At 32.3% G+C, this 144,179-nt stretch overlaps 5 protein-coding genes and 2 long non-coding RNA genes across 30 annotated transcripts in view; 2 read left to right on the top strand and 5 right to left on the bottom strand.

Moving 5' to 3' along the window:
• LOC139501416 (zinc finger protein castor homolog 1-like) overlaps positions 1-27,129 on the bottom strand; it is a 44,526-nt gene extending 17,397 nt beyond the window's left edge. For 2 of the 6 annotated variants that reach the window (XM_071290485.1, XM_071290488.1), the window contains exons 1-3: positions 26,883-26,997; positions 13,258-14,512; positions 400-544 (exon numbers count right to left, since the gene is read on the bottom strand). In XM_071290485.1, coding sequence (XP_071146586.1) covers positions 400-544; positions 13,258-14,452 — 1,340 coding nt within the window. In that variant the 5' untranslated portion in view covers positions 14,453-14,512; positions 26,883-26,997. Of the gene's footprint in view, positions 1-399; positions 545-13,257; positions 14,513-16,695; positions 16,804-26,882 lie in introns of those variants that run through there. The other 4 variants (XM_071290483.1, XM_071290484.1, XM_071290489.1 and 1 more) reach the window with 3 other exon arrangements.
• Positions 27,063-45,321, top strand: LOC139501417 (leucine-rich repeat-containing protein 23-like). Of its 4 annotated transcripts, none has more exons than XM_071290491.1 (9): positions 27,161-27,380; positions 29,257-29,369; positions 30,204-30,457; positions 31,377-31,507; positions 32,535-32,671; positions 34,092-34,171; positions 40,444-40,598; positions 41,619-41,655; positions 45,043-45,321. In XM_071290491.1, exons 1-8 carry the CDS (start codon positions 27,240-27,242, stop codon positions 41,649-41,651), a joined length of 1,044 nt encoding a protein of 347 aa, XP_071146592.1. In that variant the 5' UTR covers positions 27,161-27,239; the 3' UTR covers positions 41,652-41,655; positions 45,043-45,321. The 4 variants fall into 4 exon arrangements, with proteins under 4 accessions (XP_071146594.1, XP_071146593.1, XP_071146592.1 ...); XM_071290490.1 differs by lacking the exon at positions 41,619-41,655 and adding an exon at positions 41,885-41,921 and having other exon boundaries at positions 45,043-45,280; XM_071290493.1 differs by lacking the exon at positions 41,619-41,655 and having other exon boundaries at positions 27,063-27,380.
• Positions 45,322-49,376: 4,055 nt separating this feature from the next.
• On the bottom strand, positions 49,377-54,943 carry LOC139502208 (translocon-associated protein subunit gamma-like). The gene is made up of 5 exons (XM_071291634.1): positions 54,727-54,943; positions 53,696-53,822; positions 53,145-53,237; positions 50,634-50,765; positions 49,377-49,720 (listed from the first exon to the last, which is right to left on the bottom strand). Exons 1-5 carry the CDS (start codon positions 54,863-54,865, stop codon positions 49,654-49,656), a joined length of 558 nt encoding a protein of 185 aa, XP_071147735.1. The 5' UTR covers positions 54,866-54,943; the 3' UTR covers positions 49,377-49,653.
• Positions 54,944-73,039: 18,096 nt separating this feature from the next.
• LOC139501413 (chromodomain-helicase-DNA-binding protein Mi-2 homolog) lies at positions 73,040-128,199 on the top strand. Of its 16 annotated transcripts, none has more exons than XM_071290468.1 (41): positions 73,083-73,295; positions 74,439-74,528; positions 76,739-76,854; positions 77,079-77,171; positions 77,660-78,008; positions 78,793-78,950; positions 79,080-79,289; positions 79,896-80,039; positions 81,655-81,831; positions 84,259-84,384; positions 84,665-84,745; positions 88,648-88,862; positions 90,023-90,151; positions 90,823-90,931; positions 91,383-91,574; positions 92,023-92,159; positions 92,810-93,011; positions 93,678-93,799; positions 94,372-94,545; positions 95,339-95,477; positions 101,938-102,069; positions 103,703-103,820; positions 104,600-104,724; positions 105,135-105,375; positions 106,121-106,278; positions 106,888-107,167; positions 107,545-107,624; positions 109,427-109,518; positions 110,220-110,877; positions 111,371-111,461; positions 111,993-112,049; positions 113,033-113,146; positions 114,006-114,210; positions 114,681-114,813; positions 115,155-115,255; positions 115,560-115,654; positions 116,024-116,356; positions 119,149-119,226; positions 123,440-123,523; positions 124,178-124,285; positions 126,488-128,199. In XM_071290468.1, the coding sequence occupies exons 1-41, from the start codon at positions 73,235-73,237 to the stop codon at positions 126,553-126,555; spliced, it is 6,375 nt and encodes a 2,124-aa protein (XP_071146569.1). In that variant the 5' UTR covers positions 73,083-73,234; the 3' UTR covers positions 126,556-128,199. The 16 variants fall into 16 exon arrangements, with proteins under 16 accessions (XP_071146575.1, XP_071146574.1, XP_071146583.1 ...); XM_071290465.1 differs by having other exon boundaries at positions 111,990-112,049; XM_071290470.1 differs by having other exon boundaries at positions 111,990-112,049; positions 124,178-124,303.
• Positions 96,370-96,691, bottom strand: LOC139501415 (uncharacterized). Its single transcript, XR_011658558.1, has 2 exons — positions 96,601-96,691; positions 96,370-96,418 (listed from the first exon to the last, which is right to left on the bottom strand). It is a non-coding gene; the product is annotated as an uncharacterized lncRNA (long non-coding RNA).
• On the bottom strand, positions 101,271-101,592 carry LOC139501414 (uncharacterized). Its single transcript, XR_011658557.1, has 2 exons — positions 101,502-101,592; positions 101,271-101,319 (listed from the first exon to the last, which is right to left on the bottom strand). It is a non-coding gene; the product is annotated as an uncharacterized lncRNA (long non-coding RNA).
• Positions 128,200-132,363: 4,164 nt separating the features above from the next.
• Positions 132,364-143,952, bottom strand: LOC139502109 (acetyl-coenzyme A transporter 1-like). Its single transcript, XM_071291475.1, has 9 exons — positions 143,826-143,952; positions 140,056-140,707; positions 139,416-139,570; positions 137,741-137,925; positions 136,880-137,064; positions 136,185-136,305; positions 135,613-135,721; positions 133,978-134,081; positions 132,364-133,429 (listed from the first exon to the last, which is right to left on the bottom strand). The coding sequence occupies exons 2-9, from the start codon at positions 140,634-140,636 to the stop codon at positions 133,271-133,273; spliced, it is 1,599 nt and encodes a 532-aa protein (XP_071147576.1). The 5' UTR covers positions 140,637-140,707; positions 143,826-143,952; the 3' UTR covers positions 132,364-133,270.
• Between the last annotated feature and the right edge of the window lie 227 nt (positions 143,953-144,179).

The raw sequence follows: 144,179 nt of genomic DNA, 5'->3' as shown, positions 1-144,179 counted from the left end.
TGATAGACTTTATTTAATATATTCCTGACTTTTTTTTAGACTTGGTCAATTTATAATTAGGCTGTGATTACAATTACTCATTTACCAACTTATTTATTTGAATGTCTAAAATTCAAATATTTTAAAATCTGTATATAATTTAAATCCTGGGTTTTTTTTTAACCCTGGTTTACAATTAATTTAACAGTAACAATTGTTTTCAAACTAATTCTTGTGATATTTCTTTAAAAAAGATTGAGTTATCTCCCATTAATCACAGTGTCACATAAAAAATTTATTCTAAATCTTGTTTTTTTTCCCCGTTTTACAATTAATTTTACAATAACAGTTGTTTCCACTCTATAACTAATGTTTTTTTCAAATATAAAATGTTTGAGTTATCTCCCATTGTTTACATACCTTTTAAGATATTTAGAATATTCAGCCAAACCATGTTTGACAGAGCTGGCTGAGAGTGGTGACTTAGATATTGTGGTTAGTGGCTTCACTGATGTAAATTCCTGTGGTAGACTAGTTGTACTGTTCAAGTTTAATGGCTTGATCCCTGGAAATAAAAATATAAAGAGGTTAAAATTTAGAATAGCAAAAACGATTGACATGTTCTATCATAATTGTCTCTACAATATAAACAAGAAGATGTGGTATGAGCGCCAATGAGACAACTTTCCATCCAAGTCTATAACTTTTAATGTTGTCTTTTATTTTCAAACCAAAGTATATTAATAATATACTTAAATAAATGTACTTCGGCAAAGCAAAGCTATGAAAAGCTATATTGCTGTAAATAAAAATGTCCACTCCAGAGTTAGGCTGAACATTAAGAAATATGGTCTTTCATTTTAATCAATTCCCATGCATCTACAATATGTAAACTTAAATGATTTCTTGCTTAATCAAGGAAGTCAATAAGCTTCTATAAAGTATATCAGCTTCTAGGTAAACATTTCATATAAATAAAAAATAAACAGTTTTATTAATACACACTAACAAATGTATACACTTTTTTGCAAGTAGAAATATTCCTCCCAGTATTTTAAACATTTACACATAGTAATGTAGCCACAAAATATACCCTTACATTAGGTAAAACCCTATGTGTTAAAATGTTAAATAAAATATCATATATACATGGAAAGATGAATCTGGACATCAGATGCATTGCTGTTTCAAAATTGTAAGCCATCAGAGAAAACTACGACAGGTGCTTTCGAAATACACATGAGCTCTAAATACGCATTAAAAACAATAGAAATTCTTCTTGTCAATTAATTTTCAATTAAGCAGGTTATATAATTTAATAAATTGTGCATAAATTGCAGGAATAAACAATTACGTGTCTTGTTTATTTTGGGTGTAAAATTTTAAATGTCAACATTTGCATGTGAAATAATATAAAATTTATTCATATAACAATGGTTGCGTTGTCAAGACCTGTAATTTTTCAATATATGATGATTTTAACTTCAAAACTGTCGCATTTCCTACATAAATTTCAAATTCAGAATTAATTAATTGAAATTAATATTAAAATGTATCAACAGTGAAATATTCTGTCATCCAAAGTCATGCATGCACATTTGACTGAAATTTATTTTTAAAAAGAAGAAAAAATTGGATGTAGGGAATTATGCAAAATCTATATTTAGATATTTTTTTTATATATTTGCAGAGTCAGACATGCTTAATACAACAAAGTTTATATGATACCATTTGAAGTTAGGTCGCAATGTCTAAATGTAATTATAACATGGTATTATTTATAAAGAAAATTTCATATAAAAATTGTTATAAATGCAGATTCTTTAATAAAATCTTTTCTTGTTTGAATTGTATTACATTTGTCATTTCTGGGTCTTGAATGGTTTTTGGTTTTGCTCATTGTTGAAGGACATTTCCTCACCTGTAGCTGCTAATGTCTACATCATTTGGTCTCTGTCAGCAAGTTGTCTCATACCAAATCTTCTTATTTTTATTTGGAGCATTTAAATGTTTATGCTACATTAGCCTTATTTACTTATGCTTTTTTCATATATACAGTTTAATAACAATGAGAGGATAGAAATAATCTTAATTACAGCATTGAAATATAAGGTTTTGAAAGCTAAGACGTCATATTTGCTCGGTCAACAGGTTCAACACGGAAAACAAAAACCATTATCTCCAAAATTGAAAATTTTAATTTTGAACTATTAATTAACGATCATGAGTCAGAAAACAATGGAAATAAATTAACAGCTCATTTATTGTTTTAAAATTAATTTGTGATCTGCGGCCGTGACAGAATTATTGCAAACAAATGACAACATCAGAACGAGTCCGCATGACTTCATACTTAAAACTACGAGAAGTTAATAAATTGTCCTTAATGTAAATTTCACCAATTAAGTATTCTACAGGGCACCAGTGCATGATATGTTTTAATTTAAAATGTCTTCAAATTTACGAAAATGACAGAATTTCATCACAAATTTGCATTTTCAAGTGAAATTTAAAGGAAGTAAAGATAGTCTTTTGACACAAATTATCTTTCATAAAATTCAACGCGTTAAGTCCAATAGTTGACAAGTCCTATTGTTTTTGGAAAAAAAAGTTGTTTAAAATTCTGAAACAGTTTCCCCTGCATATTGTTGTAATTAATATGACAAACAAACTAAAATAATAAAATTTTTAACATAATTTGGTTGCAAAACAAAATTCTTGGAATCTTTTACGTAAACATTTGAGAATTAAAAATATATCATGCTGTAAATGTCGTCCTAAGCATGCATAAAATATATCAAGCTTTTGATGTTTTGTATACGGATGAAATGTTTGCTGCTGAACATTAAAATATAACAATCAAGCAAATGAGTTGATATTGAGACTGTCTACAACACTCGTACATTTTAAACTAACAAGATATTAATTTATTGGATATTTTTGTTGTCATGAAATATTTGCCACTGGATGTTAAGTAATCAACAATTCAATCTTTAATAAAAAGATGATTTATGCAGAAACAAGATATAGAAATTATGCATGCATTTATTAATCCAAATCAGAAAAAAATGACTGAAGTTCATATGATATTATAATGCAACTAAGATTAATATCTCAATGAAAAACAGTTGCTACATCATAAAAATTATGTCTCTGGTAGATAGTTGTTTCATTGGAAATCCTACAACACTTCTTATTCTTATATTTAAAGTACATCATGATGGTCACTAATTGTATCCCTCTCATCTCATAATATGGTCACCTCAATGTGGATAATTCCTTTTTGATGTTGCAAAATTTAAATATCAACTCTCCTATACGGTGAACTTGACCGCTGTCATTGAACCTGCTTATAGCAGTCAATTAAGCTCTTCACATGGACAAACATTGGGCAAAGATTTATAATTGATTTTTGATTTTTGGTGTGTTAACGCCACTTTTAAGCACCGCATTTAGGCTATTTTATGGCGGCCAATTTTTTTTAGTGGAGGAAGCCTGAGTGCCTGGAAACCACAACCTTCGATAGAAAAACTGACAATCCTAGTCAATTAAGATTGGAGTCAAGTGCACCTACGGATTAATGAAATAAGTTGCAAGATTCATGCTTTTTAAGGTGTCTACATGTGCTATGGTCTTACTACGTTGTAACCTTGACCTTTTAACTGTTATGACCTTTCCCCTGTCTGATTTGTGCCTGTATAAGATAACCACTAACAACTGGTTCCGTTTGGGGACATGTTCAAGCAATATGTGGTAGGGTCAACTTGAATGAACAGTCAATTTTCATTTACAAAACTCACAAATGCAGAATGCACAGAGAATACTCCTTCAATCAAAAAAACTCTTTTGTCATAAAATGATTTAATGGAGGATAACTCTTTCAATTAAACAGAATAAGGAAAGGAAAGATAACTCTATCCATCTCCAATTATTCATTGGTTGAGACAAGAACAATTAAAATCTTTGTCAACTACAACTTAACAGTTTTTTTATTAGCCTCTTGAAATGACTTAGTGTCCATTTTATCTAATATTCATTTGCCATTCTGTGATTGTGTATTGTCTAATTTTTCTTTTGTAGTGAAATAAAATGGCACTAAAGCTTGCAAGAATTAATTCCAATTATTCACAGTTTTCCCCTTAGGAGAGATCAGCACTTTTAAAGACATGAAATTTTATCAATTTTTATCAATAATAAATCGTGTAAAATGTCAAGTTCCACCTGTTTATCAAATTCACTTTTCACATTTTAAATTTTATAGAATCCAGGCAAAATACAGCAATGTCGATAATTTATCTTAAATTTCACCTTCGAAACCATGATAATTCTTGAGAAGGGACGCAGCTGACAAAATCTTACCAAATTACCTAAATTTCATATTATATACATTTGGTCTACATGTTTACCATGTCAACTTTGCAATTTTATCAAAACGTCACTTGGCAAAATCCCCATAATCTACTTTTGAAAATAAAGTCATAAATTTGCTGGAGTTATAATTTATCTACTTTATTCTTTTAAAAGATTTATAAATGAAACTGCTTCAAAATAGAAATTCTACTTTTTAACCATTTTTTTTACATATGTATATGTTTATTCATGTTTGATTTTAAATAAACATCTCTTTTGTAAATTTACAATTCAACATGTTTTTGAATATAAATCTTTTTAACATCATAATTCAAATTAAAATATATTTATTCGAAATTCTATCATGATAAAATGAATATTTAGCCTCAATCCTTGATTTTGAATAGAAAATCTATTTCATTTCGAAGCAAAAAAAACAAATTAGAAATGCACGACTTTGTCACAAAATCAATCAAAAAACTTAGGCACCATTTTCCCCACGTCATTATGTCCCAATACAAATTTTTGATGTAAAACGAATAAAAACACTTTTGTCGTTCCTAGCAATGAATACACAGAAATTCAATGTTCTAAAATATTATATTTACGATATCCTCTCAACCTTTGAAACGTAACAAGTATTTATCTTTTAGGGACTATAAAAATATAGATAAAAACATTCAATATGTATGTAAAACAAGTCTAGATCTGTGATACCACAAAGTTCGGTTACCATAACGTTCAGGTAAAAAAACAGGACAATTAAAGAATGATTATAAATCTCCCACTGTTACTATAGTACATCATATATATAATAACATATATGACAAAATTTCTAACAACTTAAGATTTTTAAAATGAGAGGGGATGAAGGCTTTACAAAATCCCTGAGGTTCTTAAAGGCTAATTAAAAAAAAGATGATAATATCAGATATGAATTGTTTAATTGAGTGTTTCTAAACAGTAGTTAGGGGAACTTCCTTATTTTAAGCACTTATGGTCACATAAAATTAAAAGGGGAGGAGGGGGGCACAAAATTTGGGGTGCTGCAAGATTTTGAGCATGAAAATTTAATAACATCAACATCTGTTGAACTTTGATCATGGGCTAGTAGTTTCATTGGCAATCATACCACATCTCCTTATTTCATATAGAGGGTGCAAATAAACAGGAGGGTGCTAATAATAAAAATACCAGAACTGATTGTTTTCCGATAGACTTAAATTAATCCAATGTTTCGTTACAGGGGTTCAAATTTAAAAGTTACACTAGTAAGATCTAGTAAGGACTAGGACCAAGTAAATTTCAAGTTAAAGGTCCACCTTAATTGGTCAAAGATCTTGTAAAGAGTAATCAGTATCAAAAATGGGTCATTGACTTTTATTATTCATTATGAAAATTCTCCTCACAGAAAAAAACAGCTCCTGGACCTTGGACCCATACTAGTTTGAAAAAAAATGTTAACAATTAAAGGACAAATGATTTGACTCTATTATTATAAATAACCACAAAGTATTAATGATATTTATTACTTGATCATGTTGATACTAGTAACCACAATATTAACACTCTCTCTGTTAACTTTGACGAGGACTACAATACTTTATTTTTACTTGAGTATTCTAAGGTGAAAGCAGAGTGGATATTAACATTTCTAGTGTCAGAAATTGTGAATATTAACATTTCTAGTGTCAGAAATTGTGAATATTAACATTTCTAGTGACAGAAATTGTGAATATTAACATTTCTAGTGACAGAAATTGTGAATATTAACATTTCTAGTGTCAGAAATTGTGAATATTAACATTTCTAGTGTCAGAAATTGTGAATATTAACATTTCTAGTGACAGAAATTGTGAATATCAACATTTCTAGTGTCAGAAATTGTGAATATTAACATTTCTAGTGACAGAAATTGTGAATATTAACATTTCTAGTGTCAGAAATTGTGAATATCAACATTTCTAGTGTCAGAAATTGTGAATATCAACATTTCTAGTGTCAGAAATTGTGAATATTAACATTTCTAGTGACAGAAATTGTGAATATTAACATTTCTAGTGACAGAAATTGTGAATATTAACATTTCTAGTGACAGAAATTGTGAAAAGATGATCTATATCAGCCGATAATTAATTCCTTCAAAATTTGTTGAGACAAAAATTTGAGAAGGGATATGGAGAATGTGTCAAAGAGGCTTTTCATCTTGTCGTAATGAAAGTCATTTGGAAACTGTAAGTTTTCCACCAAGGGCCTCTAGATGTCTTTTCTTTTGTAACAGAGTTCTAAAATTGTTTCACAGCAGCTTAATTTATTTGGAACCCTTGTAGATGGTTAAAAATGTCTTTGAACATTTATTTTTTATTATCTATTATTTGCAGGACCAAATGAACATTTTTCATTTCTACACTAAAATTTAATGATAAATTTCATTTCTAACTAATTTCAATAAATACCTTATAAATTAAAGAACATGTGTTCATCAATTTTTTTTTAATTTTCATATTTTATGTAAATGTCATGAATGTGGTGTTAAGATAATTATCAAAATTTCCCCCAAAATGATATAACTGTCACAGATTAAATATGTGATGATTACTCATTGTTAAAAATAGGATTAAGAATTAAAATGAAAAAATGTTATATATAGTGGAAAATTTACTGAGGGATTTATTTTTTTGCTTATTTAGCATATTTAAAAAATCTTCTGTGGTTAATTAATGCCTATCTTCTGATCAGGGACATAAAAAGTTCAAGATCTTTCATAGGTTTGTACCAACTGTAATTGGAGTGGTACCCAAGAAGTAAGTTTGAACCAGAAGTGATATGGACCAAGATGAAGTGCACCAATTACTCTTTTTTCAGAAACTGAAAATATCATTCCACAGATTTTGGCAAAGGATTCATTTTTTGTCCAAAATGAGTTTTTTTTTTAAACTGCAAAATTTCCAACATAATCAATGACCAGTCTTTTGAATAACAATATTTTGCCCTTAATACTTCAAAAGTGGCATATCAAGCACTATCAATTCCCAGAAAATTATGCTAAATTAACCCTTACATTGGTGCCAGTTTTATTCTGTATTTGAGAATCAAGACATGTATATGTATGCAAGCTCAAATTTATTTATTTTTAAATTGAGCTAACATAAGGGATCAAATAATGCAAAAATTTGGTGTATAACCAAAATAGCATACTTTATCAACATCAACATCACCAGTCTAATCAAACTTTTACAAAATCTAATAAATTGCAGAAAATTTTCTTTTTTTCTTTTTTTGCTATAACATCAGATTACAATTTCAACAATTTTGTTTCTAATATTCAAACATGCTCTGCATGTCAATAAAACACAGAAAAATGTATAAAATGTATATTATTTTAATGTTTTGGTAACCATTAATGAATTTTTCATAACAGGTAATAATTTATTATTTATTTGACATAATTCAATGGAATTCCAAGGTTTACAAAAATCTTTTGTTTTTTATCTGTTTTTCTACCTGGCAATAATTGAATAATAACTTCATGATCATAATTAACTTAATCTATAAAACTTATAAAAATTTCATTCACAAAGAACAAAAATGCTCAATATTAGCTGATAAATAAATCATACGTTAATATAGATTTTCAGCGAAAACTTCTAACCTTCGTAAAACAAACACTTCTTTGGAAACTTATGTACCGTGACCGCCAAACATATCTTTGTTACCGTAGCAACACTTAATAATGTGAGAAACCATTATACTATTAATTGAGATAGTACTGATATATATACCTGGACTGTCAGGTAATTACAAAAGTACACAAATCCATTTATTGGTAAAATTTACTTTTAAACACTCCCAAGCCCATAACTCTCTGCATTATCTTTAATAAAAGGAATCGGCAATTATATGAATAAACAACTATTGATCACTTTTGTAAAATGGAACAAAAACGAAATTACCAAGAAAACAATACGTATCTATGACATATTCTGGTTAAACTGAATAATTTATTAATAAAAGCAGGTATTTTTCGATTATTGCCATTTTCTATCTTTTATGGATTCCCCCACCTTGAGTTGTCATGGTAACTAATCAATCAAATATTCTGCTGTGAAATAAAAGTTTTGTGTCCCGTTTACAGATGAGAAAATCCATGTTTTTTTATCACCGATTGCTTGGATACCTTGGCATAAACTTTGACGAACCATGCTGAGAACTATGCATAACTTAAAGTCTTCCTTGTCTTTTGTCCAGGAGGGAAAAAACTCTATATTTAAAGAACTGCATATTTATCTTAAAAATGATTCTACACTTAATTAAAAAAAAAGGTTTATTATAGTATGACGAAATTTCGCTTTACTGCATTCAATATCGTTAAATGCAAACTTATAAACCTTTTGATTTTTGTATTTTTTGCTATTATGCAATTGGAATCAATTTTAAATTTGAACATGTTACTAAGTTCTAGAATAAGTGAAAACAGGACTAAAAAACTGTGCAGGGTACCAACCATTTGTTTGCTTGGGGTCAGATTCTTGGATTGCTCTTAACTTGCTTATATACATATTTCATCAAAATGTTCTTCAAACTATGTTTAAATTTTCAAATACCACCATAAAACACATTTGATTTAAAATAGCATGATTTAATTGCCAACAGTTCGATTTTAAAATCTATTTTGATTATAAGCACCACAGAGAATGAGATACAGGACCATGGCAGAGGCGGATTTAGGCCCTGGGCCCCCCCTTTTTGGGAAAAAATTTGGTTGCTTATATAGGGAATCACTGAAGCATGACTGGAGCGGGCCCCCTCTTAGGTCAGTCAGTAGGCCCCCACTTGTGAAAATTTCTGGATCCGTCACTGCATGGTGCTTATAAAAAGGCCTTGGTCATTTTTTGGGCCCTTATGGCTTGCTGTTTATTCAATTAGGTTCTGTGTTGAAGACTATATATACTTTGACCTATAATGGTTTACTTTTATAAATTGTGACTTGGATGGAGAGTTGTCTCATTGGCACTCATACCACAGCTTCTTAAATCTACTTGAAAGAACACTACCATATATTGCTGAAGTCTATGTTACTGTGAGGTCAAGACTTTTCTTCTCAGAGTTCAATTTATTGAAAAGAAATGATTTAAATATCAGGCCTTGTGGTCATAAATTTTTTTAGCTAGTATTTCGCAATGAAGTCAGGACTTTAAAACAATGTAACAGCAAGGACTGTAGAAGTCCAAGTAATTAACAATGAGGTTGTGAATGGCCATCTTCACCAGACTCCTTTACTTTTAAATTATTGGTGTATAACATTGATGCACTTTTACAAGAAGATATATATTAAAGTATAATGTCTTTTGACATCTCGTGAAGGAAAAATACTTAAAATTGACTTTTGAACTGATAAAATCTGATCTATCTTTCAACTCTGATTAAAACAGACACAATTGACAATTCTATTTTATAGATATATTACATCATTAAACAAAAGTTCAAAATTTATGCATTTTCACAATTTTATCTATATTTATTCAAGCTCATTCATTTAACGAAATACTAAGCTATCCAATTTCTGTGGTATCAAGAAAAATTTGAATACATTATCCACGTTCTGAATTTTCCACAATAAATCCTCAAATTTAACCTTGATAAATACAAAAATTGCTTTTGTGGTGAAAAATATGAAAATTGTTCATAGTTTATAACAGAAAGAGTATTTTGGTGACATTTAGAGTTTAAATGTGGGAAAATAAATTTCAAGTACTCTAGCTTATAAAAAAACCTTGTACAAATGTAAATTTGTCATTTCCTCTTTGGTATATGAAATATTAACTTTAATTTAACAAAACCTCATTATTTTAAGTTTGTAACAAATAGCACCTGCAAAAATCCATGACAGTAGTGACACTTGAGAACTTTAAGGATGTTAAGATTGGCTGCTTATTGCCAGTTTCATATGTATACATTGTAATTATTTTGAGTGAAAAAGTCTCTGACACTTAAGATTCAGAAGAGAATCTGTTTGACTATGTTAAGAATTTGGCAATATTGCCAGTTTCCTAATTGTTAAGTGGTATAATTATTATGAATGTGAAAAAAATAATCCCTTAAACTTCAAAACAAAACCTGAATGTATCATTTTAAATGTTACCATAAATTATTCGGTTTGAAATAGTCCTGGAGACTTCAGAAGAAAAACTGCGAAGAATGGCAAAAATGGCATTGTTTATATGTTACCATCAGGGGTCGAATTTAAGCTTTTTAGTGTACTGGCCAGCCGGACCAGTAGACTTTAGATCTACTGGTTCCGGCTTAAAATTTACTGGTCCTGCAAAAATGACAGATGCTTAGTTTTATTTTCCTCAGCTGCTTTCCTCTTCTTTATTCCAAAAATAGCACCCCCAATACCCTAAAAATAATTTCTCAGGTTTATTTTTTTGTAAACAAACCGAGATAGAAATGCAATCATTGATTTTAACGAAAAATTTCTACTGGTCTGACGGACCACCAGCTGACAAAATCTACTGGTCCGACACAAATTCTACTGGTCACTGACCACCGGACCAGCACCAATTTCGACCCCTGGTTACCATACATTATTCAGATTTTGAAATTAAGTCCACAGCAATTTAGAAGTTTTGCAATTATGTCGACACGATCTGTCTGAGCCATGTAGAATCTAGACAGTTCCATAAATTTCTAAGAAATTGATGTTTGATTGCCAATGGAACAACTCATCTCCAGAAACCACATGACAAGAAGTCAGAAACTCCAGGTCATTGACTGCCTTCAACAAAAGCAAAACCCATACCGCACATGACATAGGTTTTATCATGGCAACTGTGAATTTGTCTCCAGAACAACTATATCCAACAGCACAATTAAAAAAAAAATGCTCAAAATGTATTAAAAGGTTCAAATTTAATGTTATATTTTAATGAATGGAGGCATTCTAGAATCTGCATATAAAGTTACCAAGGTGCAAGTTCGGCACAATCTTTACTTAGTTTTTATTACTCTTAAACAGTTTCTTTGCTTTAAGAATTTACGAAATCTGATAATTTTCTATAACATAAATACTACAATAAATGTATGACTGCATATTTCTATACTAGTTACAAATTTCAATACCATTAAAAACTTTCAAAATATGATCTTTTTGTGTTTAAATCAAAGTTTTACCATTTGAAATAAAACTTTTATTGAATTTCAATTCATTCCAATTTCAAACATTTACTTTAAGTTGGTTTCATGCCAAAACCCATTTTCTCTTTTAAGAATTCAACTATTTTGCAAACATAAGTCTTTAAAAAGTACTGCCTTTTAATATTACAAAAGTTCTCATATTTTTGCAGAAGTTTATTTGACCAGAACTAAGTTAAACTTAAAAAGCTTAAAAGAATTTATTGAAATTAGTACAATGGGTGTTTAAAGTAACTAAGGCAACTTATACTAATGTTAAACACATTTCATTGTCGGGTCGGAAAATATGAAAATATTCTGACCTCACAAAACTATTATTTAATAAAATCTAAATCCTTATTATTAAATAGTTGAAAAACTTTATAATTTTTTTTTCTTTAGTTTTTAAATCTTATCGTAGATTTTAATTTCTTTACAAAATTAGCCCAAGGACTTTCAAACGTCTTTGGTTACACGACTTTTAAACTAAAAATCAATTTTCAACAAAATTTCAATTTTGATAAGTAATAGTATATATTATATGAAAAATTCAATATTTGGCATGAGTGACAGATTTATATATAAAGGGTAAAACGTTTTTTTTTTATCAAAATCTACCAGTCTGAAAAGAATTTAAAATACAAATTAATCATATGTGTACACATTTTCAAATAGAGTTTACACATTGTGGACAAGTTGCTATAGCGATGGAGATCTATATTACTTAATTAGGTATTTTGTATATATTGTGACCTTTTTACATAGATTAAAACTTGACTTTGGTAACTATAGAAGTAAACGGTGTGTGACTCCGAAAGATATCACAGTTTATTAATCCGAATACGTTTATGTGAAAAATAGTTAAATACTATATAAATCTTTTTAATGAATATTTAATTTGCCAATAAGTTCAAACAATAATCCAAACTAAATAAATTCTATACATAAATTTTTATCAGATAAAGGGCTTTTAAAAGGTTTGGATTATTTCAAAATTGCACTTTTTTGTAAAGACGAATAAAAGACGTAAATTAATTGATCGATCTGGTTTCCAGTTGAGTGGCTGCATAAAATAGATTTATTTGTTTTAAAGAACATTTATTTAATTACAAATAAAGAGATTTTAACCTAATGCAGTGGGATTGAATTACGTACGACAAAGTTAAACTAAATTTTAACTAAAAATATTTACCATTTAATCACCTTAGTAAACTTCGTTAAAACTGAATTAATTAGTATATCATTCAGGAGAGGTTTAGACTTGATGAAGACATTTCTTTTAACAAATAATTAAAAATGCAAGAAAAGAGAGTTTTTATGATTTTTTTAATGTTTCATAAAAATTTTGTTCCTGTTCAATGATTTTAATTAATCAAATTACTGGGGTTCAAATTAGTGTATGTCTGAGTTCCATTCTGTAATTCTTTGACTGCAAAAGTCAAGGACTGCATTTTCTTTACATTTGTGCTGTATATTAGGACCAATGATGACTTTTTTAAGTTAAAAAAAGGCCTTTCACTGGAAAATTCAAATGGTCCTGACTCCTGAACTCCATTCTTTAAAGCAAATTACAACTCCTTTTAGATCTATCTTGTTAAATTAGCTCTGCAGAAATGCAGATTATAATTAAACCTCTGTATGGGTGACTTTAATTAGGAATAAAAAAAAATTCTAAATTACATTCAAAGCTGCATTTCCTGAAAATAAACTAAATATTGCGTAAATTTAACACAGATAAAATATCAAAATACATACCATCTCCTTGCTTCAGTTTTTGAGCAGCATTTACAAAGTTTGCATAGATGCCTTTCTTGTCGGCCATGCTGAGGTTGTTCAGCCCATTCTTCTGTTGTGAGACAGCCGTCAGGACTTTAGCAATGTCTTTTCCCTGAGCCATGGTCGTCTGCAGAATCTGGTTAGAGTTGAAGTTAGCAAGGGGCACCTGTTTTGTCAGACCATCAGAGTTACCACTAAAACCATACATTTGCAAGAGTTCATTCATTGTACTTTCAGCATAGTCTTTTAATACAGTAATATCTACATTTGGACTTTTTACAGCAGCATTTTTCTGATTATTTTCAGCAGTTTTGGTGGACAAGTCTTCAGCAGTATTGGCAACATCAGCAGTTTTGGACAAATCTTCCGCCATCAATGACAAATCTTCGGCAGTTTCGTTTTCACTATCAGCTGCATTGTTAGAGTTAAAACTATCACTACTACCAAAAGATTTGGTCATCGACAAATCTAATGGTGCATTCATAAGACTAGATTTTAAGTTTGAAGGTTTACGGGAATGTTTTCTACTATTGAAAAATGGCGGTGATGGCGCCGGTGGAATCTGTTTTGAGTGCCGTAAAGCAGAAGCAGCAGCCATAGCCGCTGCTATATCAATTGACTTGTCAGTGACAGGGGGTACATATGTGTCGGCTGCTACACCGCTGTCATTAGAAATGTTATTTTTATCACATGATAAATCAGACTCGTTCTCTAAGCTATCCACATCGTCAGATTCATTTTCAGGGGGGAATGTAGTGTTTTGATTATTAATCGTGTATTGTGCAAGTTCATCTTTCTCATCAAAATCGTCAATCTGATCTATTCTGTCCCTAACCTGATTTATATTTCTAGGAACAGCAAGTTTCCTTTTCCTACGACTAGATGATGAAACATTATTTTGAGAATTTTCGTTAAATTCCACCGGAGATTCACAGGTACTTCTACAATTCGTATCGTCATTTTCATCCGCCTCATTTCCATTCGATAATGACCGGAGAACATCAAAATTGTTGTTGTTCTCCTTGTGTCCATTAGTTGTCAGGTCCTGGGGGACTAAAGGTTTATATGGTGTCGATGTTGATGGTAGGGGGCTATTGTCATCGTTATCATTGTTGATTCGTTTCAATTTGGCACAAATGGCATCAAGGGATCGTGGCTTTGTTTTAAGAGCCATATTGTTCCAGCAACCCTGGACCCAGCTATCTTCAGAAGAAAATCTGTGGCCCCCTATTTTCTGAAAAGACATAAAAAAATATCTCAATTATAATGACATTAGTAATTATTGAAAAACTCTTATTTTAAGTCCTTAAAACTTTTTGACATTACAGATCTTTTCATTCAGTACTGAACAAGGTGAATTTGCAAATTTCCTACATTTATGTATTTATAATTTGAATTTAAACATATATAAATTAATGTATTTAAATGCAACTTATTTATGAAACTTTAAAATGCACATCTGCACATGTGTCAAGTTTGGAATAATCCAGTGTATGTCAACTGTAGAAGTCATTAAATTGAAAAAACAATTACAAATGTTGAGATGCAAAGTCCATGTTATAGTATGGAAAACCTACAATATAAATCTCTAAAAAAATAAAATAGGAAAAATTTGGAGGTGCACTTCTTTAAGACTTAAATACTTATGAACCTGAAGTAAAATAGGATTTCAAAGACAGTCTATTTCTTTAGATTTATTCTCCTTTTACACACATCATTCTTTGGATTATATTTAATTATTTATCTAGAAAAATGAAATGCTGACAAATATGCAAATTACCCATATTTCCATAAGAAAAATTAAAATAAAGAGATCTGACTTCACAAGCAGACCTGTCAATTAAGTCTCTCCTTAAGACTCAGTCTTAGATGCAATTGTCCCAATATAAAATTTGTTGGTCAAATGGTCAGATAAATATCTGACTCAAGGCTATATAGTCACTGACTACATTAGAAGTCAATGAAAAGCGATCTTTGGATGAAGAATACTCGTATATCTTTATTCTCATCACCAAATACATAGGTACAGAGAAGACATGCATGTATAATACAATATATTTACTGCAACCTTATATAATCTGAGCAGGTACAAGTGTTAAAAAAAAAGATTTTCTAATACCAAAAAATTCTTCAGTAACTTTCATTTCTACTTCTTATTAACATCATCCCCCAATAATGAATGAAAGATGATTGGCCATGATCTATCTAAAAATTTCATGAACTATCATTTATCACAAAAATAAATTACATAACTGATAAGTACTTTCAGTTTCATAATTTATAAATATGAAAATTTCTGCTAACCAACTAAATAATATAAGTCATAAAAGTGGTTAAAGTTTTAAAAATGTCAAACAAAAAACCAATAAATTCTCTAACCCAGTTTTGTTGTAATCTTACCTATGTAAGGAGATATATATATGACAATAAAAAAACACAAAAAAAATCTTCTTTTTAAAAGGTGCAAACTAATTGTTGATTGATTCCATGGTAATAGTTAAATACTCTTTTCAAAAACTTAAATTATATGCTTCACAATAGACTGAGCAGGTCCCTATTCAATAACAAAAGAGAGGATAATGTAAAAATGAAAACTTCTTAAAAAAGACGTATTTCAAGAGAAAAATCTTTAGTATAACTATGGAAATAACTGTCCTTTAATTCTTATTGATATGTAACACAAAAGCAAGGACTTTTAATGAAGAAAAACAAGTATTTACTAAATTGTTTTGTTTCAAATCCTCTTATTTCATTGACTTGAAAGAACTCATGTAAATTAATCTTTCAGGCATAGCAATCAGTGAGAATTTTATCAATTTATTGATTTATTGATTTTTCTGTGATTCTATAATAGAGAGAACAATACAAGACTTGTAAAAAGACATAAAATAATTATTGAATCGTTATGTATATTTAAGGAAATTGCAAATATCTGGGAAATGAGAAATATCTTTTTGTTTACATTATATACATCTATATGAATTGACCCATCTTTGTGACATAAAACTTTGACAAGCCCAATGGACTCAAATTGAGTGTCCAGTAACAAGTTTATAAAAGAGAATTTAAAAGCCTCATAGATATCATTCTTGACAAATTTTGTGAAAAACTTGTCAGGAGCCAGTAAGCTAAAACATCAAGTTTACAACAAAAATATTCTTTAAAAAGAAGGCTATAAACATGACAAGAATATTGAAATAGTTTACTTATCATAAAAATGTATACTTTTAATTTGTCTTCCTGGTTTAACAATACCTTTGAATTAAATGCACCATGCATTAAAAATTAAAATTTTTTCATCATTTCCAAAAATTATGAATAAAAATGGTTTACCTGTTGGTATGAAATTTCCTAACTGTGATCAAATTTTTCTTCCAGGTATTTAATAAATATATACATATATATATAAATACATACCATATATAATTTCATTTGAAAAAATCTTGTAAAACACAATCGCTACGTTTAAATCTTTTCACAAAAATTTAATCTTCCATAATACCTCTAAAAACGTTGATATCGTACTAATGAATAATTATGAGACGGTAGGTTTCATGATTTGCATATTTTTGTGACATTTATTTCTGTGATATTGTTTAGTAATTATTAAAACAAAATGAATTGGATATGCTGACAAATACATAACACGCCACTTCATCAAAGGTGTCATATTTATACCACTGTCAACATGCATCAACTAATTAGTGAAATTAATTTAACAAATTTCTTGTAATTTACAAGTTTTGCATAATTTTTTTTATCTTTACATTTTATGTAAGTTTTAATTTTCTGACATTACTTTAACCCTAGGTTAATCAGTGCAGTCATCTGAAAAGCTCATAAGATGTTAAATTTAATTTATGTTTTCCTGGTAAAACGGTAATTGCAGAAAAAGGCAGCAAGATGATAAATGAGGCATCCACCTTCATTACCTTTGCTTAATTTGGTAAGCAAAGTATACTTTTTCATTCTCAATTTTATTACACAGATTAAAGTTCAGTATCAAATTTTGACATAGTCAATCCTCTTTTGTAATTAACCTGTTAAATGCTCTGTTAGGTCAAAGAAACTTAATATTCTGTCTGTCTGTTCCTTTTGTCCCCAATACTTGACATATAATTTGGTTTCCTTATTTTATATCTAAAAATAAGAATATGTGTTATGATTGCCAATGAGACAACTCTACACCAGAGACCAAAATGTCAAATATGCCTTCTCTATAAAGTTTTCAAAGTCACTATGCCCACGATCTGCTAAGAAACCCATCATGTTCAAAATAAACCTGTCCCTTTTAAATTTTACAAAATCTGTCAAATAAAATTAAAATCATACCTGCCAAACCAATCTCAAAGCTTGCTTGGAACTTGAAACACATACATAAAATTGAGAATGGAAATGGGGAATGTGCCAAAGAGACAACAACCCGACCATAGAGCAGACAACAGCAGAAGGTCACCAACAGGTATATTTTTTTTTTTATTTAACCTTTTTACTAAATGCTGAGGCAAACAATTTGTTTCAAGTATTTGACAAGATGTTTTTCAGCATGTCTAAAAAAGTTAACTTAGATTCAGAACTCACTACTCATGCTTAGAGTAATGATTATGTTGGATGTGAAATTTATTACTGAAAAGTCTGTCTCACAAATAGTTCCCCCAAAACACATGAAGACACAACTGAACTCTATAATTGATTTTAACTAAATATTGTCTTATGTGTGTTGTATCATAAGAAATCTACATTATCCATGCATGAACACAAACTTGACTGAGCCTCTCTACTCAACATATTTTCGCATTCTTTTCAACTTTTAGGCCAATTAAAATTAATTGGTAGATTTTCATCCCCGCCCGCCCCTCTGAAATCGTCCCGCCCCGATTTTTGTTATTTTGAAAAATTTTCGATTTCCGGATTTGTTCATCTCCGTTTCCGGTAACCGTCAAAAATTGTGTTTCCTTCCAAACTTCCGGTTTCAAATTTGGAAATAAAAATTAAAAAATAAAATCCTCCCACCCGCCCCATTTTTTTCAAAAATTTGGATGAAAATCTACTAATTAATTTTAGTTGGCCTTACCACGATATTTTAATATTTTATTTGATAGTATGCAATTTATCTTTGTTACAGCCTTGAAGAAGAACCAGAGTTCTATATGGTTTATTTTAGTCAAGACAATTCTGGACTTTTAGAAGTTCTCCTGATTTCAAAGAAAAATTTTATTTTTTCAAATGGATTTAAGAGTTTTGCCTATTAGTTAAACTTGCTAAAGTAACACTGCTTCTTACTTGGTAATTATTTATAAAGTTTATAGTCAGCAAATATTCAGTAAAACTAAGTATTTTAAAAGTCTTGTGGACTTACAACCAAACAAGGTGAGATTTGTCCATACGAGGTCCATACATAATAAATTTGAATTTTGAATTTTCACTTACAAGTATCTAAATAAGGAGATATGTTCACAACTTTGCATTAAAACGCTTTTTTTTATAATAAAGTCCTATACCTTTTAACCTAAAGTTGACCTACAATTTTATAGAACGAAGAATTGACATTTTTACCAGATAAATATACTTACCTAAGCGAACTTGAAATTTTGTTACAATTTAATTCAGATTACATGTATACTATATCAATTTAGATAAAATTGACAAAAATAAAATTGTACAGTCAAGTGTACGTATTTGGAAAGTTATATGACCCTACATGACAAACCACCGAAAAATGTCAAAATTTTGTCAATGTCAATATTTTTTTTTTGCAGTTTTATAATTTGGTAACATGAGTAATAAATGTCTGATTTATAACAGCACTCTAGTAGCTCAGTGTGGGAACCAAGCATTTTTACTAAATTTTCAAATGGTACTGTTTTTAAACAAGGGGCTAACATATGTTTAATGTTATTTTAACCACAAGTATTTAACATGAATTTTTGTGTTTCAGCTGCTGAATATTTGAAATTTGTTAAAACTAGTACTGGTCTTCATGTAAACAGTTAAAATTTATTTTTCAAAATATGACAGTTTAAAAGATACATACATGACATAGGGAAAATGCTAGAAAATGTATTTAAAGTGCTCAGGAATAAAATACTAGAGCAACCATTTAACATGTGTATATATATCAAAAGATTTTTTTCTTTGTAATTGCAATTACTCATCTTGATTAAGTCCTTAACAATATCAATGAATCAGATGTACACACCACGGATAAAAGTCAAGATTTCTTGTCTGCACATGCACAAACCAAGGATAAAGTTCAAGATGTCTTGTAAGGTGTCAGCTGACCAGTTTGACCTTGAACTTTTACCTCAGAAATGTTGCATGCATTGACAAAGTAAAGCAACAATGATTTTATTGCTGTTCTTCATCTCAAAGTCACTATGAAGCATTCATCATTGAGCAAGAGCTTTTGTTTGCAAGAAACTTGTAAGAATTTGCTGAAAAGCAGTGAATTCACTCTGGGCACAGACTAGTAAAAATTGGTTTGGTCCATTAATAGATATGCATTACTGGACCAATGAATGACTAGTAAAATTTTGATTTTATCCAAATCATATATGTAAATGTGCTTTAAAAAAGAGTCTGGTCCAGTAAAAAAGAATGGCCCCAATGTCTAGGTGATTTCTCAAAGCCTTGGAGCCTTGGAGCCACTGGAAAAGCTATGCTCAAAACTATTCTTTTTAGACAACAGCAATTTTATATTTTTTTCATCTAATGAGTGCCAGATCTGAGGAAAACAAAGAACAGTAAATAAGTTAAAGCAACTTTCTGTTTCAAAAATTTATACTGTCAAAATTTCTCAAAAAAATCAACCATGGATCTTAAGGTGGTACCTAACACTACAGGGAAATAACTCTGGAAAAATCAGCTAAACGTTTTGATTATGTTGTGTTGTTATGCATAAAGGAATATTAAGCTTCTCAATGATCAAAATAAGTGTTTGTCAAACTGCTATATAACCAGTGTAATTTTTCTGATCAAACGGTTGGTTCAAATTTTTTGAAATTTTTATATTTTTGTCAAATGGTCAAAGTAAATACTTTGTCAAAACTTAAGAAAATTAAACGAGCCAAATTAATTTTAGTTAAAGTGTTGGGTACCACCTTAACTGGACTTTTCATACTTATAATTCTTAACATTTTATGGGCATACATGGATTAAAGACATACAAAATTACTGGTTTCTCTTTTTTCCTTTGAATTTTTTCAGATTTAATCATATTTTTACAGGAAATGTTGTGTTCAGCATTTTAAACAGTTCAGTTTATACCATGTATACATTTCTGTACATGAAAGTACATCTGACGTTTTACAATGTTTTATGTTCACTTTCATTAATTTTAATGTTATTTTCATTTTCACTTAATTTCATTTACATAAAAGATAAGTTTTTCCTAATTTTTCAAAGGTACTTGTACATGTAGATTGAAACAATGAAATATTTGGATTTATAAACAAAACTTTTGAGGTCCATAAGTTTTCATCAAGGACTTGTTAAGTTTGTGAAAATTACAATGCTTTAAAAAAAAAAGAAAGAAAAAAAAAGCTCTTGTTGCATGTTGGTCGTTATATGAATAAAATTAGATGTGGGATACATTGATGTGACAGCAACCCAAAGAAAACAAAAAAAAGACATTTACAGGTCAACATTCATTTTTCCACCAAATTAAAAAAAAAAGTAAAATCTTTTAGAATAAGGTAAATAAAGGCCAGTATATACAGCATATGTATTTAAGTAACATTTCAAACATTTCATAGCTATGAACAAGTGCCTACACAGCACACTCAAGTGCTCATACAGTACACTGTATGAACTGTTAATACTATACTTATTGTATGTGAATTAAGCAGGGTTGACCAAAACGATCACATCCAATTCCTTAAAAATTTAACCTAAACTTAACCATAAAAATTTGTATGACTACACTATGAAAATTTCTAAATCTTTCAATACTATACTTATTGTAACTGAATTAAACCTGGAGAACCAAAAAGATCACATCCAAATTATTAAAATTTCACTTGATCATAAAAAGTTTGTATGTAACACCCTATGCGTCTATCTGTTCCAGGAATAATGACAAGACACTCCGATTTTGTTACTTTTCCGTCAGTTTCCAATTCTATGCATGATTTTAACGGGATTCTTCCAATTTTTACATTTCCTTGTAAAGAATTGATTTCCATCCCGTATCTTATTACGTTTAATGAGAAAAATACCTGTTTGGACAATTATTCAATTAAAAGTGCTTAAACCAATTAAAAATCAATAAACATTACCTGGTGATGCAGGTGTGAATGAAGAGTCTCCAAAGTCTACTTCTCAAAAGATTCCACATACCTGTGGGTTGTGTTAAAAATTTTGGGGTATTGTCATGACAACCAAGATAAATTCCTATTGGAGGGTATGCATCAATAGTTGCTATAACAATCAAATTGTGCCAACAATGATTTTCTAACAGAAATCAATTAGCTTAGCTAAATTCTTGTTTTTATCGTAAACCTGCATATTTATTGTATAGGGAAGTTTTGAACTTTTTTCACAGTTGACGGAGCACCATTGTAAAATTTTGTCATATTCGACTATATCTCATTTTCCGTGAATTGAAACATTAAATAACCGATTGTGACTTAATTGATATCATCTAAAATGTCTGAATGTTCAAATAATTTTAAACTTTAATGAAACGTAATACGGCTCATGAGCACCAACTAAGGTTTATCGATAGGGTGAAATAGCTTTTTCACAAATGTTTGTCTATTTGTCCTAAAACTCAATAACTAATATACACATTCAAAAGATCAATTGTTAACGGTACAGAATTATCTCAAAATGACTAACGATAATTCTGTCTTGTGAAATTATGAAGAAATATGAGAAAAATATCACAATCAATTAAGGACAATAAGTTCTAATTTTTAAATGCTTATTATTGTTAATCCTTTTGTTTAATATTGCACATTCCTTGCTATTACTATAAAGTTTTTTTTAATAGATATCTTCAAATTGTAAAATGTAATAGCTACTATAAACTGTGAGTTTCGTAAGTTGAGAAAAGTACTGAGATGGGATTAATACATAAACTAAGATTTTCATCCATCCTCAGACATAAATGATAAATCAATGACAATGTAATACGAATTAAAGAAACAATGCCGAATGATATTTAACGATAAATAACTGATTCACAGTTTTAGATGCGGATGATTATGTGTGACGGACATCCATATATATGTTTTCTAAGGTTTAAATTTAAATACTTATTGAGACTGTGAAATCATTTCATCATGGTTAATTTATAGTTAAAATTTCACAAATTCAACCAAGATGCACTTTTTTAAAAGAAATTTTAATAGAAATACTTCAGTACATTTTTTATGCACATTTGTTCAGATTATGCAACAAATGATTAATTGTCTTATGTCTCTTAATCATTTAGGTTACAAGCACAGAAAGTTACAAAGTTCATGAAAGGCAATCCTAACGATTTTCAATTTTCTTTTTTTTTTAAGTATAATTATATAAATACCACATTAAATACTGAAATTTATGGAATTTGAAAGGAAAGTTTAAGGGCAGGAAATCTTGTTTTAGTGTTTTAAACTTGTACAACTTCCTTAGGAAATCCAATTAACTAACTTCAAATAAAGCTACTCATATTCATAGTCAAATTTTTGTGAAAAACTTTTTGAATAAGGGGAAATAACTCTGCAAAACACTTTCTTTCCAAATTGATAATAGAAACTCAGCACAGTATGAAGAAAAAATTTATGTTGTACCTATTATTTATTTAAGATGCATACTGTGTGCACAAATGTTTCCTTTAATATATATGCTGCACATTTTCAATAATTATAAACAATTACATGTACTTAAAGCAAATATTTTATCTTATTTATGAAACCCCCAAAAAATTGCTTTACTGGAAATTATGCTTTGCAAATAATATTTGGCAAAAAGCATAAGGGACAGCTTTAATAACAAAGCAAGGGAACAGAGCTATTATCCATAACTTAGCACAAGTAAAGGGATGGAAAGGGGCTTTTAAAGTTATAATCAAAGAGACATGAGTTTCATCTTTAAGCAGAGCTACAGAGCTTTTATCTCAAAGCATTTAGACAAAAGAATTTTACCACAAGGCACAAGGAAAGAGATTTTACCACAAATTTAGAAGGGACCAGGCTTTTTCAAGGTGGTTTTGAAAACTTTAAGCTATTATTCTTATAACACATGTAATAATGTTCCAAATATAAAAGAAACAAGCCAAACATCCATGCTGATGAATTTATATTCTGACAAATTTGAGTAAGCATGTTGATTGCTCTTTAATTAGGAGCAAAAAGAACAGCCAAACTGAGTTGAATCTTCTGCTAAAAATTGCTTAAGTATGCTGGAATAGTTAAAAGGTTTATTCAATTCAAGTCAGAGATGATAATTTGCACATTTTTGCAATCTCAACAACATTATTTCAAAGGCAATGACTGTATATATTATAGATAAATACATACAAGAACTTTTATTTGCACATGCTAAAATTTTCTATTATCCTTCCCTTAAAAGTTTTGAAAAGTTATTACGCCTAAATATATTGTTCAAGTTACTACTAGCAACTGAAGATCATTTGACAAACAACTTACACTTTTAAATCATGTTAGTTAAACATTAATAATATTCATATAAAGTTTAAAATCCATTGAATTTTTGTTATTCTTATGAAAAAGTCCCATATTTTCATCCTTGACAATTTTCTATTACTAAAAATGATTATAAATCTACTCTTTTATTATTTTTAAATTCCATTTTGAAAATTCTTTCGTTACAGTAAACTTCTTAAAAATTTAAAAAGTGGTTATTATATTCCAAAGAAATTAAGTTTTATTTTACAGTTGGGATTTAGCCAATTTTCCGATATGGCTTTAATCTTTAAAATTTCATGTCCCAAAACAAAAGCTATCTTGTTACCATAGTTATTTAAACAGTCAACACTAATAATATTTACCTGTATTTCACATAAAAAGAAATAACAAAGTTACTACATATATATATATATTCAGGGTATATTTATATTGTATTCTGTACCTGGGACAATTTTCATGACTAAACATGCTAAACCTGTTCAGTTAAAGTGGTGATTACACATATCCATGGCAACAAAAATTTCTATACAGGACTTTTCTTGTAAATCAATAAAATTTTGAATTAATCTTTAATTGAGTGTAATATTTAACATGATTGACAATTTACCTTTTTATGAAGGTATCTGAATATTTAATCATGTCATGTTTTCAGATAATTCAAGTTTATCACAGCTTGGTGATTAAATATTAATTCTTTTAATTACATCTATTGTATTATCTATTACAAATTATGAGATTTGTCATTTAAAACAATATTATGAATAACAGTTTTCCAAACAGAATTTACAGTTTTAATTCTTGCAGGATTTTACTGTTGAATTATATCAATTATTTTGGTTTCAATTCATCAGCTGATTTTCAAAGCAAAATCATGCAAAACCAAGGTTAATACATAATTTATAAGAGTCTCTGCATCTCTGCAAAAAGTTGATATCTGAGATCAAGATTATATAGCCTCATCTTATGGTCTATATACTTTTAAGTATATATCTATACAGAATTCTTACAGTAGAGGAGGGAGGGGTATTTTTTTCTTTAAATGTGTTGAGTTGATGGGGTGGATAGAGAAATATCTATGGTTGATCAAGGAGCTATCATAAAGGGGTTAGGGGAGAGGGGACCCTCTTGGATCCCATGAAAGAGCCTCTGATTGAAATTATATGTTGTAAGCTTGTATAAATGTGATTAATTCTTAAGGCAAAAGATGATTATATATTTTTATCTACCACTTTTAAGAACACATTATAGCTTGAAAACTGAGATAATAAGTCCATATTTGTATATTTTTGTGTGTAGCTCATAATAAAATTATAAATACTGATGCAAACAAAGCAATTCATATTCATTGCCATGGGTATAAATTTTCATACTTTTTTGGAGAATCAACTTTATAATTGAGGAACAACTTATAATAGCTAATATTACACAAAACATTGGGAGTTTTATATAAATCCTATCTGTAAAGATACATATATGTATGTTTCTCAAAAGATTATTTTTTACAATTATAGATAGATTTTACCACAATTTTATTACTAATTTTAAGAAAAAATAAAATATGTTAGGAGTTAAGAGTTGTCTTTTTGGCAATCAAACCCCATCTTCTTATTTTAATATATAAATGCAGCTTTTAATTTATCAATCTTTCTACATAATGTTTGTGCATAAAATTTATTTCACTAAGTTTATACAACATAGAAGGCTTTCCCTCCCCCTTTATTACTCAAAATCTATCAGGAGTTCTTGAAAAGGGTCATATGTTTTTACTGCCAAATTTTGCAAATGACCTCCACATTTTGGTACGTATGTTGCATTATAAATAATATGCAGCTATCAATTTCTTTGATTAGAAATTAAAAACTTCACATGTTGGACTTTTCATCTTCTTTCAGAGTTGCTACTCAAGTGTATGTAAATGTGAAGACTAAAGACTAAAGGGAGGGATAATTTTTGGGGTAATGACTTTAAATGTCCAACTTCAATCTGAATCTCAGCCTAGATAACTAGTGCTTTTTCTTTTATTCCAGAAAAAAGAGGGGTCATCTGATACTGGCCGCTGGCTAATGATGTGAGGTTAGTCTGACCTGATTGAGATGATACAAACTTTCCCATATTATTTTTACTTTGTCTACCTGGGACAGCCTTTTGAAATTATTGTTTATCTTCTTGACCTGGGGGGGGGGGGGGTTGTCTATGGGAGGGAGAAGAGGGAGAGATGCATTTTTACTGCACAGAGAAAATTTCTAAATATAATAGCAAATTAGTTCAAAAATTCTAAAACATAGTTTGATTTTAGACAAATATTGAACCAAACATTCTGCCTACAACCTTAATTGGGAGGTACTGAAAATGGTAACTTATTTCCAATTTAAACAAATAAGTAAATATTAAGTCTAATGTTAAGAAGATTAGTTGAATTACACACTGAAGTTGTCAAGAAATTATATAATATCTCTGTTATCATGTCATTCAAAAGTGATCAAGAAATCATCTGGAACTTTTATACTAGTCCCAGAAATCATGCAAAACCATATGAAGGGGCAAACAGAGGTGTTTATGTATAATGATAAATAATTAACAAGTTTTCATGAGTAATTAAACATGTAATAAGGTAATATCAATTGTATATAAATTGGTTTAAATCTATCACCTTTACTTTTGCACGAGAAAAGTGATCACGAAAATTCGTCTGCAATTTAATTTCTCAAAAATGTCAAGTTTTTCTTTTTGCTGTTTATCACAAAATGACAAGGTGTGCTTAATTTGATATGATTTAAAAATTTGGCACTTAATCAAAAATAATAAACCGGCTTGGTCAAACCTTGACATTAAATTTTTTGATAAAACCGTTTTGGGTTGAAAAGTACAAAAAAATGTTTCAACTTTAAATTTCAAGAAACACTTGAAAAACAAAAATATAGACTGTGACATTTTAAAATATCTATATAAATTAAAAACTTAGCTACATACCACATAAAGCAAGGTTATTTTAAGCCAGAAACAACTTTTTGGGGAACAAAATTTGCTAGTTACCTCTGTCCCAAATCATGTGTAAAAGTTGAAAAAGTAATCTCGCTATTTGTCACAGTTCGCGAGATTTTTCGTGAAGTCCAGTTTTCTGAAATTCTCAAAATCAGCCTAATTTACTCCGTGTAACTTTGACTTGAAGTGAACAATGACTTGATTTGTAATCTCTCTTCCTAAATTTAAATCGACTGAACGGGATTTTTCAAGTTTAAACATTTTTACTGTACCGTCACCTTGACAACAATCGGCCATTTTTTGTAATCAAAACATTTACAACGTGTTTTTGGTTTGTGCGGCAAAATGTCAGATAACGAAGCTGAGGAAACTTTTGGAGAGGAGGAGGATAATGCAGAGGAAGCAGGAGGAGAAGAGGGAGATGAGGAAGTTCTTGGTGAAGAGGAAGAAAAACTTGGGGAAGAAGAAGAAGTAGAAGAAGAGGAGGTGTTTATGTGGATAATGAAAAAAGGGGGAGGGGATAAAATACTATATCATAATCATATATATCGTAGTATAGGTGCATGTTAAAGACCGATGTTTTAGATTTATTTGATAACAATAAACATATTTGTTGTACATTGTAGGAAACAATGTGCATGGCCTGACAACATCATCTTTATTTTCAATTTCAATGACAATGTTTACATTTTGTAATTTTTGATTTTTTTCATATTTTATTTTTATTTTTATGAAATGATATCCCTGGTTATAATGGGGTATACAAATGATGTTTACTGCAGTTTTTAGTGCATGTATCTTGTCTCATGTGTTTTGGTACTACAACAGTTCTGCCAACATTTCATGAAGCAAATGCGTGAGATTTGGCCAAAATGGAAAAGATCAAAGAGAAAAAATAATAGATTAAAGGAAAATGCTGCCAAAAAAAGCATGAACATGCGTGAGTCTCACGCTAAATGTGTGAGACTTGGCAGCCCTGCTACAAATGCACTGTGATGTCACAATTTCCTTTGGAAAAACATGCATAGTACATGTAGTATGAAAACATATGATCTAACCATATATTTTCTTTATGACGATAAAAAATTTACATATTTTGAGGAAATAGATAATAATCAGACATCTCTGATTAATCACAATAAGGATATTTTGACGAATCATGATATTTTTTAACCAATTTGATGGTAGAGGTAGCCGAAAATGACAGTTTGGTGTTTGATAGTAAAGGACATTTCTATGATTTCTATGTTCTATCATGATTTCTGAAATCAAATACTATCTATCCACCAGATGCTAAAAAATTATAACGAAAATATTTTAGTTACTTCAATGGCGTACACAATATCAGTAATGAAGTCTGAAATACTGTAAAATTATATTCTTTTTAAAGTAAACTACTTCGAGAAAGAGCATTAACCCTTTCAACGCTATACACGGCATATGCCGCGATGACATACGCCGTCCGCCACTGCTATTCGCGGCATATGCCGCGATGACAACGGATTTTTCATTAGGACTCTTAAACCATTCGATTTTCATTCGGGTCCTCTCTAATTTTTCCTTGTATGAATTGAGGATATGCAAGGTCTCATTTGCGCTTGAAATCCCGGCAATTTTTATTGTAAAATCATGCAGTAGAAGGAAAATTGAAGGAAAATAAAAACAAATATTTTGACAAATGCAAATGGCGGAAATCGGAAACGAAGCTGTAAATATGGAAATATTTCAGCATTTCTATGGCGAAACTGACGACGAGGATTAGTTAAAAGGTTTCTTGTTATCTCAATGTGTTTATTACATTCAATTCGTGTGGGAAATATGATTTGATCGATCATTACGAGACGTAGAAAAAAGGGGGGAAAACGGAGGTTGACTGAAATTTTGAGAACGGAGCCACTGATTTGTGCCACGATTACATAATACGTTGTGTATGGTGCAATACGCTACGGAATCGTGCAATTGGTGTCTTCTTTATTATATGGCAGATAAAACAACAAAATAGATGAAGACTAAAAGTAGTTTTTATTCCAAATTCAACACAAATGTAATAAATTACACCTTTTACCTGTTAATTACCTGAAAATGCAGGTAACCTGATAAAAATTTTACTGAAATAACTGCCTTACATTACAGTTCATACTCTCCTGAACATTTTTCATGCAATAACTTTCTCTGTATCTCTTATAATAAAAAAGATACAGCAGTCTGAAAAAGAATATACTGTTCTAATAAATGAACACAAAAAAAATGCAGCAGCAGCAGCCATTTTTCTATTTTTTTGTGTAGCGTTGAAAGGGTTAATACACTTCATATTTTTTAATCATTTGAATGATTTGATATTAATTGTATCGTTTAATTACAGAAAGTACCAGATTTAGCATTAACAGAGGAACATATAGCAGAATGTTTATCATTGCTTTGTAAAACTGGAGATGGACTGGCTCATGCTTATGTTCGACTAGATGTTCATGATAGGTAAATAAATTAATTTATATAACTTTTCATACCCCTGTCACACTAGAATTGTTGGCTATGTTGTAAATTTATGCCTTGTCTGTCCTTTCACTTTTCTCAAAAAAAAACCTATGCAACAGAACATCATACTTTTTCGGAAGCATGTCAGGGATGAGTTGTAACATTTGAACATTTTTCAGATACATTTATGTTGGTCATTTACTACATTGCTTTAATGCAGACTTTTGCAAAACAATGAAATAGAAAATCAACAAAAATTGGTTAGTCTTGAAGGATTTTTTAAATTTAGTTCATTTATATGTACTCAACTAGTACACAATTTTATTTAGGAGTCAGCTGAGGATCATATCTACCGCAGGATTTTCTCTCTTAGTTAAAGACCCATTTGTGGCCTTGGCTTGTCTGCTCTTTGGTTGGTTTGTTGTCTCTTTGACATATTCCTCATTTTTATTCTCAATTTTACCTACAAAAATATAGAATCAACAGTATTCCTAGATGTTACTGTATGAAGTTTTAATATAATTATCATAAGTACCAGGATTATAATTTAGTACGCCAGACGCGCGTTTCGTCTACATAAGACTCATCAGTGACGCTCATATCAAAATAGTTATAAAGCCAAACAATACAAAGTTGAAGAGCATAGGGGATCCAAAATTCCAAAAAGTTGTGCCAAATAAGGTAATCTATCCCTGGGACAAGAAAATCTTTAGTTTTTCGAAAAATTCAAAGTTTTGTATCAGGAAATTTATAAAAATTATCACATAATGTCATTCCTATGTATACATGTAGGTTAAAAATCCAATTCTAATTAGAAATTTATTTATTTTTCAGACAACTGACAGACATAAATATTCTGAAATCGTTCATTCACCTTCGATATTTGGATCTTAGCAAGAACAATCTCAAAGACATCTCATGTCTTAGTGCCCTTACACATTTATTGACATTGAAAGCAGATTACAATTTGTTAACCACAGTAAAACTTGAGGAAATGCCCTTTTTACAAGTGGCCAGTTTTAACGACAATAAAATGAAAACATTGGAAGGATGCAGCCATCCCATGTTGGAACATCTGAGTGTAAATAGTAAGTTTTAAACATCAATCATACAATTTTAAAAAGAATTTAAGAGTAGAGTGATTTATCTCCCTTGATAATTATCAAAGAATAATTCACTAGAAGTTTTAGAAATTATGTGTGTATTCAATTGTCTTAACAGATATTGTATAAACAAAAATAAAGCTTATGCTAACATTTGCTTTTTTTCTTCAAAAAATTCTTTCTTAAAATCCAATTTTGCCATCATTTTAAGTTGTTCAATGGGAGATAACTCTAAATATATTAAAAGATAATGATAGTAGTGCTAGCTTTAGTTTGTATGTATATTGTTTAGATTTATTTTGCTCATAGTTTTTATTTTGATTATGATTTCATATTTTATTTGTTCAGAGTCTAGAACTTGACTCTGTACTTAAAATTGTGTTCAATTTTACAGAAACAGCCTTAGGGTAGCCTATCAGTAATTTTGTATAAAGGCTAATGTTGGAATTCCCTGAAAAAAAATAGTCAAAATAAAATAATATGTGTGTTTCCTATTACATCTTTGAAAAAATAGGGTAGGTACATGTAGGTAGAGGATTTTTTTTTTACATTGAGTCTATGGAAGAGAAATTCTGACCTTTAAAAGGTTTGAAATATAACAAAAAAAACTTTAAGGTATGCTATTTTTAAGCTTAAAGTATAAGGTAGGGAAAAAGGAAACACTCATATTTTTTTATATTTGGCCAAGCATATAAACAAACACTGAAAATGTTTTGGATATGAAGAAAACAGAGAAAACCTGATCAATATTTTCTGATTTAACATATTATAATTTTTAAGAGGGGTTGGCAGGGGGTCAAGACATATTGTATTTGACAAAAGAATATGCTGTAGGTTTGTTCATGCATTTAGTGTTATGTTACTTATAATACTAAGATATATTGTTACTAATTTATCATTTCAGATAATTTAATATCAAAAGTAGATACTTTAGAACCAGCAAAGTTAGCCAGACTTCATACGCTAGAATTACGAGGCAATAAGTTAACAACAACAGATGGTTTCTGCCTGCCTAACTTAAAAAATCTCTTTTTGGTAAGTTAATTTGAATATTTCCATAAATTCATTGATAATAGCAAATGAGTGAAAATTCTGAAATTTAGTACACCTATGTTGTGAATAAATAGATCTGAAAAATACATGTTAAGGTGTCAAATTTTTTTCTTGTTATTGAAAAATTACACGTTTATGGATACTCTATAAGTATAACACTGCCCTTTTCAAAGTAGTATGGATGAAGCGTATCCATTGTATAATTTTACACATGATAACTGACATTCCTTTCTCACTATTACAATTATATTTACTTACTAACAAGGTAATAGGAAAATTAATTTACTTTTTGATATTTTTTCATGGGTCATCCTTATTAACTTTCTTTTACTGTAAATTTAGAACTTTTTGTGTGCATTTATTATTGCGAATTTTTTTTCATTTTTGACTAATATACTATTGATGTTTGCACTATTGAGAATTGAAGATATATATCATTGAAATTGTCATAGAAAAACAATAAATACATTGCAGAACTCATACAAATATAGCATGGTTAATGGGAGATAACTCAAAATAATTTAGATTCAACAGAATTTTTTTTTGGCATCAATTAAAATAAATACCTGCTAACAGAGGGCAACTCTTGTACAAAAAATGACCATAAAAAATCAGTTTCTTCGATAAATCTTTAACATAAAAATATAAAAGAATGGTTAAAGATAAGTAACTCAAAAAATTTCATTCAACTTTATGACTACATATTGAAAAAACAAATATTTGAAAATAGAGTACAAATGGTTTCCAAAAATGGCATACAACTAAGTTTCAAGATATCCAAGAGAAATCAATGTAAATAATACAGTAAATCTAGAATTGTTATTTCAACAGTTTCAAGAAAGGACACCAACTTTCAAGCCATCATTAAATAACTAAATAGTAACCACTTTTTCAAAGCTTATTCCCTAAATTCCATGTACACTTTTAAAAAGGGAATGGTCCAAAGCTGATAACTTAAATCATAATTGATAATAAATTCAAAATAATATGTTATAAATTATTATTTCAGGCTCAAAACGTAATCACAGTGATAGAAGGCTTGGACAGAATGTCCAGTCTGACCACATTACATATGAGAGGGAATCAGGTCAAAACACTTGATGGCTTCACTGATGGTTTACAAATGTTACAGTATATAAATCTTAGGTAGGTAACTCAATATAGTCCTGTCAAAAATAGAAACAGTTTAAGTTGATAAAATATTGCATCACAATCCTTAGAAAAGTTCAAAGTTTGTGTAATCTATTATAAATTTTGTCAAACGTATCTTTAAAAACTACTTTCTAAACACTAGGTAAATAGATTATTTTTATAATTCAATATTTTGTCAGATAACTTCTGTTTTAGTGACGGAACAAATTCTTAAGCTTGATATAACAAAATTATGGACTGGGTCCCAGTGTTGAGATAGGAGGTTTAAATAATAATTTAAATTAAAAAAAAACATTTGGATTGTTCTTCATTTCAATTTCACACTTAGGCAGTTTGGCTATTACAAATGAGCGCTTAAGGTGGTACCTAACACTACAGGGAGATAACTCTGTAAAATCAGCTAAACGTTTTAATTACGTTATGTTGTAAAGGGAATATTCAGCTTCTCAATGATCAAAATTGGTGTTTTTATGCCCCACCTACAATAGTAGAGGGGCATTATGTTTTCTGGTCTGTGCCTCCGTTCGTCCGTGCGTCCATTCGCTTCAGGTTAAAGTTTTTGGTCAAGGTAGTTTTTGAAGAAGTTGAAGTCCAATCAACTTGAAACTTAGTACACATGTCCCCATGATATGATCTTTCTAATTTTAATGCCAAATAATAGTTTTGACCCCAATTTCATGGTCCACTGAACATAGAAAATGATAGTGCGAAGTTCAGGTTAAAGTTTTTGGTCAAGGTAGTTTGTGATGAAGTTAAGGTCCAATCAACTTGAAACTTAGTACACATGTTCCCCATGATATGATCTTTCTAACTATAATTCCAAATTATAATTTTGACCCCAATTTCACGGTCCACTGAACATAGAAAATGATAGTGTGAGTGGGGCATCTGTGTACTATGGACACATTCTTGTTCAAACTGCTATATAACCAGTGTAATTTTTCTGATAAAATGGTTGGTTTAAAATTTTTGAGTTTTTTTTATTTTTGTTAAAGGGTCAAAGTAAATACTTTGTCAAAATTTAATGAAAATTAAACTAGCCAAATTAATTTTAGTGAAAGTGTTGGGTACCACATTAACTGCAAATTCAAGACTTTCTCTTACACTGGTTTCTTGGTGATATGTCAATCATGCTACATATGTTTATGTAAGAACATAGCTACTTGGTCATCAACAAGTTATATGAGATAATAAATTACTGGAAGAAATCTAAAAAAATATACTGTCATACATTATATTATATAGTTTATTGAATGAATATTTGCAAATAAATACTTATTCCTATAAATCATATTAACATAAGAAGATGTTATATGATTGCCATTGAGAAAACTCTCCGCCTGAGAAGTGGAAGTTAGCAACTTAAGGTCCCCTTAAATTTGTAACCAGTAATAACCATTTGTTTATATTTCAGAGAGAACAGTGTAATGGAGGTTAAAACAGAGGTACCTAAACTACAATGCCTTCCTCTCCTCAGAGCTATGGTGTTGTCTGGTAAGTCCAATGTATACTTACAGGGTTTCCCATGGGTCATTTTCTTTTCCGCCACCTCTTGAGCCAAAACAATATATTTTTCACCAACAAACAATTAACATGTAACATATTTTTCTTTATTGTTTTCCATCTTTCTGTCAAAACAAAAACCAGATTGCCTCGTTGTTGTCTATGATTATTCTATACAAATCTGTTTTTTTTTTATCTATCTATATTTGTAATGAATAAACGAATAAACACTAAACATAGATCTACGTTTCAAAAAGATGTTCTATAAACTTGAAACATACTGATAATGAAATAATATTTATTTTACTTCTGGGAACACAAGATTCATTTTTAATAAGTTTCGGATGTATATATATATTTTCCTATCAAAATACCTGAAAATAGTACACAAGATGGATGAAATTGAATCGTTATATTTCTTTCGTGGAAACCCTGACATACCTTCCATTTTGTTCATCTTATCTTCTATTTTGCCTTGAATTCACTGTCTATAGACAATTCTCTTAAGAGCTTTGGAGTTTGAAGTTATTTTGTAAATAACAAGTGTGTTTGTCCCTCTATCTTCCAGGCTTAGGTATTTAGATAAACAGAAAAATGTTTGATCACGTGTGTATTTTTTTACGGCTTCATTTATGATATTGACTTCCATTTGTTGTTTTTTTTAATAAATTGAACATTATTATTGATTCATGACAACCTGTTAAATAGGTTAGAATGTTTTCTTTCAACTTTTTACTTAAACACATATGACACATATGCTAATATTTCTAGCAGTTGTCATGGTTGTAGGAAATGGTATAAAAAGCACTCCAATAAAAAAACACATCTATATAAAGCTAGCTATAATGTGTACCAAATACCTGGACAAATGATATTTGTTATAAAGTAAACATTGAAGGTATGGGGCTTCCATTTTTAAAATTCTGTTATAACTCATAAGAAGCACCCATAGGTGGATTCTGGGGGGCCTGGACCCCCTTTCGTGGAAAAAATTTGGTTAATTTTATAGGGAATCATTGAAGCATGACTGGAGCCGGCCCTCCCTGAAAAGTCAATATTATACAGTAATGGACTCACCAAGTTGTGTCTGTATCTGTCGGGCGCCCTGCTCGAACTCCATGTGCAATAACTTATAATAAGAATAACTATTCCCGCCACTTGCGGGTCTCACTAAAAACCAAAGTTCGGAACTTCCTAATAAACGGAACTTAACAAACTCCCCTTCTTTCTTTTGAAGGAACTAACTGTTCAATAATGTTGTCAACAAAAAGTAGATGTTCAATTCCTTTGAACTCATTAATATAATCCACATGGTCTATGTACACTATTTACAAATCTGGCTTTAGAAAGTTACTCATCCAAACACCTGTTCCCTAAGACACCATCTTGAAGTGTCTTGAGCAGGTTATGGCATGAAGCTCCTTTTTTAGTCAAGCAATCAGCCAGTTGATGTTTTGTTTCAATCCATTTGACCGATACTATTTGGTGCATTTGAATTAATTCTCGAATGCTGCTAATTTCAAGTCTAAGCCTTTTTTCGGATACTTGTTTTGTGGATTTTATGGCATCCCACAATGAATGACAGTCCGTTAGGCAAGTTATTGGCAATTGAGTTGGATCAGCTTTACCATACATAAGCTCTGTATACAGTGAAGCTATAAAAATACCACTGTCAATAGCATCAGCCATAGCCAGGGTTTCTGCTGCTAGAGTGCTTCTTGCCACTCTTCTTATTCTTTTTGATTGCCAAGTTATAGGCGAGAAAATTCCATTTTCACCAACAAGCACAATGAAATGTCCTCCTTGTGTGCCTCCATCAGATAAATTACCAAGGGAAGAATCACTAAATACTACAAGTCTAATTGCATTATCATTTCCAAGTTTTCTGAATTTCAAAGTGACAGTTTCAGATTTAAGGTTCTTGATTATTTTGTTTGCTTCATTTAACGTTTGTACGTTTGCCTTTTTAAGAGATGAAGCAAGGTTTGATGCATCAAATATCACATCTGGTCGACTTTGTCTTGCAATCCAAAGTATTTGTCCAATTTTAGATTGTAAAAGTTCTCTTTCTTCTTTGGTAAGAAGTTCTTCTTTGACTCCCATACGACTTTTTTCAATAGGAATAAACTTGAGACTATTTTGATAAGTGTTTTGTCTTAAATGCAAGTCATTTTCATGTTTTGATAGTTCTATTCCAACATATGGGAATGACCCATTTTCCTCTAATTCTTCTTTTCCAACACAAAATGTTGATCTTATGCTATTTATAACTTTCTCTTCAAATTCTTTTGATCCTCCCCATAAAAAGTCATTAACATGACAAGTAAGTACACCTTCTACGCTGCCTTTATTGTTTTTCCAGAAAAATACAGCTGGGTCAACCTTGGATACACTGACTTTACATTGTTCAAGAACTTCTTTTACTCTATTATACCAACTAAGAGAGGCATCTGACAGACCATAGACACATTTGCGAAGTTTCCAGATAATATCTTTGCACTGAGCTTCCATTGGTGGTTTGACATAAATCTTTCTTTCTATTTCAGCTCCTTGTAAAAAAGCAGTTTTAATATCCATTGTTCGTGTTTTCCAACTTCTTTGTGCTAGAATAGCTAGAACTAATCTTAGGGAATCTGTTCCACAAGTGGGTGAATCTTTTGGTATATCATCTCTGTTAAATTCTTCAAATCCTCTCGCAACTAATCTTGCCTTATGTATTGTACCTTCTGAGGTGTCCTTCAAACTACATATCCATCTCGTAGAAATACACTTTTGACCGGTATCTGTGCATTCTTCATAAACACTGTTGTTTTTCCATGAATTTAGTTCTTTTAGTTTAGCTTCCCTGAATGATACATCTTCAAAAATCATAACACTATCGTCATCAGAACTAGGAAGTTCTACTTCTGTAGCAACATTTTCTAATTCCTTTAACTTACTCATGTCAACTGAAATTTCTGCTCCTTTAAGTGTAATAGGTTCCAAGTATTGCAGGTTAAACCAGTTTTTATTACTTCCTGTTGCCTTTCCAGCGCGTCCAGTAACCTTTGCAACACACTGTTCACCACTTTCAGCATTTTTATATTTCACTGTTTGTCCTGTTTTCATATCTGCAAGTTTGGGTCGTTCTGTTCCTGCTATTGCATGTTCTACTTGTTCTTCGTTATTTACATTTTCGTCTTGTCCTTCGTTATTTACATTTTCGTCTTGTCCTTCGTTATTTACATTTTCATCTTGTCCTTCATTATTACCATTTTCAATCGCTTCAACATTACTATCACTATCATTTTCATTATCAGTGTCACTGTCACAATAATTTACAAATTTGTTTTCATGAACTGGCATTGACTTAGATATAATCCTCTTAGCTTCTTTTTCTTGTTCAAAATTACTAGTATTTTTGTTTTCTTCTGTTTCAGGTATTGTTGATACCTTCGTTAATCTGCACTGATGCACTCTTACAAGCATACCACCATGTCTTACAAAAACAACAGCTCCATCCTGTCCAATCACAACGCCAGGCCCTTTCCACTCTTTGTTATCTGGTCTTTTATAGTAAACTTTATCACCTGTCTGGTAGGAAATACCACTTGGACGAGTTTGTTTTCTCAATGCTTTGCGAATTCTTTCAGAACATTCACTTCTGGTGAAAGCTGTTCTAGCTGAGTGCAAGGTCTCAATATGTTTTCCAACCACTTCACTCATAGTGGTACCCTCTAGGGCAGGCAGCTTATCTGTTAAAACACTACATGTAGGTAGGTTTGGATTGCGTCCATAAACTAACTGGTATGGACTATACCCATGTTCATTATCTAAAGCATTCTTTGCCATGAGAGCCCAACTTAAAGCAATGTCCCAATCACAATTATTATCTGCTTTCAATTTTAGTAATGTGTCCGTAAGAGTTTGATTATGCCTTTCTAGAAGCCCATTACTCCAAGGACTATAAGCTGCAGTAGTTTTCACTTCAATGTTAAAGTTCTCTGCCATATCTCGTACTTCGTCATTATTGAATTCACCGCCATTATCACTGTAAAGACGCCTTGGTGAACCATGTATTGAAATCCAAGATTCCAAAAATTTCTTTACAAATTCTGATCCTTTTTTTGTTTTCATAATACACCCTGCACTAAAGCGTGTGAATTCGTCAATTATATGAAGATACCATACACTGTGTTCTAGTTCATGCAGATCAACTGCTACTGTTTCGTTAAACTCTGTTGCCAATGGCAGTCCAACCACTGGTTTAGAACTTGGTCTTTTGTTGGTCATACAAATGTCACAATTTTCACAAACTGATCGCAAAAGCTCTAAAGTATCAGCATTATTCATTCCAGCCTTATTTATAAGTTTAGATAAACGGTTAAATGTTGCATGTCCAAATTGTTTGTGTATTTTAACCAATGTCTTACGTTTCTCCGCTGTACTCATGTCATCTGTGATATTAAGTACGTTCTCCTCTACGTTAACAGGTGAATTTTTTATTTCAGGTTTTGTTTTCACAATATTTACACAATAATGTCCACTAGATGTGAACTCCAATTCCACTGGTTTGTTAAACATGATTGCCCTATCATTCTTTAAGTCCAGTACAGTACCAGCCTTCTTCAATGATGCCTTACTGAGTAACAAAGGGATATCAGCTTTTACAATTTCAGTTTCAATTTTGCAATTGGTACTTCCTATCTGAGCAGGTATAGTGGCACGCATAAAAGAGTTGACTACTTTTCCATCACCAAACTTAAATGCTCTACTACTTGTCACTGTAGTAATGTCCCCAGTTCTCTCTAAAAGCTGTTTAAACCAATTTTCCCCACACACAGTACGAGTACATGCAGTGTCTATGATTGCTGAACATGCTGATTCAAGTACAAATATTTCACTGACGGGTGGCTGCTCTTTTGTGAAAAGCGTTATGTTACAATTCTCTACAATTTCACTTTCAGACTCGACAAAATTAACAGAATTTACTTTGTCAGGACAGTCCTTAGCCCAATGAAAAACACTCTGGCAGATAGCACATTTTGTTCTTTTTCCAAACCTGTTTAAAGGATTAGTGCCCTTTTCTTTTGATTTACTCCCTTTATTTTGTTGTGTATAATATACTGGTTCTTGTTTAATTGTTATACTTGGAACAATACCAGTATTTTCTGAAGGTCCAGACATTCGTTCACCAAATATACGTTGCAATGCTGACTTCATAGAGGTATATTTTACATCACTAGATGCTGTTAAGGCTAGTTGTTTGTCTCTGGAAGACAGGCCAGCATTATCTAATAGTTTGAAAGCAAGGACAGCTTCTGGGAGTGTCATGTCATATTTTTTAGATTTGCTATATCTTTTGTCGAATTCTATAATGTAGTCTGACATTGACAAATTTTCAGTTTTTACAAACGTATCAAAATTTTTGTAAGCTTCGTATGCTTTGTCCTTATCATCTCGTAAGAACGCCTTGTCCAATTGTGTTATCAGTTTGGCCATGCCGTCTTCCTTAGCCAGATCGGCAGCCGGGACATCCATAGCCACTTCCCGTGCATTTCCCGTAAGTGTAAGTGAAACAGCAAGTGCTTGTTTGTCAACTTTCAAATCAGTAACTAATTGCCAGACGGAAATTTCATTCTTCCATGTTTCGTAAGTCATTGACCTCGGGTCAAACGTAGGTGGATTCTTAAAACTTGTTGCCATTATGATCGCTATGCTCTGCTACCATGAAAAGTCAATATTATACAGTAATGGACTCACCAAGTTGTGTCTGTATCTGTCGGGCGCCCTGCTCGAACTCCATGTGCAATAAGAATAACTATTCCCGCCACTTGCGGGTCTCACTAAAAACCAAAGTTCGGAACTTCCTAATAAACGGAACTTAACACTCCCGTAGGTCAGTCAGCGGGCCCCCCTAAGGAAAAGTTCTGTATCCGCCACTGGCACCATCTTTAAAAACTTGAGACATACATTCATAAAATTGTAGTAAAAACTACTTATATCCATATCAATTATTTGTAATCCCCCCTTTCCCCAGCTGGTGGCACACGAGAAGCAAGGTCTGTTTTACCCTTCTGGTTTTGTTGTGGTTTGTGTTGCTCCATCTTTAGTGTTCTATGTACTGTTTGTCTGATTAGCTGTTGGTCTTTTTCTTTTTAACCCATGGGCCTTTGCAATTTCAGTTTGTTTTCGATTTAAGAGTTTGAATACATGTCCCTTTGGTGTCTGGAGGGATATGTCTCTCTTCAACAGTTAATACATGTTTCTAATTATATTTACAGAGAACCCTTGTACAGAAGAGGATGACTATAGAATTGAGGTATTGATTGCCCTACGTAAACTGGAGAGGTTAGACAAAGAGGAGTATCAGGAGGAGGAACGAACTGAGGCAGAGGCCATTGCTGAACAGAGGAAAGAAGAGGAAGCTAATGCTGAGGTAAAGGATCATCTCAAAAAACTTTCTGATTAGAAGTTAAGTAAGGGGTCATCTCAAAAATGTTTCTAAATAGTACTTAGGTAAGGGACCATCCAAAAAAGTTTCTGAGTACAATGAAGGGGACTCATCTAAATGACTTCCTCAAAATGTTTAGACCTGTGTTTTGCATTCTGAATCCAGGGTAGCTTTAGATTGTTTCACTCCCCAAGTTGTTTCAGGGGTGGTTCAATAAATAACTATGCTTTGTTATGAAATAGTTCCATTTTTAACAGAACTTCTTTCACCAATTTTAAGCTTTGCTACCAAAAGCATTTGCTTGAAATATTTCATGAAGTGTCTTGCCAAATGTTTTATTTACATTTATTGAGAACTAGACACGATCACGTTATTGGAGATTATGTACAGAATTCTAATACATTTTGTTCAGGAATCTAAACTTACAAAGGGTATAATTATTTGCATGAATGCATGTAGTCATCATATAAAATATAAGTAGTTGTATATATTAAGAAGAATAGCTGCATCCCATATAAATAGTTCACTCAGTTAAATTGATAAAAGCTTTATTAATAAAACAAATATTTTTCAGCAATGCCTAGATAATAATTGCAATGATTCCCTTACATATATAAATTTATAATCATACATGGACAGAGCTCTTTCTTTAAAAGTTGGTATGCATATAGGTCATGACTATTCATGGGAAGCAGACATGCATTAGGAGTAACTATAGGTGTTGGAATAGAACAAGATCAAAAAAAGGATCATGTTTATCATAAGAATCATTTTGGGAGGTATTGAAAGAGTTGAAATCATGATTTTTCTATGGTTGGGGGAGAAGGCATTAGGGGAGGTAATTATTAAAGGTTTTTCAACTGAATATATATACAGAATAAAGAGGACATGTATCAGAAAGACAATAAAAAGAGGGGAAACCGTATTCAATCTAAGGGTTCGGGAGGGATGTTGTAGGAAGGGAGGTAACAATTACTAGGTCTTATAAATGATATCTGTGTACAGAATAAAGAGGATACACAACAGGAAGGAGATTAAAAGAGTAGGAACAATATTTTTCTTAGGGTTGGGGAGGGGGTAGAGGCAGAAGGAGAGTGTACTTTTATAAGTTCTTATAAATGATATGTTTTCTATACAGAATAAAGAGGATACACAACAGGAAGAGGATTAAAAGAGTAGGAACAATATTTTTCTTTGGCTTGGGGAGGGGGTAGAGGCAGAAGGGGAGTGTACTTTTATAAGTTCTTATAAATGATATGTTTTCTATACAGAATAAAGAGGATACACAACAGGAAGAGGATTAAAAGAGTAGGAACAATATTTGTCACATGTATCAGCTTTATATGTCTTGGCTTTAGGCTTATATTTCATAATATTCTTGTGGCATACTTATATCTTTTTAGAAATATATTAACCGAGGCTTCACTTGAATATAAGTATACCACAAGATAAAATGCTTTAGCTATCACTTAATTTATGCAAGAAGGAGCACAGCTGATTTTGATAATTATAATATTTTATTGATATCAGCTTTTGTGGATTGTTGACTGATGAATGCTCTATTGGGTTCTCCTATTCCTAAAATGAGACAAACCATAAATTGAATCATCAAAAAGTTCAGTTTTTGTTGAGTTCAAACTTTCATGGTACAAGCAATCCAGAAAAATTCAAACAAAAAGAAAATGTTCTTATTGAAATTCTTATAAAACATCCAGCCATTTTTTTAATGGCTGTTCAAAGTTTTGTAATAGATTTGATTAAAAGATGAAACTTAAATTAATTAAGACACATGATCAAAATTTGGCACTACAGTTCTGCTCCTTTTGTTATTTTTTTCAAAATGTTAACAATAGTTTTCTGATCTGATATACTAAAACAACAACAAACAATTTTTGTAAAAATTTGCAGTTCAAATCAGAAAACTAATGCTATATATATTTGTGTTATATATTGAATTTATACAGTGTGTTCATTGGCAGAGGAGGGCATCACATTGCTTCAAGGCTATTTTGATGTTGGAGCCACTTTGTTTCAGGATATGTTTGCCTCAAGTTTCTGTATTATTAGGATCCAGTAATTTTGTTCACTGAAGAAAATGTTTCCTCACTGCTTTTATACAATATTGATCCACCAAGAAATATTTATTATGTAGTAATGTGAAATATGAGTGAAACTCTCAACATGGAAAAATATTACAGGAACTTATGGCAATTCCAGTTAGTGCATTCAAATTGTAAAGCATTATTAAATAATAAAGAGCTAAAATACGGATTTTTTGCAATTGTTTTGACTTTTTCCCAATAATAAATAGTTATTAAATGCTTATATGATATGCAAGATGGAAGTTGTTTTTTTAATTTTGTTCTTAAAATTTATTTATTTTGTATATACACAGTGATTTTTCAAATTTGAATTTTATCTGTTGTTTACTGTTTACATATTATTTTTCTACAAGCACTTTTAACGTTTATCTGCTCGTGGAAATATTTCATTCTACGCCCCCCCCCCCCTCTTTCAAATATCCTGGAAAGGACCCTGAATAAGGCTGAAAGTTGAGTTCCCCCCCCCCCCCTCTTTCAAATATCCTGGAAAGGACCCTGAATAAGGCTGAAAGTTGAGTTCAAAGCACTAACAATCGATAAATCATGTAAATTGTCATTACAAAGATAAAATATTTACTATTATTACATTGGTTGCAATGAATTACATTGATTTCCAAGTTAAATAAAATCTGATAATTTCACATGTGAAATAAACGTGTTTACTCTGACGTTATACAACAATAGGCATTGTCAAGATGTTGATAAGGGAGGATCAAAACAAATTGTAAATGCGTAGAAAAAAGAGATATAGTTCCTTACATGTTTTACATTCATTTCTTTAAAAAAAAAATCCATTTGCCAATGTATTAAAAAAGAATAAAAGAATTCAAATATTGAAAAATATTCAACTCGTGACCGAACATTTTACACTGATAATTAACTCATGCGCTACTCCCATTTGTGAATTAATGTGCTGTTTGGTCACTCGTTGAATATTTTTCTCTATTTGAATTCTTCGATTAGTTATTTTATAATTATATATGTCAAAAAACTAAACAAGTATTGTAAAATGTATTGTTAATCCTGCAGAATCACACTGAGCAATTCTATGTGGTATGTAAACACAGGGATATGGTATTCAATATATATGGTATTAGGGATAGAAATTTCCCAAGGATCAACACAATTTTGGTTTTTTGTAATAGAAATAGTAGTGAGGACAGGCAGTTTTTTTTTTAAAGACCATCAGGGAAAAAAAGATTTTGAGAACCCTGAAATAGAACAGGAAAGAATATTCAGTATAATAGGATAATTCTATTTTATACAGTACCAGTAGTAATTTTTGTCTTGACCTATGATAAATGTTGTAAAGTTAGTACATGTGTAGAGAGGCATGATTTCACAAATCCAATATGTTTTTTTAACAAATTTTGCATAAATTAAGTTTTTTGAATAAGAGACCTATGAAATGTGCTCAAAAACTTATTTGAATTTTTTAAAGTTCTGATTGGTCCCATGTTTTTAAAATTAGCATATTTTTTATGCTAACAAACCAAGACACATCACAATGGTTGACAATATTTCCTTATATTTTTAACCAATAATTTAAATGTTGGGTGAATTTGTAATAATGGTGTTCTGGTAGACTAGAGTATCAAATAACATTTGAACCTTGAATGGAATATGTGGTTACAATTAACACTTTAACAATTTCTATATTTCTGTCTTTCAATTAAATCAGTAGCATTTTTAATGTAGATTTTTGCCTAAATAACATGATTAAAATTTTATTGTCTTGACACACACATGTAATTTGATTTATACCTTATGCTTATGGTATTCAAAAAGAAAGATTTTCTTAACATTTTGGTCTTAATTTTTTTTATTCTACATATACATGCACAGTGACTTTTTTCAATTTGAATTTTATCTGTTGTTTACTGTTTATATTATGTATTATTATTTTTCAAACAGTTTTCATGTCTATTTACATGTAATTCATTCCATGTATTTTGAAATTTTCACTTGTCAGGCATTGCGAATATGCCAAAACTTTTGTTTCCACTATAAATATTTTTAATTCTTAAATCTTATATAATTTTTATGACTGTTTTTCATATTTTTTTTTGCATTAATATATGTCAGATATATTTCTGAAAAATATCTGACCATACGAAGTAAAAAAAATCTTAGTCAAAGCAATCCTTGGTCATAGATATCTGATCAGGGCATATATTATTTACCAATCTGACAGTTTACATAAGTATCTAACCGACTTAGTTCCGAAAAAAAATTCTGACCAAAGGAACTGTTTTTACATATATTTTTTTTTTACCTGCCTGTAAAAGTTGGAGCTAGAATAATAGAACTTTTTAATCTTATTTCAGAATGAAGAAGTCTCGGACGAGGAGGATTGAAGACAGGGGAGACAATCCAGAAGTAACCAAAGCTTTCACTGTGATATGGACTAATTCTGACATCATTTCACCATACTGTATGAACTTTAAACTGACATTGAAATGTTAATATACTAATATGAAAAAAGATATTGAATAAATTATGAGAATATTGTACAACATAACTTAAATATTATGTCTTAAAGTTATTTTATTGAAAATGTCATTTTAGTATAAATATTAGTATTTATATAAAAATATTTATATTTACTTGTTTATTTTTTTCATTAATATATAACACTAAGGTTGGGAGTTCGAATCTCACAAATGGCAGGTGTATTGGACTACTATCTTATTGAATCTATAGCCTTTTGTTCCCATCAAAAGTTGTTGTTTTCTCTGGACATTCATTGCTTCATCCACCAATAAAAACTGACTTCCGTGATATAGCATATAGTTCTGCAAGAGGTGATAAACAAGAGCAATCAGATAATTCTTTTATCAGTAAAATATGGACAAATAAAAAAAAATCTTCTAAATTTTTCTCTGAAGTCTCTTGATCTTAACAAATAGCCTGTCAACAGAATGTAGGATAGCATCAAATACGAGGCAAAATGTTAAAGCTCCATAACTTTTTTCAAGTATTCATCATTACAAAATGATGATTCTCCCTGAAAATGAATGAAACATTTTCCATCTGAAATATGCATGAAAAATTTGCCTTCCTAAATATTCATGACACCTTTGTCATCCTAAATATGCATGACACATTTGTCATCCTAAATATGCATGACACATTTGCCGTCCTAAATATGCATGACACATTTGTCATTATCAAACAACCAATCAATGCAGAAAATAGAGAATAACCTTTGACAACCAGAATTACTCCCTTCCAAACCTTTGTGATGACAAGTAGAAATGAACAATCAATTCATTCAGTTTTCAAGAGCTTGCGTCTGCTACTCAAGTCTTTTTAAAACATCACTAGTGTCTGAGCTGAAAGTTGGTCAACTAAGGTCAAGTCAAGAATGTCTCATTATATTTCTAAGTTCATTAAAAGATACCAAAACCATGATTATAAATATACACTTTGAAGTTCCCTAGAAGTGCATATACATTCTAGGTACTAATATTGTCATCTTCATTTTGTGTTATAGTTGGTAGATATAAGAAGATGTGTTATGAGTGCCAATGAGACAACTCTTCATCCTAGTCACAATTTGTATAAGTAAACCATTATAGGTCTTCAACAGAGCATTTGCTCACACCGAACAGTAAGCTATAAAGAGACCCAAACAATGACGTGTAAAACCATTCAAACAGGAAAACATGATCTAATCAATATTAAAAAAAAGAAGAAACACTTATGAACCACATAACAAACAACCACCTGGGTTAGGACAGGTGCAAACAAATAAGTACCAACCTTCATCCTTACCTGAAACACTAGTGTAAAATCACAGGTCAACATTTCAAGACACACTATAAAACATCAATTGAAATGCCTCAACTCAATCAAAAGACATTAACACAAACATATTGTTTGTTTTGCTCAAACATTGTCAATATAATGAAGATCTATGTGACTGTCATACAAGTAAGAGGTTTACTATCATATAATTTGAGAGGTTTACCTAGCTATAAAACCAGGTTTAATTCACCATTTTCTAAATAAGGCAATGTCTCTACCAAGTCAGAAATATGATGTTGTTATCCATTCTTTTGATGTGTTTGAGCTTTTGATTTTGTCACTTGATATTGGACTTTCTGTTGTAAGTTTCCTTGGATTTCTGTATGTTTGCTATTTTACTTTTTTAAGTGTCATCCAATGTATGTAAACTGAAGGATTCAATCAGAAAATTTCCTTTTCTGGTATCATATCAACTGCTATTGTTTGATTGTATTGGAAAAGAATTCATATTATAAAGATAACAATTACCACACTTATAGTCATTCATATTCACAGAATGATCATTCAACTGCCCTTTATATGTTGAACTTAAAGATGTAATAATCATTTTGTAAAATTTTGCATTCTTGCCTTTCATTTTTGCTTATGTGCTTTGTCTATATGCCTTTTTGTGCTTCTTTGTTACATATTTGTTAGTTTTATGGTATTTAGGATTATAACATAATGTTGAATGCTGAACCCCTATTTTTGACAGAATTACCTATTATGTGACTGTCTGTTTGTTTTGTTCACACATTGTTGTCAATATAATGGCATTTGATGCGACTGTCATATAAGTGAGATGTTAAGCTAGCTATAAAACCAGGTTCAATAAACTATTTTCTACATAAGAAACTGCCTGTACCAAGTCAGGAATATGACAATAAGCCTTTGATTTTGCCATTTGATTATGGACTTTCTGTTTTGAATTTTCCTTGTTTAGTATTTTTGTGATTTTTGTCATTTGGTTGCCGTCTCATTGCATTGCATATTTAAAGTCTTTCATTTATTGGCCAATTACCCATTTTATATGAAATAAAGAGATATGGTACTATTGCCAATGAAAAAAACTATCCTCATTAGTTCAAAGTATAGTTGACTACAGTAAATCTATACTGTGCAGTCAGCTTTAAATTCCAGACTACAAATGTGCAAAATTTTAAATGAACAAACCAACATTGATGAAGGACGCCTCCAAGTGGGGAATTTCTTGTTGCATTGAAGACCTATTGTTGACCTTCTGCTGTTGTCTGCTCTATGGTCGGGTTGTCGTCTCTTTGGCACATTCCCCATTTCCATTCTCAATTTTATTGAGACAAAACAAAAATATTAGGCCAACAACACCCACTGAATAACATGCACCCTACTTGGGACGTTTGCACATTGTTTATGTATTCATTACTTTTACTAGGCATATCAAGAGCATTCTTGAGACACCTGGGTCTTCCATCTAACATTTAACCAACACTCAGGAGGAGCAAAAACTCTTTTGATGGTTCAAAGATGGAAGGAGGGAATATAAAAATTCTGCCCTTATCAAATAAAACCTCCTTTACTGGCTTGAGGCTTTGCTCTTTCAACTTAATTGTGTGTGCATTGTTGAGATGCAGCAAATACCAATTTAAGCCTCATGTTTGTCAGTGTTCCAGCTAGGATTTCAATTACCAATCCTGAAAAAGGGCATTTAACTTGTGATATGATAATATAAATATTAATCAAATATTGTGTTTATTCGTTGAAATTCACTGGTTATACAAGAACTACACAGTTAGCCCATATAGAACTCTATCTTTCTACTTTTTAGGTTGAAAAATTTGTCAAGCAGCTTGTCACACAAGTTTTTAAATCATTGCTTGGCACAGTTAAGCTTTATATGCAGCATGTTTTGAAAGATGTCCTGTTTCATTCTGTTTCTATGGTCTGATACACTTTACCAGTTTCACCATTCTACCTCTGCTGTGCTTAATGGCAATACAGCACAAAACAGCTATGTTCAGTAAATGCACGATGTTAGGATATAGCAACAGTGAAAATTTGTATTAAAAATAAAGAAAACAGAAAAGATGACCAAGTCACCCTACCAACACTGCTCCTAAGAACCTCTTTAACTTTTCCCATAACTCAAAATACTTAAACATATATAATTCTTAAGCAAGAAGTATGTAGACATATTTTAGAATATAATAAGTGGGTTACTCAAAAATCAGATTGAGTTATCTTTCTTTATTCTGGTGTGCTCCTTCTTTGGAGGATTATAAACAGTACGTAGAAGATGTAAATATGAACAACAATATGGTGACCGTTTTTGTTATTTTCATATGAAAAATTAGGGCAGTCAGTGACAAATACGTCTAAATTTGCTATTTATTTCACAGAGAACATGTAAAACGATGCCTTCCACAAGTTGTTTGTGGTTTTCAACTTTCTGTCATTACGTTTTCTCCATGAAACTATGGTAAACATTGCAAATTGTGCCCAAGTATGTACATTTCTTCAAAGATAATTGCAGACTGACTGATTCTATTTAAATGAATTAATGTTGATGATCATTAATAACACCATCCAATAAAGATATTACCTATAACAACAGATTATGACACCAGCTGTAACTGTTGATTAGCTTGGGGTCGTAAACAGTCAAACTTTTCGCCAGGTCAAATTAGGTAATTAGCGGATCATCCAAATTATCGATCTTCAAAAAAGGCAGTGCCCCCTGTAAAAAGGGCACAGGGTGGCACTCAGAAAAGGGCTTGCTGCTCCCTCTGAAAACAGCCTAGCATGTTTCAACTTTAACATCCAATAATCATACGAGTATATATATGTTATCAGAGAAACCAATGAATTTTGCATGACATGAATGTAAACAACAACATTGTTTGGTAGATATTTAATAAAAAACAAATTGATTAAACTAAACCAAAATACAATAATTTCTTTCTCTTTCTTCTTAAAAATGCCTTTTTGTCAATTTTTAAATAATCAAAAAAATCTACACAATATTTTTCTATGCAAAATAAAATATGCTTTAAGTAAAATTGTTCCCTTAAGATGGATGTCTGGATCTTTCTGCTGACGAGCTTTGTTGTCATGGTAACCACTGAGTCGTCAGGTGTGTTAATGTTAATGTCATCCATCATTGGGGCCACCATTCATTTAGTGCTGGTGGAAAACAAAGCTAAAAGTCCTGCTGCTAGACCAACTGAAGCTAAATAGTTACTGTTGCAAGTTAAGGAAATATACATTTCATGTTTGTAAATTACTAGACTATTCCAACCTTGCATTTTAAGATTCTAAGAATTTAGATGAGTCCAAGTTTTTCATTTATCAAATTTTTATTTCGTTTTCTTGCTTTGTTTTGTCATGGCTTCAAAAATTGCCAATTAGTGGTGACAATAAAATTGATTGCATGTCATACTAAAATAGTCTCGACTTAAAATATTTTTTTCACTTTCTGTCAAAAGAATTTTATGTCTTTAAAATTAGTATCTTTATTTTTCAAGTGCCTATCCTTGGTAACATGTATGTTTTCAACACCCGACTAAAATCAATTTGGCTGTTTAAATTTTAATAAAATTTTGACCCTTTGTCAAAAATACGAAAGTTTCAAAATTCTTGAACCACACACTTTTTCGAAGAATATCATTGGTTATCATGGTTATATAGCAGTTTGACATTAATTTTGATCATTGCATTGAGAAGCTTGATATTCCCTAAAAACATTATAAAATGGTTAAAACGTTCAGCTGATTTTTACAGAGTTATCTCCAATATTATGTACTACTTTGATGGCATCAGGCAATGATCATGATGATAGAATCTGTTAGAATTACAACTCTTAAATAAAAAATATATTTAATGTGTTAAAATATACGTGAATAGAAATAAGATGTGGTATGAGTGCCAATGAGAGAACTCTCATCCATTGCAGCACACTGTATCTGTATTATTTAATTAGAAAATTAGGATTTTTTTTTTTTAATTTTATTTTCATTTAATTTCAGAGCCATCCCCTTCACTCTTCTTTATGCTAACTTTGGGTTAAAATTTTCACAAAGATAACCCCTACCCGTGGTAAAATATGCCATAAACCATGGGCAGTCACAAGTAGATATAATCATATAAAGGATACAATGTAGGTCCAACACTCCTGAGGAGGTAGAAGGAGCAGACAATCAATAGTGCCAGATAGAGGGCGTTGTTGTAAAAGATGGAGAATGTTGTGGCTTCATAGTCAGCAACCTCATTCTTTTTCCATAGAATCCTGAAAGTATAAAACATGCAATAAGAATTAGCAGTTCAAATAAACATGTTTAAGCATACATTAACAGTCTTCACGACGATCTTTTAAATCTACAGGCCCGGAGCTCAAGTTTTGAAAATTTTTAGTTAGATTCTGTTGGCCTGTAGATATGATTTTTACAGGACCGAGAGCAATTTAACTAGCCTGGGCTGCCACTCAGCGTGAAGACTGCATTAATCCTATATGCAAACATGTTTAACCCAGCAACATTCTGTATGTGCCTGTCCCAAGTCAGGTTCCTGAAATTGTTAGGGTCATTTGTTGTTGAATATCATATTATATTTTTTTTAGTGTTTGCACATTAATCAGGCTGTAAGTGTTCTTGTTTGAATTGTTTTACATTTGTTAGGCCAACTAAAATTAATTAGTAGATTTTCATCCAAATTTCTGAAAAAATGGGGCGGGTGGGAGGATTTTATTTTTTAAATTTTATTTCATATGAAACCATTTTGTGACGAGTTCTTCATGTATGCAAGTGTAATAATAAGCTTATATCATGTATACACAGGTATGAGGAATCTTACATTATTTTTCTAATCCTAAAATAAATGTCTCTAATTGCGGCTTTAGAAACTAAACAACAAAGACGTGTAGAAATGCTCTCTTCGGTTGGACTTTCTACACCAAATGTATTTGGGTTCCTAAACGATTGTTTTTAATACCCATAAAATGAAGCAAATGCATTGGTATGCAACACAATTATTATGAGTACAGAGTAAAATGAAAACTCAAACAGTGTTTAAAATAATAGGCCTGTACTTATGCATTTATGCAAGATGAAAATATAATTACCATGTAAAACACATGTGAACTTAATAAAAAAAAAAAGAAGTTGTTGTTTAAGGGAGTTCGCTTCTCAGTTTCAAAGTAATTAACTTTTCAAAAGACTAGTTTATATTGATAGGGTATTAATAAAGGAATCGATAGAGCAAAAAAAATATATATGTTGCCGAGCTGGTTTTCGATATATTAGCCATTGAAATTTTGGCGGGAAAATATTCTCTCTTGACTTTTCATAACTTTATCGTTGACAAGTTAAAGTCCTCAAAAACTATTAAAAAGTAATTAAAATTTTAAAAGACTTTAACAGACAGCTTAAAACTATACATGTAGAAGAATTATAAAAAGAAAAATGGGGGTCACCGGGCAAAATTTGTTTATGCATTCCCATGGATAAAACCAGAGGATTCCGAAAATCTGACCAAAATTCCAAAACATGACAAGCCAGCTTCCTTAATGACCCTTTTGGGGATATTGGGACATTTTGTGTTAATCAACAAGAAAAGACAGTCATGGGTAAAATTTAAGGGCTTCTGTAAATAAAAAGCGTATGTTAGTCGACTTTTTAAACTCAATAAACAAGTTCGTATTTGTGTTTCAATATCTTTAATCCAGTCATGTTTTCTGTATCAATGAGTTCCACGATTATTGCGCTTTGGATATCTTTCACATTTAAACTTCCTGACACAAAGTTATTGCCTAAAAAAATCCAGTTTTCTAATCACAGAAATTTGTGACACACCGCGATTTGTGGTCTAGGACACAGCGTTTTTCTCGGAACGAATATTTCACGTCATTATCGTTATCAGTTTTTACTCTCGAAAGATGATGTTGTCATCATAGAGCAGCAGAATATGTCGACAATCATTTTGATTAGATTTACTTGAGGTACAAAACCGAAAATTGAAACAGGAAGTCATAAATGAAACGAAATTTTAACGGTTATCGGTAACGGAAACGAACAAAATCCGTAAATCGTAAATTTTATAAAATAAAAAAAATCGGGGCGGGACGATTTCAGAGGGGCGGGCGGGGATGAAAATCTATCAATTAATTTTAATTGGCCTTATGTCTGGACCTTGTAAATAGCTTGCTATGAGGTATGTGTTTTGCACATTTTTGAAGCCTTAAAGTTAGTGACGAAACTTTTAGGTCATTAGGTCTCTAGTCGAAATTTGTCTCATTGGCAATCCTACCCTATCATATTTTTTTATATATGGTACTTAGTAAAATGGGGTAATAGTAACCATCTAGAAAAGCAAATAACATATTTACTGTACACAATATATTTTTTTATGATTTAGAAGACTCTTCCTAAGTTAAATGATTTAAATTTAGATAAAAATCTAGATAAGAGAAGCATCAGCAATTCTATACTTGTACATGAAATGATTACAAACCTCTCATACTTGTAAATGAAATTATTACAAACCTCTCAGACTTGTACATGAAATGATTACAAACCTCTCAGACTTGTACATGAAATGATTACAAAACCTCTCATACTTGTACATGAATGATAACAAACCTCTCATACTTGTACATGAAATGATTACAAACCTCTCATCTTTTTCTTTTTTGGTCATTTTCTTGTCATCAGCAAACTTTTTTGTCATCTCTCTGGAAACAGCATCTTCCCTCTTTAGTGCAATCCTGAAAAGTTACAATGATTCATATTATAAGTGAAGGATTAATAAGATTTTGTATGCTATATTATTGAGCATGTACCCAATTCAATGTTTGTTCCTATCAATGTTTTTATCAAAAAAGTTAACAAATAAAAATTTCATTTAAAAAATGTTATAAACTTCGTTGTCTTTTTTCTATCAAACATATCATTTTATAAAATCAGGTGGGTTACAAAACCTACATTATAATGGTCTATTTTGATTTCTATTTTCTGACGTGCAAGGCAAGTAAAAATTAATGATCCTTTTTTCCTGAAATTTTATGAAACTTTTTTACATAATATATAAATACAACTTTTTCTTTAGACTGCAGATTTTGAATTTAAGTCTAGGAAACCAATTTTACTCAATTACCTGTATATTTTTCCATGGAAAGGGGAAAAGATAAATCAATGACTAATATATGGGTCTTATAGTACTTACTTGTGTTTAAGAACGAACTTGACATTTTTGTAAGCAAGAGCTACCAAGTATGTACTAATGATGGTTCCAATGGCAAACAAAATCCCAGACTGGTATAAATCCATCTGGTGAATTCTCCAAAACAACCCTGAATGTAAAGAATAAAATCTCAATAACTAAAACAAAATCCCAGAATTGAATAATTTGAATACAAAATATAAACAAACAAACAAACTATAAAAAATTAATTTACAAACAATAAATAAGCAAAACAAAATACCACAATGGTATAAATTTTATTTGTGTTTTCTCCAAAACATACCTTGAATACAACATATTACATGCAAGAGCTTTTAAACATGGCACAATAAATGCAATGAAATTGTTCTACATGTACATAACTTGCCTTTGTTTTTATTTCTTTTAGTTATATTAATTAACACTGAAACAACTAATAAGTATAAAACTAAAAATACCGAATTAAAAATGAAAAGAAAAAAAACATATGGTAAACAAAAGACAGCCACAGAGACTGAGTAGCAAAAAGAGGATCATTTCAAATTAAATAACTATTACAATCAAATTAAGGAGGGGCCTGATAGGTTATTTTCGTTCTTTGTGGTCCGTTTTTCTACAGATTTTTTTTGTTTAATATTTTCGTGATCCGTGATCATGGAAATTTATTTTCTGTGAATGGTGATTGACAAAAAAATGAACTTGTGAATCGTGATTCAATATGTTTGCCAATACTTTTTTTATTTCCTTCTGACTTATGGGGTATTTTTTTTCATAATGACATAAACAAGATGTACTCTATCAGCTTCAGAAAAGTTTTCCCAGGATATTAAATTATCATTGAAAAAAGGGGAGGGTCAAAATGTATTTTGACATTATACACCTCAGTCAGTCGATCTAGATTAGCGAATTTGCGTGTTAAACTTTTAATAGACGGGATTTTTCTATAGGTAGACATAACATCTGTTTAGTTATGTATGATCTTTGATCTATTTTTTTTTTAAATATGTCAGATGAGAAATATTTGTTGGACTTACATATTGGGATGGCTGACACGATCAAAGCATTCCCATAAAACAGAGCTGAAGATTTGGTTGATACATTTCTGCTGAAATCTTGAAGGAGAAGTTCTTCTTCCTTAGTCAACTGTTTATTCTTTGCTGTCTTGCTTGACATTTTCGCTTATGTTTGTGATGTGGCACTTTCGCTGACCGGTTCGACTGTGAATTTGTACACGCGTCAGATAAAAGAACGTCACAAAGGTAGACAACTTGTGTCATAAGCCGGTGCCCGAGGCCAGCACAACTTGTTTTAATTTTTAACCAGGAAAATACTATCAAATTTAACAAGGATAAAACCATTGATATGTCTACCTTTAAAAAAAATTAACTAACAATTTTTTTTAGCTGAATGAACGTTTATTATAGCTGCATTTTTATGGGAGGGTCTAAAACGCGGAAGTGGAAAACGCGGAAGTGAAAAATTGGTGTATTATAATTAATATCTCTGGAACCGCTTAAGCTAAATCAATAAATAAAAGTGATTCTGAAAGCTATTACAATGGGCTATAAGATTAAATAAAAAAAAAAAATATTTGAATATGCTTTTTTACCGAAAAGTTGACCGGAAGTGTTTCTTAGTGTGACTCTGACAACACATTTTTGAACAGTAAAACTTATATTCACGAAAAAGCATATAACCCGGTCAAAGTATGTAAATTGATTCTTAAAGACATTTAAATGACAAATAATATGATAGAAAGAAAAAAATAAATATATTACTATAAAAGGGCAAAAAGTTGACCGGAAGTCACCCTGGTATATAAATGATGAAGTCAAATTTTCAACTTTGAATTAAAATTCCAAAAAAAATAAAAATCCCGGTTAAAGTCTGTAAATTGATTCTTAAAGACATTTAAATGACAAATAATATGATATAAAGAAAAAAATAAATATATTACTATAAAAGGGCAAAAAGTTGACCGGAAGTCACCCTGGTATACCAATATTGAAGTGAAATTTTCAACTTTGAACTAAAATTCACAAAAATATAAAAAGCCCGGTCAAAATCCAGAACATGATTCTTAAAGACAATTTAATAATAAATGATTTGATATAAATAACAATAAAAATATATCAAACTAAAATTGCAGAAACTTGACCTTTGTCCTAGCTTGTGTTTTAATCTTGACCCCCTTTTATGAAAAAAAAAGGAAATAATGACTAAAACTAGATATAAAATACTTGTCATTTTTATTTCATTATATCAAATTTTAAAAGTATTATAGCATACTAATCATTTCTGATATTTCATATTTTTCATTTAGATATTAACAACCCTCCTCCTTTTTCACCCGGGCTTGGGACCGGCGTTGGCGGAGTTATTGTTTTTTTTTTTTTTTTTCTTATTTTGTTTTATTATTTATTGATACACTACACTCTTTGACATTAATTTATCTATTTATTATCTATTTTATGAAGGAAAAATAATGTTTAAATTAATTTCAAGAATAGGTATTGTGATTAATTTACATTTTTTTAAATTAACATTTTTAAAAATTTATTTCAAATTTATCAAAACTGTATATCGTGGCCTGTAAATTTCTTTAAAATTTCAGTTAAACTATTTATGTACTTCGCAGAACCAGCTGTTTCCTTTCATATTTTTTGCACAAGACCGATGTGCCCAGACATCACACATTTTACGCCCTGTTTTCCCTTCACAACCTACCATATCCTCTATTGTATTGGGTTTTCCACAGCCACAGTTTATTGAGATTATGTGGGTTTTAGTTTTCAGATTTTTTGGAGTTTTACCGAAATAATTTTTTGGAAAATGAGTGAATTTACCATTTTCAAGACAATGAATTAAATGTTCTCTCATATATTTTTGCTCGTATGTGATATGAGTACCTCCTTTAAACCCAGTTTGACAAAATTCAAGAGCATTTGCAATTGCAAAAAGTCCACAATCTATGCTGTTTTGTTGTTTTTGGACATCAGGTATTCTTATTATTAATTTTTTCTTGTCTTTACCATAGATTTGCGTTAACTGATATTCTAATGAAGTTGTTAAATTTAGTGATAAGCTGTCTAGAAGATAGATGTTTCCATCTCTAGTTTGAAGAGACAAAACCCAATGAGCGTTACCATTATGGTGTATTTGTACACTTGGTGACTCTTGTGATTGAAAACCTGTTTCACTTACCCATTTACCATCTACCTTAACAGGCGCTAAAGTTGTTTCCTGGAACCCATTTATTTCTGGAAACTCAAATTTCAGAAGATTTTGTTTTGAAACAGATACTGATGGACTAGACTGAACACTAGAAATAGGGACTGACGACACGAGACTGAGCTGGCATACGAGAGCGTACCGAATCACGAGATGGAGATACGACACGCGAGCGAACCGAATCACGAGATGGAGATACGACACGCGAGCGAACCGAATCACGAGATGGAGATACGACACGAGAGTGAACTGGCATACGAGAGCGAACCGAATCACGAAATGGAGACACGACACGAGAATGAACTGACATACGAGAGCGTACCGAAACACGAGCTGGCGACAGTACCCAGATACTTACTTCACGTGATGGTAGACATGGAAAGTCGATAACGTTGTCAACTATCAATGGTTTGTTGTGAGTTGGTGGTTGTGTGTGCCGAGTAGGAATCTTTACTGCATCTGAGTATGGTGTTGGTTTTGGTGGTTGATTCTGTTTTGTAGTAGTACTAGTTGACTCTTGCTTGTAGTGGACTGAGTATGGTCTCACACTTGGTAATCTGATGAACGGTGTTGAAGTAGGTGGTCTACGGAGCCGACGGATCTCTGCCTCAAGGTTTCTAACCACAGTGGTAGCACCATCCCTGGTAAGATGAAGACCGTCTTTACTCAACAGTAGGCGCTGAAGCTTGCCATCAACAACAAAGGAACGATGTGCAACATAGGTCACTCTGGGAACAGATTGAACTATGATGCGCAACTTGTTGTTGATGTAAGACGCCTTCCTGTTGACCAAAGAGAGAAAACTCATGGACTTCATCTTACCAGGGAACATGTCCTGGCCACGGGGTAGTAACCCAGAAAGCAGGATCTGGCATGTTGGGTTGAGTCTTAGTATACTCTCAACCAGACTCTGGTAATGAGTCAGAACATCAGCTGGGGTGTCATTCCACAGGTTGTTGGCTCCGATGTGAAGTACAACAATCCTGTAGTCGGGAACCCTGTGCCCTATGACACCCCACATCTGTTCAATACGATACCCTGAAAAGGAAACAACATCTACATTAGACAACTTTAAATACTGATCAAAATATTTAACTTGAGAATGACCTGCAATCAAAACACGTTTAGCCATGACGTTGACGAATTAAGCACTAAGAAATATATGAAAAAGTTTGAAAAAAAGCACTAAAATTAAAATGAAAAGAGCACTGAGAAAATTTATACACTATTATATACACAAAGTACAATAAATATTAAATTAAATGTGAAAATATCGAAATTTGAGATAGCACTAGTCTCTATAACTTTCAATAATAATTAACTGTACTTCTTCTTCTTTGGGGGTTTTAAGGACGGCTTTCCTACTGGAAATTGCGCCCTACATGTTCCTAATGTTGTTTTTTGACAAAACAAAAAAAAGAATGTACTTAATGTTTGTTTGGTTTTTTTTTTTCTTTTGTTGTGAGTTTTAAAAGGACCTAAAGTGTGTCGCTCATTTTTTTTTTTTTTTTAAACAGATGTTACTAACTTGCTTTTGAAATATTCGACTTAAGTTTCGATCAGTTGCCCCAGCCAGTGGTCCCGTGAGAATCGTGTATACGCACTATCTCACGGAGGTACTAACCATGGTAGTGTAGGTTAGTTGCAAACTGGAACCAGACATTGACCTGTTCTCTGTCTGATGATCAGTCAGGCAGAGGACACGCCACTGTCCAGACCCCGAAATGCAAAAAACTGTTTCATGATATACCCCCCCAAAATGCCAAATTGTATATATACATGTATATATATATATATATATAAAAAGAAAAATATGTTAACTTATTTCTATAATAAAATACTGGACTTTATATGCTTCTATATTAATATACTAGGATGCTCAAGGATTCCAGTTTGAATTGTACTTGCTTGTTTTTCCAGTAAGTACATGCGATGTACTTGTGCTGACGCCATTGTTAAACAAGCTACATACACGACAATCTGGTTAAATATTTTACATAATTTCATACCCTGTATATCACGACTACCATGTCAGGGGGTGACCACTGGTTGGCACCGCTAATCTACTTGTCTATATGTTGTGTCGATGACTTATCATGAATTATAATGAAAAAAGGTGTAATAAATTGAGCAGCTTAAATATGAAAATGAATGAAATGAAAATTAACTATGTAGTGCTACGTAAGTAGTGAATTCTTAATCGAGGTCTAGTTGGAAGTTTGAAGATATATAGGGAAGGTAGCTATTCTGGTGTTTTGATGTAGATGAATATAGCATGATAAAAAGTCTTTAACTATTAAAAGTATTCATTAACAAATTTAACAATTTTTATCCTGGGGCAGAAAATAAATTCTCCCTAATATAGGTAGACCCCTATTTTTTTTTATTTGAATTATATGTAAAAGGTAAAACAAAATACAGCATTTGATTTTAGTTCAGATAAAACCTAATAAAATCTAAAAAAAATAAAAAAAATTGTTACGTATTGTTGACATAATGTAGTCTTTTGGTACTCAACACATATTCATAAATGGGTGCAAAATTATAACCTTTTAGTAGATTTTTAAGTGAAAAATCAGTAACGTTTGATTTTTTTAGTTTTTCAAATAAAATTTTTCTTTCTAAATTAAATAACTTACAATTTAACATATAATGCTCTACACTTTCGATCTGGTTACAGTTTATACATAGATTAGAGGTTACTACTCCAATTTTATTCAGGTGCTTATTTAGCCCAATATATCCTGTTCTTAATTTGAAGAGTAGTACTTCTTTCTCTCTTGTTAATTTTGGAATAATAATTTGAAAATTTACTTTATCAATAATTTTAAATAATGACCTATCTTTGTTTGTCTCCCAATCTTGTTGCCATGAATTTTTCAGAAAATTTTTACAGACAGTTTTAATATCTTCTTTAAAGAGAGGTATAATATCTATACAGTTGTCTAAATTAAGTGCGTTTTTTGCTTGTAAATCTGCACTTTCGTTGCCCATTACTCCAACATGACTTGGTATCCATTCAAATATAATTTCTGATCCCCCCTTTTTAAGTGAATTCAAAATTAAATGAATATCGTATAAAATTTGATTCTTTACTTTAAAAATAGGAGCTCTGATGGCTTGAAGAGCTGACAGAGAATCTACAAAAATTACAGTTTTAATAGGTCTAAAATCTTCTAGCCATAAAAGACTTACAAATATTGCCATTAATTCTGACATAAAAATAGAAATGTAGTTTGGTAATTTAAAACCTTTTTTAATTTTAAGTTCTGGAACAACATATGCACAACTTGTATTACCATGTGGGTCTTTAGATCCATCTGTAAATATTTGCAAATGTTTTGAATATTCTGAGTCAATTAATATTTCGGCTTCACTTTTAATCAAATGTGGTAGATCCTTTTTACTTATTTTATCATGAAGTTGCGTTTTAACCAGTGATTTTTCAATATGCCATGGTGGACATGGACATTCTGAATAATTATAAATACATTCTGTAGAAAAATTATTTTGAGCAAGGAAATCTCTTGCAGTTATTGAAAAAGGTTTTCGTTTAACGTTTTTTGAGTAATAATCAAAAATAAAAGTGTCATTAACAGCGGCTTTTGCCGGGTGTAAGTTATCAAAACTAGTCATATTTAAAAAAGCTTTTGCTATTAGACTTTGTCTTCTTATTTCTAAAGGTGGATCTCCCATTTCGACTTGCAGAGCTTTCAAGGAAGCTGATCTCATTGAACCGGTACATATACGTAATGCCTGATTTTGAATTTTGTCTAGACATTTTTTATTGCTAAAAGAAGCTGAATTATAAATTTCACATCCATAATCAAGTTTTGATCTAATCAAAGAAATATAAATAGTTCTAAGAGTATTACTGGTTGCGCCCCATCTTGTTCCTGTAAGTACTCTCATACAGTTAATAACTTTTAGACATTTTGTTTGTAAATTTTGGATATGGTTATGCCAAGTTAAATTTCTGTCAAAAATTAATCCTAAAAATTTAATTTCTTTAACTATTTCTAATGTGTGATTACCAAGTTGTAAAGATATATTTATATTGTTTCTTCTTGTAAATATCATAGCAACAGTTTTACTTGGCGAGATTTTAAAGCCCCATGTAGAGCACCATTTACAAATATTATCCAAGTCTAGTTGGATTTTTTTCTGTAAGAACTTAATACATGAACCTGATTTCCATATAGCACCGTCATCTGCAAATTGTGAAATCTCACAGTTTTGTAAACATGTTGATAAATCATTAACCATAATATTAAATAAAGTGGGACTTATACAACTCCCTTGTGGGGTACCATTTTCAACAAAATAAGTTTCTGAAAAAGTATTATTTATTTTAACTTGTAGAGTTCTTGATGTTAAATAATTATTGACATAAGCTAGTAAATTTCCTTTAATACCAAAATTAACCATTTTCTTTAATAATCCGTGTTTCCATAGCATATCAAAAGCCTTCTGAAAATCTATGAAAACGCCAACAGTAATATATTTCTTAGCAAAAGTTTTATGTATTTCGTTATCGAGTCTAATGCATTGCTGCAACGTATTTTTATTTTTTCGAAATCCACTTTGGTTTGGATTATATAAATTATTTTTTTCTAAAAACCATCTTAATCGGTTATTTACCATCTTTTCCATAATTTTATTAAAATTTGAGGTCAAAGCTATAGGCCTATAAGACAAAGGATCACTTGAATCTTTTCCTTGTTTTAAACATGGGATGACCACAGAATGCTTCCAGTCTTTAGGAATCTCCTGTAAAAACCATATTTTATTTAAAAATAGCAAGAAAATGTTTAAAGTTTTGTCGCTCAAATGTCTGAACATAATATAACTTGTTTTATCTTTACCAGGTGAACTATCGTTTGTATCTGAAATTGCATCTTTAAATTCCTGTAAAGTGAATTTTTCGTTAAAACAATCTTGATTTTCTTTATAATATTTAAGAAACGTGTTAATTTCCTGCTCTTCAACAGTAGATTTATGTTTTTTAAATTCATTATCATAGTTGTTAGAACTACTAACTTCTACAAATTTTTTAGCAAAATAGTTTGCTTTATCAATAGTATTAGTTAAAAAGTGACCACATGCTCTAAGAGCTGGTATCTCTTTTTTGCTGCTTATTTTGCCAAGCATTTTTTTAATATTATACCATAAATCTGAAATGTTGGAATTGTCATTCAATGTGTTACAATAATTTTTCCAATATATATCTTGTGTATCCTGTAAAACTTTTTGACTAATTTTGTTTTTTTCCTTATAAATAATAAAGTCATGCCCCTTTCCTGTATGTCTAGCTTTGTTTCTAGCCTTATTTCTTTCCTTTATCGCTTTGGTGCATTGGTCAGACCACCATGGCACACAAGGTTTCGTTTTATTTCTAAATTTTTTAATGGGAATAAACTGAGTTGCAATATCAATAAGCTCAGTAGTTAATCTAGTATTAGAATTTTCAATATTATCAGAAATATAATTATCTGAAATTCTCTCATTACAAGCTTTGGAAAAATTCTTCCAATCAGCTTTCTTAAAATTCCATTTAAAACTATTGTTTTCTTCACTATTGATAACTTTGATATCTATTTTAAGTGATATAGAAAAGTGATCACTATTAAAAGTACTATTTTGGTCAACTGACCACTGAATTCTGTGAGCTAAATTCAAACTACAAAATGATAAATCAATACATGAAGTTTTAAGGTTAGTAGGATTCAGGCGCGTGCCTAATCCTTCATTTAATAAACAAATATTATTATATAAAATGGAATTTGCCAATTCTCTACCTTTTGTGTCTATTCTTTCACTACCCCATAAATTGTGGTGAGCATTAAAATCTCCACATAAAATAAATTCAGTATCAAATTGATTTATTAAAGTATCATAATCTGTCTGAACTGTATCAGATTGAGGATCGTATATATTGACAATCAATAAACGTTTCTTATTATAAATAATGTTAATAGCTGAAATCTCTAATTTACTGATTAACGATACCTTAGTAAAGTTAATACCATTTTTACAATAAATAGCCGTCCCCCCTCTTTTTGTACCTCTCGTGGAGAAGGCAGCTAACATATATCCTTGTATATCTATAAAATCGGACTCATTTGAACAAAAAGTTTCTTGTAAACAAATAATGTCAGGCCTATGTTTAACAGACCCTAAGTGCCATAAAAATTCTGGTGCATGGGCTTTAAGACCCTGGCAATTCCAGTGCAGTACTGTAAAATGTGCTGCCATGACTAATATTAGGTTTAAATACAAATATAATATATACATTATTAAAAGAGATATTCTGTACAATTTACCCTGTAAAACAAATATTTGCTTATATAAGTTCAGTAAATCGTTTTGTAAGATTTTGTGGTTGTATTTCAAACCCAAAAACCTTTTTAACTAAATCTGTAATATAAATAAATTGGGCATTTTCTTCCTTAATAGCAGGTAGTTTCTTAAGTAATAAGGCTATAAATACTAAAAGATCTTCTATCTCTGTGTGTTCTTTGGGAAGGGGAGATTTTGTTTTAGGACGGTGAACTATATCTTGTTTTTTAATTTCATGCTTTACTTCTGTCCGTGCTTCCTTATAACTGCACTTCTCTTTAGCGACCTTTGTTATGATTTTGATATTTTCAATCCTCTTGGGACAGTCTTTATTTGAGGCGGGGTGTAATTAACTGTAAATTTTATGGTTCATATATATACACAAGTTGACACGTGCTCAATTGTCACAACATAATTATCATGCTAATAAACACACGCCGATATTCCTTTTATGTGACACGTGCTCACTTGGGACAACATAATTAGTCCACAAGCCGACATTCCTTATCTACTATGATGCGAGCGAAAAAAACTAATTATTAACCAATTAATATAATTCATACTTTAATAATGCAATCAAACATAAATAAATTAGAATAATTAATAATCATTACCTTATATTATATAGTGTATAAGGTTGATTAAAAAATCTTTATATACAATTTAATATTTAGGAATAGATTCAAAAGCATTAAACAGACTGTCAGTTAAGACTTTACTATCTTATTTTAATATTTTCCTCATTAATTTTATTACATATTATTTAGATAATTGATATCTATTTTTTTTTTTAATAAATTCTAGCTTTAGTTCAGTCCCATTTCAGTATTTTTACGCAAATTTTAGTTTGAAGTTTTTTACTTATTCTTTTACACACAAGATAGGGTTCTGGGCAACATTTTTTTCTTCTATTTGAGGTATGTATTTGTATATTTCTATATCATATTAATTGTCAATGAATTGTCTTTCTGAATAATTTTCAGGATTTTGACCAGCCTTTTTATATTTATGTGAATTTTAGTATCAAAGTGTAAATTTCCCTTCATCATTTGTATATAAGGGTCACTTCCGGTCAACATTTTTACCATTTATAGTAATGTCAATATATTTTTCTTTATATAATATTAATTGTTATTGAATTGTCTTTAAGAATCATGTTCTGGATTTTGACCGGGCTTTTTATATTTTTGTGAATTTTAGTTCAAAGATGAAAATTTCACTTCAATATTGGTATACCAGGGTGACTTCCGGTCAACTTTTTGCCCTTTTATAGTAATATATTTATTTTTTTCTTTATATCATATTATTTGTCATTTAAATGTCTTTAAGAATCAATTTACAGACTTTGACCGGGATTTTTATTTTTTTGGGAATTTTAGTTCAAAGTTGAAAATTTGACTTCATCATTTATATACAAGGGTGACTTCCGGTCAATTTTTTGCCCTTTTATAGTAATATATTTATTTTTTTCTTTCTATCATATTATTTGTCATTTAAATGTCTTTAAGAATCAATTTACAGACTTTGACCGGGTTATATGCTTTTTCGTGAATATAAGTTTCAATGTTCAAAAATGTGTTGCCAGAGTCACACTAAGAAACACTTCCGGTCAACTTTTCGGTAAAAAAGCATATTCAAATATTTTTTTTTTTAATTTAATCTTATAGCCTATTATAATAGCTTTCAGAATCACTTTTATTTATTGATTTAGCTTAAGCGGTTCCAGAGATATTAGTTATAATACACCAATTTTTCACTTCCGCGTTTTCCACTTCCGCGTTTTAGACCTTCCCCATTTTTATCTCTCATTAAAATGTCAACTTTGTAAAAACGCCGGGTCAACTCTTATAACATTTTATTCTGATATCACCTAAATTGAACAAAGGTATACAGAAAAACATATTGATAACATTACATTACTACAATATGTGTCTATGTCTATGGTATGTGTTATAGCAGCTCGAGGGGGGCCTGTGGACCGTCCCCCCTTTTTGTTTGTCGAAAAAATGTCAGATTATATAAGGGATCACTGCTGCAGGACTGGAGCCCCCTTTTATACAATTTATGGATCCGCCATTGTCATACATCAGCTTATAATAGTCCAGCACAGTCGGTATGCTTGGATCATTTAATACAAAGTCTTTCATACAACGTGACAAATAGAGAGGAAACTTCAAAGGGGAAAAGGGGTTCAATGCACAAAGCGCGTGTGGTATATATCGTATATGTGCAGGGAAACATTTAAAACCTTTCAGTTCGAAAATTACAACTTTTATAGATTTGATCATCTGAAAGAAACAAAATTGAAATTGAAATATAGGGAAATTGGATCTAACAAAAAAATTAATGTATTATATGTCTCTGGCTCTATACAACTGTTTACTTTTCAGTGTTCATTTGTGACCAAATTGACAATGCCTCAACCTTCAGTATGAAATTGAGAAAGGAAACTGTGAATGTGCCAAAGAGACAACAACATGATCAAAAAGGAGAAAACAAAATACAGCCCAAGCGACAAGGTCACAAATGGGTCACCATCCGAGGGTGGACTTCTTTTTAACGTCTTTACATTAAATCCATTAGATGTTGGATGTGTACTGATTGATATAATTTAGTCCCAAGTTTGAAGCCTGTAATTCAGTTGTTTTTCGTTTCTTGCTGTGTTACACATTTGGTTTTCGTTCATTTTCCTGTTATAGCTGTCTATACGGTATGTGCTTTGCTCATTGTTGAAGGCCATACGGTGACCTATAGATTTGATGAGCCATGTCGGGACATTTCAAATCCGACTATAAGGGGTAATGGTAATGAGTATCGTATAAATATATAGTCATAAGGGGAACTATATATATGCAGCTGCTTTTATGATCCACAACATCGATAATAATTTTAGTTGTGTTATATCATACCGAAATGTCTTTATATGCTTATAATAAATTTTGTTTGTCCTAAACTTAATTACATGTTGCAAGGCCCATTCCAACTCGATTTAAACCAATTTGGAGCTTGACAGGACACTTGTAATTAAGGAACAGACCCTTTTAAAGCCATCTACCGGCTATCTTAACTCTCGTTTTTTTTCTACATGTATTTTCTTTGTAGGCGCTAGTCTCCCGTTTGGTTTTTATCATGCTTGTTGATTGAAACCCAAAACTTTACTACATAAACTGACATAGCGAACGAACTAGGAAATATAAACCATTGTCGTGCCCCTTTTATGTTTTTCAGACTTTCTTTGTTTTTATTTTACTTTTCTTAACGGGTGCTTTTACTTTTTTACTGTGTTCTTGGTCTTGTCCATTTTAGTTCACAATAACACTATAATATGAGCGATAACCCTCTAAACTGAGAGGGCAGACACGGGTGACCACTCCCGTAGCACCTGTGATATAAAAGGGTAAGTACTGAATGGTGACTCATTTTACGACAAATTCAACATTTTGTATACTTATTTCTTTTCTATATTTCGAAGTTTAGTATGACGTTCATTATCACTGAACTAGTACACATTGTTGTCTAGGGGCCAGCTGTAGCACACCTCCGGATGCGGGATTCAAAAGTTCTCGCTGTATTGAAGACCCATCGGTGGCCTTGACTGTTTTCCGCTTTTTGGTCGGTTTGTTGTCTCTTTGACACATTCCCCATTTCCCTTCTCACTATTAGTATTGAACTCTATATGTTTTTTTTTTTTTTTTTTTTTTATCTCCGCTACTGAAAGTTGGGGGCATATTATTGACCCCTGTTCGTCCTTCCGTCTGTTCGCCCTTCCGTCTGTCCGTTCCGTTATGGATGCATATATATAGTTATTCCAGATAACTCCTCCTACAGTTTGAAGGCTGGGAAGTTTTCAGTTTACTGTTTGCAAATATATTGAAAGTGTACATGTGGTCAGAGTTTAGATTTTTATTAATATTTGCTCTTTTGGGAAATAGTTGAACGTTGTCATTTATTTTTTTTTAAAATGTTCTTGCAATAGGGGTCATAGTGTTTCCACATAACTCCTCATACAGTTTGCATGCTATGAAGTGTTCACTTTTCTGGCTGTTTATACATACATTGAAAGTGTGCAGCAGCATGTTGTTAGAGTTTAAATTGTTGTCGAGCCTGCGACTTTTGGTCGCAAAAGCGAGACATAGCGATTCTACCGTCCGTCGTCGGCGGCGGCGGCGGCGTCCATGCACAAATATTCACTCTGTGGTTAGAGATTTAGAAATTTTAATAACTTTCTTAAACTGTCCTGGATTTTTACCAAACCTTGACAGAAGCTTGTTTATGATAATAAGATAGTATTCAGAAGTGAATTTAAACGAAAGGCTCTAAAGAGCCTGTGTCGCTCACCTTGGTCTATGGGAATATCAAACAATGCACACTTTCCAACATTGTAGACGAGAATAAACCATGATTGACAAACATCTCTGTTTTGTTGATCTTGTATTACTGTTCTTTTAGTCTGTTTAGTTTCTTTGACTTATAAATAGAACTTGCCTTGCTGATCATTTTTGTGATTTAGAGTGTTGTTTATTTATGATAATGAGGCATAACAGAGAAAAAGTTTCTTTCTAAACATCATTGTTTTCATGATAAACCGTAAAGATCGAAAAAAAACATGTAACAATATGGACAATTGGTAGAGCTCATTATTCTAAGCATATTTTTTCCTTTCAGTTATCTCTATTTATAACGGTTCAAAAAATAATAGACAAAACTTGCGTTCAACCCCTATGTGCTACTTTTAGCAATGGCCATATTCGGTTAAATTTGTTCAGTAGTTTCAGCGGAGAAGATTTTGGTAAAAGATTGCAAAATTTTACCGTAAAAGGTGTGAAAAGTTTACTTTAAAGGTCAATAAATCTTTATGGGGTCAATTGACCATTTTGGTCATGTTGACTTATTTGAATATCTTACTTTGCTGAACAAATTTGTTGTGTACAGTTTATCTCTATCTATTATAATATTCAAAAAATTACCAAAAACTGCAAAATTTCCTTAAAATTACCAATTATGGGACAGCAACCCAACAACGAGTTGACTAATGCATCTGAAAAATTCAGGGCAGATTTTTGTTCAGATGAACATGTTTACCCCTTGTCAAATATTGTTCTAAATGCTTTAATTTCAGCATTATAAGCCAAAACTGACTGCATTTTATCATGTTCTACTTTTAGCCATTGTGGCCATCTTGGTTGATGGGCGCGGTCATCGGATACATTTTAAAAACTAGATACATACCATAAGGATGATTTAGGCCAAGTTTGGTTTAATTTGGCCCAGTAGTTTCAGAGGAGAAGATTTTTCTAAAAATTTATAACGGACAGAGAAGACGGACGACGGACGCCAAGTGAAGCTCATTTGGTCCTTGTGGGCCAGGTGAGCTAAAATAAATCATGTTTAATCGTACTTTACTTATAAATGGACTGAGTTTTTCTGCCAGTTAACATAACATACAGTCTGTGATTCAAGTTTTAAAAAACATTTAGATTCCTAAAGTATAGGCGAGACACTGGGTTCCGCGGAAGCCTTACACATTGTTGTTTATGATTGCTCTTTTGTGAGATAGTTGAACTTATCTTAAGATTTTATTTTGCAATTACGGGGCCGCCAACAATTGGTGTCTCCTAGATACTATAAAATAGCAATGCAAAAAAATAAACACAAAAGAAGTTCTACATTGATACAGTTGTGCGGGTCATCACTTTGTTTTTTTTTTTTCTTTTCTTTTTTTAATATCATGATTTCAAATTAAAATCACATGAAATAATTTAATTATTTTTTCCTACGTATATGTATGTCTTCAAATTCAAACATAGATTAGCCTTGTTTGTAGCTTCTGTAAACCAAAATTACTTAACAATTGCGCGTTCTCGATCCTAGACTGTCAACATCCTACAAGAAAAAGCCAAGGATTTATAGATAATCGAGAAGGGTAATCTAAGATTCCATGTGGCCAAATCATTTCCATGAACACAGCCACTTCAAAAAATCTGGTGGTTTAACTATGGGTCTCGCCAGAAGATGAAGTCATGTTATATATGCAATAAAAACTGTCCACAGATCAAAGAATTAGTCAATCAGATAGGTTAAATCATATGTTGAGTCAGACGATGAAACGTATATTCTAAATATAAAGAAGGCGCTGATAAACCCAACAGTGAAACAAAAACCTTACCATTAACACCAAATTATAATATATTTAACAGTAATTGTCAGGGGGTCTAGGAGTACTAAAAGGGCGTGCGCCACTTTGATTGCCATTCAAAAGAAAAGAAAAAAGACAAAAATATCATGTTTATCACGATTTATATGAATTTCCAGCCATAAATAAAGGCAATAGTAGTATACCGCTGTTCAAAGGCATAAATCGATTGACATAAAACAAATTCGCGTTACAAACTTAAACTGAGGGAAACACATCAAGAGGAAAACAACGGAACAACAGAAACGCTGAGGTGCAACAAAAACAAACGTCAACATACATCGAAACGAACTATTTGATAACAAATGCCATATATTCCTGATCTGCGTTCAAGACATTTTAAGAAAAATGGTGGGTTGAACCTGGTTTTATTGCTAGCCAAACCTCCCGTTTATAAGGCAATGTTAAAAAATATCGCTAAAATGACAACACTAAGTGACTGGAATACAGAATACAAACAATCGTCCAAATAGTTTTTGCCAAGCTATGCTCGGCAGTATATATTCCGTTTTCTGAAATAAATAAAAAACAAGTAATTTTTTTTTGTTCAAGCTAGAGGATACACAAAATTGAGTTGTCCAGTCTTTTTTTACCTTTATTCTGCCTGTATCTTAATAAGCAATGCATACAAAAAGAAAAATATATGCAATCGATATAGTATGTATATAGACAAATGTTTCAGATAACAAATTAAAAAACTAAAAAGATACCAGAATAAAAACCATGCAAAATTTAACAGAATCAATAAAAAGAATGTCATCAAAGAAAAGCTAGTTTCAAGTACTTATAATCAAAAGATGTAGGAAAAACGTCATCTTATGGTTAAAATATGTCATGTTGTCATCAAAAGTGGATTTTAAAGTTGTACGTCAATATCATCAACAGTGCAGAAAAACAGGACCCCTTGCAATGGGTCATATGTATATCCGTATATCAATTATATCCGTATATGTTAATTTACCCCCCCCCCCCCCCTTTTTGTTTACCTTTAACAAACGAAACAAACAAAACTAACAAAACAAAACAAAACAAACAAACAAACAAACAAACAAACAAACAAACAAACAAACAAACATAACAATCATAACAAACATAACAAAACAAACATAACAAACAATACAAAACAAACCCACGAAAGAAGAAGATAGAAAGTTATCAAAAAAATCATTCTGAAAATAATTCTGTGAGCCAGCTTAACTGCAGGAGGCACCAATGGACAGTGCTATATGGCATGGTGGTGCATATTAAAATCTGTATAGGGGCATTAATGATATGGTAAGATATATAAGGTGTTTTTCGCAGTCCTGTATTAAATTAAATTCAATTTTATTCTCGTGACAATTAGTTTCTCAATTAACCTAACTTGTGATGATCAATATAGTTATAGCATTACCATGCATGCAAATGAAACAAAAACATGTGATTTTTATCTATAAGCCTACAGTACGATATTCAAAGCTGAAACAACCTGTTGTTAAAAATCTATACAGTTCTGGTTATTACCAGTCGAAAAAAAATCTGGGGAGAACATGTTCTTTAAGCTCTGCTATTTCAAACTGAATCAAATATTTAAAAAAAAGTTGCAGTACTTCACGCTGAAACAAAGCCGAACAAGAAGAATAGCTAAAGTTCTGTTTGAAGAAACACAAACAAAAACACAAACACAAAAAAACATTCAACGAAGATCTTCAGTACTTTCCTATCAAACTGAAACAAGCTGAGAAGAAATCTAGCTGTCTGCTTTAAACACTCGAAACAAGCCTTGTAATGATATATAGTTTACATGTAAATATAAATTTAGAGTTGTGCTATTACAACCAAATCAAGCTCTACAGCTCTGATATGTTTAGCGGAAACAAACCGGATAAGAATATCGAGATATCTGTCAGTTAAAACAAAATCACGAGAAAAAATATTTACAGTACTTATATTCTAAACTGAAATAGATACGAGAAGAAAAACCTTTACACAAGTTCCATCTGCTGTTACCAGCTGAACTTGACCAGAAATCAAACATGAAAAGAACATATATACAGCAAGTACTGTAACTGCAAGTTGAAACATGACAGAAAAGAAAATATATAGAGATCTTATATTCAGTTGAACAAACATGGAAAAAAGAACTATATCGGCCCGTAAATAAATTCTTGGAAAACATCTAGTTCTCGGTGCTCTTTGTTAGTTAATTGATTGATAGAAGTTGCTTGACGCTCTGCTATGTTTGTAATAAAAGGCAATTGACTGAACCAGTTAAGGTTTGAAATGAAGCTAGAAGACTATAGTAACATGCAGAAAACTGCGGGGCCGGAAAGTGATAACAAAGTATATACGGTGTGTTTGGGTGGTTTTTGTGTGTGTGTGTGGGGGGGGGGGGGGGGGGGGGTGGGGGTAATTGAAGATTATATTAAGCAGAAACTCAGTAAAGAAGTAATATAGAAAGTAGAAAATAGTTTTTGATCACGCATGTTTATTTCAATAGCATTGGGGAGGATCTTAGAAAACACGCATCAAAGATATATAACAGGCTTTAAGCATTTGCTGATTGTTGAAGCCGTATCGAGTTATTAACTTCTATATGATCTTGTCTCTTGTGGATAGTTGTCTCATTGGCAATCATACCACATCTTCTTATATTTGTTCAGTTTCTAACAGGTTTTTGTTAATATACGCCAGACATTGCTAGATCATAGAAAACGAATCGTTGACCGTGCACTTGAGGGCTGCCGCCAAATCAAATATGAATTTAAAAAGTATAAGAACCAAAAATGCTAAAATTTGTCAAATTATCACGACAAAATACAACCATAGCAATCTGCGGTTCGGGTTATAAAACTCTTTGTATGTGTAATACGACTAGTATATAATCTACCTATATTTGCGCTAAATATGTAAACTTGGCTTCAAGTAAGAAAAATCTTTGAAGAATCTGTCATCAAACTGTATTTTCAAAATTAAAAAAGGGTTCAAATACAATAAAAATTCAACTATGATTTATTTTTTTTTGGTTTTACAAAATTTATAAACGTGACAAGAGACGAAATATGGTATTTGAAACACACTTTATGATTTATCATTTACTTTCTCATTTAATTGGAATAAATATTGATAAAGCTCTGTCTAAAAAGGAACAAAAATTATCATGGTGACCTAATTATGTGATTACAAAAGTGAGATTTTGCAACATTTCAGACAAAATATTTGCAAAAGCCGAAATACTTTTAATTTCACATTTTATTTATGTGTTTTTATTAAACTGTATAGGTCAATTTGCAATATATACTTAATTTTGTGCATAAGTCGTTAATTTGAAAATTAAGCGATAAGAAATAGATTTTTGTCATCTTAACAAAAAGATGATGGGGCTCTACAAGCAATTCATTTTGTTAAATATGGATGTGTAAAAACTTGTCATTTAATAATTGTCTAATTTTTGTGTAAACATGGAAATCTCAGGTATCATTTGAAAATCGAAATTGATGGACATGATAAGGTACCCAAGTTTTTCTGAAACAATTAAAGTATGCCTAGGGGTACTTTGATCTTGCACCTCATTAAATCACGTGATAAGTTATTAACTAAATCAAGAAAATTATGGGATGTATAAACCAATCATTGACGTCATACTGCGCATGTTCGATTAAAGTTCCAAACCGCGACGCTGGGGGAAAAGACAGGGCATCCTAATTACCATTCAAAAATCATACAAAAAACGCATGCCAGCGCAAAATATATGGTGAAATCACGGAATCAGACATTTAAGACTTTAATTTTTGTGTGACATGCCTGGTGGAAAGTTTGACGACGAAGAAAACGTGGAAATGGAAGAGGAGGCCGGCGAAGGTAAAAACCAATCAGACATTGTTTAATTAGCCATCGATAACAATATAGGATTTCACCTACTGAAATGTGAAATAGTTAGCTATAGAATAGTTCAGACCATAGATTTATGATCCATTTAGCTATAGACATACTCTTCAGTCAAATTTATTTTGTTTTTATACCATGTTTTAGTGTTTTAACATGACCAAACCACGAGTCTGGAATCCCCCTTTGTTCATTTGCATATTCGTGGTAAATACGGCCTATTTTGAGGGTATTCCCCAGGTTTAAAGCGTTTTGAACTTGGATTGTATTAAAGATATTCATGAAAATTGAAGTGAAATGTTCATTTTGATATTTGGGAGAATTTTGTTATTCTTTTAATTTTCAAACGACGGGATAAATATCTGGATATATATCAATGGTGTCGGCTTATCACTGCGCATGACCAAAGTTATTTTAATTAATGAGGTCAAACTTGCAACACTTGTTGTGATACACAACGAAAACACATGATTGATTATCAAAAAGATGTTGACTTGTAAATATGTTTTAGTGATTAAATATAACAATATGGAGGAACAAGAGTTCGAAGAAAGCTTTTTAGAAGAACATTCAATCTATGAATGATTTATAAATAGAACAGCACATGTCTATTTTCATTTTCACTTCAAGCTTGTGCAAGGCACCATCCAGTTTACGTGGAATTTTAGGCTCTAGTTTTTTGTTGCATATTAAAAAAAAGTGTGATTGTAATGCACACATCAAATGAATATTTATAATATTTCGAAAAAAAAATGATAATTATTTATACAGTGAGGTGGTGAAAGATTATATGGGGATTCACTTTATGTTTATTTGGTAGCATTAAAGCTATGCATTTGCTATTATTAATAGTATGAGTTATTTGAGTTGTTTATCCCCCATTAATATAAGATTATTTGTGCTTAAAGATTAAATATCAAGTCTGAAGTTCAAATCCTTAAAAATGTGTCTGTATTAATTTTTGTTCATGGAAAAAAATTGGGTTTGCTACAAATATTCAAATGCCCATCTAACCCAAATAAAAAATTAACCTGAAATTAAACATTAAATTATATGACTCAGTTTTTAAAGTAATAATTAACAAAAAAAGATACAAGTGGGATTATATGTTGATTTCAGAATCCAAGAATTCAGCACTCTGTCCATTGTCTAAATCACCAACTCCACCCCTTACCCCTGCAACAGAGTTGGTCCATATGGGCATCACTTGTAAGTAATGGTTCCCTGCTTCAGCTTGATTTTGCATGTTTGGTTAGATGGAGCCCAGTACATGTTAGATGATCTTATCTTTTAATTTCGTTGCCATTGGGAAAGAAGCAACAACAATAAATTGTTAGCACTACAGTGGTTGGTACAAATTAATATGCAAATGTCATATATAGGTTTATGATTTTAGGTATATTATGAAACTCTGGTCATTCTGACAAACTTATTTTTGTTGCACTTATGCCCAATAATTAAAGTCATAAGAAACCTCAAATTAAAAAAAATAATGCATATGTTTTTTATAACTCAATGGATAGTTTTCATTATAAAACTTTTGTACTGTACATATACTTTTTTCTGAAGATAATTCTTTAACTTGTTCATATTAAGAAGAAGTTGTCAAAGAGAAAACTTTTTTTAAGGGTTACCCTTGATTTGGCTGGAGGCAAAAAACTACACTGTCTGTTTGCAATAGTAGTAGTATATAGAAATGGAGTTTTAGATCTATTCAACTTATTAATATTTTTAATTTCAGTACGTTTCTATATATATACTCGGAAATATTTTGTTATGTTTACTGTTTTGTGATGGTGGTAGATATTATTATTTCTCTTGCTTGTGTTATGATTTGAAATGAAAATGCAATTCGAACACTTAAGATGGCAAACTATCAGTATTTCGTTTTGTGTTCGTACATGTACAATACATATGAACATTAATATACAACGCTGGCTGGAAGTCTCTTATTGAACATTTGGTTGACAAAAAATTGTTCTCCCCAGAATTTTCAAAAAGCACCATGGAAATCAACATAGCACTGATTTACCAAAAAATACAGCACCATGGTCTCTATATACATGTATACATTCTATTAGAAAATCTTTCAAGATGGCATCAGACATGATGGTGCTTTTAGGCCCTGGGGAGAACATTGATTGTCAATAAATAAAAAAAAAAACTAGACATATGATATAACCAGACTTCACTGGAGGTTTTTTTTATAATTTCATTTCTGGACTTCTGTTCAACAATGTCAAAAACTGCTTATTTGACTTTCAAATTATTTGTTCCATCTTACAAATATATGTTTATAGTACAGCTATTGAGACATCTTTGACAACACTTCTTGCACCATAGACAATGCTAGACCACCTAGGCTTGCTAGACCAAGTAGTCTTGCTAGATCATTATGTTTATATTATGTACAGAAAAAAAAAAGTTTACCTGTACGTACTTTCTGTTGATTAATGTATTACATGTGTTGTGTGAATTTTTAATTTACAAAAATATTTACCTGAAATGATAATTTGATTGAGTTTTTTTTATTTTGAACAATAGAATTAGGCTAGTTACATGTATATGTACATGTTTTACTTCATTTGTAACATTTTATTTGTAGACCTGTTATTCATTGTACTTGTTTTTTTTTTTTTTACTGTTTATTTATTGTTAGAATGTTTAACATTTTACCCATATATTTTCACCCTTTTGTATGTATGCATGTACATCAACAATATTTACAATCTTCAACTTGTGAAATTTTAATATATTTAAGTTCTAACGTTGTGTATATTTTTAAAAAATAAGATATTTTAGGATTGTGAAATTTATGAACCATAAAAACCTGTTGTGTTCTTATGGAATAGATTTAAGATAAGTTAATATATATTTTTGTACAGCCTTCTACATTTAGCAAAACCTATACCATATATACATATGGTCTGTTGAAAAAAACCCACCAAACATGAAGAAATGTGAAACAATTTAAACAAAAAAACCAACAACCTGATTTATGAGATTATTAAAAAAAAAAGCCAAATATGACAGATACGAAAACAACCAAGGACAACCACTAAACATTTATGTATGAACATCAACTTCTAAAAAAATATGTGAAAGGTACTAAAAGTTTGTTATTAGAATAAGAATATGTGGCATGATTGCCAATAACACCATTCTTCAGAGGAGATCAAATGATGTGGTTGCATAAGCTGCAAGCAACTAAGGGTCACTGTACAGCATATGCTAGTTTATATGTGTTTTTTCCTGAGATATTAATAACTTATGCAAGAAAAATCTCCATTGGTATATACCACAATAGATATCCATAAAAAAGGGGTCTACATTTGTCAGTATTTTTTTTTAAGGTAGCTGATTATTCTTTAGGTTCATTTCTCTAAATATACATGTAAAATGATGTCTTTGTTTTACAGATGAAAGTTTTGAAGATGAAGCCGCTTCAGAAAAGAAAGTAAAAAAGAGAAAAAAGAAGGATGGAGAACGACAGAAAAGAAAAAAGAAAAAGAAGAAACACGATGATGAAGTTGAGGTGGGTATTCTTTGTTTATGTTATATTTTTAAAATGTATTGATGTTTGTTTTTACAATAAAAAAGTCTCACTTAATCTATCACTCTTAATGAATTTGATATATGTGTTATATTAAACTACCTCTTGAAACAATTGAACTGTAAACTGATACTGAAAGCATTTAATTAGAAATATAACATTGGTCAAGTGCTAGACAAAATATTGAAAACTCGATTTTTTTTTAGGATTATGGCAGATCTGAGGATGAAGATTATGCATCTCCACCAAAGAAACAGAGGAAGCCGAAAACTCCATCAATCAGTGCCCCCGCTCAACAGGTAGGTGTTGATAAGTTATTTCCCCTTGATATGCCTCCATAATCACATGTAATGCACAATTTAAGCCTATAATGAGAAAGATTACTGTTGTCGTCTTCATGCTTAACCATAAGTCCTACGGCCATGGCTTGTATAATTGCTTTTCAGGCTTGTAACATTCTTCTCTACAAGCCAACAGATTCCAACTCACATTTTTGTGTAATTGAGCTTCAGGCTTGTGGATTCGAAAGTTTATTGTGAAGACTGCTGTTGTATAAGATCCTGATTAAGAAAAGTAAATCATTAGCCTAGGCAACACAAGGCACTGTTATTGAAAAAAACTCGTACTTCAATCATTTCAGACAAGATAATTGTTGTATACGGTCCTTATTCAGAAAAATATATCATTAACATAGGCAACACAAGGCAATGTTATAGAAATAACTCGTTCTTCTTCAATCATTTCAGACAAGCTTTTAGAAAAGCTTATACTTTTTGTAACATTTCAGGCAAGCAAGACTCCATCAGAGAAGATAGCAGAAGAACTTGGCGTAAGCAACATCGAAATAGAATACTCAGATGATGATTTCACATCCCTCAATAATTACAAATTATTTAAAGAACACATCCAGCCTCTAATTCAAGAGGCTAATCCAAAAGTACCTATCGAACGTATGGTGTCCTTGATTGGAGCCAAGTGGAAGGAGTTTGCTAAACTGGTAACTGAACGCCACAAGAAAGGTGACTCAAGCACACTGAGTTCACCTCCATCAGCAAAGAAACCAGATGACACTCCAGCTAAGGCTAAAAAAGAGGCTCAGGATGATGCCAAAGACTCATCTTATGCTCAGGAGCAAGGTTAGGGGATCAGTATTGAAATATACCTGCCAATGCACCAGTTCTAGTTAGGGAAACTACTTCTTTTTCTTTTCAAAATATGAGCTAATTAAATCCATGCTTCAACAAAATATGATCTTTAAATAAATAAATTTCAATAGATTGTCACACAATATAAAGGAATTAGAAGGGAATGATAAATTTACATTGATGTAGCTCCAAAAAGTTTGCTGCTATATGCATATGATAGTATAAAGAAAAAAATAGTTTAAAAAAAAATAAAGGAATTGCAGGAAATAAAACTAGGTTCCAAAATACAAAGTCACTGCAAAACAATGAGAAGGAACGACTAATGCAATATCCCAAGTATGAGGCAAAAATCCCATGAGGCAAAAAAAGGGGAAGTCTACTAACATGACTAAGTAAGGAAAACAGTCAATATTTATTGTAGAAAATATTTAGCAATTTAAAGTTGATGTTATCATATTTAAGTGAAATCTTTTTATAAGTCTTTTGTTGCTAAAACATGGTTACAAAAGTTATGAATTGTTTTAGTTAAATATATTTTATATAATGTCTAATTGTGGTGGTTTAAATTCTTGATTTAAGATGATATTGAAACTAACAATTTATCCATTCTTAGATGTTTAATTGATTATTCACGTTATGTGTTACAAGAAAGAAAAACTACAACTCAAATTCTCCTATGCCTCTGTCTAATAAGTACCTTCATCAAATTGCAAATACATCTATCTAAATGTTGATGAATCATAGTTGTATATGCACAATTTGTTTGTTTATTCAGATGAGGTGGAAGGAAGTGAAGAGGAAGAAGAGGAGAGAGATGAGGAGGAGGAGGAAGAAATAGAAGAGAAACCAAGGAAGAAAGGCAGGAAGAAAACAGTGGCTCCAATTAAAATCAAAATTGAAAAGAAGAAAAAGAAAAAGAAGAAAACTAAATCTGTAAGCAACCTTTGGTTATGTTATAAAGTTTAAATTTACCAGTGTAACTTAAAAATTCTGTTAATTTATTTCTTTGAAATGTTATTAACCCAGACAGCATGCTTGTAATTTATCTAATTTTTCTCCAAGGAGGATGAGGAAAACAAATACAATACAAGTGATGAAGAATTTGACAGACAATTAGAAGAGGCGGCACGGTTAGAAGAGGAGGCCAAGGCAGAGGAGGCAGCGTTACCGAAACGTAAATCTAAAACAAAGAAAGGCAGAGGTCGTAATGTCAGAAAGAAGACAAAGCTGACTAATAAATTCCCAACCGATCCCGATGCAGAGGGCTATGAGGTATGTTGCTCTCACCCCCCTCCCCCCCCACAAAATAAAATGTAGATTGTTATGCAAAAATAACAAAGTTGACTGTAAAAAGTCTTCATCAATGAACTATTCTGATTTTGTATTTAAGTGTTATGTGTGCTCATTATTCTTACTTAAATTGAAAAAGGGGTGACTGTAGGATGAAATGAAGAGGTGCAGAAATTAAGTGATTGCCTTCTATTAGTATTCTTATTCATAGTTTGAAAAAAAAGCCAGGAACTAAATGTACATAAGTGAGCTATTTGTCCTGAATTCATCTTTTTGATTTGGAATGTTGTCATTGGTTTCTAGCATCATCCTGATTTATTTATTTCCCTTGACTTTCGAAAGTAACATGTGTATTAAGATAAAATCAAATTGTCATTGTAATACAAAGGCAGATGGAAGTCAGCATAAAATTTTGAGGTTGAAAATTAGTACCAAAAAAATCTCTTTTGAAAAAAAATCTCAATTGGTTGCTCTTGGGTCAGGTTAAAGGCTTTATAAGTCTGGAATCTGTAAATTTAAGATTTACCATCTAAAGTTTTGGTTTGTTTGTCAGCATGGAGTGTAGATCAAACAAAATTTCTATTTCAGACTGACCATCAGGATTACTGTGAGGTGTGCCAGCAAGGAGGAGAGATAATTCTGTGTGATACCTGTCCCAGAGCCTATCACTTGGTTTGTCTAGAGCCTGAGTTAGAGGAGGCCCCAGAGGGAAAATGGAGTTGTCCAAAATGTGTAAGTAATAAATAAACTCATCATCATGATCATAGATACCAGTTAAATTTTGTATATATGCCAGATGTGCGTTTCCTTTACAAAAGACTCATCAGTGATGCTCGAATCCAAAAAAGTTAAAAAAGACCAAATAAAGTACGAAGTTGAAGAGCATTTAGGACCAAAATTCCTGAAAGTTTTACCAAATACAGCTAAGGTAATCTATGCCTGAGGTAGAAAAGCCGTAGTTTTTCAAAAATTCAAAATTTTGTAAACAGTTAATTTATAAATATAACAATATCAATGATAATTCATGTCAGCAAAAAAGTGCTGACTACTGGGCTGGTAATATCCTCGCGCAGCAGTGGCATCGACCCAGTGGTTGTAAATAAACTCATCATAGATACCAGAATGTGACAGCTGAAAAAGAATCCCCATGTGACCAGTTTCAAATGTGTATCTTGTGTTTCAAACCTTTTAGTTTGAACTTTGAAAAAATGGATATACTCATATTCATGAATAATTAGAGCTTATTTCAAAATGCTGTAAGAGTAAGACTTTGGTCGAATAGCTTGTTTTGTTTGTATAAAAGTTAGCTGAAGCATTGTACTTAAAGGTTGACATCCTCAAAAAATATCGACAGGCATAGTTAAACCTGTATATATAATATCTTAATTTGATTAAATGTTAACCAAATTACAATCGTACATAATACAAACGAAGCAAGCTATTCAACCAAAGTTTTATTCTACATGCATTAAGAAATAAGCTCTAAAAGTAGGGACATGTTGTTTGATTGACAATAAGGCATCTATCCACCAGAGAACAAAGGATGTAGATTTAAGCAACTATAAGTCAGTGTACGGCCTTCAACAATGAGGGAAATCATAAAGTAAACTATAAAAGCCATAGCATGACAATATGTGAAACAATTAAAATTCTCTTGCCAACAAAACATGTATATACTTGCAACAGCTCTGTCTTCAAATACATAGCCTTTGTTTCAATTGAAAAAGTTTTTTTTAGATAAAATGATTTAAATTTTTATTATGCCCCACCTAAGATAGTAGAGGGGCATTATGTTTTCTGGTCTGTGGCTCCGTTCGTCTGTGCGTCCGTCCGTTCAGGTTAAAGTTTTTGGTCAAGGTAGTTTTTGATGACGCTGAAGTCCAATCAAATTGAAACTTAGTAGACTTGTTGCTTATGATATGATCTTTCTAATTTTAAAGCCAAAATTGACCCCAATTTCACCGTCCACTGAACATAGAAAATGAAAGTGGGAGTTTCAGGTTAAAGTTTTTGGTCAAGGTAGTTTTTGATAAAATTGAAGTCCAATCAACTTGAAACTTAGTACATATGTTCCCTATAGTATCATATTTCTAATTTTAATACCAAATTAGATTATTACCCAATTTCACGGTCCATGGAACATGGAAAAGGATAGTGCGAGTGGGGCATCCGTGTACTTTGGACACATTCTTGTTGGTAAAAAATTGCCTTTTCTGTTTTAAAAAAGTGATTTAAATTTCTTTATCGGATACACCAAAATGGCAAAATGTTTTACTAAATATTTCTCCTTGGATTCACCAAAATGGAAAAATGTTTTACTAAATATTTCTTCTTTTCTTTTTTCAAGGAAGGAGAAGGAATCAAAGAACAGGAAGAAGATGAACACATGGAATTCTGTCGGGTGTGTAATGATGGGGGAGAGTTGTTGTGTTGTGACCGGTGTCCATCAGCCTATCATCCACATTGTCTGAACCCGCCACTTAAAACAATTCCAGATGGAGACTGGCAATGTCCAAGATGTTCAGTAAGTCAAGCTTTGAATACTACTGATAGTCAGGTTTGTACAAAATAATATAACATCGGCACTGCAGTTCACTAACAAAAGGTTTTCAGGAACAAGGACTTTGTTATGTCCAACTAACTGCATGTGTAATTTATGTTCATACTGCTAGAATCACTGAAAGACACATTCATGAGTTATAGAGATATTGACATGTTTGAGTGCTTGAGATATTGAAATGTGTTAGTTCTTGAGATATTGAAATGTGTTAGTTCTTGAGATATTGACATGTTTGAGTGCTTGAGATATTGAAATGTGTTAGTTCTTGAGATATTGAAATGTGTTAGTTCTTGAGATATTGAAATGTGTTAGTTCTTGAGATATTGAAATGTGTTAATTCTTGAGATATTGAAATGTGTTAGTTCTTGAGATATTGAAATGTGTTAGTTCTTGAGATATTGACATGTGTTAGTTCTTGAGATATTGACATGTTTGAGTGCTTGAGATATTGAAATGTGTTAGTTCTTGAGATATTGAAATGTGTTAGTTCTTGAGATATTGAAATGTGTTAGTTCTTGAGATATTGACATGTGTTAGTTCTTGAGATATTGACATGTGTAAGTTCTTGAGATATTGACATGTGTAAGTTCTTGAGATATTGAAATATGTAAGTTCTTGAGATATTGAAATGTGTAAGTTCTTGAGATATTGAAATGTGTAAGTTCTTGAGATATTGAAATGTGTAAGTTCTTGAGATATTGAAATGTGTTAGTTCTTGAGATATTGACATGTTTGAGTGCTTGAGATATTGAAATGTGTTAGTTCTTGAGATATTGAAATGTGTTAGTTCTTGAGATATTGACATGTTTGAGTGCTTGAGATATTGAAATGTGTTAGTTCTTGAGATATTGAAATGTGTTAGTTCTTGAGATATTGACATGTTTGAGTGCTTGAGATATTGAAATGTGTTAGTTCTTGAGATATTGAAATGTGTTAGTTCTTGAGATATTGAAATGTGTTAGTTCTTGAGATATTGAAATGTGTTAATTCTTGAGATATTGAAATGTGTTAGTTCTTGAGATATTGAAATGTGTTAGTTCTTGAGATATTGACATGTGTTAGTTCTTGAGATATTGACATGTTTGAGTGCTTGAGATATTGAAATGTGTTAGTTCTTGAGATATTGAAATGTGTTAGTTCTTGAGATATTGAAATGTGTTAGTTCTTGAGATATTGACATGTGTTAGTTCTTGAGATATTGACATGTGTAAGTTCTTGAGATATTGACATGTGTAAGTTCTTGAGATATTGAAATATGTAAGTTCTTGAGATATTGAAATGTGTAAGTTCTTGAGATATTGAAATGTGTAAGTTCTTGAGATATTGAAATGTGTAAGTTCTTGAGATATTGAAATGTGTTAGTTCTTGAGATATTGACATGTTTGAGTGCTTGAGATATTGAAATGTGTTAGTTCTTGAGATATTGAAATGTGTTAGTTCTTGAGATATTGACATGTTTGAGTGCTTGAGATATTGAAATGTGTTAGTTCTTGAGATATTGAAATGTGTTAGTTCTTGAGATATTGACATGTTTGAGTGCTTGAGATATTGAAATGTGTTAGTTCTTGAGATATTGAAATGTGTTAGTTCTTGAGATATTGACATGTTAGTGCTTGAGATATTGAAATGTGTTAGTTCTTGAGATATTGAAATGTGTTAGTTCTTGAGATATTGAAATGTGTTAGTTCTTGAGATATTGAAATGTGTTAGTTCTTGAGATATTGATAAGTGTAATTTATGGTTAAATCCACTGAAATGCCATGTTCAAACCATACTTGTGGACGGAAATGAAAACAACACTTTAGAAGTTTCATATGTCAATCAACCTAAACATTTGGAATTCAGGGATGTAAAAATATGTCGACATGTAAGAAGCTATATGATCAAAGGGAACCTGAAAAATAATTCTCAAATTTTATCTAAGATCTGCTTTGCTTAAGGATGTACTTAGGTGAGGTTTTGGAATTTGTGTCAAATTTTCGGTCTCCTTGGTGTTTTTCCATAGAAAACAAGGTACAATATTTTGCCCCATAACACCCATTTATTTTTCCATATAAGACTAAATAGCTCATGAAAGGTCATTTACATAAATATTAGAAGATTCTTAATTTTCTTTCTTTTGTTTTGGGACCCAATGCAAACATAAGGTGAAAATCTGAGTCAGCCTTTTCCCGCCATATTTTAAATCTCAAATCCATGACCTATCAATATGTTTAGCTCATTTTTATTCTTAAAGGATGCTCTACCAGCTTATAGTTTCAATTTTAAATTCTTAATTTATTAATTTTCCCCTAACCTCACCTAAGTACATCCTTAATCATGTTAATGTAGTTGAAACCTTCTTTTCTTAGTAATTTCTTTTCTTTATCTAAGAGAAATATCTGATTGCAGTTAGAACCACTGGTAGGCAGAGTTCAGAAGATATTGACGTGGAAATGGACTGATCCACCAGCAGATGAAGGTAAAATGGACGAACTTGACCACACCCACCCTCATCTACCAGCTGTTACCAAAAAGGTTTGTAGGATCATACTCACCAAATTATACCCTTTTCTGAAGAATTTATTTTGGGAAATTGATCGTTTCATCGTTCTATTCAAAATAAAGATCTGTTAAATTTAAAATTTCTGATGTAACACCCTTCTTAATATAGTTGATTTGATACATTAACATTTGATTTAGAGTAAGAAAAGTAACTGCAAAATAAATGGTCTACTTTAAATTGCAGTTATTTATTTTTTAGTTATTTTCTAGGGATTAAATGCCATATTGTGAATTTTGTGTATTTTTTTTTCAGAACCGTAAACCATTGAGAGAGTTCTTTGTAAAATGGCACAATATGTCATACTGGCATTGTTGTTGGATAACAGAATTAGCTGTAAGTTTACATGTCATATGACAGTTTACAAATCATATATAGATATAAGAAGATGTGGTTTGAGACAACTCTCCATCCAACAGTCAGAGCTCAGACATAAACAAGTCGATTTTTGTTTTTGACTTAAAGAAGTCAAAACATGTATTTATCATAAAAATGTGTTTTCAATTTTAGACTTATCTAAGTCTTAAAATGACAGACTTGTTTAGGTCTATTTATGTTGATGAAAAAACTTAATTTCACTTGGTGGCCAAACTACACAACCTATGACAGCAAAAACCTGTCTGAGAGTTCACAAGGACTTGAGCTATCTATATGTAATTGTCTAATTGAACATCCTTACTAAAAACAGATGTTTTTCCTCATTAAGTGTAGTTCCAGGTGGTTGCATTGTAAGGTTAATTAACATTATCTCCTATTTTTTAGACTCTCATTCATATTTTTCTTTAGAAGACGAAGCATTGTCTTTCAATGTTGTCATTATTTGATTTAGATGCATGACCTCCTTATAAATATGCGTGGGTCTTGAAGTTAACCAATTTTGATCACTTATTGACTTGTAGGAGTCGATATTTGCAACTTTTTGATTCTGGTCAATTATTTCTTGCTTAACAATATTTGACTTATTAAAGTCATATTTTGTCTTGCATTAAAGGGAGACTAATCCTAAAACTTACAAATTTAGACCTCTATGAGTCAAAAGCAGATTCAGACTTATTTATGTCTGAGCTCTGACTGTCCAAGTCACAATTTGTAAAAGTAAACCATTATAGGTCAAAGTACGGTCTTCAACCATGAACTGTTTATAAAAAGAACTCTGTCAGTTTTGAAATCAAGTCAAAATTTGTAAAAGTAAACCATTGTAGGTCAAAGTACAGTCTTCAAAAACTGTGTCAAAGTAATGTAAGTTTTGAAATCAAGTCAATATTTGTAAAAGTAAACCATTATAGGTCAAAGTACGGTTTTCAAGAACTGTGTCAAAGTAATGTCAGTTTTGAAATATATTATTTGTTGAAATCAATTGTCTAATGTAGAACTCTTGCTGGTCTATTTTTAGCTCACCTGGCCCGAAGGGCCAAGTGAGCTTTTCTCACCACTTGGCGTCCGTCGTCCGTCGTCGTCGTCCGTCGTCCGTCGTCCGTCGTCGTCCGTCGTCGTCGTCGTTAACAATTTACATTTTGAACTTCTTCTAGAGAACCACTGAATGGAATGGAACCAAACATGGCATGAATGTTCCTTATGAGGTGCTGACCAAGTGTTGTTACTTTGTAGCCGATCCATCATCCAAGATGGCCGCCAGCGGGGGACTTAGTTTAACATAAAACGCTATGGGAAATGCATACAAATGACTTCTTTTAGAGAACCACTGAATGGAATGAAACCAAACATGGCATGAATGTTCCTTATGAGGTGCTGACCAAGTGTTGTTACTTTGTTGCCGATCCATCATCCAAGATGGCCGCCATCCGGGGACTTAGTTTAACATAGGACCCTGTGGGAAATGCATACAAATGACTTCTTTTAGAGAACCACTGAATGGAATAAAACCAAACATAGCATGAATTATCCTTATGGGGTGCTGACCAAGTGTTGTTACTTTGTAGCCGATCCATCATCCAAGATGGCCGCCAGCGGGGGACTTAGTTTAACATAGGACACTATGGGAAATGCATACAAATGACTTCTTTTAGAGAACCACTGAATGGAATAAAACCAAACATAGCATGAATTATCCTTATGGGGTGCTGACCAAGTGTTGTTACTTTGTAGCCGATCCATCATCCAAGATGGCCGCCAGCGGGGGACTTAGTTTAACATAGGACCCTATGGGAAATGCATACAAATGACTTCTTCTAGAGAACCACTAAATGGAATGAAACCAAACATTGCATGAATGTTCCTTATGGAGTGCTGACCAAGTGTTGTTACTTTGTAGCCGATCCATTATCCAAGATGGCCGCCAGCGGGGACTTCGTTTAACATAGGACCCTATTGGAAATGCATACAAATGACTTCTTCCAGTGAACCACTGAATGGAATGAAACCAAACATGGCATGAATGTTCCTTATGTGGTGCTGACCAAGTGTTGTTACTTTGTAGCCGATCCATCATCAAAGATGGCCCCCAGCAGGGGACTTAGTTTAACATAGGACCCTATGGGAAATGCATACAAATGACTTCTTTTAGAGAACCACTGAATGGAATAAAACCAAACATAGCATGAATGTTCCTTATGGGGTGCTGACCAAGTGTTGTTACTTTGTAGCCGATCCATCATCCAAGATGGCCGCCAGCGGCGGACTTAGTTTAACATAGGACCCTATGGGAAATGCATACAAATAACTTCTTCTAGAGAACCACTAAATGGAATTACACCAAACATAGCATGAATGTTCCTTATGGAGTGCTGACCAAGTGTTGTTACTTTGTAGCTGATCCATTATCCAAGATGGCCGCCAGCGGGGGACTTAGTTTAACATAGGACCCTATAAGAAATGCATACAAATCACTTCTTCTAGTGAACCACTGAATGGAATGAAACCAAACATGGCATGAATGTTCCTTATGTGGTGCTGACCAAGTGTTGTTACTTTGTAGCCGATCCATCATCCAAGATGGCCGCCAGCTTGGGACTTAGTTTAACATAGGACCCTATGGGAAATGCATACAAATGACTTCTTTTAGAGAACCACTGAATGGAATGAAATCAAACATGGCATGAATGTTCCTAATGTGGTGCTGACCAAGTGTTGTTACTTTGTAGCCAATCCATTATCCAAGATTGCCGCCAGCGGGGGACTTAGTTTAACATAGGACCCTATGGGAAATGCATACAAATGACTTCTTTTAGAGAACCACTGAATGGAATAAAACCAAACATGGCATGAATGTTCCTTATGAGGTGCTGACCAAGTGTTGTTACTTTGTAGCCGATCCGTCATCCAAGATGGCCGCCAGTGGGGGACTTTTGAATGAAATTAAACATGTTCCTTTCCTTATAAATGAGGTTGTGTTGTCACTTTTAGCCAAATTTTATATTTTTTTATATGATTTCAAAAACCCAAGTAGAATCAGGTGAGCGATACAGGCTCTTGAGAGCCTCTAGTTAAAATAGTACCTGGGCAAAATGATTGTTACAGTACCTAAAAATACAGGGACGTGAATTTTTATGCCCCATTTATGTGCATTATGTTTTCTGGTCTGTGCGTCCGTTCATTCATCCGTCTGTTTGTTCATCCATCTGTTTGTTCATCGTTCTGTCCCGCTTCAGGTTAAACTTTTTTGTCAAGGTAGTTTTTGATGAAGTTGAAGTCTAATCAACTTGAAACTTAGTACACATGTTCTTTAAGATATGATCTTTCTAATTTTAATGCCAAATTAGAGATTTTACCCCATTTTCACGGTTGACTGAACATAGAAAATGATAGTGCGGATGGGGCATCCGTGTACTGGGGACACATTCTTGTTTTAGATGTTTTATTTGTGTGTAAATTATGACTGGAAAAGTTTTGCATTATTAAATTCATCACGTTTTAAAATATAAATAGCATCATTTTAATACACCTTATCGCTTATCCCGGCTGACCCGGCCTCTTGAACTTTTTACGCGTACAACAATCACTTTTCCATTGTGGTGTCAGATATTTTGTTTTATGACTTCAAAATTTGACGGGAACCTCTGTGATATCCAGTAATGGCGGACAAATAGCGATAAGGTGTATACAGCATAGCCTGAAATTGCATGAACTGATCTCAATTATTTAACAACTCAATAATATATGCAGGAACAATATTAGGTTTATTGTTTTATACTGTCAGTCTCTTCAAGATCTCTGTATTCCATATAGATCATATTCTATTGTGCATTTTCATTATGTGTGAAATACATCTTTTGTTTTAGTTGGATGTTTACCATCCTGCACTGTTCCGTTGTTACATCAGAAAGAACGATATGGATGAGCCTCCTCCTCTAGAAGATGGTAGCAGTTATGGACAGAAAGATTTTCACAAAGATAAACAGAAGAGAAGCAATAATGGAGAAAACTTGGAGGAAAAATATTATAGATATGGTGTTCGTCCTGAGTGGCTTCAAATAAACAGAGTTATCTCCCATAGGTAGGATCACACTGATGGAGAGAACTTTAGGGAGATTCTTTTTTTTTTTAACTTAAATGTAAAAGACCAGGGGTTGGTTCATCACTTCATGGTGTAATTAATTCAAAGGGCCAATGAATTGGTTTATTGAGGTATCAAAGGTCCTTCCATGAAAAAAAAAAGTTTGGGTGTAAAATTGGGATCTTTGGAATAATTGGAATAAATGTTAAATCTTTCCCAGGAATCAGTTCTTGTTACTTGGCCATTTAAATTTTTGCAAACAAAACTTTTAAAAATTGCTCTTGGTCACTGTTGTATACATTGAATGGATACTTATAATTTCACTTCGGTTCTTCTAGGGCCTAAAAAAAAAATATATGTGTTTCCGGTAACATCATTTTGAATTCTTTTTTTTTTTTTTTTTTTTTTTTTTTTTTGACATCGTAAATGAAATCTGGAAAATTATCATGGTTTTTCCAAGTCTGGATCCGTAATTAGTTTCAAAAACCGGAAGTGTGCCATTTGCAATGTTTTTGAAGCACCTGCTGTGCAAATTTCTTGGATTTTAACCTATTTGGAATACCTTTTGACATTAATAAAATGTTTTACTGGCTTTCTATGCAAGTAGAAGCAAGAGAGAAAAAATATTATGTCATCTATCAGAAGCCTGTGTCAAAAACGGGGTCGGTTGATACAATTTTTTTTTTTTTTTTGAAGATCCAATAAAAAAGTTAGGGTCGGGGCTAAAAAACAGGGTCGGTCGGGTTACCGGAAAGATCGATCTTTTTTTTCTCGGCCTAGTGAGAATTTAATTTCTCCTTGGTTCATTCAATTGGAACTTTAAATTCCTCTTTGAATACCAATGATTCATTGATGAATTTGGCAATTAAAAATATATTCTTTTGAGTAATGAAAATACATCAACCAGTCCTTACTGATTTCACCTTTTCAGAATCGATAAGACTCTTCCTCGGACTGGGTAATTTCATTGTTCTTACACCGAAATAAAAATAATGTTGTGTCATTGGATGGATTTCCACCGTTTAGTACTTTTTAAACCAATTATAATGTTTTGGAGTACGCTTTTGAAAATATTACCCAGAATGCATAATATTCTGAAATGGTGAATAGTGACATAAATATGACGCTGTTATACTACATTCATTTGTCCTATTTTACAGACATTCCAAAGAAGTAAAATGGTATTTGATAAAATGGTGTGATCTCCCGTACGACAATTCAACATGGGAAAGAGAGGATGCTGAAATAACTGATCTGAAAAAACATATTGATAATTATGAAGTTCTAAGGTAAGAAATGATTTTGTGGAATATTACATGATTTCTTGCAACCTTCAAAATAGTTTATTTGATTGTTGCCTAGGTGACCTGGTGATATTGTTCTAAGAAAATAATTTGGTGTGTAATTTTAAGTGACCAAGCCTCCTGTGGTAATCTCTGTTTATAACATTAGCATCCCTCATCATAATATCATTAAACACCAATGAGACATGCATGTATAGAGGGAGTATAGTTTATGGAGTAGATTATGCTACAATGCATTTTGACATGAAGAGTTTGATTTTAATAAATAAAAAATGGGATAAGATATGTTGAAATGTTTGTGGTCACATACAAAATAAAAAATAAAAATTGTCCAATCTAATTTTAAATTCTTCTTAGTAAGAGGAGGGGGTGTAATTTTATATAGACTATACTCTAAAGTCATAGATAGTTGCATATCAGTAATTAGTTTGATTTGACTTCCTACATTAAAGCTGTTCTAAGTTAATTTGAGAAATATATTAAGATATGGGGGGATTATAAGAAAGACTCGTGTATGAATATTAAAGCAGATTGAAATAAGTAATACGTTTTACTGCAACAAAAACATGTATATGCATATCTCTAGAGATGAATAAAAAAACAGGATTTGTTAAGAATTGGATTTTTTTTTATTTTTATGAATTTTACTTTTGCAGAGTCCTAACAAACTTTGGTGGTGAAAAGAAAGGTCCAGGTAAAAAGAAGAGGAAGAACCTTCCTGCTGATGTTTTGGCCAAACTACCACCTGCTGTACCGACCACCGATGTAAGTTGATATGACAAGTCAGCTTATCTTTGGAGATTTATTTCACAATGACTGTAAATTTAGTAATCATAGTTTGTATTTATTATTGTGATTTTTGAAAAATGAAAAAAATGTGACTTTGTTTATCTCCAAAGATAAATATAGATATATGTATAAAATACCAAGATGTGAATTATTATTGGGATACAGAAATTTATTAAATATTTCACTTAATTTGTATCACTGGATAACCTGATTTCTCTGAATTTTCTATAATTTTTGGGATAACAATATTCTTAAAATTGAGAATGGAAATGGGGAATATGTCAAAGAGCCAAACACCAAACTAAAGAGCAAACTTTTAAAATTCTATGAAATCAAATATGCTGTTAAATACAATTTTTCCTTAATCCATGAACAGTGTACCTGATAAATAAATAGACTAAATTTACTCAAATATTTGTTATTGCAGTTGAAAAGAAAATTTGACGTGCAGCCAGACTATATCACCTGTACAGGAGGGACCCTACATCCATACCAGTTGGAAGGTCTGAACTGGTTACGATACTCCTGGGCTAATGGAACTGACACCATCCTAGCTGATGAAATGGGACTAGGCAAAACTATACAGACTATTGTCTTTCTGAGCTCTCTACACAAGGAGGTAAATATCCGGTTTAATCAAGTTGAGAATGTAAATGGGGAATGTGTCAAAGAGACAATAACTTGACAAAAGAGTAGAAAGCAGCTAAAGGTCACCACCAATCGGTCTTGAACTCAGCAAAAAAATCTCACTTCTCATGTACTGATAAACTTCTTAAATGTGAAATTGGACTTCACACTAAACCCCGAAACATAAATGAACCAAATTTAAAAAAAGATACAAGATTAACAAAGGCCTGAGGTTCCTTTTTAACCCTCATGAAACTATACAGCATTTTTGGGGGTAGGGGAGAGTATAGGAATCACTCTTGTTATATAAGTCTTGTTTGGTTCAGATATTTTCAAAGTCTTTTATTTCAGCTTCATCTTAATGATATCTATTTGATGCGTCTCCTAATCTGTTGATAATTTATCAAAAGTTATAATTTACTTGTATTTAAATATCTCAGGGCCATTGTAAGGGACCATTCCTGATTGCGGCACCATTATCAACCATTATTAACTGGGAGAGAGAGTTTGAATTCTGGGCTCCAGATATGTATGTTGTGACCTATATTGGTGACAAAGATTGCAGATCAGTGATTAGGTAAGTTTTGTTATATATTTCATATTTACTGTGGATTAAATAGGATTTGAAGAATACTAAATTTCATTGATTTTGTGGTTCAAGGTAAACCAATAATTTAAATGTTCATGCAATTACGAATTTTCTTTTATGCTTGTATTCTGACTTTGGGTAAATCATATATACACAAAAATACATTATGACCTTAGCACACTAAATTGATATCCACAACAACAAAAATGAATCCACATTATATTTATGTCACTAATTACAAGAAACAGAGGACAAATCTTGAGAATATACATGTTTGAATGAAGATTGTGTGGTTATATTAAATCAGTGTGTCCATTTAGCATAAAAATGTTTATACAAATTTTATAAGTTTTTTTTGAATATTTCGGTCTAGATGTCACGGATATGGTAAAAAAAAACAAAGTTGAACTATCATCAACCTATTAAAAAGTGCACATGTTCATATTAGAGAGGCATGGTGTACAATCGATACATAATTCTGTTTTTCATACTCAACAATTAACTGTACACTTTGTTTAAATCAATTGATTATGCAAAATAAATCTAGGATACTTTCATGGAAAATGCATGATCCTTTATTTAACATAAATGACAATGCATAAAAACTATACATATATGATGATTATATTTTTTCATAGAGATTACGAGTTTTCCTTTGACGAAGGTGCTATAAGAGGTGGACCAAAAGCTTGTCGTATGAAGTCTGATGCTACTGTTAAATTCCATGTTTTGTTGACTTCTTACGAGCTGATCAGCATAGACTCTGCTACTCTTGGGTCGGTTGATTGGCAAGTACTAGTCGTGGACGAGGCTCACAGATTGAAAAATAATCAGTCTAAGGTAGGTCTAGATACTGAAAATATACATAGAAAAATCAATTTAGGTTTTGGTAACTTCATAAATCAAACAATACAATACAATTATGACGCCCAATAACAGGTTGTTATCTTCTTAACTTCATAAATCAAACGATACAATACAATTATGACGCCCAATCACAGGTTGTTATCTTCTTAACTTCATAAATCAAACGATACAATACAATTATGACGCCCAATAAAAGGTTGTTATCTTCTTATATTTATGTACAATCAAGTTGAATTAAATATAATTGATTATAGTGATGGGAATTTATAGAACTTCACTTCTGTTTTCACTGTACGGTAGAGTATACTATAGCAACACATATTGAGAATTCAAAGCGCTTTTTCTTGAACACAATGAATGTGTTTGTGGAAACAAAGATCAAGAATAACAATTTACACCTTTCAAATGAACCCTTCTGATGCAATATATGTTTTTAGCAAATGGCATTTTTTTTAACTCTCAAAGTCTTCAAATACAGCATTATGTTAAAAACTATTTGCTCTGATTTTTGGCCAAATATATGAAACTGCTCATATTAAAGCTTAATTCTTATGATAAGACTAAGTTTTATGAATGTATAGAGTATTTACATGTATGAATAACCAATTAAGTTGACTTATTTTTATATTTATTTTGCAGTTCTTCAAAGTATTGAATAACTACAAGATTGCATATAAACTGTTGCTTACTGGTACCCCGTTGCAGAATAACCTAGAGGAATTGTTCCATTTACTGAACTTTCTTAGTCCTGGGAACTTCCAGTAAGTATGCACACACACGGGTTGTCTTATATTAAGTTAGTTTTATAACTGATACTTTTTTATGTATCCTGGAAGGGAATCTGTAAAGATACCTATGAATCACGTAGTGTTTATTATTTCTGACTTGTTCGTTTTTTTTCCATAAGCTAGGTGAACATTACTTATATGAATGTTTAAGTAATCTGAAGCATATGATCAATCATTTTACTGTAAACCAACTTATTTTCGCGGATACTTAATTTCGCGTTTATACCCAGCTAATCAACTTTGCGGCGATTTAATTTCGCGATTTTCTTATTTATTTAATGTAGTTTGATAGGGAAAGATCCAAGTTATTCCTTTTCGCGACGATTTAATTTCGCGTTATTTTTCTACTCGCGAAAGTCGCGAAAATAAATCGCTCGCAAAATTTAGTTGGTTTACAGTATGTGAAATATGGTCGGCCTTTGAAGGTAACTGTTGTTTTATACTTAAGCAATGGGAGACAAGGTTTCTTTTTTTATTGGTCAAAAACAAACATTGTGATAGTTGTAGGTCAGATTATGTAAATGTTATTTATTTGAATCTTTCAGCGATCTTCAGGGATTTTTGGACGAGTTTGCTGAAATCTCCAAGGAAGATCAAGTGAAGAAATTACACAACATGTTAGGTCCACATTTACTGAGACGATTGAAAGCCGATGTACTCAAAGGCATGCCATCAAAGAGTGAATTTATTGTCAGAGTGGAACTTAGTCCCATGCAAAAGTAAGTGCAAAAGAGTCATTTTATCTTCTGGGTAGAACTTTGTCTCATGCAGATTTATCATTATTCCAATTTTTATACGACCGCAAAAATTTTAATTTTTTGGTCGTATATTGCTATCACGTTGGCGTCGTCGTCGTCAGAAATCTTTTAATTGATTTGTAAAATCTTGACATTTGTTTTGTGTAAAAAAAACCATGTAATGTCAAAAATTTGATCACAATCCAAATTCAGAGCTGTATCACGCTTGAATGTTTTGTCCATACTTGCCCCAACTGTTCAGGGTTCGACCTCTGCGGTCGTATAAAGCTGCGCCCTGCGGAGCACCTGGTTGTGGACTTGAGGTAAAGATGAACAACGAATTCCAATGTTCAATGAATTTCAAATTTATATATAGGTTTTATATCATGTATATATGCAGACTTTTCACATACATGTAAAATAAATGAATTCACAGTTAATCTTTATTAATATCCCATTATTGAATTATATTGGGGGAAAGTTGCAAATAAGTAGTGGTGAAATATTTTAAGGACTATATAATTCAAATGAATGTAGGAAGTTTTATTTTTAGAAGTGGATTGTTCATCTTTTGTTTGAATTTCCATACAATGTAGCAAAATGGCTTCACAGAAAGAATAGATTTCCCTAGTTTAAAAAGGTGTAGCATATTGTAGTTTTATTTAAAAAAAAACTTGAGTTAAGAAATATTCAATAAAAGTGACAAAAATACATATGCTAAATACCTGTATATCTATAAATGATGGCTATCAATAATTTGTTTTGTATTTGACAGGAAATACTACAAGTATATTTTGACGAGGAACTTTAGTGCTTTGAATGTCAAAGGAGGTAACCAAGTGTCTCTGTTGAACATCATGATGGACCTGAAGAAATGTTGTAATCATCCTTATCTCTTCCCTACAGCAGCTAATGTAAGTAATTTTATGCTCCCACAGCAGCTGAGGAGGCCTTGGAGGGGGCATTAAATTTTAACCTTGTCTGTATATAGATCTAAGATGATGTGGTATGAGTGCCAAGGAGAAGCTCTCCATCCAAGTCACAATTTGTAAAAGTAAACCATTATTAGTCAAAGTATGGTCTTCAACACAGAGCCTTGGCTCACACCAAACAGCAAGCTATAAAGGGCTTCAAAAATGTTAAGTGTAAAACCATTCAAAAAGGAAAACAAACAGTCTAATCTATGTAAAAAAACAAGAAACGATAAACACTTATGAACCACATCAACAAACGACATCCACTGAACATCAGGCTCCTGACTTACAACCCTAAATAAGTTTTCCTTTCTGACTTAAGTTTGCCTCAACCAAATGTTATGAAACTTATACACAATGTTTATTGTCACAAAACACAGATCAAGTTTGAAAAGGAGTTGGGTCAATTTTACAGTAATTGTAACCCCTAACTGAATTGATGGTTTGTCCTTTCACATTTTATCTATGGCTGGTATATTGAATACAATTGCACAAAATCTTCTGACAATTTGAATAAGTCTGTCATCAATGAAACATGTCTTGGTAGACTATTATCCTTCTTTATGTATGTTCATTAGTCCACATGTTGTACAGAAAGTAGAGAAGGCTTGGATCAAACATTATGAAACTAGTATGATATATTTGATTTGGTGTTAGAAAGTTCCCTTTTCATTTTGGATTATTTGTACCAGAGTAACAGAACCTTAACCTTCAGACTAATGGCAAGGGGCAAAAATCAATATAGAATATGAAAATTTTAGTTTGTTTATGAATATTGTAATGGCCTGACCATTAAGTATAACCGACGATTGGGCTCAAGCAGAAAAGACTATCAGGTGCTGATACTTTAATCAAGAGTCAATCTAACAAATGGTAAAAAGCTGAAAAACATAAATAAAATACAATTTTACAATGTGTTCAATTAATGTTATTATAACGAAATGTCAAAGGTAATTGATAGCAGTCTGTTGAATGCGAGAAAATGTTGTACTTTCAAGAACAGATAAATTCCAGGTATTTCACGGAGAAAAGGTTCAAATACAATGTTGTAGAATTAACTCACTCTGTGGTTAGCCACGAATTGTGTCCTAGATGACGTTTGTCCTTTGAAAAGTTCTCCAGAACTGGTATGACCTTGCAATGTTCGGTTTGAGATCCGTGTGAGCAGGGGAAAGGTAGCGATGATACAATGTTTAAATGTTCTTATAAGGTTAAAGATGAATAATCCTCCTAGACTGGAACACATAAACAGATTAAGAATATAATCAAACGAACTATAAAAATTACAGAACGGTGTAACAGAATACTCCCCGTCTGATGTCTATCTGATATCACTATTCCATAAATTTTTCGAATATGAATGCAAGATTTACACAAATGAATTAATCCCAATATGAATTGAATATATACAGGTGAAATGTCCACTATTGGTCGTGTGAGAACTATCACGTCTCAACTTACGACATTTGACTATAAAGTTTCCAGAATAGATTAATTCCACGGAAAACTGGGTTCGGCACAGTTTCTTGTCCTATGAAGAAGGATCTCTCCAATGAGATCGCTGTGATTTGTAGAATGTTCCATAGCTGTTGTTGAGATAGTAGGAACTGTTTTCTCCAACGTTGTGAGACGGCGACGACGGTTAAAGGTGGTCCTCCGATGGGTATGACGAGAGTTAATATTTGATCCTCTTCCGGTTTGGCGAAAAGCTCCATCTTCTTTAGTATCAGGCGAAATTAAGCGTTTCGTCTTAATGTTCAATCCTGCTGATCTTGCAGTTTTATCTGTGAAGTGGGGTCCTCTATGTTTGATTTTGTTGTAGTAATGTCCAAGAATAGGTGTTACTTTGTGATGATGTCCAGATAACACTACTGGTTCCTTTTCACTTATATCCAAGTCAGATTTGGCAATAGGTCCTTCTTTCGGAATAGGTTTGTGAATGCTATTGATTTCCTCTCCATGAACTTTAGGTTCTGTTGATTTCGGATTGAAACTTTCTTTATCTATAGATTTTTCTATAGAAGTTACAGATTTTGCTTTTAGTGACGCGAGTGATGTCCCTTTATATGAATTTGTGCTTTTACCAGGCTTGGTACTAGGTCCTGTACATTCAAGGGATTGTATTGAATGCGATTTAGCGACCTTGGCATTCGAATGAAAGTTTTTGTTGTTAGACTGAACAACAATTGGATTATTGTCCTTAACGGCTATTTCCGGTCTTGAGGCAAGACGTTGTTTTGATTCCGTGATTGAAACGTAAGTTATCTTTGTGTTGACTTCAATAGGAACAGTTTGCTTGTCAATGTATGTATTTCCAATTATGACCCAACCAAGTCTCAACTTTTGGGCAAATGGAGTTCGGGATGGTCCTAGGCGTTGTTCAAGGACGTGGTGTGCCTCTATAAGGTCCCTTCCAATTAGGAGTAGAATTTGACAACGTTCCTCTAGTGGTGTAATACTTCCTCTGAGTTCTGTCAGATGAGGATGATGCATTGCAACTTCAGGAGTAGGAATTTCGTCTCGATTATTGGGAATATTATTACATTCAATTAATGTAGGCAGATCAAATTGTACGTCACTATGTACAGATTTTATGACGAAATCTTTTCCTCTTTTCCCGGAAGTAGCTACTCTGCCGGAGCATGTCGTAAGAGAGTAGTTTTCAGGTTTCTCCCGAACGTTGAACAGACTGAAGAATTCAGGCGAGGCAAGAGACCGGTTGCTTTGGTCGTCAATAATGGCGTACATCCTGATAATTTTGTCTGTCTTGTCCTTGTGGTACACGTCCACAGGTAATATCTTGGCATAAGATTTCTCGCTCTTATGATCTTTGTAGATCTCTTTGCAGATCGAACTTACAGAGGTTAACTTTGTTTCAGCTGACTCTGTCTGCTCCCCGCCGTAGGCTTGTCTGGGTGAGCTAAACTGGGAAGTTTCAGATTGTTGTGGTCTAGTGATGTGAAGTGCTGTGTTATGTCGTTCACTTCCACACTCGTTACAACTGATACTTGCGTTGCAGTCCCGACTTCTGTGTGTGGTTGACTCACAACACTTGTAGCACACATTGTTTTGTCTTAACAGTTCCTTGCGTTCCTCGATTGGTTTAGATCGGAATGCTCGGCATTCATTCAAGGTATGCTTTGTCTTGTGTAGGATACACAGATTTTGCTGTTGACTGCTGTCTTCAGTTTGCTGTTCAACAGCCGTCTTATGGACGTTGACTTTAGAGTACGTCTGAGGTGTGAACCTTGGCGTAGCGCCTTTTGTATTAGGCGTGACTTTTGACCCAAAGATGAACCCAGGATCGTTCTTTATTTTGCTGATTTCCCTGATGAAGGCAGAGAATTCTGTGAAGGGTGGAAATGCAACTTCATATTTGGACTTGTATCTTGAAGCCCTTGTTATCCACTTTTCTTGGAGTCCGTATGGCAGTTTTTCCACAATAGGATTTACCCCCTTCGAAGAGTCGAAGTAAGCTAGCAAACATCCCAGCTTGGGATTTTCTTTGTGATATTCTATTTCTGAGATGATGTCTGACAAATCGTAAAGGAGTGAGTTGTCTTTATTTGTTAGTGTTGGAAAGTTGTCAAGTTTGTTGACGAGAGACGTCTGTAACATTATTGGAGCACCATATCGATCGTCCAGTCTTTCCCATAGTCTGTGTAGGCCTCTTGTTGGGTTGTTGGCATTTGATGCCCTTATACTCATGGCATGTTTACTAGACTCTGGTCCAAGCCATTTAATAAGTAGGTCTATCTGTTCCGAGTCTGAAACTTGTAGTTCGTCTATGACGTTTTTAAAGCTGGCTTTCCATGTGTGAAATGATTCTGCCTGGTCGTTAAAGCTTGTTAGCCGGGAGAACAGCAAGTCCTTGCGAAGGAGAAATCTGGTAATCTCTAACGTAGGATTGTTTTGTTGCTGGTGTGCAACAGGGATCTCTTCTATTACGCCTTGTTTTTGGTGTGAAACAGGGATATCTTCTATAACGTCTTGTTTTGTGCGTAAGACAGGGATCGCTTCTTTAACACCCTGTTTTTGGTGTTCAGCAGGGATCTCATCTGAAAGGCCTAGTTTTTGTATGCCGGTTACTAATCCCAGATCTGGGATAGAGGTAACTTCCGGTGACTTAGTATCGGAAGGCAAGACAGCAGATGTCTGTGACAGTAAGTTCAGTGCCACGGATGGCACGAACGCTGGTGCTTCGTGACTCAGCTCGATCTTAACAGGAATTTGTTTTTTCTTTTGAGGTCCTGTTACTTCCTTTACAACAGTTGATACAGGAAGTTTATTGACGAAATCTTGCACACGCTGGAGCGGGTCTTCCTTTTCATCAGGAAGATCGCTAAATGCTTGGCTGCCGTCGTATTCTAGGACACGAGCCTCGGCTTCTGCGGCTGCAGCTTCTCTTTGTGCTTCTAGAATGTTCATAGCAGCTTTAATTTCGGCCTTTTCCCGTGTTGCACGTGCAGCCTCCTGTTCCATTAAAGTTTTCCTGCGTATGGCCTCGCGTTTCATTTCAGCTCTCTGGTGTGCAGCCTCAGCATTTCTACGTATAGCCTCTTGCTCCGCCTCGGCTTTTCTGCGTGTGGCCTCTTGCTCCGCCTCGGCTTTTCTGCGTGTGGCCTCTTGCTCCGCCTCGACTTTTCTGCTTGTGGCTTCTTGATCTGCTCTGATGGCTTCTTGTTCTGCTCTGATGGCTTCTTGTTCGGCCTCGGCCTTTATTTCATTTTGCTTGAAAAGAGTCTGTTCTTCTATCATTGCCTCCTGCTTTAGGAGCAAGGCCTGTTTTTCAGCAAAGGCTATCTGAGTTCTGGCAGCCTCTGCTTTAGCACGCTTCTTCCGTGCAAGACTTGAAATGTCAGAGACGTGGGAGCTCCCACTGTGTGAGGATTTCTTGCCTCTAGATGTCTTTGTTTTTGTAGATTTAGCCTTTGTAAGGGCAAGGCGATGCTCATGTAAGGTTTCCATGACTAGTTCCACTCTGGACAGACGAAAATCCAATGAGAGATTACACGCGTCTATGTCTTTTTGACTCTCCAATGTCCTGGTCCTTTTCAGAAAGTCCAGATATTCGTCTACGAGTCTACGATAATTCGTACAGGCTTTTATGAGTTTATCCTGTACTGTTAGCAGTTGCTGGAGTTCTTTTGGAGGTTTGGTGATCTCCAATAACTGTGGTTCTATATCTAACCAAAGGGTCTCTATTTCCTGACAGAACTTGTCACGTTTTTCTGTGAAAACTCCTTTACCTTTTTCTGTGAGGTCACGCACTCGCCTAGTCTCGACATTTTCATCTGAAAGTGTTGCATTAGACGGATTTTGTAGTAGTTCTAGATCTGGGACATTTCCCTCTGGGGGCTGTATCTCTTCTTGCTGTTCCGCGTGACTGGGATCCATGATGTAAATCGACTAACTGTAGGCAGTGTTTGTTCAACGTTGTCGGTTTGCTGCCTAGGACGCACAAGCTGTGTTGCGTAGTGTCAATGTAACAGCTACGAACGATGCTCCGTTGTATTTCCTGTTCAGGAGATGTGTAGACAAGTTGTTGTCAATTTACTGTATGTCAAGGGATGACGCGTACATGCAGGGCTCAACAGGTAGGTTGTTATGTAGCTGTATAACTAACACGGAGTGGCGTTATCTGTGAGACACAACAGGCAAGTTGTAGACTTTTTACTGTAATGGCCTGACCATTAAGTATAACCGACGATTGGGCTCAAGCAGAAAAGACTATCAGGTGCTGATACTTTAATCAAGAGTCAATCTAACAAATGGTAAAAAGCTGAAAAATATAAATAAAATACAATTTTACAATGTGTTCAATTAATGTTATTATAACGAAATGTCAAAGGTAATTGATAGCAGTCTGTTGAATGCGAGAAAATGTTGTACTTTCAAGAACAGATAAATTCCAGGTATTTCACGGAGAAAAGGTTCAAATACAATGTTGTAGAATTAACTCACTCTGTGGTTAGCCACGAATTGTGTCCTAGATGACGTTTGTCCTTTGAAAAGTTCTCCAGAACTGGTATGACCTTGCAATGTTCGGTTTGAGATCCGTGTGAGCAGGGGAAAGGTAGCGATGATACAATGTTTAAATGTTCTTATAAGGTTAAAGATGAATAATCCTCCTAGACTGGAACACATAAACAGATTAAGAATATAATCAAACGAACTATAAAAATTACAGAACGGTGTAACAGAATAAATATTGTGCATGTGAATCTTGTTTATCATTTTTTGCTTTCAAATATTTAGAATGCAGATTTTCAAGGATTGTTTTATTTAGATATTCAACTTTTTTTCTTACAGAAGACAGGTTGATACCTAATGACAAGGTTTAACCTAAGGGTATGTTTTATACATTTTAATATTTTTTTAATATCAACTTGTAATTCAGGAAGCGCCAAAGTTACCAAATGGTATGTTTGAAGGGTCAGCTCTAATCAAAGCAAGCGGTAAACTGGTACTCATGGCTAAAATGTTAAGGAAGTTAAAGGAGACCGGACACAGAGTTCTTGTATTTTCTCAGGTAAGCTTTTATAGTTATATTTATATGGAAACTCGATACTTTGTAAACAGTTTTTACCCCTTTTTAGCTCACCTGGCCCAAAGGGCCAAGTGAGCTTTTCACATCACTTTGCGTACATCGTTGTCCGTTGTCACCAGCTGTCGTCGTCCGTCGTCATTTTCTTTTACAAAAATCTTCTCCTCTGAAACTACTGGGCCAAATTTAAACAAAATTGACCAAAATTATCATTGGGGTATCTAGATAAAAAAAATGTGTCAGGTGACCTGGCCAACAAACCAAGACGGCCGCCATGGCTAAAAATAGAACATAGGGTAAAATGTAGATTTTGTCTTATATCTGAAACCAAAGCATTTAGAGCAAATCTGACATGGGGTAAAATTGTTTATCAGGTCAATATCTATCTGCACTGAAATTTTCAGATGAATTGGAGAATCCGTTGTTGGGTTGCTGCCCCTAAATTGGTAATTTTAATGAAATTTTGCCTTAATCTTTTCCAAAAATCTTCTTCTCTAAAGCTTCAAAGACAAATTTAACCAAACTTGTCCACAATCACCATTATAGTATCTAGTTCAAATAATGTGTCCGATGACCTTGCCTGTGAACCAAGATGGCCGACATGGCTAAAAATAGTACATGGGGTGAAATGCAGTTTTTGGGTCATATCTCTAAAACCAAAGCATTTAAAGGAAATCTGCTGTAGATAAAATTGGTAGAGATTTATCTGCCCTGAAATTTTCAGACCAAATGGGCAACTTGTTGGGCTGCTGCCACTGAATTGGTAATTTTTTTAAAGAAAATTTTGCAGCTTTTGGTTATTATATTGAATATTATTATAGATAGAGATAAACTGTAAATAGCAATAATGTACAGCAAAGTAAGAGCTACAAATAAGTCAACTTGACCAATGTGGTCATTTGACCCCTTAAGGAGTAATTGTCCTTTATAGTCAATTTTTAACAATTTTCATAAATTTTCTAAATTTTTGTAAATTTTTACAAAATATTTTCCACTGTCACTTCTTGGCCAATTTCATTATAGATAGAGATAATTGTGAGCAGCAAGATTGCTCAATAAAGTAAGATCTACTAACACATCACCAACATCAAAACACAATTTTGTCATGAATCCATCTGTGTCCTTTGTTTAATATGCACATAGACCAAGGTGAGCGACACAGGCTCTTTAGAGCCTTTAGTTTCTATGATCTTCTACACAAATGATTAAAGTCGGGCAATTGTTAAAAATAACAACTTGTCAAAATTCATTGCACAGAGATGTTTTGTATACAAAATTAAATTATGTTTGAGCAACTCACTTTCAGTCCTGCAAACGTTCACGATTTATGGGGGATTTCATCCATGAGAAGAGTTGACCTGAATTATGGAATTCTTCATTAAAAACTGAACACTTTAAAACAGGCATTCAAATGGGTTACAAGGGTATTTACATACATACTCGTTCAAACAATAGAAGAAAATTATAAAGCTAAATGACCATATTAAAGGAATGTTAGGACCTTGCCTTTAAAATACCCCTTGGAGATTTTGTAAACTTTAAGGAGCATTGGGGATAATGACCTGATTGTATTTGTAGACATGACTTCAAATACAAGATTTATTTTCAAACTTTGTAGATGACAAAAGTGTTGGATATCTTAGAAGACTTCTTAGAAAATGAAGGCTACAAATACGAGAGGATTGATGGAGGTATCACTGGGCAACTTAGACAGGAGTCAATTGACAGATTTAATGGTAAGTTACATAAGTTTCAAAGATATACAGCTTATTTCCTAATGCATGTAGAGTAAGACTTTGGTTGAATAGCTTGCTTTGTTTGTATATTGTACAATTGTAATTGGGACAACATCCAATCAAATTTAAATATAATATCTACAGGTTGAAATATGCCTATGTATTGTTTAAAGATGTCATGTTAATTACAAGGCTTTAATATTGACTTTTATACAAACAGAGCAAGCAAGCCAACCAAAGTTTTACTCTACAAGCATTAGGAAATTAGCTCTAAAATAATATCAGCCTATCAAATACACCTTATCGCTATTAGCCTTATCGGCCGGCTGACCCGGCTGCTTGAACTTTTGACTCATACAACAATCACTTTTCCATTGTGGTTTCAGATATTTTGTTTTATGACGTCAAAATTTTACGGGAACCTGTGTGATATCCAGTAATGGCGGACAAATAGCGATAAGGTGTATTGTTTTTGTGTACACTTTTGAATTATTTAACAGAATGCCCTTTTGATACCAAAACAGGGAATTTATAACTGTGCATGATTCTTATGAAAGGGGTAAAGATTTATAATCCTTACAAAAAAATTGAGATTAAACTAAACATTTAGAAATTATTAAGTTTTAAAAGAAACTTCCTTTAGGAAAAACAGTAAGTTCAGTTGGGCATGAAATATTTTGATACAGTACATGTACATAATAAAAGTTTAAGATAAATATTTCCGTTTGCTTTTAAAGTAAGAAGTTTGTCTTATATTTAAGTTATGATTTTTTTTTCAGCGCCTGGTGCTCCACAGTTTTGTTTCTTGTTGTCAACACGAGCTGGAGGTCTGGGTATCAACTTGGCTACAGCTGATACTGTTGTGATTTATGACTCTGATTGGAATCCTCATAACGATATACAGGTAAGGGGGTGCAGGCAGGACCTTTTTCAGGGCATCAGGATCAAGTGTTTTTAAGCTCGGGATTTTGTGATTGATCCTTTCGAATTCTGGATTTTTTTTTGAATTTCAGGATGTCAGGATTTTAATTTCTATAAGTTCGTGACTTGGGATTTCATGTTTTTAAGCCCAGGATCAGGACTCCTAAGACCACCCCTCAGTAATGTGAGGAAGAGAGACTTAACCTACAGAATGGTAAATACAAACTCATCTGAAAAGTACATGTAATAAACAACATCATGACAAAACAGGATAAATGAAAAAAATACAACTGTCCACAAAACACTAAAGACAGGGCAACACCACATTAATCCCATTCAAAATTGCAGATGATCTCTGCATTTATTTTTACAAATATTTTATTTGAATTTCAGGCCTTTAGTAGAGCTCACAGGATTGGTCAGACTAACAGAGTAATGATTTACCGATTTGTCACTCGAGCATCAGTGGAAGAGAGAATTACACAAGTGGCAAAGAAGAAAATGATGTTAACCCATTTAGTCGTAAGACCAGGATTGGGAAATAAATCAACTAACATGTCTAAACAGGAGTTAGATGATATTCTAAAGTTTGGTACTGAGGAACTGTTCAAAGATATGGCTGAAAACAAGGGAGGTATGTACATGTATCTAGGAAGGATCTATGTTTGTATGATGAAATTTAATAAGTTCTGTCTTGTGTAGTATTTTGGGATTTGGATGAAAACAAACAGATAGATGATAATCATGATTAATGAAGTAACCGAAGAAAACAAATTTAGGCCCCCACCTAATAATTGGCGGTTGGCTCTTAAGGAAATAGCTAGTCCCTGTGTTTGTCCCCCACTATTATTACAGATCTTTATTTTGAATACGTTTTAAATTGTCGTGATAGAAGAAGATAGAAAATCGTACATTGAAAGTCATTGTAATAATCTAAGATCAACTGAACCATTTCAGTGCATATGAACAAAAAAATATTTCTATATTTAAAATCCCATTAAGTGTGGTAATGAAATTTGTCATCATTTTTAACCAATAATAGAAGATTTTTCACGTACAAGAAGGAAAATTGAATTGAAAATCATGTCCAAAAATTTATAAATTCAATTTGGCAAGCCCTTTGCATATGTTCAAAAATTGTTTCCACTCTCTTGACTTTTTAATTGCTTTGAGATCAGTGATAGTATTATACACAACTACTAGAAGACATCTTTCATATATGGAAAGAACCACACCCTGCGTACGTTGTATGGTCATGATTGAACACTTTTCTCAACTTCCTGTATTCTTGCATATGTACCAAGAATAACCCTAAAGGGAGATAATCTTACCATGATATTTAGTCTCTAAAGAAAACATTGGTATATTTTCTCTTTCAGATGATGATGACAGTGCCAACAGAATTGTATATGATGATGATGCCGTTGCCAAATTACTGGATAGATCTCAAGAAGGACAGGAGGAGAAAGAAGAAGCCATGAATGAATATCTAAGTTCATTCAAAGTGGCTAGTTATGCTGTTAAAGATGTTGAAGAGGTAAGAATTAACATTATATTGGGAACAAAGTGTTTTATGAGAGGAAGGAGTTGTAATTAGTTCTTTCAAAGTGGCTAGTTATGTTATCAAAGATGTTGAAGAGGTAAGAGTTTATTGGAGACAAAAGTGTTTTATGAGAGGAGTGAGTTGTTATTAGTTCTTTCAAAGTGGCTAGTTATGTTATCAAAGACGTTGAAGAGGTAAGAATTTATTGGGGACAAAAGTGTTTTATGAGAGGAAGGAGTTGTAACAAATCTGCCATGGAAATTAGTGCAGGGATGCTAGTAATGTTTATATATTTATATTTAGGTTAATTGATTGTATTTGAAGAGAGATGTTGTAAATAGGCCATAAATAAGTTTAACCATATAGAATTGAACATGGAAATGGGGAATATGCCAAAGAGACAACAACTGGACCAAAGAGCAGACAACAGGTGAAAGCCACCATTAGGTCTTCAACACAGCGAGAAAGTCCCCCACCCGGAGGTGGTCCTCAGCTGGCCCCAAAATAAAATTGTGTATTAGTTCAGTGAAAATATATATAAACTGAAAATATGTGAGATAATGTGTTTTTTGACCCTTCTAAATTATGTATTTTCTACAACAGGAAGAAGAACCAGAAACAGAAGTTTTGAAACAGGAAGCTGAGCATGCTGACCCAGCTTATTGGGAGAAACTGTTACGTCATCATTATGAACAACAGCAGGAAGACATGGCTCGTACTCTTGGTAAAGGAAAGCGTGTACGTAAACAAGTGAATTATAATGATGCAATGACGGTACAGGATGATGACACTTGGAAGGAGCATGTTTCTGACTTCGATTCTGACTTCAGTGCTAATGGTGATAATGAAGAGGACGATGATGACTTTGATGAGAGAGACTCCGGTATATATAATGTTTATTGTTTAAACAAGACTACCTAATGAACCTTCATGCATGCCTATGTGTATTTTATTTATAGATTCGAGTTCAAAAGGAAGTCTTTCAGTTGTTTATAGTAAAGACTTTCATGGTAACATGCTGATCTTGGCTCTGTGCTAATAAATTATCTTAATATGGTAGTTTTACATTCATTTATAAAGATCTCCAAATCGATTAAATTTTCTTAAAGGTAACCTTTTATTTGAGCAGTTATCTTAAAAGAAAAAAAACATAAAAAAAAAGAGAACAGATTTTGTTAATAGTAGAAAACATCTATTGTGGAAATGATTAATATGAAAAATGTGAAAGTGTGTGCTTACAGGTGTGATTTTTCATTGTAGAGAGAAAACGTAGGAGAGACAGATCTGAGAAGGACCGTCCATTACCGCCTCTTCTTGCCAGAGTAAATGGACAGATTGAGGTAAGTTATGGTACACATCTGAGGAAAGTTCAGTAAAAATTTTCCGGAGTTTAGAATTAGGGCTTTTCCATTAAAAGAGTTGTTTGGGAATGAAAGTACTTAAAAATTACCCAAATGCCAGTATACTTTGAGTTATTTTGTAAACATCCAAAGGAATAAAACATTAAAGAAAGATGTCTATAAATAAAACTTCCAACATTCTTTTATTAAAATGGAATAGCCGCCCTTGAAGAGAGATGGATCTAATATACTACATGAATTGATTATATTACAGAGGTTATTGAAAAGCTTCTATATTGTCTGCACACCCTGGGTACACCTTCTATATTGTCTGCACACCCTGGGTAACCTTCTATATTGTCTGCACACCCTGGGTACACCTTCTATAGTGTCTGCACACCCTGGGTAACCTTCTATATTGTCTGCACACCCTGGGTACACCTTCTATAGTGTCTGCACACCCTGGGTAACCTTCTATATTGTCTGCACACCCTGGGTACACCTTCTATAGTGTCTGCACACCCTGGGTAACCTTCTATATTGTCTGCACACCCTGGGTACACCTTCTATAGTGTCTGCACACCCTGGGTACACCTTCTATATTGTCTGCACACCCTGGGTACACCTTCTATAGTGTGCACACCCTGGGTACACCTTCTATAGTGTCTGCACACCCTGGGTAACCTTCTACAGTGTCTGCACACCCTGGGTACACCTTCTATAGTGTCTGCACACCCTGGGTAACCTTCTATAGTGTCTGCACACCCTGGGTAACCTTCTATAGTGTCTGCACACCCTGGGTAACCTTCTATATTGTCTGCACACCCTGGGTAACCTTCTATATTGTCTGCACACCCTGGTTACACCTTCTATATTGTCTACACACCCTGGGTACACCTTCTATATTGTCTGCACACCCTGGGTACACCTTCTATAGGTTGTACCCTTCCTAGTCAGACATACAGTAATGTTCACTGTTTTTAGGAAGGCATGCTGTAGGAAAGTATGACTTTTAAAGGCACAGTTATACATTTTGTACAAAATACATATTAATACATTTAAATTACACAGAAATCCATCTATATGAAATACTCAATTAGAACATTTGAAAAACACAATAATTCATGTTGAAAGTTATATATAATGTTCATTGAACAAAAAAGAATCAACACATTTTAACAGGTCTTGTGTTCAGACAAAAGTTTGTGACTTAATCAATGCTACATGTATTTATCAGGTTTTGTGTATCAATGTATTAAAGATGTATTAAAGATACAGGAAATGTTTATCAATGCTAATGTGACATTTTATTTCAGATCCTGGATTTCATTGCCAAGTTATATTGCGTTATTATGGTTAAAGGTTTCACAAAATATCTGTAAACAAAATGAAAATGCCCATTTCAGTGGTTACTTTTTTTAAGGGTAATTGTAAAACACAAGTTTAAATATTCAACGAATTAAAAAAATCTATAAAATTCTATGCCAAATTTGGTAAATCCATGAGATGAAATGTACATTCAAATACATTTTTTCTCAACCCCAAAAATTAGTACCCTCCAAAAAAACTACTGTACAGAAAGGTACAAACAATTGATTGAACATTTTTTGTGAAGAGTCACTTGATTTTAATACTTGACTCTGGAAAAAAAGTTCAGTCAATGCTGTAGTAAGATATGTTCTTGTGTATTTGAGGTCTTGAAGTCAGTCAGACTTAATGTTCTTGTGTATTTCAGGTCTTGAAGTCAGTCAGACTTAATACATTATCAGTGCTATAATGAGATATATTGTTGTTTATTTTAGGTTTTGGGTTTCAATGCCAGACAGAGAAAAGCTTTCCTCAATGCTGTCATGAGATATGGTATGCCACCACAGGATGCTTTCAATTCTCAATGGTAAGTAACATTATTTATTGTTAATTTTGCCTCAAATATGAATATATAAAAAAGAAAGTATGGTATGAGACAACTCTCCACAAGAGACCAAGATGACACAGAAAATAACAACTATAGGTCATCATATGTCCTTCAACAATGAGCAAAGCCCATATACATTTTACAGCGTCCACAGCATTAGAAAAAAAAACCTTTCATACAATAGCTTATTTAACAAATTAAATTTCCATAAAAGTGACCTGGTGACATAAGAAGTATTCTGTTGGAGCCCCCACTATGGTAGGAGTTTGAAACCTTCTGTAGACCCTTACAGAAACTATTTTTTGATGTGTTGCATATCAATTAAATAATCTTGCTTTCCCGTTTCACATTATATTGTGATAACTGAATCTTATATTGTTTCAGGCTAGTCAGAGATTTACTGAATCTTATGTTGTTTCAGGCTAGTCAGAGATTAACTGAATCTTATGTTGTTTCAGGCTAGTCAGAGATTTACTGAATCTTATGTTGTTTCAGGCTAGTCAGAGATTAACTGAATCTTATGTTGTTTCAGGCTAGTCAGAGATTAACTGAATCTTATGTTGTTTCAGGCTAGTCAGAGATTTACTGAATCTTATGTTGTTTCAGGCTAGTCAGAGATTTACTGAATCTTGTGTTGTTTCAGGCTAGTCAGAGATTAACTGAATCTTGTGTTGTTTCAGGCTAGTCAGAGATTTACGGAACAAATCAGAAAAGGTGTTCAAAGCATACGTATCGCTCTTTATGAGACATTTATGTGAACCAGGGGCAGATAACTCAGAAACATTTGCTGATGGTGTACCAAGAGAAGGGTTGTCTAGGCAACATGTACTAACCAGAATTGGTATTATGTCATTGGTTCGTAAGAAGGTTCAAGAATTTGAACAAATTAATGGAAACTTTAGTATGCCTTACTTGAAAGCCAATGATGCTGTAGAAAAAATGAAAAAGGAGAAAAATTCTTCAGCATCAGCGTCTGCTGCGGCATCTCCAGCTCCTGCTGCTGAAGTGAAAGAAGAGAAAACAGAGGTAAAAGAGGAAAAAGCTGAGGGTGCTAATGGCGAGGACAAGAAAGAAGAAGGTAAGGAAGAAAAGGAAGTTGATGAAAAGACAGTTGAAGGAGACGAAAAGAAAGATGAGAGTGAAGAAAAGAAAGATGATAGTGCAGAAAAGAAAGATGATGGTGAAGAAAAGAAAGATTCCACAAAGGAAAGTGAAGATTCCAAAGAGGAGAAGAAAGAGTCTTCAGAGGAGAAGATGGATGTGGATGAAAAGAAGGATGAGGAAAAGAAAGATGTTGAAGAGAAAGAAGAAGAAAAAGAAAAAGAAGCAGAAACAGAGGTAAAATATTAGTCATGTTACATCAATGAAATGCATAATGGATATTGGAAGATGTGGTGTGAGTGCCAATGAGACAACTCTCCACCCAAAAAATAATTTATAAAAGTAAACCATGATAGGTCAGTATTCAAACCATTCAAATGCATAAAAGAAAAAACTAGTAAATTTTATAAAAGGACAGTTTTATAAATACAACAGAAACAAATATTAAAACAAGTTAACTTTATTAAAGAACTCGTTTTATAAAGATATGAAAGATATCTTTATGACTATACATCATGTACATGTTTTAGTTGTAGATATCATCTGGACCAAACAGAACATTACCCATAATGCAACACAATTATTGTATATCACCATTAATAGCTTGAATTTAACATAGCAAGTATGATATTGCTTACAAAAATTCCCTGAATCACATTTTCTATATAGATGAAAGTTATTTGAAAAGAGTTGTATTGATATTATACGTAATTTTGAATAATTATCTTAGGAAAAGGAAGAAACACCAAAAGAAGAAGAGAAAAAAGCAGAACCAATGGAGACAGAAAAGACAGAAGGAGAGGAGAAAAAATCTGATGAAGGTGAGCACTGTGATTTTTATGCCCCTGCTGTAGTGGAGGGGGCAATAATTTTACTCTGGTTTGTCTGTTCATCCTTAAATTAAATAACCAAATGTTATGAAACTTATACACAATGCTTATTACCACAAAACAGTGTCTCTTTTACATTTCTAGAACTCTGTTTTACATATTATAGAAAAGTTTCTGAATTTATTCGTTTCTTTTCTCCAGCTCAAGTGTGCCTTAACCCAAATGTTATGAAACTGACACAAAATGCTTTTTACCACTAAAATTCTGATCAAGTATGAATTTTGGTAGTGTTACTTGTATAGTTCTTGAATTATGTCCCTTTATAACATTATATGCAAGCGGGGGCATTATCTGTGTCCTACTGTGTCCATAGGACACATTCCCCATTTATTTTTGTAGAACATACTAACATAAATTAACTTATTTAATGAAATCTTGTAATTTATTGATGCACTTTTCTTACCGTTGATGTCTTTTGATAACCAAGAGAGTAACTAATTTTATTTTACAAAATTTCAGTAGAGTCAAATGAAGAAAAGAAAGAGAGCACAGAGGAAAATAAAGAGAAAATAACAAAAGGTTAATATTCAAATAATATGCAAAATCAATTGAAAAAAAAATTATAAAAAAGGTCAACCTAATCAACAAAGAAGTTTCAACCTACTCTTCATCCTAAACAAGTTAAACTATGCCCCAGATAAACATTAAAGCAAGAGAGTCTTTACAGTCGGCCTTTGTGCATAGAAAAATTTGTAAGAGGAATGCACAAAAATTTGTAAGGGTTCCTCTGAACTCAAGTGTCTCGCCTACTTTTGCTGTTAATCGCAGGCTCAACAAATATGAGGGGAAAAAAAAAAATATTCCTCTTGATACTATCTCTTGATTGCAAGAAGCTTCTTTCCAAGTTTGGTAAAAAAAATCCAGGATACTTTATGAATCTAATAAAGTTTTAAAAACAGTTTAAAAACTTTTAACTGTAGACTGGATGTAATGTTAACTGGAAGAAAAACTTAGTCCATTTATAAGTAAAATCTTCAAAAACAGGATTCTTTTTTTTTATTACTAAATTTACTCTTGGATACTATCTTATGATCATAAACAAGCTTCTGTCCAAGTTTGGTACAAACCCAGGAGAGTTTAAGAACGTTATAAAAATTTCAAAAACTAACAACAGAGTGAATATTTGTGGCTGCCGCCGACAGGATGTTGAATCGCTATGTCTCGCTTTTTCGACAAAAGTCGAAGGCTCGACAAAAAGCATAAAAATTGCAGTAGTTTGAAGAGCTCAAACCTCTGAAAACGATGAATTCATTTAAATAATATATACTGATGAAGAGATGAACAACAATAAAAGCACCATTGCATTGTTGAGGGTTATGTCAAATGATTGAAGGGATTTTGGGTCATGATTTAATATACTGCTTTTCCTTTTTTAATTTTAACACAGAATTTGACAGAAATGTTTCTATGAATTTCGCTTTTCCCATTAAAAAAGACAACAAATAAAAGAAATAACAAATAAAAGAAATATATCTCTAAAGAATTTCATAATTTAGATGTAGAAGGTGAAGAAGAAAAGGAAAAGGAATCCAAAGATGACAAGGAATCAAAAGAAGAAGTGAAAGAAAAGACTTCTGAAGACGTGAAAGAAGAAAAGAAGGAAGTAAAAGAAGAGGGTAAGATATGATAGAAAGAAGCACTAGACGTCCTTTACCCTTGTAAAGCCTAATAGATACCTAGTATCACTGGACATAGCAATCAATCCTACTTTTACTGCATATTTCTCGTGCATATCCACCGTGACCCAATTTTATTCCAACAGAATTAGGATATCCACATAGATTTGACAAGTCAACATAAAAGGGTGTCTTGCTATAAGGCATACTCAAGACTTGAAAAGTGGTATTTGCTAAGCAGGTGCATTTTTGAGAAAAAGTAAGAGAGGTTTCCTTGTAGGATTTTTTTTGGCCTGTATTCTTCAATAACAAAATAAGGTTGCTCATGTTGAGTCCGAAGATTGAATAGTGTAATTACAGCTTATTTCCTAATTTTTGTAAGGTAAAACTTTGGTTGCTTGCTTTGTTTGTATTAACATTTACCCACGCATTGTAATTAATATTGAAATCTTCAAACATAATTTATAGGCAAAGTTAAGCCGAATGTAATATATATTTAGATTTGATTGGACCTTATTCCAATTACAATTGCACAATATACAAACAAAGCAAGCAAGCTAACCAAAGTCTTGCTCTACACACATATGGAAATTAGCTGTAATTAATTTTATCGCTATTTTGTGCATTTTCCTTTGATTTTTTTTGGTGATAATTATTCATATCATTCTACTCACTTGAGATGAAAAATTATCGCTAGAAACTAAGGCAGCACGTGGCGATGCTAATGAAACTGACATGAACGTCGTCATAGGTAAAATAGCGATAAACAGATTATCATTGGTCATCTCAACTTGATTGAGAAAAGCAATATCATTGAGATGATCAACGATAATCTATAGTTCTTATAATTATATTGTAGATGAGACCGAAGAGAAAGAGAAGAAGCCTGAAGATATAAAGAAAGCTGAGGAGAATAATCAAAAGTTTATGTTTAACATTGCTGATGGTGGATTTACAGAGTTACATACCTTGTGGACCAATGAACAGAGGGCACTGCAGCCTGGCAGGGAACATGAAGTCTGGCATAGACGTCATGACTACTGGTTACTGGCTGGAATTGTCACGTATCCTTTTTAATATAGAAAATTTAATATTGTGTTGTATAGAGAAAATTAATTGCGGGAAGTATGAATTTCCATGTTTTTCAGTAGGGGACTAAATAAATTCAGAAATTATTGCGATGTTTTTATCTATTCCAATAATGCAACTGGGAGAGCATCGCAATAATAAAAACTCGCATTTTGTATCTGATACATAATCTGTATGAAGATTTTCCTGGAATCGCTATACCAGTAATTGCACTAATTTATTCCATTCTTCAACAATCGCTATAATTAATGCATACAATAATATCTGAATTTACAGTAACTACATGTAATATGAAATATACACAACTTCCAGTTCAACTATGTGACATTGATAATTTAGTAGAATTTTGTAAAATTTTGTGCCATTATGAAAGAATACAAGTTAGCAGAATTCTTAAGTTTTCCAGATTTTATTCTATAAATAATTAATCCTTAACCTGACATAGACATGGCTATGGGCGATGGCAGGATGTCCAGAATGACCCAAGATTCCAGATCATTAATGAACCATTCATCAGTGAGCAAGGCAAGGGAAACTTCCTGGAAATCAAAAACAAGTTCCTGGCTAGAAGGTTTAAGGTAAAAATTCTGGGAAACTATTATAAGGAACAGGGTAAATGTGACTTCTTTGCAATAAAAAAAAAAACTCCTAGAACACTTGGATGTTAGATTTGACCTGCATTAAAAGCATAGATGAAGCTAAAAAGCAGCTTGAAAATTTAAACAAAATTTAAAACTTTTAAGATATTACTTCAAACAACCATTAGAGAATCCATATTTTGGACAGACACCTGTTGGCTTTGAAGTTGAAGTACACTATGGCATATAAAAGTGAATATCATCTTAATAATTTATTTGGTACCTGATGCCCCTATGTAAGATATGAAGAATTATATGCATTTATTGATTTCTGTTTACAGTTATTAGAGCAGGCTTTGGTAATAGAAGAACAACTAAGGAGAGCTGCTTATTTGAACCTTACACAGGACCCCAACCACCCAGCTATGGCATTAAATGCTAGGTAAATATATAACCTAATCTTTACTTTTCTGATTGTGATTGACCCTTTCTCTCTTAAGATCTTAAAATGGGCCACAACTCCCAAGACATGGTATTACAGACTTGGTAAAAAGTACACTATGGTGAAGAATAGTCTTTTGAAGCAAGGGAAATTCCACTTTTAGTTGAATGTAAAAAAAAACTTTCAGAATTTAGAATTGAATTTGCATCAAAAGTAATCAAAATACAATGCAAAAGGAGGAGAGTTTAATTACATGTTCATTTTTAAATACATTTATCTTATCTACATATTTATCCATTTATAGATTTGCTGAGTTGGAATGTTTGGCTGAAAGCCATCAACATCTGTCTAAAGAATCTCTGGCTGGTAACAAACCCGCTAATGCTGTATTACATAAAGGTAAGGACCTTGTATCTACATCTCCCCCCCCCCCCCCCCCCCCAAAAAAAAAAAAACTAGGAAAAATAACATAGAAAAGATAACATCTGTAATGGCTTGTAGTAAACATGCTCACTGTTAATTTCAGAAAATTCTGAGTCTAAATAAAATTTACAGTACACTGAGGCGTAATTACTTTTAGAAGAAAAAAATGTTAACAAGTTTGATAAATTTGTAACATAAAGTTGTGATTTTCTTTTTTGTATTGAACTGAAGTGTTGAGTTTATGATTCAGTATTGACATAAAGTTCTATGGTCGGGTTGTTGTCTCTTTGACACATTCCTCATTTCCATTCTCGATTTAATTGAATGCTTGTTTTTCTGTTTCAGTATTAAATCAATTGGAAGAACTCCTGAGTGACATGAAACAGGATGTCAGTCGTCTGCCAGCGACACTTGCCAGAATACCGTCAGTCAGTCAAAGACTGCAGATGTCAGAGAGAAGCATCCTGAGCCGATTGGTCAATCCAAATCAGGCCTCTTCATCAGGTCAAGCTGCCCCCATATCCTCTGCTTCACTAAATACTACATCCTCTGCCATGCTGGCTGGAATGTCTCAGGCCACCTATCTCACAGCAGCTGCTGCTCTCCCTGGTGCTTATTCCCAAAATCTTCCTGGTTTCAGACCTCAATTTGGCATTCCACAGTCACCTTTTGGTCAAGGTAATGCACATTTATCAACACTTATAATGGGTTCTGCTTATTACAGGAATTTGCTTTCAGGACCCTGAAATTGTCTACCAAGATATAAAACAAGTTCTATTTAATTATAATCAATAAATCACGTGTGTATATTCTGTATTCTAATGCAATTTTTATGTAACTTTTTTTTTCATTGGTTAAAAGTTGCCATCAAATATACAATTGACCAGGCGTTACTAAGGAGGGACCCGCCATTCTGAATTAATTGAATCAACAAATGTTCGATTACTGCTATAAAATCGAAAATAAAACAACACCTATCTCGAATTCACCGTTTTAATGTAAATTTATCCGAATTTGAATCGTACAGGTAATGTAATAACCTCAAGTTTGTAAGTTTTCATTTGTATAACGTCACGTTTACCAATGACGTCTTTGCGCCAAAATCATTTATAAAATTTCACGGATTTTTAGCTCACCTGGCCCAAAGGGCCAAGTGAGCTTTTCTCACCACTTGGCGTCCGTCGTCGTCGTCGTTAACAATTTACATTTTGAACTTCTTCTAGAGAACCACTGAATGGAATGGAACCAAACATAGCATGAATGTTCCTTATGAGGTGCTGACCAAGTGTTGTTACTTTGTAGCCGATCCATCATCCAAGATGGCCGCCAGCAGGGGACTTAGTTTAACATAGGACGCTATGGGAAATGCATACAAATGACTTCTTTTAGAGAACCACTGAATGGAATGAAACCAAACATGGCATGAATGTTCCTTATGAGATGCTGACCAAGTGTTGTTACTTTGTTGCCGATCCATCATCCAAGATGGCCGCCAGCCGGGGGACTTAGTTTAACATAGGACCCTATGGGAAATGCATACAAATGACTTCTTTTAGAGAACCACTGAATGGAATAAAACCAAACATAGCATGAATTATCCTTATGGGGTGCTGACCAAGTGTTGTTACTTTGTAGCCGATCCATCATCCAAGATGGCCGCCAGCGGGGGACTTAGTTTAACATAGGACCCTATGGGAAATGCATACAAATGACTTCTTTTAGAGAACCACTAAATGGAATTAAACCAAACATAGCATGAATGTTCCTAATGTGGTGCTGACCAAGTGTTGTTACTTTGTAGCCGATCCATTATCCAAGATTGCCGCCAGCAGGGGACTTAGTTTAACATAGGACCCTATGGGAAATGCATACAAATGACTTCTTTTAGAGAACCACTGAATGGAATAAAACCAAACATGGCATGAATGTTCCTTATGTGGTGCTGACCAAGTGTTGTTACTTTGTAGCCGATCCATCATCCAAGATGGCCGCCAGCGTGGGACTTAGTTTAACATAGGACCCTATGGGAAATGCATACAAATGACTTCTTTTAGAGAACCACTGAATGGAATGAAATCAAACATGGCATGAATGTTCCTAATGTGGTGCTGACCAAGTGTTGTTACTTTGTAGCCGATCCATTATCCAAGATTGCCGCCAGCAGGGGACTTAGTTTAACATAGGACCCTATGGGAAATGCATACAAATGACTTCTTTTAGAGAACCACTGAATGGAATAAAACCAAACATTGCATGAATGTTCCTTATGAGGTGCTGACCAAGTGTTGTTACTTTGTAGCCGATCCATCATCCAAGATGGCCGCCAGCAGGGGACTTAGTTTAACAGGACCCTATGGGAAATGCATACAAATGACTTCTTTTAGAGAACCACTGAATGGAATAAAACCAAACATGGCATGAATGTTCCTTATGAGGTGCTGACCAAGTGTTGTTACTTTGTAGCCGCCAGTGGGGGACTTTTGAATGAAATTAAACATGTTCCTTTCCTTATAAATGAGGTTGTGTTGTCACTTTTAGCCAAATTTTATATTTTTTTATATGATTTCAAAAACCCAAGTAGAATCAGGTGAGCGATACAGACTCTTGAGAGCCTCTAGTTTTTATTTGTCAAATTTAGACATTTTATCAAGTTTAATCGTATCATTTTTTTTTGTAATGCATTAGAAACGGAATAACAGTACTGTAGTTGAAGAGTTGATTTGACGGTCTCAAATCTCCGTTTTACTGTCTCAGCTAGGCGTCGCCAATAAAGCTGCATTTGCGAATGTCAAATCTACAATTGACGGTGGCAACTCTTCAACTACAGTACTGTTATTTCTCAATTCTGTAACATGTAACATAAAAGGTAGAAATTTTCTTTTCCATAATTTTATTTTCATGGAGAGTCATAAAGGACAATAAAAACACAAGAATAAATCTCTAGTTGGTCATTTGAAATTGTGAAAATTAACCACTATACAGTATTTGGAATACAATTTATATAATAAAACACCAGGTAACTTTAGGGTAGTGGGGAATTTGAATATTGAGGAAAATAGAATATAAAATTATTGATGAAAAATCAGTTTCATGAAATAAACATTTGATTCTTTGGGTCAAGGTCCACAAAAAAGCTGTTTGAGCTGGTGAAATCTTTTGACTTAATCTTTCTTGAAACAATTATAAAAAGGGGGGCATGGTAACAGATGATGATTTAATTTATGCAGATGTTTAAAAAAATGATTTATAACTTAAGTTCATGTGAAATTTGACATTTGTTTTGTAAAAGGTGAGGTTATAAATTTTATTTTATTGAATAGTTTGCCTGCTAAAAATTATCTATATCAAGACAAACTAAAAATCTATTTGATATTGTCTAATATGGAAAATCTAACAGGATAAACCAGAAAACCCTACAATGACAATAGTCACGTTATTATGGCCTAATGTTTTAAGATTGTTACTTTCAGGACCATTAGGATTTCCCATGATTCCTGGGTTACCAGGACAACCTGATATAAGTACAACAATGTCAGCCATTTTGAGTGGTATGTCAGATGTAGTGTAGCTGCCATCAGTCATTTTTATTTTACAGAAATTTTTGCTGCTTTGCTGAATTTTTTTTTTTTTTTTTTTTATTTTTAGTAGAAGAGTTTGCAATTGACTGTTTGTAAAAACTTCTGTCAATGTTGTGTCTGTGTGCTTGTCTTGTTTTGTTTTTAAGCTTAAAGTAGATTGTGAATGTTTAGCTTACTGTACTAGTAGAAAATTGTAATGTTTACCAATGAAGAGTTGTCTTTCTTTCATTTTTGCTTGTAGGAAAATATGTTCATCATCAAAGAAGAGTAAATGCTAATTTCTTCTTTTCAATCGAAAATTGTATACTTTGTTATTTACAAAAAAAAGTAAGAATAAGCCGCCTTTTTCCTATATATATACAAGTTAGATGGTATCCTTTATATAGAAAAGTTAGCTCATTTTATTAGGGAAAAGTAGCTCCCTTTTTCATAAAAAAAGAATTATGCCTTTTTTCATTGAAGAATGTTGAAACATTTATTTCTGATATGTATGTTAAATTTAGAAATACAACTTTATTAAAATTGATAAAACATCAAATAAATGAAAAAAATAAAGAAGTCTCTGTTCGTGATTTTGTAATTAATAATATAAATAGAATCAAGTGAAAAACAATATTTTCAGCTTTCATAGAGAAAACTTGATGAATAACACATATTACAGCAAAATGCCTTGAGTGTGTTAGGTAAATGTCTGATCAGAAACCCCAAAAATCTTTCTTCGCTTTGTGTTGCCTTTTTGCATCCTCATAGGATTTCAATAGGACAATGTAGGCCAAGCATAAATTAATATAAAAATTTTAGTAAACATATGATAACACAATTGTTTTCATTTTAAAGTTTATGCAGCAACAGAAATGAATACAGTTTATTATATTAGATTAATACTCATCAAAATATCTGTTTTATTATTTGTGCTATGTACAATTTGTCAGTCAGTTGCAAACTTGTTTAAAAATATCAGATTTTAGTCGAGTTGTAAACCCTCTATTTATGTTGTCTATTCATCGTAACAAAAGTGAATTGGTCAGTTTGGACAATGTGGTCACTGTCTGCTGGCCAATAAACAAAAGTAGAATGATTGGTTATTGACCAACTTTCAATAAGTATGTCAGAATGATGGCTGCACTACACTGATTGATAACAGAAACTTGTATTGATTGAACACCATTTAAATGGTTTATTGAAAGATGAATTAGGACACTCAAACCAAAAATTTTGCTCTATTTTGTGAATACCTATTAATGAAATTTTAATGGGAAAAATAGAAGTTGACAAATTACCAGAAAAGACATATACTTTCATATCTTTTGATGAGAATAACTAGTATTTTTAGCTTTTACATACAGAAAATTGGTCTATTAGGCCTATTACATGTAGGTGAGTTCACTGCCATTATCAATAGTTTTAAAAATCATTCCTGAAGTTTGTCCCATCTTCGTGTGAAAACTTGTAGAATAGTTAATGTCACTCCCCGAAAGCTTTCCCACTTCCTGCTTTTTTAAGTGCTAAACATTCACAAACACAACCATTTTATTTTATAGAATATTTATGGTTCGATTAATTGTATATTGTAAATTCATAACTTTTTATGTGCATGATTAAATTTAGTTGTTGATCAATGTGTAAAAATGCAAAGCTTAATTGATGTACCAGGAAGGCTATCGGAATGCAATAGTTCAATTTATCATTGGATTCATTACAGTACTCAGGGATCTCCATGGATGAAAATTGAACCATGGAGGAACTTTCACCTTTACAAAAAGTGTATACGCTGTACAGTGTAGCGCGATCGGAAGTATTTTATCCCTCCATACAAGGAATGGTGAACATGCTAATTCATTGCTTATTGAAATTATATTTATTTGAATTTTCATTATAGAATTAGAAGTGTCAATATGTTCATTTATTGCCGTTTTTAACCATTCAAATACCAAGTCTTCATGGTCCCCCCTTAGTCGAGAATGACCAAAAGCTGTCATGAAGGTCCCCATGTAGATCTCTTGTATTTTTGGTAATTGTTATGGGGGTCAAAAATCATATGATGTGGAAGCTTATTTTTCATGGACACTGTCAAATTCAGAACCCATTACCGGTATGGCTGATTTGCAGCAACAACAAAACGATTCGTACGGGTTATGTAAAAGGTTAAAGAGATTTGTAAAGCAAATGAAAAGGTTTTTAATGACTTTATCTGACAAATTGATGCTGTGCAACATGCATCTTTCGAGTCTGAATAGAAACCGGAAACGCGGATGTATCAATTTGATTGTAATATACGAAATGAATTCGGAATTACGATACGATATTTCTTTACAGGAAATATTTATAAGTTTTTACTTTTAAACTTTTAAAGTCATTTTAAATTATCGTTACAGCAGTACTCGAGTTATTTGTGATGAAATAATATTTACTGTTTTGCGTCTTATTTTGTACTTCTTAAAAAAAGGGGGATGCTGATTGCGTAAGTCAAAATAAAGCACGTGTTCGACTTGTTAAACTGTTTTCTTTGTAACTGGATTATTAATTTATTTATTTAATCCAAATTATCATAATCATTTGCTGAAACTTAGTTGATTAATTCGACAAATGGATCGTCTATCCTCAGATAGTATTCTCCTGTCTGGTTTGTTGATCTACCTGTACAAGCTCAGGTACAAGTGATTAGCGATCTTAATCCGGATATCCCTCAGGCGTTAGAACTGTGTTGGATTATAACACAAAAAGCCTGAGGGTTATGCAATTACATGCATTTGATTATAATTGATAAAAAAATGGCGTCGGGCTACAAAAAATGATGAAGTTTTGAACGATGGCGGAAGACAATTTAACGATGGCGCAAGATAATTTAACGATGGAGCAAGTCATTTGACGATGGCGCAAGACATTTGAACGATGGCGGGGCGCCATCGTTAAACAGGCCATGGAGATCCCTGAGTACTAAGAATTTTCACAGTTTAAGGCTAACCACATATTAAAATATTCAACAGATATAAATTTTCTTTGTGTTTGCAGAATTTGTCAAAAGCATGAAATTAAAAAAATCCAGTAAAATAATTTTTTCCTTAAATTCACGAAAATTGGTTTAAACGAAAATAAATCAATCTACAGTAATAGAGTATTTCTGAAAATCCAGTGATATTTGTAAGATCTTAACATCACTACTGAACCATTTTTAGGAAACCCTTAAATTTCAAATACTTGAGAAAAATCTGTTGCCATTGTTACATCACTGGCCTAAAGTATGGAACTGACAGCTGTCAGCTGGTGTTGGGTGATTAGGGGCAGATCCAGCCATTTTAAAAAGGGGAGGTTCCCAATCCAGAGTAAAAAGGGGGGTTCCAGCTATATGCTCCTATTCAAATGCATTGATTGGCCCAAAAAAAGAGGGGTTTTTTAAACCCCCGGAACCCCCTGGATTTGCCAATGGTTATGAAATGCTTAAGGGCTTGAAAAGCTTCCACTCGTGTGTCATTTATAGTTCTATCTGGAGATTCATTAACTCTTGTCATATGTGGGAATTATAATAAGAGGGAAATACCGATAACTCTTGTTTTAATTCTACAAACATGTTATTTTTTTTACAGGACATTCTTGTTGACACTTAAATACCAATTGTTTTGGTCTTATTGGAAATCTGATACATAAATGTTATTTTTAATTTTAGTTTCTTGTGTATAATTCGGAGTTTAGTATGACGTCCATTATCACTGTACTAGTATACATATTTTTTAGGGGCCAGTTGAAGGACACCTGCGGGTGCGGGAATTCTCGCTACATTGAAGACCCATTGGTGGCCTTCGGCTGTTATCTGCTCTATGGTCGTGTTGTTGTCGCTTTGACACATTCCCCATTTCCTTTCTAAATTTTATTTCTCTTCAAAATAGAACTGTTTTAGTTAAAGTGGAAATTTATATGATCTAAATACTCTTTAAGAATATCAATATGCACTGAATATATAGAAAAATTGGTTAAATTAAGAGTCTGAGGGCTAGTAATTTTTATAAAGTGACTAGTACATATGTAATACCTCGACTCCATAGCCCTTGTCTGGTTGATCATGAGTTCTATAGAAAATAGAAAATTTTTGTAATCAGTTGTTCTTTCCAGTCACTACTTCAACAACTTGCAACATGTATTACTATTTGGAATTTTAATTCAATTTTAAGTTGTTGGTTTTTTTCAGGAGGACTTCCAGGTCAGATGTCAGCATTAAAACAGAGTCCAGCCCAAGCTAGTCCCTCTCACAGATCTCCGGTTCCCACACCTGGTATGTAGTTAACTAATTGATTACTTATTTGAACAGAAATACATTTGGAGTTTAAAAGCAAGCAAACAAACAAACCAGCTGTTCAGTTAAAAAGAACCAACCAAAAATGGAAAAAATACTAAAATAATTTTGTATGCTTCTTGAACATTGAAAAGTAATGAAATGCCAACACCTATAGTTATGATATACCTATAAAATGGAGGAATACTTTTACTTCCTAATGGATTCACAAGACTGTAAACCAACTAATTTTTGGCTAGAAATTTATTTATGTTATTGAGCAGGACTCGTGCCAGAAGAAACATTTTGTGAATATATAAAAAGATATCATCTTGAATATGTTAAACTTGGTTCTATCTCTAAATACACTAAAAGGTAAAAAATAAATGGCACCTATGTTAAACTTGGTTCTATCTCTAAATACACTAAAAGGTAAAAAATAAATGGCACAGAGTCTGTTTGAATGAATTGATCTGAAAATAAGTTGGTTTACAGTATTTCACATTGCAATCACAAACCTTGAGCAAGTCAACATTCACACGTAATTTAGAAAAAAATCACATAAGCATGATGACAAGATTAAGATTAAATAATCTTGTGTTTATTACCAACAATGATAATCGCATGGTGCACATATATATTTTACCCACACAGGACCATCAGCCTTTGATCAGTCTCCATTTTTATCGAGTGAATCGTTCCCGTGGGTCGTCACGTCTGAATCACTAAGCAAGACTATAGAGAAGACAATGCTTAGTCAAAGTATGTCCAAATAAAGAGGCATGTTGATTTTTACGATCTAAGCATGTGCCTTTCGCGTAACGAGCATGTGCCCCTTCGTGCTTTTTGCTGATGGTGTGTTTATTTTTGGTGTGATATTTGTAGTCATTTTAATATTATTATTACATCATTAAATTATCATTGCTTTACCATTTTGATATGTAAAATGTGATACGTGACTTGATACGAAATGAACAAATATTTTAGGAAACGTGAAGAATCAAGGCAGTGCTCTTAGACGATTCTTTGGCATGCCATTTCCATTTCAGCCTTAAACCAAGTAAATTAAGATTAATGTCATGCTTTTAAAGGGGTTCCATGAAAATATTAAGACTGGCTCTATTAAAGACTCCCAGAATAAAATTGAATACAAACAAAGACCTCAAAACTTGTAAAATAATAGTAAGCAAAGGCTATTAATAAGACATTGTTTAGACCATTATCAAAACACTATCGAACGATATTTTTGCGAAAAAGTACCAAGCTTTAACAAAAGTTAAATTTTAAAGGGGGAAGTCCAAAAAAAAAATGCCAAATTAGAACTTTGACTTTTATCAACCAAACGAACAAATGGAAAGTAAATGTCATATTCCTGACTTGTTTAAACACACTACTTACAATGACAGTAATTCAGATCCTGTAAACATGGTAGAAGATAGAAAGATTTTTCTGCTTCACATCCTGCACCAGTCTGTAAAACTTGTGGTATTAATGTAGTAAAAAAATGATGACATTGGAATGAACATAGCACTTGAGGCTACCACGTGAGGCATATATTTATGCTGTGTGAAAAATAACATGTTGCATACTGGGAACTGAGACCTCAACCATTTTGCATCTTTAAAATGTTTACAAACAAAAGTCATATTGAAAGAGATATTTAACTGGGAATTCTGCCCATATATATATTCTATTCTGCATGACTGATTTCATTTGAATACAAAACAATTATAACACTTAGCATGGCTTAGACATTCATAAAACTGAAATTATAGACTATATAAAGTTCAAGATTAAATTAAAAGATAAGTTCAAAATAAGAAAACAGATGATGGACTGACTAATCATCATTGCATGGCTACAGTTGCTGAACATTTCTTTATAACTGCTTTGGATAGCCATTTTAATAGTAGGCAATATAAATCAGAGACAAATTCAATGAAGTTTTTTTGTAAACTTTTTACTTGCTTTGATGGATAAGAGTTCATCATCAGACCTGCATGATTGTTTCATCAATTTATGTTGTTTGTCAAAATATAGATCAGTTAAAAATGTCATATGAAGAACTTGTGCCATGATAGATATCATGAGATATGCTTAGGGCTATTCCAGAAAAAAATGTATGGGGGGGGGGGGGGGGGGGGTTGGAAGGCACATTGTATTAATTATACATGGGTAATGGGTATCAGAAAAACTTTTCACACTACAATGCACTATAATTCTCAATTACAATTGTCTGGGTGGCAGGTGCTGACAAAAACTGCCTCTCTCCCCCCCCCCCCCCTACATTTTTTTCTGGAATAGCCCTTACAACAGATATATACAACTGCTGTCTTATGATAAGGTTACAATGCAGTTTAATTGACTTTTGATAAACTGGTATTCATTGAGGCAGACAGGACATACAGTAATACAAAATCTGATATTCTCTTAGTGTTATAGGGTATTTCTATATGCTGAGGGTTAAAATGTAGGTCAAAAGTTAAGAGGGAAATGCAAATCTGATGTTTTTGAGATTATAGGGCAATTCAATGTTCTTAAGGGTTAAATGGAGATTATGGGTTAACCAGTAATACAAGCTGTGATATTCTTATGGGTACAGGGCAATACAAAAGTAACAATATATTTAGGGTTAAAAAGATGCATACAAAATTTCACATTTTAAGACCTATGTTAAAAGATTTGGTTAAAACAATAACTTTAAATTCTAAATTTGTCAATGACTGGAAACCTTTGGCATAGTACCTTTTACAAACACTGCAGTTGTTTGAATGATAAACTAAGTACAACATTCATTTCATATAAATTGTAATAATCACTTTATACAACAAAAGAAGATAATTACAAACAGGAACAAGAAAAGTATGCATATTTTTAATACCAGAAGAAACCAACATCTAAATTTGTTTGTTTATTAATGAAATGTGATTAAATCTTAAAAGTTCTGTAATTGTATATTTTAAGGACCAGATTCTGGGAAAGGTGAACCAAAAGTGAATGGTGGAAAGAGTGTTATATGTCTGGATGAATAGCTGTTGTACATATCATACAAGTCATTCCACGTGGAATATAGTATTTATTGTGTCTCGTAACTTACAATATCATCTTATCGTATGACTTAAGCATTGTGCTCTCTCATCACAAATCATTGGACTATTGAAGACGTTACATTGGCTTGTTAACAGACGGTCAGACTTTAAATCATTGAACATTGGCATTCAGTTGTATCATAATTCATAGTTTCAGAATCTCAAGGATTATGGGTAATTTTACATTGTTTGTACACCAAAAGGAAAAAGGTGTTTTGCCATTGGTCAAAATCCATTGTTATTGATTTTTGTAACCAAAAGCAGCACTTGTACAATTTTTGTAATATATCCAAGAATGCATTAGATTCTGAAATGGTTCATTCATTCATAATTCATTTAACATTCAACTGCAGCAATATAAGCAGAAAATAAAGCTGTTAAGAAATATATTGCTTTCCTTGAGATACGCATGATTTCTCTTTTTCTGATGTTTTTGTTTAAATGTAACTTTTGTTGTGTAACTTAATTTATATTGTAATGAATTTGTCAATTTCTATTTCTGTATTTTTTGTTTGTTTATTAAACATGGTGCATCAGTTGATAACCTTGTTATTTAAAACTGAATTTGGAAATTTATTTCTTAGTGATTCTTTTTTTTCCCATATTTTGTATAAACATTGGTGAACAAATTTCATAACTTTTTCGGTAATAGTAAGGGTGATTTTTAAACTTTATTTTGGCACAGTACATTTCAATAGCTTTCAGTGTTGGCTAAACTTATTTAGGAAATGGGCTTTTGTTATTTTGGCCCCTGCATACCATTATGCTATACATAGCTTTAAATTTCTAAACAGAACTTTTACTACATGCTGTGCATGCATGATATTCCTAAAAATAAATAAATATTTAAATGAAATAAAAGGATGTGTCCTATTTTGAAAGGCTCTTTTAACACTGCACCATGCTATTGCAGCGAGAAATACTTGTCACTGGACACTGAAAGTACTTTCTTTTTTGGTTGACGAAGGAATATGAGGATATAGACTGTTTTTGGGTAGACTAGAATAAAGAAATATTATGTTACTTAATTATATCCATCTTTTTTTTCCGTTTGTTAGAATTTATCATGGGAAATCCAGTATGTTAAAGGGGTCAACTTGGATTAAGGGAATTCTTTAAATCTGTAATGCGTTTGTAATAGTTCGGTTTCATCAATGTTTATCAAGCATTCTTGTGCAACACAAATAATCTTTGTTACAAGGAAGCTTTGCATATGTTTATGAAATTAAAGGCCTAAAACATACCATTATTTTTTTAAGAGATTTACCTTAATTTAGGTCTACCTCCTAAGTTTTGAGGAAAATTAATGAACTTGCTGTAATATTTTTTTCTATAGAAATAGGTGCTTTTTTTTCTTGCTTTACAAAATCTTGTTACAGAAACTTTTTTTGTACATAACATTTTTCTGTTTTTTATATAAGATTTTGAACAGTTAGATTTTAGAAATGTGATCATGAAAGTGTTTTATAATGAAATAATGATGGATTTTTAAACACAACATCAATGAAACTGAAAAATTACATCAACATTGTACTAGTTCATTATGGCAAGTTAATGTTAAAGTTGGAAATAAAAGGCCAGCTGTAATCTGTGTAGTTGTTATTTGTTCATAAAATAAAATAAATTTAAAGAACAGAATTTGGAATGAGGGAGCCCTCAAACTAGACAAAAGATTTAAATGTTGAGAGGAAGAGGTCAGGACTAACCATTAATGTAGCTCAACCCTCTAAATCGGCCTCTGAATTACATAAATAAGGAGATGGGGGTATGATTGCCACCAAGACAATTATCTACCATACACCAAATAAAGTGGATGTAAGCAACTGTAGGTCAACAATGACTAAAACTCGTATAGAAAAGACATATAAAAAACAGTCATGACAAATCTTGTCAAAATGGCCTTCATCAATGACCAAAACTCGTATAGAAAAGACATATAAATAACAGTCATAACAAATCTTGTCAAAATGGTCAACAATGAACAAAACTCATTTTATATAGACAACTATATATGAAAGGCCAGAAAGGACAAAATGTGAAAACAATATGAATAAAAAAACAAATTGTGGTTTTACTGGTGGACATAAACCTACTTACCACTAAAAAATCAGGATGTCATAAACCCACATTACACTAAATTTTCATGGGTACAACTAATTTTGGTCATTCTCTAGCATCGTAATGTAAATCTTCATGATCAAACCTGGGTTCATGACTTGAATATCAAACTGAATTTCATAGTTAAAAATTGGGATTCTGGGCCTTCACTGAATCTTCATGATTAATTCTGAGTTATTAACTTTCATTTAGTTGAGCGCTTTTGAGGCGTTGAGTTATTTTCATTCACAATGAATCTATGTCCTTGACCTACACCACTGAATAGTCAATGACTAATTGTGGACTTCTGACTCCTCACCTACATCACTAAATCTTCAAGTTTAAAACAGGTCATCAACTTTTATTCAGTAATTGCTTCAGAGGTTAATTAATTTAAGTGTTATTTTTATTCACAATAGACCGTTTCAAAATCTAAAGAACTATGGATAATTTCATTGTTCTTCACCAAAATGAAAATGATTTACATCATTGGTTGAATTTCTATTGTTTATCACTTTTTAAACCAATCATAACGTTTTGGTGTACACTTTTGGAAATATTACCCAGAATGCATTAGATTCTAAAACGGCGAATTGAATCTTTCATTGTGAACACTGAGGGTCATTTAGTTTTATCAAGAAAAGTGCTTTGGGAAGTAGAATTTATGTAAGTGTTGTTACCATTCACAGTGATTTTCATGCCTACACATAGGGCCATTGGCCTAAATCACAGTCAATCTGGGGTTATTGACAAATAATCTGAATCTTCACATCTTTAATTTGTCCCTGAATTTACTTGGTTAAAATTTGGTCATCACTCACAATGAATCTTCATTATTGACTTTTGGTTGTGCCAATGCTTTTACAACTACCTTAATACCAAATATCATTGACCTACCACTAGTGGTTCCAAATAAACTAACCTAATCACAAACTAAAACATTGTTGATGCTGCACCTGATACTGTAAACTGCATACCCATGTCTCACTTTTTGACTCCATATAGGGGAGACAAAAATGTCAATCACCAGGTAAACACTAACTGATTCCGGGGAAAGGTTTTATGTTCTTCTCAAAAACTTAGTTCACCACAACTGGGTTAACTTAACAAAACTAATACCCAATACAAAACAATAAAGTCTACATAAAAGTTTTGATAGTTTATTAGAAAAAAATATCAATTCTTAACAATATTTAATTCTCAACAGTTTAATATTACTGTAAAGATATACTTCTTAGAAGAACACATCAAATAGAACATAACTTAATGACTTGGCTTTATTTTTTTGAAAACATGAAAACCTGTCTATACTGGAGTATTTAATGAACAAATAATGCATTACATTAAATTACTGGAAACAATTCACAGTATTACTTGATTCAAGAAGTCTGTTTATATAGGTTGACAATTTACGCAGGGATCCATTAAAAAAAATATTTCTCTACACTATAAAAACACAGAGTCCATTAAAAAGTATAACAAAAATACCAAACTCCAAGGGTAAATTCAAAAAGGGGAAGTCAACCAACAGAACAGGTGTATAAACAGACATAAAAGACTACATGAAAAAGCTGCCTTAATTATGCCCTGTTAGATAAGGTTCATGAGGAACACGCATAGCATAAAGACAAGTGCATGGATTGATTTTTCTTTTCACACCTGACGGGTAGAGGTGTTGGGGTTGGTGTGTGCCGATGCCAATGAGACAACTCTATTAGAGTCCAAATGACGAAGATTTTATCAACTTTAGGCCTTCAAAAATGAGCAAAATAAATATTGCAAAGTAAGCTATGAAAGGCCCCAAAGTAATGATTGTAAAATAATTCAAATGGGAAAACTAAAGGTGGGCGTGTCGACACTCTATCAAAATGGTTATTTCACAAAAATATCGTGAGCAGTTGTAAGAAACAGTCTTAAAATTGAATGCTTTGCATGGCTAAGAAAAATAGACCTAGTACCTTCAGACACCATCACTTGACATTTCTCTAAATTGGTCCTTTCTTTTCTATACATTGATTGTCACAAACATATCTGATTATTTTTCAAAACTACCAATGCTTTGTCAATAGAAAATAGTGGAATACATGATTAAAAAAATGTTATTTCATAAACTTATTTATCTAATCAAACATAGCCACAGCTATAGACCACAAAATCTTTGATCTGTGGGGAATTCACATATAACCAACTTTCACTATTACAAGAACTGAATTTCCAATACATACACAAACAAACAAAACTATCAAATAAAAAACTTGAACAATGTTTTACAATACACAACAATAAGGTTAAGTTACTATGTAAAGATGTTCAATTCTTAATTTACTGTGGATTCATTTTCCAGGGGATGTTATTTTTAAAGCAATGGTATTTCCCTGCATATTTAACTTCCTCGTTTTGACAAATAATGCATGCAAACCCTAATAAGTATTTACCATTAATTTATAAATAATGTTTGATATGTTTATGTTATTGTAAAAATTGAAACGGGATAAATTTGCAAAAATCAAAGCTAATAATAACAATGAAGCTAAATATAGATGACCTTCTATAAGACTTGATACCAATTGAAAAATTCAATTTTCTTTCATCCTACAAACAGTAGTCGTGATGTTCTGTTGAGCTGAGAGCAAGGTATCCCAAGCTAAGTTTCAACATAAATGAGTTCAGTGTATTTATGTGTGATAACTGTGAAGCTTTATGTATAAAACAGTGAATTCATAATACAAAACAATAAACAAGATATTGAATCAATATAAACATGAAAAAAATATATTGCCCCAACAAATAATCTAGCTCTTAGTACATTTCATATTGCATTTTGGTCCAACTTCTTCTATACTGTAAGGTGTAAAAATTTTAATAGAGTGTTTCAATTTTGTCTTATTTTGCAATTACAAAAAAATCACAAATAGCAGGTACAATATAACTGATCTTTGAGGGAGAAAAGGCAAAAGGAGTAGGTCGGGTAAGGGCTGATTTTGGCCTCAAATTTCAAGTTCATCTAACGAAAGATTTTGGACACTTTTTAAACACTTAAGGGTCTATTTCAATTGATTCAATAATTTTTTGGGAAAGATTTTAACTGATTTAGTCATTAAAAATCCTCCAATTGAAGCTTAAATATGAAAAATCCATCAAATATGCCAAAAAACGTCACTTTTCAGATGGTTTTTGTCAAAAATGAAAGTGGCCGCATCCGTGTTCATCCTCAACCTTTATATATGTTATGTATTATCACCAAATTCAACTTACATTTCAATATTATGAATGAACACGAATGCTGCCACTTTCATTTAAGACGGAAACCGTCTAAAATTTAACTAAAATGCTAAAATTGTGAAGATTTCAGTAATTTAGCATGATTTAATGATGCTAGTACCCGATATATGTACATTGTATTGTCAAAAACCGCCCATATTTATGTAGCAGAAGCATTCTTCTTTCCAGTAAATATCTAAAAGCTTACATTTTCACAATTTTGTAAAACTGCTATATTATGGGGCCAAAAAGGGGTCTTACTGAACCTACTCCTTTAAACTTGTGAAATAATTTGGCTCTAGAAATTGTGAAATTTTAACATGTTACATAGTTTGGCCCTAGAAATTGTGAAATTCAAATTAGTGACACAGTTTGTCACTAAAAATTTAACCCTTGGGGAAAATTAAACACTTCACAGCATGCAAGGAATGTAAATAAAGTTATAAATAATCATGAAAATACACAACAGATGAATTAAAAAATAACCAATTCGGAAAAAAGAGAATTTTGTTTTACACATACACATCAATAACGTCTATAAGTGTGAGTAGTTAACACAGAATGTCCATTAACTGACTAAATTTTATAGGACGGACAATCAATTACCCTTTTCTAAGAAATGTAATAAAATTTGTTTTCCTGACTATATTTATAGGAAACCGTCTAGTTTATAATCATCAATTTCATTATTAATTATGATTTTTTATATTGAATAGCAATACATAATTTGAACAGTTCTCTAAAAATACTGATCACAAGCCTGCAATTTATTATGAATTTAATGTTTTGGGTTTTTACCACTTTAAATGAACTTCTTTTACTGTTTTACATAATTAAACTAACATCTGAATATTTTTCACATGTTTTTCTTCACTTTATTGCATCCATTTATTATGTACAGCAGAAATATTTATTAAATTTTCCAATAAATCCCAGATATAAATGTTATTTTATTTGAGGGTTTTAAATTTTTAACATTTTATATAAAAATAAAAGCAAACTTTACTTTTTGAATTCTTAGTTGCCCTTTTCAAAGGTCTGTACATCTAAGGGCTATTGCAAAATAAAATGAAAGGTGCTTTACCACCCCCAAGACCCTAGATACAATTTTCATTAGAAATTTGGTGGAACTTTTGTGTAAAAACATGCCTGATTATTTTATAAAATGATGCCCCTTCTCAAATTGCCTTGATATGCTTGTAGATTAAATTTATTCAAATCTTTTCCAAATGCGTCATACATAACTGACTTATTCCATACAATCATATCAAATTATTAGTCAATCCTTATAATGTCTATACTAGGAACATTTCCATGCATCAAGAGGTAGTCTGTCTAACTGTCGTACTCTTTTCTGTCGCCATAGAAACCAGAAAATACCTATCACTACACACAGGAATGATTCTATATAATATCCATCAATCTCTGTTTGACAGTTTCCTCCTGCTGATGTACAAGCCTAAAAATAGAAATTGTCCATATAGAATAACATTAAAATTGTCTCGAAATATAATTCTATTCGTACAAGCCTAAGACACAGGTTAATGCAAGGATTTGCTGAAATTTTTTCTTACCAGTACTTTGAACATTGTTAATTTTCAAATTATATACAAACATAAATAATATTTCCTTTAATAGGAGCCAAGATTGATTGATTGATTAGAGTTAAACACCACTTTCAACACTATTGTGATATTTTGTGGCGGTCAGTTTTTAATTGGTAGAGGAAGCCAGAGTAACTGGACAAAACAACCAATCTTTGGTAGGACAACTGAAATCTTAGTCAATTAAAATTGGAGTAGAGTGCACCTGCATTGGAGCCAAGAAAACTTGGTTGAAAGTTTTCAACCCAAAGTCTTTCAAACAGAACTCTTGAGAGTGAGAGTGTTTTCTCCGTTAGGGACACTGGTATATATATCACCATTGAACATCTTTCATTTTTAACTAGCAATAATACGCAATGGAATGAGAATTAAACATCTCACAAGATTATTCTGATCTACTTACCTCAGTTTCAGCTGTAGAGGCACACTGACCAGGACCTCCATGACATGACTTCCATGTTAGTCCTTCTACTAACCACAATGCTACTGTTGCTGGCCAATTACCACCTATAATGAATTAAACCAGTCAAAGTTCAAGTTAAAGGAGCATTTTGCAGTTCTACAAATTTCGCAAAAACTTTTTTAAGTTTTAAGATTTTATTTTTTTATAGGGGATTTTTTTGAGAAAAAAAAAAACATGAATTGATGGATTTTTAGTGCCATTACTAACATTTGTGAATCACATTTCTGTTTTGAAATCTAAAATAGTAATTTTTGATAATGTGAATGACAGCTACTTTCTGTTTAAAGTAAGAACATTATCAGTGGTTATCTATGAAATTTTAGAAGGGTTTTTGCCAATTGTGCTGTTTTGTATTGTCTTTATGCCCCCTCCACTAAGAGGGGGCATTACATTTTTGGTGGTGTCCCTTTTACTGTATTAGAGTTATGCCCCTTTAAAAACAGAAAAAAAATGCTGAATTCTTCATTTCCATTCTCTATCTTAAGTTTTCCTCAACCAAATGTAATGAAAATTATACACACTACTTATTACAACAAAACTCAGTTCAAGTACGATTTTGGGTAGTGTCTGTTCTTCAGTTATGTCCCTTTATAACTTCATATGATATGCAAGCAGGTGCATCTTCTGTGTCCCTTGGACACATTCCCCATTTATTGCTTATCTTTTATAATTAGGCCACCTGATGTCTCATTTAAAAGGACCTGTGACCTTAAAAATGTTCAAACGATTAATATGCTTCAAAGTGACTCTGTGACCAACAGCAATTCTTAAACATGACCTTGTGACCTAAGGAGTACACTTCAAGACCCCTAAAAATGCATTGACTTAGATGTTTTACATTAATCACCGGTAAACAAAGAGAATTTTCTAGGTTACCTAGAAATAACCCGAATAATTCAGTCGTTATATTCCGCTGATCTACGAAGGCTACATTAACGCCTGAACGTCTTCCTCGATCAAGACCGTCAACCGGAAAATTCACACCGCTTTGCAATATGGGAATTTTGATTTTAATTGGCAGCTAAAGAAGGAGGAGTTCCGGATGTTAATTGATGATAAATGATGTAAACTGATGTTAATTGATGTTAATTAATTATTATCGGATTTGTGTTAATTGAACACACCTGTTTGGTAAGACAATTTCAAGAGAGTTGCGCAGACTCATATCCTGATCGCCGCTGATTGGCTCTCTCTCACAGAGAGCAGGCGACGCGGCCAATGATCACAAGGAGTTCAAGCCCTCGTGTGGGAGAAAATCGGACACGGAAAGGGCTTGAATTATTCGAGTTAACCTAGAAACAGCTAGGTAAACTCAGTTTGCTATGGTACAAAACAGTTACAAAACAGTGTTTCTCCTTTTTAATATAGATTAGATTGTTGGTTTTCCTGTTTGAATGGTTTTACAATAGTCATCTTTGGGGCCCTTTATAGCTTGCTGTTTTGTGTGAGCTTTGGCTCTGTGTTGAAGACTGTACTGTGAACTATAATGGTTTACTTTTTACAAATTGTGACTTGAACAGAGAGGTGTCTCATTGGCACTCATACCACATCTTCTTATATCTATACAGAACTTACCAAGGTTTGCCAGTGTATTTAATAGAGTCATGTAAGTTCCTCCTATAGCAGGGTCACTTATTTTTGCATGGAAAGCCATCTGGGACACAAACATACTGTATAATGCTACCTACAATTGGTATACATGCATGATAAATTAAAATTTTATAAGATAAATGTGATTTATGGTTATTTGAGATAAACATGTACTATATAATACTATAAATACATTGAAAATGTAGTTGATTGAGATAGATCTATGGAAACTCTTCTACGACATAAATGTTACTTGAATGTACCTTGAAATTTTACTTAAATAAATGGAGAATGTGTCTATGAGACACACATGATGCACCCGTTTGCATTAAACTTTATAAAGAGGCATTACTCGAAAATGAGAAAAGTGGTGCAACCCAAATTTTGAATATGATCTGTGTTTTGAAGTAATAACCATGTGTATAAATACCTCTTATGGTGATGGCAGGACATACCAATCTATCAACTGAAATCAACTACAAAAGTGATTTTATTGTTATGGACTTTTACTATTATTTATATAAACAAATTCAATCTTAAACAATATAAAGACTTACTTGATGAATTGCATAACTGCCCAATATGAGGGCATAAAAATAGGTTGGGAAATTCCCCTTTGTCTCCTGTACTTGTGATGACAGCCATACAATAAATGCATACAGTAACCCTAGCATTAACCTGTAATACAAAAATATCCAATTATAGTTACAATTACACTATAAAAAGCATTTCAAAAGTATAAACCCTAGTATCTATCATAACTAGACCAATACCAGGTCTTAACCGAAATCGCTGTATGCAATTGATTGTCCTAGTATGGATAGCTGAAGCATAACTGAGCACTCCCTTTCATTAAAGCAAAAAGTACTTGTTTACTGTAAGGTGTTGGCACGGATGTTATTTGTGTATTAATAAAATTGAAATGAAGAAAAAAAGTTCAATTCATATTTTCTAGGAAAATTGTTAATAAATGTACATTTTTAACTTGGCAAAGAAAACCAAAAATGATATAAATTTTTCTTGTGCAATAAGTGTTGTAAAATTTCAAACTATAGCCAAACAGGAAATGACTGTAAAATTTGCAACAACATGGTTGGAGGGTGTATGTAAAATTTGCTTACTAGCTACAAAATTTTTAAGCTGCCGATCAAGCAAATATAAAGTGGCTGTAGAATGCATGTGTTACAATATGAAAATTACATGCCCATAACTAATATGTTTATTGATTAAGAGAAGCATTTATAATACAAACCTAAATGGCATTGCCCTGAGAAATACGTCCATTGGTTTAGGACCAGCTGTAAACTTGCTAATTATTAATGGTAAAACTATCTGTATTGGAATCATAGGTATAGCAAACAGGGCTAGAGTCTGTTTCTGCATACCAGATTCTATCAGCTTCAGTCCTGTTAATGAATCTGCAGCAGAAAATCCAACCTGAAAATTGAAAATAAACAATAAAATAAACTCATTATAAATGGGAAAATTGCAAAGTGTTTTAAATAATGCAATTTAATAAGTATAACTGTTTTAACACTGTAGTATTTGTAAATCCCTCAAAAGCATTATAAACCATTTTATTAATTTGTTTTCACTTATTTGTCTTTTTTTTTTAATTGTAGGTTTCTCTGCCAAGTTACATTTATAAACATTATACTTAGAACATTTTAATTGAACTGGTTTTCTTCCTTTCAATTTTATAAAGGCACAAATAAAATATAGACCATCACCTTTGATAAAGTAAACAGTACTTTTTGCCTCAAAATGAATTTGAAATATATACATGATATAAATTATCCTACTTCATAAATAATACCAAAAACCTATTGCAAAATAATACTACAGTGAAATCTGGCTTACCAAAACCGTGTAGGGACTTAAGATTTTGTTCGTTTTTGGCAAATTTTAGGTTAGATGATGTTTACAATGTACAAGATTCAATAGGACTGGAGTTTTAAAACAACATGGTTGGTTACATGGTAAGCCAGGTTTTCAGTTTATGCCACATTGGGTTTAGACAGATTTCAATGAAAATAGTTATTGCATGAGCTTGCGAAATTACAATAAAATTACAAAAAGAAAAATTAAATTCTTTAAAAAAGAGACTTCTCACCTTAGCTGTGAGTATGATAACAGCGTATGATATAACTGCAGGAAGTTGTATGACACGAATGAGTTGTTTGTATGTATCAATAATACCCTGCTCGCTGTCTGCATCAGGATCATCAGACTCATGCTTGAAGATCCACACTAATGTTGTTGTGGTAAAAAATACAATGCCCCAGAAATACAAAAAACCTGAAATTAAAATGAAATTAAAATTAATATCATTTTAATCATGTTACAGCCAATTGCATCGAGTGTGTAGACAAAGGTATTATATTTTGTTAGCTTGCTTGATAACCATGAAGTCATTACTGTGTTAGGTAAACAACCCTCCTATAAGAGTAGACTAGTCCAACAGATAACTAATCTGTGTCTGTTGGACTAGGCTACATCGAAAAGAGGGTAGTATACCTGACCTAATAATGATTTCACGGTTCAGCTAATAAACACAAATTTGTGATCTTACAGTATGATTTATTCTCATTCGTTGCAATGTAAAATTAACCTATGCGACATGTTCATTGTAAATTTTCTTATTGAAGCTGTTCTGTAAAACATAATTTTTATTCCAAAAAATACCGCTGTACCATGGGGGATAAAATCATTTTAATCATGTTTATAGAGTGTTTAGATTTACAGTAAATGGTTGAGGTAGACATATGGGGATGTTTAAAGGGACACTAACTGTCAAATTCATGGTCACCGATTAGACTCAAATTCTCATATTTGATTTATAACAATGTAAAACATTTATCCAAACTACCAAAAGTGTAAAATGAACATTTTACAGAGCATAGGGTAGATAATATGTAGGTTCGTTTCGTGTGTATTTTAGTCCAGGTGCCATCTAATTAACTATCGATTTGACCTCAGATGACCATATAAGCGATGTAAACATAAATAAAGATATGAATAGATTAAACCAACACGTGCAATTGGATTTTTATAGGTCTGTTTGAGTGTATTTTATAGATAAATATGTTTCTCATTGTTTTCAACCGTATCAAAATGATATTATATGGATAGAATCAGTAATCAAATGATTTACCGTAGTTTCACTTTCATTGTTGACATTCTTTTTCTTTAAATAAACAGTACACGTACAATGCATGCGTTGTCAATCTCTAGCTATAGGGGTTAAATTGAAGTTCACATGAATACGGATTTAATAAGGTAGACTTATTCACTTGGAAGCGAATAAGTAATTATCAATGTTTCTTCGCTCAATTTGACAAAATTGAACCATTTTGGCTGCTAAAAGCGAATTATTATTTCACTATTTCACTTTCATTATTGATTAAACAAAAAAAATCTTACTTTAGTTTTTTTTTTATATATCTCATAGCTAGTGCTCCTTTAAGTACACATTATACTGTTTAAATACCCCTAATTTTGTTCTAAGTCAGGCTATTAGGACCCTACATGTATGTTGAGATTGTTTTTGTTTGTTTTTGTTAGGATGGTATTTTTTTAACGAATGTGTGGTTGATATTGTCTATTGCTCTCCAGTATTTTGTTGATTCCGGTTATTTTTTTTATGGATCATATAATATTGCATATCTATGAATGTAACAGCTGTAATGTATTATTGTTTCATGCAGTGTAAATAATTATGAAAAATATTCCCTGTCAGCCAATCATGTGACTTATAAAAGAACTCTGCTGACAGACATGTGTCTTACTTGCTAATGTGACTAAACCAGTTTCTTTAGGTTCAGATCTGAGATATTTATTACAGAAATCAGCTGACTCTAATGCTAAAAATAGAACATTTCCTAGAAAATACCCAGCTGTCTGTCCTACTGAGTTACAGGTACTAGCCCATCCCACATTACGCCTGAAAAATAAAATAAAAATGCTTGCATGTTCATGTAAAACCAAATACTGTGGATTAATTAATATTCGTTGCATATCAATTTTCATGGATTTCGTGGAAATGGGAGAACCACGAATTGAAATTTTCAACAAAATACAAATTTCCTAAAGGAATGTATGCAAACTCTCCCAAAACCATGAATTTAAATATCCACGAATATGCAAGTTTTCAATCCACGAAAATTGGTACCCACGAAAATAATTGAATCCACAGTACTTTATTCTAAGCTAAGATACTATCCCTATAATAATAAAAAATCATAATTCAATTAATTTATACAATACAGTGTACATGTATTCAGCATCACTAAATTTATTTTGACATAACACCAAAGAGCAATTTGTTAAATCAAACCTGAATCCATTACCAACTGGATTAAGCTTCTTATCAGGAAATTTTTAATTATGTGAACCTAAAATAATATGTTCATCTACATTGTATATTACCTAGACAACATGGTAAGAGCCCAGCCATCAACTGCTATATCTTGTGTGGCTGCTAGAACATTAAGCATAAAAAATATCACAGTTATATATACAATGTTCACATGTCCTCCTCCGTTCTCTGTCCCTAACAACTGATCAATATTCCACGATAAAACCAACATAAATACACCGATTAGATATTGAATAGGCACCAGCCATGTCTTACGCCGTCCAAACCAGGAAAAATATAAAGAATCCACTAAAGGTGCCCATAACAATTTAATGCTGAATGGCCAGAACACAAAACTGAACACAGCCTGGTCTTTGTAACTGACATTTCTACTTGTCAATAACATTGGAATACTCCCACCTATTCCTAAGGGAATTCCCTGAAGTATATATAGAAACATCAACAAAGAAATATTTCCATAGTCTCCCTTTAGTCCATCATTTCTGTGTTTATCATGTTTATCATGTTTATCACTGTCTTGTCCTGGTTGATCAACGTGTGTTGAAATCATCATATGAGGAAACGATTCTGATGATTCTGCATTGATTGCTTCCACTGTGTGTTTGGAAGCATGTTTACGTTGAGTAGTCATATTTTGTTGATTTTCAATTGTCAATACAAAATTATCTTTCGACTCCGTTTTGTTTCTTCTATTTAAAGAACCTGAAAAACAGATAGAATAGTACATTTGAAAGTAAAGTTTATGTATATTAACTTTGAATAAAGCTTAAACATGTTAAATAATGTACATAAAAATGAGAATACAAAAGTTGAAATGGTGAATAAAAATAATGCCATCATTCAGTCTTCTGAAAAGCAGATAAGACAATTACGACACACCATAACCCTTGTCAATGGGTTCTAAGTCTTTGCAGTATATACATGTAGTAGTTTTAATATACATGATATCACCCACAATTTTATTTCAGAGTCAATATTTTTTTTTCTCCCAAGATACAGAAAGCTTGTATCAATCTTTGCCATACATATTCATAAAAGGTACATGTTCATGATGTACAGGAACTGAAAGAACAAAAATATTTTATGGGGTTATTTTGGCTTTCAATTGTTTTAACGATTGCCTTGTCTCGTTTTGATTTGTACTTAACATATTAGTAAAAAAAAAAACGTTTTTCTTCAAAGTTATTTTTTTTTTGGATGAAATGAACAAGGGAGTACATGTAAATGGGTGGACAGGAGGAATTACCAGACACATCTGATTATTTTATACCAAGAGTGCCTTATGGCACCCCTATGATGGGGCCTCATCACACTAAATGAACACATCCCAAATTACAGTTAATTAAAAGGGGTGTCTAATGGAACTCTTTCCTGAAAAAAATAACTTTATAAGAAAATTATGCATCAGAGATTAAATAATGAAGATGGAACCAAATTTAAACGTGATATGAGGCATATGATTGATTAGCACCCAAAGATTACTTTTCAGCATGTTCAGTAATCTGATTTTGTCTGAATTTAACTACATGTACAATGTAAGCGTCTTTGGACAACAAGAGTTCTCCTTAGAAATATCTTATACATTTATATTATCATAGGAAATTTTTAAATACCATCTTGTTTCTAGAAATTATAGCATCAAATCCGTAACACTATCTATAAGAAGATAATTTCAGATAGTTTCACATTACCATGATGCTAAAAGGCCCTGGGGAGAACACTGCTCAGACGTGATACAAATATATGACCGCTAAATTTTTTTGTATTGGTATAAAAAGTATTCATGATCAAAGCCCGGATTGTTCAAGGGCTGTAAAGCCAGTCAAGTTCGTTAAAATTTCCATCGTTGATTATCAAAGTATCAGATTTACAGGACTGCATCATACCATTCATAGGCCAAATAAAAAAAGATGGGTGTTTCCTATTACGGTTCCCATGCTATTTTATAAGCCCAAGAATTACATACATTGTACATGTAAAAAGTTTGTTTTGTCATTTTAAATAAGCATTGTCAGAATGTTCCTTCCATAGGCTCAATGTAAAAAAAAGGTAAAAACTGCCTACCCTATTTTTTTCAAAGGTGTAATAGGAAAAACACATATCCCAGAATTTAAACCATGTATTGTCAAGCTTGGTTACTCATAGTTGTTTCTCAGTCATCAAAAGAATGAAGTTGACAGTTGTTCCATACTTAAGCTGCTGACCCTGTTTGCTTACATTTAAATTCCAATGACGTCAAAACAGAGTGATGCATTGAATCGTTATACCAAATCAAATTTCTCTAAGATGACTTTTTTATCTAAAACTAAGGCAATTATATTATTTGTTTGTGTGATATTGCTTTGAAATAGTTTGCAATTAATTGGGGTCTATTCAATTGGAAACCTCATTATTATTTAGCCATGAAATTTGACATCAATGGAATTTATACGAATATTTACATACATGTACATGTATGGTCGGAATATTGATCTCTTTATATTGAACCAAATTTTTTTTATGAAAAATATACTTTTATAAATTGTTATTTGGATGGAGAATTGTCTCATTGGCACTCACACCACATCTTCCTATATATCTATATATATTGATTTTTATTAATCTACTCTGTACATTACTGTATTCCTGAACAAAAATATGGCATGAATATCGATTTTTTTTCCCAAAGTTTTTCTTTCATTTTGGATGGGTTTTTTTCGCATGAAAATCGTGTAATATGTAAAGTGCTTGTCATTTTGAAATTCTTAAAAATATGATTTGCTTGGCCTGTTTTGTCTGCCACTAAGATTGATGAAGCCAATGGAGGCCAGGAGTGGAATTTTCTGAAGTTCTGAAATGTTTTTAAGCATTTGGAAGTCTGGGTTGAAACGGCCATAAGAAAATTGGCATTTTTGTACAATACTTTAGAATAACAATGAAAACATATCTTTAGAAACATTTTTTTTATTAAGAAGAGTAGAAAAAATTTATTCTGCCCTTATTTTGTAAGCTGGTATTAGCAGTCCAAATAATTATTACTTCTTGGAAGGCTATTTTAAATTTTAGCTTTGACGCCTTCCTGCGACATCATAATGCTGAAGCCGCCATTTTTCGGTTGGACCTCAAGAGCATATTTTGCCCTCAACTTTAACACCCTATTTAGCCATCAAATTTTCATTGAAAGCTAAAAAAATTTTGCATATATATATAAATTCTTCGTCAATGTAAGGCGTCAAAGAAAAAAATATAATAGCCTTTCAAGATGTCATAATTATTTGGACTAGTACAATGTATTAGTGTAGAGATGTAAATGCAGAATTTTCAAGTATGATAAGTACAATAACAAAGTCAAAACCAGCCATCATGATGACCAATTATAGACTGCAGTAGGATATTTTTTGTTTGGCCTTAGTCTAAGATGTTAAAGGGCAGCATTTAGGACATTGATGCACAAGTAAGGAAACGTAGTAAAGAGTTTTATAAAGTATACGAAAACTGAAGAGCTTACATACTGTCTTTAGAATTCTATTGCTATCTTCTACAAGTTCTTTAATAATTGTTTAGTGGAAGATTTTTATGCAGTCTGTTCCAAAAACAAGATTAGCCATAAGGCATAAGAAGATAAGCCATATAAGCTTAGACTATCAACAAATGGCTTGAGCTATTGAAAATTATCGTAAAATTTGTTAGAAATAGAAGTATTTTCTACAAATGAGCTTTCAACTTTAGGACGAATACATAACAGTTTTTGTCGCAGACTATTGGTGCATCTTGCATTTTTGTAAAAAAATATATACATTTGTGATAACCTCTGTATATAAAATTATGACATTACGCGTACCTTATTTCAACATTAAAATGCTTCACATTAACCTTTTCTGGAAATGATCTTTACAGACACAGTATAAAGAACATATGTCAAGAACCTAAAACAAACGTGGCGAGTTTTCGTCTGGTGTTTTTAACCGGAAGTTTATATTTGTGACAAGATATACCTAAAATAGTCATTCACAATCCGACTATAAACAGAATAACCTAAAACCTGGAACTGACAAATGAAATGAAACGAACTATGCAAATGTGTTGAGAAACAAAAACAAATAAGCGAACACAAATAAATAAATAAATGAGAAATCTTATAAAGTTTATTAGATATTTTGAAGCCATAACCATAAGTGATTATTTGGTTTGTGTC

This window comes from Mytilus edulis, chromosome 13, assembly GCF_963676685.1.
Source record: "Mytilus edulis chromosome 13, xbMytEdul2.2, whole genome shotgun sequence".
Lineage (NCBI taxonomy): Eukaryota > Metazoa > Mollusca > Bivalvia > Mytilida > Mytilidae > Mytilus > Mytilus edulis.
This window is presented reverse-complemented; position numbering and strand designations above follow the sequence as displayed.

Bases quoted from the DNA above. Each gene is read 5' to 3' on its own strand.
- LOC139501417 (XM_071290491.1), top strand. From the start codon at position 27,240: ATGTCAGATAACGAAGCTGAGGAAACTTTTGGAGAGGAGGAGGATAAT. The intron at 31,508-32,534 runs GTAAGTTAATTT...TTATTATTTCAG, and splicing joins ACTTAAAAAATCTCTTTTTG to GCTCAAAACGTAATCACAGT. The intron at 40,599-41,618 runs GTAAAGGATCAT...ATCTGTGTACAG, and splicing joins AAGAGGAAGCTAATGCTGAG to AATAAAGAGGATACACAACA.
- LOC139502208 (XM_071291634.1), bottom strand. From the start codon at position 54,865: ATGTCAAGCAAGACAGCAAAGAATAAACAGTTGACTAAGGAAGAAGAA. The intron at 53,823-54,726 runs GTAAGTCCAACA...CTTTACATTCAG, and splicing joins CGTGTCAGCCATCCCAATAT to GGTTGTTTTGGAGAATTCAC. The intron at 53,238-53,695 runs GTAAGTACTATA...GTAACTTTTCAG, and splicing joins AAGTTCGTTCTTAAACACAA to GATTGCACTAAAGAGGGAAG.
- LOC139501413 (XM_071290465.1), top strand. From the start codon at position 73,235: ATGCCTGGTGGAAAGTTTGACGACGAAGAAAACGTGGAAATGGAAGAG. The intron at 102,070-103,702 runs GTAAGCTTTTAT...CAAACTTTGTAG, and splicing joins GAGTTCTTGTATTTTCTCAG to ATGACAAAAGTGTTGGATAT. The intron at 109,519-110,219 runs GTAAGTAACATT...GTGTTGTTTCAG, and splicing joins GATGCTTTCAATTCTCAATG to GCTAGTCAGAGATTTACGGA.
- LOC139502109 (XM_071291475.1), bottom strand. From the start codon at position 140,636: ATGACTACTCAACGTAAACATGCTTCCAAACACACAGTGGAAGCAATC. The intron at 137,065-137,740 runs GTGAGAAGTCTC...TTCAATTTTCAG, and splicing joins TTATCATACTCACAGCTAAG to GTTGGATTTTCTGCTGCAGA. The intron at 135,722-136,184 runs GTAAGTCTTTAT...TACCAATTGTAG, and splicing joins GCAGTTATGCAATTCATCAA to GTAGCATTATACAGTATGTT.